A 105,184-nucleotide genomic window follows, 5' to 3' on the forward strand; every position below is an offset into this window, starting at 1 on the left:
TTACAAGCACGCCTCCGAGAAGACATGTTGGAAGAAAAAGAAGATCCGGACACATATCTTTTTGAAGTCGAACCTAACTTGCTGGAACAGCTCACCAGTAGCATGCAGCAACAGATCAACAGTACCAGTATCATGCAGAAACAGATGGCAGTTATGCTAGACGAGATGAGTGTGACATTGAAGAAGAACACCGAGGAGTTCTGTAGAGAGATTAAAAAGATGTGTACCTCAGCGAAGGAAGTGACGAGCCCCGTGGTGAAAACGATGGGCGTGGTGGAAGTAACCTTGTACGACCAAGGAGACTTGAAAGATGAAGGAGATTCACCATCGTTGGACATTGAACTATTACCCACCCAATGCTGTGAATCAATAGGCAGTAACAACGGCAATGCTGATGAATGTGGTGCTGCCTGTCAATCCGAAAACAGGGAGTACAGACCTGTGGAGCCGAAAGAGACAGATGAAGAGACAATGGAAGCTGCCCATAGTTCGAACGAATCTTGTGCTGAAGCTTTACCTGATATGAGCACCTTAAACAGCAAAACAGACCAAGAGAACGCTGATTTTGCCTACAAGCCTGTTGCTGAGGGACGTTTACATGATGGAAGCTACCAGCGAGGCTTGGACCCTACAGACGTTCGTCCAGATGCTAAGCTCAGTGAGAGAAGCCCTGGTGGTGATAATGAGGACCCATTGAAACCTGACGAAGCCGTTGAGAGACATATCCAAGTCGAGAGATACCAGCCAGGTCCGAATCTAACAGACGTTGGTCCAGCTGCCAAGACTGGAGAGGAAAGCCCTGATGGTGGTCAAGAGAATCCAAGACAGCCTGACGTTGACTTTGATGGACATTTGCAAGATGAAAGTCATCGACGAGGTCTGAAACCAACAAGCGATTGGCCCGATACTGGGACGAGAGAGAGAGGTCCTGATGGTGGTGAAGAAAGCCGAATGGAGCCTGAAGCCGAAGACGAGGGACCTTTGCACGAGGAGTGTTACCAACCTGCCCCACAAGCATGCCCACCAGACAAGGCTGAAGATGATGACCTGTCCCACAATTCCCTGTCCTGTGGATTTGAAGCCCATCCCAGTCCTTCTTCGCAAAGCCCTATAAAGCCACCTCTTTGGTCAACAATCTTGGCAATCCCTACCCTTACATCCTATACCTCTCCATGTTTCAAGTGGCTGTCCTCAGTACCGACAGACAAGAGAGCGATGCAACCAAAACGTCGCTGCAACAAGAGGACGATCAACTGGAGGAAAAGAAGAAGGTGGCGTTTGCGTAGTCCAACGTGCATGGTGATTCAACCAAGAAATAACTGCAGCCACATGAAGACCAACTGGCGGAGAAGAAGAAGAAGGCGACTTTTCCTGAGTGCAGCATGGATGACGATGCGCTCACGACATCAATGCAACCAGATGAAGGCTAACTGGAAGAAAAGAAGAAAACGTTTACTAAATGCAACCTGGGTGGCGATGAAAGCACGACGTCGAGGCAAACAGGTGAAGGCCAACTGGAGGAGAAGAAGGAAGCTGACTGCAACATGGATGGCTCCATCAAGCTCAAGAGGCAAGCCAACTGCCACTGATCGACCCCCGCCTGCAGCGATGAAACTTTACAGCCAATGTCATGATGTTGATTCTGTCCGGGACGGACAGATCTAAGGAGGGGGCAGTGTTATAAACCTGGTGGTGGCACAGATGGGGGTAGTGGTGTGTGTGTGTAGTCAGCCGACGCAAATCGCCCCAGGCCAGCGCTAGACGAGCGGTCAAGCGTGACGAGTTACGACTGTCAGCCGAGTCGAGGGTCAACAGGACAGTTCGGGAAGGATCGCCGACGTGAACAGAGCTCAGGAGCGTCACGAGAGTTATAGTCATCTGACCACCTAGAAACGTCGAGGGGCGTTCTGTCCGGTTCGAGAAGGCCAGTAGGGACCCTATATAAGAGCGGAGGTGTCGCAGTCAAGACGGTCGAGAAAAGGGGCTCAATACAGCAAGGTTCAGAAAGCGGGTTCACGACAGGAGTTCAGAACACGGTCGACTACAGCACAGTTCAACGGTGTGGTTCTGCACGGAGCATTACGACGGTTCAGTGCGGAGTACTGTCAAGTACAGTTGAGACGAACGGCGTCTTGATCTTGGTCTGTGATCGAGTCCGACACAACGAGCCCAAGTGTGTGAAGTCAGTCCCGAACTGTTGAACCCAGTGCAAGCCCGGAACGAGACGGAGAGGCCAGTGCAAGACTTGATACGGCGGAACGGTGTTATCGGAGAGATATTTGTTATCGCAGAGCTATTTGTACAGTCTTGTGTTACGTGCTGCCAATTGTACAGTATTGGCTGTTATTTATGGACATTAAACCTTTACATTATTTTGGAGCCCAGAGTTGTCAAGTTCTTTAGGTTGGTGGTGTATGGTGCAGTTTGCAGAGAGCCTGGATAGTGAGATTCGTAACAATATTAACAATATGTTACTATCCAGTGAACGATTTGTCTGTGAACAATTTGTCCGTGCCGTGAACGAATAGTCGCGTGAACGATTTGTCGCGTGAACGATTTGTCGTGAACCAACTGTCGATGAACAAGTTGTCGGTGAACAAGTTGTCTGTGAGCGAATAGTCCGTGAGCGATATGTCGCGTGAACGAATTGTCGGGTGAACGAAATGTCTGGTGAACGAATAGTCGCGTGAACGAAAAGTCGTGAACGATTTGTCGGTGAACGAAATGTCAGTGAACGAATTGTCGTGTAACCATCGATAATATAGACTCTGCCTACAATAATGCAATATGAATACGTACATTGTACATTACGGCTGTAAGCCTGACTTTCTGCTGTTGAAAGTACAAAAAGGTCGCAGTCACACAAAGCTTACGTATTAATATTTATTAACAAAACAACCTAAACGTCGAATCTAAATCTATGCCCTGGTCCTCGTAGGTATAGATCTATATTATAGACATTTAAATATTTACTATAGGTCTAGTAACCTTTTGTAACATGTTAACGTCATGAGGCATTAGCATGAAATGTTCGTGGTTGCGGCACCGCTCACGGTGCGGGTATAAGTTTTGCCATATGTTTGACTGCTTTTAACACAATGTAAGGCGTAAGGTCAAGGTATGTTGCTAAAATGTAAGATAATATATAGATCTACTTATATCAAGGCTAGGTTGGTGACCTTCACCTCTTGACCTAATGACAGGGCAGTCGAAACATGGCGCTTCAAAAAAGAAGAAACAGCTTTTACCGTACTTTGAAAAATGTCGAGCCCGATTTAGAGGATTTAGTTTATGACAGGGGTGCTTCTGCTGCTGCACAGAATAAATGGCTGTTTGAAATAGCTTGGGAAGTTGCTAATAAAGGTAAGGAAAAGATTATGCATTTTGAAACATGACGCCGACTCAAAACTCACAAAACTTAAAATTAAACTCACTTCATTAAAGTCAATGAAGTTGAAGGCATTGAAGCCTTTAACACTAGACTGACTAGGACTAGAGTCACTAGGGTTAGACTCATTCAGTGTTAAAGTGTTAGATCTAGAGCTACACTTGACTTGACAGTCAAATCACACTACTGAGTACTGACAGTGTCAGTGACTGTCAGTTCAGTCACACACTTAGATCTAGAATCCAGATCTAAGTTTTAATCTAGATTGACTAGATCTAGAATCTAGATCTAACAGTTACAGTACAATGACACAACCTCAATCACACTGACACTCACACTGTCACTGAGACTGAGTAAATGACACCCTAGTAGCAGGCAGTACCACTAGCTCAGTAGCTGCTGACACTAGCTGTGACTAACCAAGCAAGTAGCAATAGTGCCAATACTATACTAATACTAATAGAATAGGAGGAGTAGAGAATGAGTCTAGAGTCAGTCTAGACTAAAGATCTTCACTTTGACTAACTTCTAGTAGTTCTAGTCTAGTGACTACAGACTCTAGATCTATAGTCATAGTAATTTTTATCTAACAAACACCCCACAATATTTGTTAAAATGAGTCTTTGACTTTGATAGCAATGATGAAACTATGACAGATTAGATGACTAACTAGTGACTAGTCTATATATATATTTATAAATATATTCTAGATCTATATTAGATTTCTTTTTAGCTCAGACACATTATGATTATAATTAGTTGCGTTTACTCTGAATAGTCTGAAAAACAAGAGTTTTACTTGGGTTCAAAGAGCACTGGTATGACGATGACACTTTTTTTCTTCTAGAACAGGAGGGTAGGTCCAGGGTTAAGTTTTTTTTAAATAAATGCAACATACAATTTATAACTAAGAAGTGTTCGTTAGGTTACAAAGTGGCTAATGGTGTTTTGTTAATGTCAGTGTTGGACCTCATTGACCTGACCATCTTCGACATCATATTTTATTGTAACTATGCATAGTGATACAAAACAATATAGATCTATATTGACAAATGGATGACGAGTTTAAAGAAGTTTGAATTTTTTTCCTAGGACTAACCATTATGGAGCTAAAAAAAATTGCGGTGGCAGGGCTGCATAATAGAGTCTATAATATATTTTATATAGACTTAGTAGTCTGACAGTATAGTCTTCAGTGCAGGGTTCTCAACCTATGACCATTTTCCAGGGTCGCTTAAGACCATTAAAAATTTAGTTTTTTCGTCTATTTTTCATTGAAAGTATTTTTTTATTTTCCATTTCTTGGAAATAAGCAACATTGTACCATAGATGGTAATACATAAATCTAATGTACTAGTTAAAGGAATATTACTTAGATTAGGATGCTATAAAATCATTCATGAAACAATTGTGAATCATCGTTGAAATGAAATAAGAATGGAGGTAGAGGGACATATTTAAGAACACAAACATATTACCAGAAGATGCGGAGGGCACTTTTAGTGATTTTAACACCATTGCTTGAAGGTAGACTTATTATTCCAATTGGTAGTTGTTGGTTTGTTTCAGTATTTGAAATTTATTGAAGCATAAATATTTAGAAGTTACTGTCCATCAAACCCGTTGCTTAACTCCATTGCAGTAATCAAACAATAATTTAATGGTGAAGTTTTTAGCATGGTTTGAGGCAATTGAAACTAGTAATAATATGCCATTGCTTTCTAGTCCAATTATTGAAGATAATAAATTTGTTACGATACATTCCATGAACATGGATCTTGAACAAAAATATGTTAGAAGAGAAAATCTAACTTGGGGGAGCTACCACCTTCTACCAAGCGCGTCCCCAGGTGGCGGATAGGGGAAAGACCCTTAGATATAAGGGTTAGCTGTGAATAGCAAATAAACAGCCGCGGACCAACTGGTTTGCAGTCATGGAGGATGAGGTGAAGTATTCCAGTGGTTAGAATATTTACTAAAAACATCTCAGAAATCCAGGGAAATGATTGCAAAAAGCGAGTATAGGGCGCTCTAACTCTAAACCCGGGTAGATGAAACCCGTTAGCTAGGGATAGCAGTTCATCTAGGAGAGAAAACTCCGAAAATAAACACCTGCTGCCTTGCAGATGATCTTGGTTGATCAAAGGTTATGGGAGCACACCCAGAAAGAAAAGCAGGCTGAAGTCGGAGTCAATGGGCCTCCTGGCGCATAACACATTGACACGCAACCTCATCTATGTTGGAGTTCAGTAACGATTCTAATAGATGTGGCGTCCTGCCTGTGGAATCCCGCCGCGCAGGTAGGGGGCCGGGCTCTCCGCCTCGAAGGAGCCCACACAAGCGAGCTGGTGGTTCTTCTATCTCTGCCTGTGGAGCCAGGAGCAGGGACAAGAAAGTAAATACTACTGGCCAACACTCCAAGACCAAAAGTCTAAAAATCTTACAATGGAACGCAGAGGGCATCCAAAAGAAAAAAGAAGCTCTAAAAATATTTCTGCATGAGAAAGAAATTGATGTAGCTTGCATCCAAGAAACTCATTTGAACAGTAATCTTCGTTTCTCCATTAGAGGCTACACCTGCATCAGACAAGATAGAGAAATCAGACCCAAAGGAGGAATCCTCACCCTCATTAAAAATGATATCCCTACCACAGACATAATTATGCCCAACTCCTCAGAATCAGAAATAATGGGAACTAAGCTAATTCTCCCAGATGGAAATATTAATCTATTTAACTGCTACTTCCCACCAGACAAGGAAATAGAGATTGACCACATTCAAATACCTGACCAAGAAGACTGTCTAATCTTAGGAGATATGAATAGTCACTCTCAGAGCTGGGGATACCCAGACCTAAATGCCAGGGGAGAAGAAATTGAAGAATGGCAAGCAGAGAACAGACTTATCTTGCTAAATAAACCTGAGGACAAACCAACCTTTTTTTCAAGAGCCTGGCTAACATCAACCACTCCAGATCTAGCCTTTGCAACAGACAACTTATCCAAAAAGTGCACTAGAGAAGTTGCAGACCAGCTAGCCACCAGCGACCACAGACCCATATTGATCAGTATCGATACCTCCTTCAAAATATCAGAAAACTCCACCATCCCCAGATGGAACTACAAAAAAGCCAACTGGCACCTATTCTCAAAGCTCACAGACCTATATACAACTTCAATAAACTGCAAAACAAATCAGGTTAATAAGTCATTCTCAGCTTTCTCCAAAGCAATACTCCTAGCAGCTAAGGAATCAATTCCTAGAGGAGCAAGAAAATATTATATCCCCAACTGGTCTGATCACCTTCAACAACTCCACAATGCCACTATTGAAGCCAGAAACACAGTAGAAAATAACCCTTGTATAGAAAATAACATAAATCTAAAAGCAGCTAACGCAGTTTTCAGGAAAAATTACCTTTCCGCCATGAGGAAAAGTTGGCATGAAAAAACAGAACAACTAAACGTAGATAGAGATGGCCACAAACTCTGGCGTATAGCCAAATGTCTCAACCAGGAAGAAAACAGAACAACTCCTATAGTAATAGAAAAGGACAACAAACCCCTGAAAGGCCAAGAAGCAGCAAATGAATTCATTAAGTTTTTCCAAAGCGTAGGACAAATACAAATTAATGAAAGTAGAAATAAAGATGTAAACTCAGAAATCCAGGATAAATTTAAAGAAAACAATCCAGCTTACTCCTTGGGAATGACCACTAATCTTAAAATGAAGGAACTAGATGAATCCCTAAAAGCCCTCAAACCAAAACAAGCCCCGGGCCCAGACAAAATATCAAATGACATGCTTCTTCACTTGGGTCCTCAAGCCAAAAGAAAACTGCTACAATTATTCAATGCTAGCTGGAAATCTGGCAGAATTCCAAACATCTGGAAAAAAGCCATTATGATCCCTATACTAAAGCACGGCAAGCCAAGAAATAAACTGGATAGCTACCGTCCCATCAGCCTCACTAGCTGTACCTGCAAACTGATGGAAAGAGTGATAAACAGAAGGCTGACATGGATCCTTGAGTCAAATAACCTACTCACTGAAGCCCAGGCTGGCTTTAGAAAAGGCAGATCAACAGAAGATCAAATTGCCTTCATCACACAAGAAATAGAAGACGGCTTTCAAGAAAAGAAACCAACAACAATTGTGTGGGTTGACTTAGAAAAAGCATTTGACAAAGTCTGGGAACAAGGTCTCTTGCTCAAGCTAATCCAGCATCACATATCCCACAGAATGTACAACTGGATAAAGGAATACCTAAATAATAGAAAAGCCTTAGTTTGCATGCAAGGACAAAGAAGCCACACAGTGGGTATAAAAAATGGTGTCCCCCAAGGAGGAGTCCTATCCCCAACACTTTTCCTAATATTCATAAACGATCTAAATCAAAACCTACCCAAAAAAGTTAAGAGCAGCATGTATGCAGATGACCTTGCCTTAATTAGCACAGAAGAATATGTAGGAACATCGAAATTTCGATTACAAGATGCTCTTGATAAACTCAATAATTGGTCCAAAGACTGGGGCATGTCCATTAACACAAAAAAGACAACATATACCATATTCTCACTGTCAACAAAACAACAAACAATAAAATTAACATTAGATAAGGAAGCTTTAGAAAAAAATGACAGCCCTACTTATCTTGGAGTCACCTATGACCCGAGACTAACCTGGAAAAACCAAATAGATAAAACACAGAGTAAAGGCATCCAGAGACTATCCCTCTTGAAAAAATTAGCTGGCACAGATTGGGGAGCAAATCACAACATCCTGAAAAAGACCTATACCAGTTATGTAAGACCTGTACTAGAATATGGTGCCACAGCATGGGGCTCAGCAGCCCAAACCAACCTTAGAAAAATAGACAAGGTTCAAAATATTGGTCTAAGGATAATGACAGGAGCAATCAAAACAACACCCATAAGAGCTATGGAGGAAACCGCTGCCCTGATCTCTCTGGATGAAAGAAGAGAAATAAAAATCCTTTCCCAATTCACAAAATTGGAAACCTTGGAGAGGCACCCACTCAGAACAAAAATCCACAAAACTGGCACAAAAAACCGTCTCAAAAGGACCAATTTCATACAGGAATCTCTAAACCTAAAAAAGAAACACCAACTTGAAAAAATTACTCTGGAATCCTCGATACACTATAATGAATCTCCACCCTGGGACGAAAGCCCTCTTCCTACTATAAGGGACCATATTGAAAACATAAAAAGAAAATCTGATTACAGACCAACAGAGCTCAAGGAAATAGTGAACTGTTTTCTACATACCAATTACCCTAGCAATCAGTGGATCAGAGTTTACACGGATGGCTCATCCCATAAAGCCACCACAAATGGAGGAGCTGGAATACTTATCGAATGGCCAGATGGAGGAAAACTAGAAAAATCCTTTGCAACTGGAGAGCTCTCTGACAGTCACAGAGCAGAAAGGGAAGCACTAGCACTAGCTGCTACCATGCTAGCAAATCATCCAAGTTCCCCTCACAGTCAGATTGTCTTTCTAACAGACGCAAAAACAACCCTCCAAAGCCTGCAAAACTCTGATTCCCCTTATATTAAAAACCTCAGAACAGCACTCACAAAGCTCAACCACAACAGCAAAAAAACTGTCATTCAATGGATACCAGCTCACATACAACTAGCAGGAAATGAGAAGGCTGACACACTCGCCAAGAGTGGGAGAACAAACTCACAAGTAAACTCTGCTCTCTATCCAGAAGAAATGAAGAAATTAATTGTAGATAAAATAAATGAGAAATGGACGAGCTCCCATCCAAATCACAAGAAAGATGATGCTTACTATAAGCTATCCCGACAAGACCAGCGTCTAATCTTTCGACTCAGGACCGGACACAACAGAATGCGACAACACATGTTCCGGAAGCTCAAAATTGGAACCAGTGAAATCTGCCCATGTGGAGTATCACCAGAAAATGCCGACCACGTCCTCCAAAACTGCTCTCTCTACCAAGAGGCCCGTATAAGACATTGGCCCCAAATCACCCCAATAGAAAGAAAACTATATGGAGAGCTCCCTGATTTGGAAACCACTGCGCAGTTCATCTCATGTATTGGTCTAGTCATATGAACACTCCAACATAACAATGAGAACGATGAAGAAGAAGAAGAAGAAAATCTAATCAAGATTTTTTTACGGCAATAGATTATAGTTCAAGCTGGAAAAAACAAACAAACTGGTGCATCATTCGTGATGAAATTCTGTTTACAAACCAAATGTATGAAGCCTGAGCAAACTGAGATATTCAAACTTTTGCAATAAGGACATTCAGTATTTTAGTTTTAAAGCTGATCGAGTCAAGAGATCCAGACTTAATTCAGAATTCAGATGGCAAACATCATAACAGCGTCCATTGAAGCTTCTTATTGGTGGCTCTAAGAATTGACAGAGCTATGAAATCTTACACCATTGCAGAGGAGTTAATATTGCTTGCGGCCAAAGACATTGTTTAAATTACGATAAGAGCCGAAATTCGTTACTAAATTTAGTGCAATTTTCTTAACAAATGACAATTTTTACAATGGCATGTCTGCTTAATAAGATAAGATAATTTTTATTGATCCAATCAAATGGAAATTCAGTTTGACTAGAATTGACAACCTCAGCGTAACTACTGTACAATAACAATATAAATGAAAAATTCGAACAACATTCACACACGAAACACGTACACATTCACAACCAGCGCTTTATGAATTAGACTTCTATGTACTTCTTGATGACGACAGATGATCTTATAACACTCTGACCGAAAGTGGGATAAAGGAGTTTTTAAATCTTTCTGTTTTAGTCCTAATGGAAAGGAGATGACCATTTCGTTCAGATCTTATGTAACAGTGGGTGCAGGTTGTCTTTAAGAATCGTGAGTGTTTTGGAAAGACATCTTTCATGAAAAAGCTCTTCAAGAGATGGTAGCTGTGTTCGAGTGATATTATACAATGCTTTTTTCATTAGTCTATTTAGTCTAAGTCTTTGTGCCAGTGAAGTATTACCATACCAGCAGGTGATAGCAAAGTTTATTAGACTGCTGATGGTTGCTGTATAGAAAAGTTTAATTATTGTTTTGTTGATGTTAAATTTTCTAAGCTTTCTGAGATAAAAGAGTCATTGGTGAATTTTTGTGTAAAGGTTTTGACAGTGTTCACCCCATTTCAGTTTGTTTTTTATGGTTGTACCTAGGTATTTATATTCTTGTACTTGTTCTACAGTTTGGTTGTTTATCTGAATTTCTGCAATATGGCCTTTATGTTTTGTAAAATCAATAATCATTTCTTTAGTTTTCTAAACATTTAAAATTAGTTATCTATACACCATTGGCAAAAGGTGTTAATAGTTGAATGGTACAGATTTTTGTCACCTGCAAATTTTATGATGGGAGTGTCAGCTGATAGGCTCTGAATGTCATTTGTGTATATGTAATACAATACTGGTGACAATACCCAGCTGCGCTTCAGTGCTAAGCTGTCTCGTGCCTGAAACTTGCCCGTTCACTTTTACATATTGTGGGCATTTGATAAGAAAGTTTAGAATCCAAGCTTGTATGTTTTGCTAAGCTTCAATTCAAATAGTGTTTGTATCATGGGTGTGGTTGGATGGTGTTGAATGCGGATGAAAAATCTACGAATAATACTCTGGCGTAGTGTCTCTGTATCAAGATGCTGGCATAGCCAATTCAGCATGATTACTATTGCATCTTCTGTACTTCTTGACGGTTTGTAAGCGAACTGGTGCAGGTCAAGACATGTTTCAATTTCTTTTAGTAGATATGTTTTAAAATCATTTTCTCCAAGTACTTCATTGGAATTGATGTAAGCGATTAGCGATTATGGGACATGTTTCAACTTCTTTTAGTAGATATGTTTTAAAATCATTTTCTCCAAGTACTTCATTGGAATTGATGTAAGTGCTACAGGACGTATGTCGTTGTTGGAAGCAATGATCTTCTTTTTGGGTACTGGAATTATTTTAGATGTCTTCCAAACAGAAGGTATTTTGTGAGTTTGCCAGGACTTGTTGAATATGGCACAAAAGATATGAGCCAGTTGTTACGCACATAGCTATACAAGTTTTCTACTTCATTTGTCAGGTCCCGAGGCTTTGGCAGCATTTACCTGTTTAAATATTTTAGTCACTTCTTGTTTATTAAGCAGTTCTTGATATTGGTTTATTGCTTTTTTCAAATGATGCCAACACACATCATGGCGGTCTTTCTCGAAGTTGTGGCAGTCAAATCGGCTGTAGAAATCATTTAATTCATTGACAAATTTGTTATTGTCAGCGACACACATTGGTACGTAGCCAGTAATTTGTTTCAAGCCACTCCAACAAGCTTGAGTTATTTTCCTTGAAAGAGCTTTCAATTTTTTCCTTGGATCTCTCTTTTCTTCAAATAATTTCTTTTTTAAGGGCTTTTTTTGGCTGAGATGAATTCAGAAGAACTGCTCTTGAACATTCTTTTCTTGTATAGAATTGCTTCCTTTATTTCTTTGGTCATCCAGGGTCTATTATTACTGAATGTTTTAATTTTATTCTTAGGTACGTACAATCATGTTTTCACAGAAAGGGATGTACGAATTAATGGTTGTGGTAAGTTCATCTATGTCAGGGCAGTTGTTTACAAACATGTCCCAATCTATTAGCTCCAGACAACGTTGTAAAACAATGTTGTCAAACCATGATTGGATGGACTGTACTTCATTTGTTTGTGGGTTTAAGATGGATCATTGTGCAGTCTGACTCTCCTAGGGGGTAAACAATCAAGATGTGTAGGCCATTTTTATGTTGCTATAACACATATCCAAAGTTTTATCGTGCCTTATGGGACAATTAACATATTGACTATATGTTGGCAAGTGTTGAGCTAACGAAAGATGATTGAAATCTTCCATAACTAGTTGAACAGCATCAGGACTTTTTGTCTCAATGTCATGTACAATGTGTAGTATATGTTCTGTTGCTTTCTCTGTGTTGGCTTTGGATGGTATATACACAAGTATGTATTTAGTATGGCCTGAGATTGATACATAGTAGTTCAATATCGGTCGTACACACTTTAGTTTTGATTGAAATATTGTTGACACAGCAATACTGTTTATTTATATAAATGGCCAGTCCTCCTCCTCTTGTTTTGCCACTATCTGTTGTTCTGTCTGATCTGTACAAAAGAAACGCATGCAAGTCTACTGATGTGTCGGGAATACTTTCATTTAGCCATGTTTCAGTGAGACAGATTAGCGAGCTTTCACGGAATCGGTAGAAATGTCTGCAGCAACAATCAAGTTCATCCATTTTGTTATTTAGTGATCTAACATTGCTTTAGACTCGAACTCCTCCTCTATGACCTCGTTTGTATCATTGATCATGTAATTCTCGAAATGATATCTATCCACCTCCAATATTTAGCATCAAGCTTGATGAATTCATAGAAGCTGCAAAGTGTTCACAATTACTGGTTTAAGTGATTTTAAATAAAATTTTAAAGACCAGTTTCTATTTTGCAAAATTCCTGAAACAAATTCTACAGCGCATTATGTATTTGATTAAGTTGGTTCATTTTTGGGAAAGTAGAAGATCTATTGGAAAAATAAATATGTTTTGTCTCCAAGTATGCTTGGGTGTCGGTTTGAATTTCAACATTGGTTCTGGATGAGTCACTAAAATTCATCCAAACTCACTGTATGATTCTTGTATATTATATTATATTGCAGGCATATTCCGTTCTGAGTCATAATTAAAAAGTAGAATTAATGCTGAAAATGACATTCATTATGATCTTGCAAAGACTGTCCCAAGGATTCCTGAAATGGTTAATCAGAAACAACATTGTGGTGTTTGCAAATACTGTCACAACAATATTTTTGTAGCAATGTACTGTATCAACAACTGTAGGCCTATTTTTTGTAAAATGTTTGTAAAATGTTTTACATGTTTCGGATGTTCCTTCAGAGTTGAAGATAATTACTTCCTAGTCCAAACCTCCCGCAGGACGACGGGGGATGGGAGCGGGCAGGGTTTGAACCCTCAACCGTCGATAAATCCGAACGACAGTCCAGCGCGCAAACCGCACGACCAGGCAGCCATCCATGCTTAGCCTTACTTTTCAAATTGTCACTTAAGTTTGCAACATGAATATAATAAACATGCAATAGAAAAGTAAATAAATAAAAGTCATAAAGATAAACTTTTTTTTGGAATTTAAGCACAAATTTATTTTACACTAAATACAATTACATTTATAAAGCATTTGCTATGTAAAATACATCATGGATGTCAGATATATACATTTAAAATTTTATTTCAATTTTATAACATTAGCCAAATCACATTTAGGGTCTATGAACAAAATAAATGTTATGGTTGGTGGTCGCTGCCTAGTGGGATTCATATTGGGGGTCACCGAACTAAAAAGGTTGTGAACTGCTGCTTTAGTGAATCATAAAAGCATAAATATAGTCCAGTAATATATATCTAATATAATTGTTAATTAAATCTAAGCTCTAAATATACTTATATACTTAGACTAAATAGACTAATTAAAAAAGCATCATTTATCACTCGAACACAGCTACCATCTCTTGAAAGCTTTTTCATGAAAGATGCCTTTCCAAAACACTCACGATTCTTAAAGATATCCTGCACCCATTAAACCACTGTTACATAAGATCTGAACGATGTGGTCGTCTCCTTTCCATTAGAACTAAAACTGAAAGATTTAAAAATCCACTTTCGGTCAGAGTGTTACATGATCATCTGCCGTCATCGAGAAGTACATAGAAGTCTAATTTATAAAGCGCCGGTTATGATTGTGTATGTGTTTTCATGTGTGAATGTTGTTCGTATTTGCATCTATTTTGGTATTGTACAGTAGTTATGCTGAGGTTGTCAATTGTAGTCAAATTGAATTTCCATTTCATTTGATCAATAAAAATTATCTTATCTTAGATAGTTATATATATAATATGTCTAGTAGATCTATTCTATATAAATATACAATATATATATATATATATATATATATATATATTATACTAGTATGGATCTACTATAGACGTATCTATAGTATATTCTATATAGACAAGATCTAGATCTATTTAATCTAGGACTATTTCTAGGTTTAGAAGTAGAATAGATCTAGGGCCCAAAGACTCAGCATGCTTAACTTATTAGAGTTAAGCTGCCTTAAATTATGATTTATCCAAACCCCTCCTTTTGTCTCCCATAAAGTAATAATAATAATAATTAATAATCTAATCTTATCTTAAACTTTTACTTGTGATCCCATGCTTTTAGAAAATTCCTGCTCCATTCCTAGTCAGCTAGGACTTCTAAAATGTAGCTTTCCTTTTTTCTTTTTATGGATGTCAAAATTACACAGTTGTGGTATAACAAGCATTGCATCTTTAATGCATTGTGGAGAAAAACTGGCAGTTTGATTTAGACTGGATTATCTTATCTTATAAAATACAGACATTACTTCAAAAAAGATGATTACGTCCTACATATGTCGATTGGTCAATGTAGTCATGTATGTTAATCAATTACTTAAACCCATGAGTGATTCAGGAAACCCATTCCATGCTCTAATAGCACTAGGGAAGGAGGAGTATTTCTACAAATTAGTCCAAGCATATGGAAAACAAATGCAAAGACAAACTTTTTGGAATTATAGAAAGACAATAAAATACACTCTCTAATTGAAGCACCAACAGTAAATGGCTTAATTTGCAAAGTATGTAGGTCACAGTTGGGTTTTCATGTAGAAATAGCGAGAAGCTTTTTTAGTATGACAAAATATAAAAATAATTTAAACAAAAAAATAAGATTGATATAAGTATCCATAAAGAATCAAATCCCATAGAAACCCTCAAAAGTAAAAAAAAAAAACAACTAAAAAATAATAATGCCAAGAAACATTAACTTTATAAGTTAAATTTGACAGTATTATGCATTTCAAAAAATGATTGTACTATTTATTTTTTTGCAGTTGGGGGTATTTACACTGTTATAAAAACCAAGGCACCAGTGACTGTAGAGGAATGGGGTGAACAATGCTGCTTGATAGGGCCTTACAATGAAGCCTGTGTACGCACAGAGGTAGAAGTGTTAGAGCCCCATCATCATGTATTTCGTGAAACTATTAGCAACATGAGAAAAGCTGGCATCAAGGTGAATATTTAACATTCTTTTTGTTGCTTAGTAAGGACAGTTATTTGACTCATTATGAATTACATTCCTCATTTGTTTGAACTAATGATCCAAATATTTTTTTTTGTATTTCTTGCTAATTGTTCCTAGTTTAAATGTATTTTAATTATTTTTTTTGGGTGTAGATTAAGAATATGTCTGATACAATTTTCTCTTTACCTAAGAACTTTGAGCCTACCTTATCCCATAATTTGCCTGGAATTATTTATAAAATATTATTTTAAAAGATTTTCCTAATGTATGCCTTAAATCTTATCTTATCTTATATAATACAGACGTTACTTCAAAAAAGAAGATGATTACGTCCTACGCGTCATGCATTTAGTCATGCATATTAACCAATGACTTAAATTCTGCCAAGTCACTGGTTTTCCTGGCTAGCTCAGGCAACCCATTCCATGCTCTAATAGCACTAGGGAAGAAGGAGTATTTGTACAAATTTGTCCTAGCATATGGGACGAGGAATGTGCCTTTATCTTTGTGTCTTTCAGAGTATTTTATTAAATTTTGTTTTTGTATTTGAAGATTATGGTTCAGTGTTTTATGTATTATTGCTACTTTACTTTTGAGCCTTCTGTCCTGAAGGCTTTCTAAATTTAGTGATTTTACTAAAGGTGTTACTCTAGTCAAATGTGAATATTCGTTTGTTATGAATCGCACTGCTCTATTTTGTGTCTGTTCTAGTTTCTTAATGTTTTCTTGAGTTGAGGGGTCCCAAACAGAGGATGCATATTCTATTATTGGCCTAACCAAGGTTAAATAACATTTTAGTTTTATGTTCTTATTTGATTTATAGAAATTTCTTTTAATAAATCCTAATGCTTTGTTTGATTTTTTTGTAGTTTCATCAATATGTGGATTCCATGACAGTTTTTCATTTATTATAACACCTAGGTATTTTGCGTTTTTAGTCTGTGTTACTGGTTTGCCATGAATAAGATAAGTGGAATTAATTTGTTTTAGTTTTTTTGTTACTCTTAACAACTGACATTTTTCTGGGTGGAAAGACATGCTCCAATTTGATTCCCATTTCTGTAATTCATCTAATTCTCTTTGTAAAATATCTGTGTCTTGTGTTGTTTTTATTGTTCTATATATTATGCAATCGTCTGCAAATAATCTGACTTTTGTTCCTGAAGTAATGCAATTTGGTAAATCATTTATGTAAATTAAAAATAGTAGTGGACCCAAGACTGTTCCTTGAGGTACACCTGAGTTTACTGTTATCGGTGTTGATTTAGAACCATTTATTATTACAGTTTGTTCTCTCCCTATCAGAAAGTCTTTAATCCACTGATGCAGTGGACCATTAATGCCGAAATATTTTAATTTTTTAAGCAAACTATGGTGGTGAACTTTGTCAAAAGCCTTAGAAAAATCTAGTAAGATAGCATCTATTTGTTCACTATTATCTAAACCTTTTGAAAAATCATCAATTAGTCCTATTAGTTGTGTTTCACATGATCTATATTTCCTAAAGCCATGTTGGTATGGTGTGAGGACATTATGTTTGTCTAAGTGGTTTATGATGTTGCTACATATTATGTGTTCTAGGATTTTACATGTGATGCTGGTAAGTGATACTGGTCTGTAGTTTCCTGGGTCAGATTTTTCTCCTTTTTTAAATAGGGGGGTGACATTAGCTTCTTTCCAGTCCTTTGGTACTCTGCCCTGGTTAAGTGAAGCCTGAAAGAGTATTTTGAACACTGGGGCTAGCTCATTACTTAGTTCTTTGAGTAATCTAGCTGGAATACCATCAGGTCCAGAAGCTTTATTTGGTTTGGTGTTGGCTAATAGTTTTTGAATTCCATTTTCTTGTACTACTATATCTTCTATGTTGTCTACTTGGTTCAAATTCAGTAATATGTCTTTGTCTCCTGGGGCTGAGAATGCTGATGCAAAGTATTTGTTTAGAATGTTTGCTTTAGTTTCATTATCATTATGTTATGTTCATCTTTTAATGGCGCTACGCCTGTTGTTTCCATTTTCTTAGACTTAATGTATGACCATAGGTTTTTGTTGTTATCTTTAGATATTACATTGTTTATGTATTCACTCTGCAGCTGTCTGCTTACTTTTTGGGTTAAGTGTTTAATTTTTATATACTTTTTGTAAACTCTTTCTGCATTAGTTTCTTTAAATTTTCTATATAGGTTTTCCTTCTGTTTACAAAGCTTCTTTAGTCTATTATTAAACCAGCATTTATTTATTTTGTTTGATGTGTATTTAGTTGGTATATGATTTTCTATAATGCTTTTAAGATGGTTTTTAATGAAATTCCAGAGGTCATCGACTGGTTGGTTAATGTCTTTTTCTAATAAGAATGTTTGTTGAAAGTTTAATGCAGCTTGGTGTAGTTGTGTTAGGTTACATTTATTCCAGAGTAAGATTTTTCTTTTGGGTTTTGTATTGGCTACTGCTTTTATCTGACTGTGTATTTTTATGATCTCATGGTCTGATAGACCAGGGATAATATCATAATCAACTACTAATCCAGGTCTGTTGGTTAAGAAGAGATCTAATGTGTTGTTTAATCTAGTTGGCTTTTTAATGATTTGATCTAAACTTAGGTTGTGTAAAGTTTCTATGAAAAGCTCATTTATGTCCTTAAGGTTTTGGTGTTTATCTATGGTTAGTGTTTTCCAATTTATATCAGGTAGGTTGAAATCACCCATAATCCAAAAAACTGCATTTTTATTTGTCTCTTTAAGTGTAGTAATCTGATTACATAGTTCCTGCATGTATTCTAAACTAGAATTTGGTGGTCTGTAAATGCTGCCTATTATTAGGGATGTTGAGGTGGTATTAATTTTACAAAATGTTGATTCTATATTTTTTGAGTTAGGTAAGGTAATTTCTTCTGCTATAAGAGTGTTTTTTATTGCTAAAAGAACTCCTCCATGATTATCAGCCCTATCTTTTCTAAAAATTTCATAATTACTATTGAAAATTTCTGCATTATAAATTTCAGGATGTAGCCAAGTTTCTGTGCCTGCAATTATGTCTGGTTTCTCACATTCTAATAAAATTTCTAAGTCTGCTGTTTTGTTCCTAATGCTTTGAAAATTTATTACTAAGGTTTTAAGGTATTTTGGTGTTACTTCTTTAGTAGGTTTGTTTAGTGAGGCTGTTGTATTAATTTTAGTAGATTTAGGTTTAACAGGAGTGGATCTGGCTAGTAGTTGGTGAGTTTGGTTTGGGATGGTGTTTAGGATGTTGTATGGGTTAGAAGTGTCTGCATCAAAGGAATCAAACAGTCCTGATGTAAACTGAGGTAACCCACACGGTACACAGTGCCATGATGCATCTTTGTTGCCTAAGGCATAATACACAGGTGTATTCATATGGAGACATGATGCATGGTACCATTCATCGCAGGTGTCACATTGAATGGCTTTCTGTTTCATGGTGCATACTTTTTTGCAGATGTTGCATCTATCTTTAGATCTAGGCCCTGGATTTGACTCTACATCCCCTGCTATTAATATTAACAGTGATAGGTATTTATTTCTGCTGTGTCTGATTGAGAACTTCCATTTGTGATGGGTAATCTTCTTTAGTGTTATGGATGTGTATGTTAGAGTTAGGTTATTTTTTAAGTTGCTTTGATCTAAAGTGTGATGATTGATTATGACTGTTGTTTCCTTTTTAAGTTTAGTGTTGACTAAGGTAGATCTGGTTCTGTGTTCAGCTAGTGTGTATTTAGTAATTATTAGGATAAATAGCCAGAGCAATTTCATGATGACTGTTGTTGATTTTAGTTTTTAAAGGGGTCTAGTCTAAATCTAGTTTAAGGTTTACAATGCCTAATTTATGACTAAATCTAAATTGAAAGCTAATTTACAATGACAATTAAATCAAATGAAATGGTTTATTAAATTCAAAATATGGACCTAGTCTAGACGACCTAGACTAGATCTAGAATTCTAGGTCTAGATCTAATTCTAGATCAATATATTTACGTGTATAATTAACTATATAGAATATTACTATTAGTTATTATTAGTAGTATTAGTAGATGATTAGTAGATCTAAAGCCTTAATTAAAGTCTAAGTCTAACACTAACACCGTACTAGACTGACTAGATCTAAAATAATTATAATATTTATAATAATAATAAATATAGACTAGATCTAGTCCTAAGCTAAGAGTTGTTAATTTGAATTAATTAGTGGAAAAAATGCTGAATTAAGTTAAATATATAATTTAAAGATATTAGTTTATTAGTTAAATAGCTTTTTTAATGAATTTGGTTTGATTTTAATACAACAAAACGAAAAATTTAACTCATCTCTTATAACAGTAAACAGGGAGCAGCCATCTTGCCAAGAGCGCGTAACTTATAAATGTCTTAAAGCTGTTAAATTTTACAAAATTTGTTAGTACTTCTTGATAATGCATTGATTGTCTGATGCAAGCATTGTATATTAACTTAAATAGGCAGTCATACTTAACATGACTTATTCATCTCCTGTGTGTGCTCTTTTTCTGGTTATAGTACTTGGCAATATACATACACCTAGCTCACGCTGGTAGTCATATATTACAGTTCTTGGAAGTATTAGATACACCAGGTTTTACATTTTTTTGTAGTTTCACATTTTTGTAGCTTGCAGTAGTTCTATAATTGATAAAGATCTTTTCAATATGAAGTACTATATTTGATTTGATATACACTTCATTTTAAAAATGTGACAATAAAATGAAACTTTTATTGAAAACAAATTGCAGTTGTTGCTGTAGTTTTTTTTTCTTCACTTACTAATATTTACATATAATATGGTTAAAAAGCAGAAAACACGTTTTTATTAAAATATTGTTATATTTTGTCAAGGTATATTTCGGTCGTTGGCTGATTGATGGCTACCCCAAAGTTGTATTGTTTGATATTGGTTCAGCAGCATGGAAACTAGATGAGTTCAAGCATGAGCTTTGGGAGACAGCTAACATCGGTGTTCCCTGGCACGACAGGGAGTCCAACGATGCTGTTATATTTGGAGCGCTGGTAGCATGGTTTTTAGGTGATGTAAGTAAAAATATGGTTAAAGTTTTTAAAAAACTTTCCCCTTTTCTTTTTGAACCATGAAATTCATGAGTAGAAAATGTATTTCAGTCTCTTTATAATCCAATGTATTATTTTGTTTGGTTAGATGTGATACCACAACCAAAAAGTCCATTTGAGCTCTCTTATATATGCTATATTTCCTTCATTTCTTAAGATTAAAACATTTCTAGGTTAAAGAGGCACAAAGTTTTGTAATTATATATAGTTATATACAGTTTGAAGGTAAGAATAATAGTGTTTACTATTCATATTAAAGGGTAGCTATACATATACAGAGACAGTGGTAACTTGTATTATACTTAGTTATTTGAATTAGATCTCCATCTACAGATTTATATATGAAATCTCAGTATTGTGTGGAATAGTAGAAGCATCTTTGGAATGTGTCTCTAACAAGACATAGAATTTTTAGAATGGTTTAATTACCATAACAACAAAATTTAATAACAGAGGTCACTGAGACCACCCAACAGATCAAAATTTAATTTCTTTGATGATTGTTTTGATGGCTAGAGGACATTTGAAATAAAAACTGATACAGGTCATAGACTAATGATTACAAAAAAAAAAAAAAAAAAAACTGAGTTCTGAATCAAATTTCATGATGAGTATCAGCAAATGTGATCATGTTCAACATTATTTTGTTGAATTACTACTTTCAAATTTTGTTTAATTACTACTTTAAAATTAAAAAGAACTTCACCTATCTCTTAGACTATTGGACCACACAAGATCTGTCAACTATCTTTCTTTGTTCCTCTCTGTCCTTTGCCTTGGATAGAATTTCATTCACTGACAGGCCTATCCATTCTTTGATCTTATCTTCCCATCGCTTTCTCTGTCTGCCTCTTCTTCTTCTAGGTACTGTGAAGGAAGGTCTTTGCGGTTTGGTTAAAATCATGAAAGACAGAGGATGTAACTCATTTTGTGATGTTGGTCTCATTTGTTCTTTGTTGTTTCCAGATGTGACTGATAAGCTTTTCACATGGAAGCTAATGCATTAGTTTGATATAGTTAATTAAAACAAAAAACAACATTCAGATCAGAGAATTGTTTATTGTGCTTCTTTTTAGTTCATCAAAAATACTCAGTCTGATCCTATGGTGACTGCACATTTCCATGAATGGCTTGCTGGAGCTGGTCTTATTTATACACGCACAAGGAAGATCAATGCTGCTCTAATATTCACTACCCATGCTACTCTGTTAGGAAGATATCTCTGTGCTGGGAGTGCAGACTTTTACAACAATCTTGATAAGGTATGTTTAGTCAAAAGTGCTGTTGAACTTTTTTTTTTTTTCATTTGATAGTTGATTCTTGTGGTTATCTGTAGTTATTATGATAGTAGAAATGGAATGAAAACTAGCTTCATACACACACCACACATTGCATTTTAATTCTGTTTTTGTCCCCTTCACCTTTGCACATGTGACCCACATGTTGGGCTGTCAGAAATAAAAACCAAGTGTCCCTCACTTCCTCACCCTGCATGCTCCTACACATCATTGCTTGATTCTTCTCCCCACACCAACCCTCCTTTTTTTTTTTTTTTTTTTTTTTTTTTTTACATTGTATCAAATAAAGTGGAGAGTACAAAACCACTGAAATGAACAGCATTTTTTGTGATGTTCTTACATAAAATTAGTATACTGAGAATATATCCTTTGAACCATATTATTATATTGAATTTAGGCAAAGCCATTAACAGAATTGACTCAAGAGTTAAGTTATATTTTTTTGCTGTTTACAGGACTTCACAAAGCACATTAGACTACCATTGTAGGTTAAATATTCTACTTTTTTTTTTTAAATTATATTTCTTTGTAGGTTAAAATACATTAATTTAAAAAAATTTTCTAGGATCAAGCCCTAATTATTTTTTTTTCCCATTTCATTGCTTAGTTTCAAAGACTATACTAAATGAGATGTCCCCCCCCCCCCCTCCTTTTTTTTTTTCTTCAGTTTAATTTGGACAAGGAAGCTGGAGATCGTCAAATCTATCATCGTTACTGCATGGAGCGAGCTGCTGTGCATTGTGCACATATCTTTACAACAGTGTCAGAAATCACAGGTGTAGAGGCAGAAAATCTTCTGAAAAGAAAACCTGGTATGTTTTTTTTTCTCTCTGTTTTCTGTGTTGATTATGTATTCAAGTTTAAATTATAATAAAAGAAGTACTAAAGTGGAGAAGTCCAAGTGGTAAAACCTGTTGTATTCAATTTCAGATGTGATAACTCCTAATGGACTGAATGTGGTCAAGTTTAGTGCATTGCATGAATTCCAGAATCTACATGCAATAAACAAGGAGAAGATCAATGATTTTGTCAGAGGACATTTTTATGGGTAAAACTGAGCTAAAGCTTTCTAGCTTTAATTCATATTGACATATTGATCCTTTATTCCATTAAGCTGTTTTAACAAGTTTTTTTTTACTTTCAGGCACTTTGACTTCGATTTAGACAAAACTCTGTATTTATTTACAGCAGGTCGCTACGAGTATTCTAACAAAGGAGCTGATATGTTTATAGAAGCATTAGCAAGACTGAACTATTATCTTAAGGTTTGTAATGTGCTTAGGAAAGTTATTCTAACAAAGGAGCTGATATGTTTATAGAAGCATTAGTATGACTGAACTATTATCTTAAGGTTTGTAATGTGCTTAAGAAAGTTTATCTTTTTCCCTATCAAGCAAATATCTATTGCATTCCCAAATATAAGTGTCATAACTTAGTATTTTTCTTAATGCAACAGAAAAAAAACAACTAATAAAAATCAACTAATAAAAAATTGTAGCGGAAACGCTACAAAGACCAGCTTAGGCGTCAACTTTGCTTAGCTGACATAGAAGAGAGCACCTGATTACATGCGGCCTCAGAACGAGTCAGTTGGAGTTCACTCCCGAAGGCCACGGGATACACATTTGAGACCAAAAGAAAATCTGCTGCCGAGGACAAACGCAGACGCGAAAAGAAAAACTAAATCGACCACCTGCGGACAGTGGTTATGCTTGTCCTGGCTGTGCCAAAATATGTAGTTCACAGCTGGGACTGCGCAGCCATGGGAAAAACTGCATTCCTCACTAATCTTCGGACTCAAAGACAAGCCTTATAATAATATTTAAACTTAATAAATTTTAAAATAAATTTCTTATGTGAACAACTCAATATAGCCTGTTATTATAATATTCACATATTTAACTTGAGATAGAGATGTAATATTAATGAAATATATTGATATTTAAACAAAATCTAGGTCACCACAAAACAACGTCTTTACTCTTTCATGTCTCAAGATTGTCTGCCGTTTCACATTTGCATTACGCTAATTTCATTATCCTCAATGCATAAACACCAATCAATCGCTTAACCTCTTATTACCGCCATCAGGAAACACACACACACTCTATGACACCCCTTTTTGTCAGGAAGCTGCTTCTCCCCATCCCCCAATTCAAGGTACACGCCATCCCCACCCACGGGGGAAGACCCAAAGTTTGAGAAACGCTGCATTTAAAATACTGATGATCAATAATGCAAAACAGAATAATAGTAAAAATATTCAGGGGCGTAGCTAGGAATTTTTCATTTGGGGGCCCCTGCATTTTGCGTAATATTGAATATTTATTGTAAAAAACACTCATTTGGGGCCCACCTCAAGTGAGGGCCCGGGGAGATTTTACATTTCCCCCCCACCCTTGCTACGCCACTGATAACATTCCAATATGGAATACTCCACAATTTTGTAAAAATAAATCACTTAATAGAAGATAATTAAAATTTATTTTAAACTAGAACACAAATGAACTTATTGTAGATTTATATCTACACTCTCTAATCTGCAAAAAATATTCTACTCTCAACTAACAGCCATCTCAAATAAAAGTGACTTTCTACTTACTAGGAACTAGAGTCTTGATCTAGATCTAGATCTAATTAGAGGGCTCCTATTCGACTCAAAACCAATATTACAAACAGCCCGCGAAAATTCAAGGCCAGGGGAGAGTCGGCACATACAGAAAAACCCATGGGAATCGCAGCGCGCCGCTTTTTTTTTCTTTTTAAAGTTTTCAAAATACACCCCCCCCCCTTTTTTTCACAAGTTTTCAAAGTATAATGGAATCATTAGGATTTAAATAAAATATTAATTAATTTTTTTTTATTAAACCAAAAATATAAAAAAAAGGGATGTACAAATTGCAAAATGAGTTCGGTTAAGAAAAGGAGGGTTCATTCGGTTCGGTTCGTACCAGGCAGTTTCAAAGTTCGGGTTCGGTTCGGTCATAAGTGAGGTTCTCGTTCGGGTTCGGTTCGTTTCCCATCTCTAGTATATTTGTAAACATTAGTGGCAAACCCTTGCAACTATATTAGGGAAAGGGTTGAAAGAAGTTTATTTATTTATTATTTATTTTTATTTTTTTTACACTGATTTTTTTGTTCTGCAAATCATAATTAGAAATATTTTTGCTGGAGAGTAATAGTGAAATTTGTGTTTGTATCAGTTGACTTTCTTATTTGGCTGAGATATATCATCATTTAACTATATTATCGGCTAATTAATTTGTTTGAATGAAGCATATTAAATTTTTTTTATGGAGAAAATAAAAACCTTATTTTACTCAATAATTTAATGTTCATAGGCTAAACAAAAGATTTTATAGGATCTATAGCTTCTATGAAAACAGAACACATATTACATATTTTGATGCTGTGATTTTTCATGCTTTGGTATAATTTATGTTTTCTTCATTCTTTGCAGTCCTGTAATAGTGATGTGACCATTGTGGCTTTCCTTATTTTCCCTGCAAGAACCAATAATTTTAATGTGGAATCTTTAAGAGGTCAAGCCATAGCTAAACAGCTTAAAGACACAGTGAACAGTGTTCAAAATCAAATAGGAAGAAGACTTTTTGATATTTGCCTGAGGTACACTATCAAGACCATTTAGAGTTGTACATTTTTATTGTCTGCATTTAGTTTAGTTTGCCAAACTCTAAAGCATTACTGTTAAGATATCAATCATTGTGTTAAGTAATTAAAATTAGTGTTCTGTTATTTTTAAACTGGTTTATTTTTTTTCAACACAGTTTATCATAATTAATGTGTTATTAAAAAAAAAAAAGCAATAAAAGAATAATTAGTTATATAAAAAAAAACTTAACAGATATCAAGCTTATCCTCCCCCCCCCCCCAATATATTTATATAAATATATATACACACACACACACATATATATTTATTGTGCTCTTTTATCAGGGGCAATTTACCAAGTGGAGATGACATACTTGTACAAGAAGATATAGTTAAATTAAAGAGATGTATTTATGCAGCACAGGTATGTTGTTCTCCTTTAATTTTAAGTAATCAATGGTAATTTTACTTTTATTTATTTAAAATCTACCATGATAGTAGTGGGGGTTTTTTTGTTTTTTTTTTATACACATGGCGATGGGTGAATATTTAAGCGTATTTTTATATCTAGATGTTATTACAGCGCCTTGAACCTACATTTTGTTTGTTAACAGCGCTTTATAAATAAAATTATTATTATCTAGATCTTTTTTATCTAAATAAAGCAGAGTTCCTTTCAATTTTATTAGTTTCAATTCCTGTGATTTCAAACTGATCTAGTTAATTGTGTATTTATGAAATTTTAGCTGTTATTCCTTGGATTTTTATAGAAACTAGAGATAGATCCAGGTCTAGTATTGAGTATTGTGTTTTACAAGGTCAGGCTACACAAATTTATCTGAATCTAGATTTAGTACCATGTAGATGTGACCAGATGTCTACTAAGCTAGATTTTAGATGTAGATCAAAGTAGTTCTAATTGTAGATTTCAACTAGTTAAATCTAGTAGTTCTAGGATCTAGATAATCTAAATGTCTTACTAATCAGAAGTAGATCTAGCAGTTTCTGCTATTTTATAAAGTGATTTATAGATCTTTTTTGCAAGATTGGATGGGCTGTACTAACTTAAATTCTGGAAAGAGTTTTTTTTAATAGGAAAGTGACAATGGCAGAGGTTTTATTGGCAGAAATGGTGGCTGAGCTGTATCTCCATCTTAAAAGTGTCAAAACCATGACAAAGGGAAAAAACTATTGTGTCCTGATTCTAAAATTGCAGAATGTATTCCAGCATCATATCTAAAGCTACTGCTATAGTCACTAGTGACTATGAAAGCCAAAATCAGGGACATTCAAGGCTAAGTGTGCTTGCAAAAGAAAAGCTTTATCTTATGCAGAAACAAATCATAAAATTCTTGATTCAATGCTCAACTTCAAACATCAGAACCAAAAAGAAATAGCTTTACCTAATACTAGCTGAGGAGTACATCTATATTCAGCAGATTTGATAGGCCTGCTGCTTTATTAGAAAAGCAAGTTCAATGACTAATTAAGATTATGTCTGAAAAAAAATCTTTTAATTTTTGTTAATAGTGATTGTGGAGAATACCAAAGCTTTCATTGCTGACTCTGCAAAGAATAGTCTGAAAGAAGAAAGAAAAGCTGAATCATTTAAAAATGTAATAAAATATTTCCAGTGTCAGTATATATTCTAAACAAAAAAATTGACCATAAACAAAACTACATTGATAGAACTGGAGGTTACTGATCCAGCCAAGCAAACAGATGCATCTGCTTTAAATCATAATTCACTACTAACAAAAATTCCTGTTCTTTTGAATGAATTTGTTGTTGATGCTATTATGATCATTGCCAGGTGATGCTACTGACAAAGAACTGCAATATTCTGACATATTCCTGAAAAATCTATTACTTTATGTATGCTTTGTTAAGTTTCTAGATTGCTACATTTTGTGTATGTTAGTTGCATTAATGATTTTATGGTTTCAGTCTTTCGTGAGTATATTTCTTTACATTTAGGAAAGTACACATTTGCCCCTCAAAATACACATTTCCAATTCAGGGAATAGACATTTCCATTTTAGGATGTAGGCATCTCTGGGAATTAAATAGACCGTTCTAGTGAATATAGAAGAATGCAATCCTATAGAAATATTCAACATATACCCTACTAGTTCTAAATATTATCTAGAAACAGATTTGGTGATGATATATAGTTTTGTATGTGGGTTATTCTCAATATAATTATTAAAATGTTTCCCAATACTTTGCAAATTTGAGATTAATTACATATAAAACTATATAACTTTTCAGAAGTACACACTGAACATTAAGGCTACATTTACAGACATGTGCATGAAGATACATATACTCTGTCAAATTAATGTGTATTTGTTTTGAGTTCTTTCCTTGTTCTTACAATTTGTCTAATACATGTGGACATTGAGTGTTTAGATTGACTGTCAACAGCAACATGTCTAAGTGTAACAACTCATTTTGTGTATTGATTCTTTTTTGTCAGAGAAATAGCCTTCCACCAATATGTACACACAATGTAGTGGAAGATTCAAATGATCAAGTTCTCAATCAGATACGGAGATGTAGTTTATTCAACAATCGCCATGATAGAGTCAAAGTAAGTCCACTTTAAGCAACACTAACAAGTTATTGAAGTCATCTTTGTTCATTTTTGGTTGTGTTAGTCATGTTGTTTATGTTAACTTCTGTTGTTATACCCTTTTGAAATTTGTAAATTACCTTCAATGGCCTTAAAATTACAAATTATTTACACATTTTTCAGTACTTTTCTATTTGAAATGCATTAAAATTAACATACATGTGTTACTTTTCAATTAAAGATTATTAAGAGTATTGGTATTTTCTTTTGTTGTTGCTTTTTTTTTTTTTCTACTTTTTCTTTTAGACATTAATTAATTAACCTTTTCAATTTTTCTTAGATTGTTTTTCATCCAGAATTTTTAAATTCTACCAATCCTCTCTTTGCTCTGGATTATGAAGATTTTGTACGGGGCTGTCATTTAGGAGTCTTCCCTAGTTACTATGAGCCTTGGGGCTACACACCAGGTACATTTTGTGTGTGTTTGGTGTCTCTATGTGTTCTATTTTCTTTTTTATTTTGAGCCTTGGGCTTAACCTTCCGGTTTTCTAATTCATTCTATATGTCAGTCAATAGATTTTATACCTGTGTGAGTAATTAAGTGCTTTTTTTTTAGGCAAGTAATATTTACAGTAAATTCAAGAAAACAACATAAACATTCATAACCATTTCAAAATAAATATATTACTTTTTGACTCGTTTTTCAGATAAATGGTAGTAATTATCCTTTTTTTTCCCCTTCGATAAGCTTTGTTTTTAAAAAGTATTCTTTTTTTCTATTGCTCGTTCTATCTTTGAATACATGTTTGATAAACAAAAAGAAAACATTTCTCTCATTATGTAGTTTGGCTACCTAAATTATCCCCAGCTGTCCATACAAGTTCATTGTTCAATAAATAAAGCTGCAATTTAACTCTAAATCATTCTTTCCATTATTAGAACTCTTCTTGTAAATTATAGATATTCTTGTGCATGTACTTTGATGTTTGTCAAATTGTTTGTTTACTATTGCCAAAAGCCTTAAGATATTTATGTTGACTCTTTATCAGCTGAGTGTACTGTGATGGGTATTCCAAGTATTACTACAAATTTATCAGGATTTGGTTGTTTCATGAATGATCACATAGTAGATCCCAAATCCTATGGCATCTATATTGTTGACAGACGATTCAAAAGTCCAGAGGAGTCTGTACGAGAATTGGCTCAGGTAACACAACATACTTAAATCTTATGTTAAATTAAGTTATTCCAATATTCATTCTGTTACGAACTTAAGAAATTTGTTTTTTATCACTTTGTTAATTTTCTTTTTTGCACACAGCTCCCCATAAAGAATATTTGGGGAAGCAATTTTCTGGACTACATGTCCCACCCATCCAAATTGGGACCTTTTTACTGTGTCATGGATACTGTTCATATGTCACAACTGTAGGATTTCAACATCTGTTTTGTGGTCAAACCATTTCATGAATTCATGAATTGTTCTTAGCTTAGGTGGAAGGAGTGTAGCTTTTTGATATGGTGGACTCTGATGCATATAGAGTGAAGGGAAGATTTTCAGTTTTGTAGATAAACTGAGTCCTCTCCATTGCCATACTAAATCTTCAAGTCTGCCAAAAGCAGCACTGGCACATGTAGCACGAAAGTCTACCTCGTCATCTAGGTTGGCAATAAACATTTTAGCATTTGTGGCTTATTTATTTGGAAGAGGTTGGTGCAACACTTCTGTCTTTTTTACTTTGATAGTGAAGCCAAAATTTTTGCAGCATTTGAGAAGAGGGTCAAGTTCAAAGTTCTCTTCATTTGAGGATTTTAGGGCATAGTCACACGTGAATAGCACATCTCTGATGATGTCATATTTTACTTTGTTCTTCATCTTAAGTCTTAGAACATTGAATAGTTTTGCATCAGTGTGATATTTTGTCAACTCCAAGGCATCTTTCAGCTTGGTAGTGAACATTAATCTGAATAGTGTTGGAGCCAGCACACAGCCCTGCTTCATGCCATTTGAGACAGGAAAGGATTTAGAGTAGTCTCAGTTGTCTTAGACTCTTGCTTGCATGTCATCATGAAATTGGCGCAAAATTATGAATTGATCTGGGCAGCCAAATTTGGTTATGATTTGCCAAAGACCTTCAATACTGATGTCATCTAATGCTTTGGTCAAATCTATGTATGCAGTATAAAGTTTTGAAATTTGCTCTTTACATTTTTCCAACAGTTGGCAACTGTCAACTGTCCCTCTACCCTGCCTAAAGGCTGCATTGAGTCTCCGGAAGTAAGCCAGCTTCTAGGCAGTGATGTAGTTTATTTAGCAGCACCCTAGCTAGAATTTTAGCAGCAATGGATAGGGGAGGCTACGATGGTTATCACATATCTATTTCCCTTTTTCTTGTAGAGATGAATAATGGAGGCATCTTTGAACTCTTGGGGTAGTTTTTGTTCACACATTATCTGATAGGTCTCTGTTAATTTAGTGCATATATTTTAGGAGGGATGGAGTCTAGTCCTGGTGCCTTACTTATTGAGAGATTACATATTGCAGTTACTACTTCATTGAGCTAGGGAGGATCAGCATATGAATTGTTGATTGGGACTTAATCCAGGCGAGCAATGGTTTCGTTACCGATGCTTGGTGGGCAGTTGAGGACGGTGTTGAAGTGTTTAGCCCAGCGAACTAGTATTTCCTTCTTGTTAATGTAAGAAGTTTCCATCAGCACTGATGGATTGTTGCACCCCTTTCAGTAACTCTTAATATTGTATATTACCCCCCTTTTAGGGATACTGTATATAGATCTAGTAGGAAGAGTTGTGCCCATGCACAGGGGACACTACTCGGGTAGCCAAGATAGCTGATTAAAGTTGTTTGTTATCATCTTAAAGCGTTCTTATTTCAAGTTTGTTTATATTCAAGTATCTATTGTAACACATTGGGTTGTGGACTATGCAAAGCTTTTATTGAATTCAAAAACATTTTTGCGCTTTTTGTGTTTGCATAAGCCTGGATTTCCTCTGCCCTTTTGCTAAACTCTGATTCTGTGGCATAAGTGTTGCCTTCTTTAACTCTTTCTCTCCGTAATTATTTTCCTCGTTTCGATAGTATTATTCATTTTGCTCATTTGTATTTCACTATCCTGTTATGATTAAACTCAATAACTTTTTTTTTGTTATCAGAAAATGTTATAGCTGGTATTGAATTATAGGAGAAAGCATGCTCATTTTACATGACACAAATTAAAGTTTATAAATCCAAAATCAATTTAGTTTAATGTGGGTCAAATCAATGTTGGCATTGTCAATTAGGAGAGAAAGTGTTAAGTTTGGGGGCAAGCTGGATTGCACAGATAGGCCTCGTAGCAGTGTTTCTTGTGTTTTAACAGCCGTTCAATTAGCACATTGTTTTCATGGTGCTTCTGTTTTGGCTGACTAGGGACACTGCTAGCCAGAGAGTCCTTCACTTTATTCCAGCTGCTCATCACATTCTTGTTCATGTGCAGGGCTTTAATTTCCCTGTCTAGTTTGTTGATGAGCTCTTTCATGATGTCTGGGAGTGTGAGCTTACCAACATTTGCTTTCTTGGGGCTGCCTAGTTGGTTTGATGCATAGTTTCAACTTAGATAATGATACGTATGTATATATTGTAAGTAAGTAAAGTACCCCTGTCAGACCTTGTGATCCATAGGGCAGATGATGTAAAGGTCATCTGTTTCTAGGCCAACAGTTAACAAGAGTGCAATGTGGCCAACACAACAACCAATTTTTTAGTTACCCTAAACACACTTAATTCTTTTTTTCTTATTTATGCAGTATTGTAACTGCTGTTGTACACATACACACACACACTTGATTGTTTCTTATTCATGCAATATTGAAACTGCTGTATATACACACACACTTAATTGTTTCTTATTCATGCAATATTGTAACTGCTGTATATACACACACACACTTAATTGTTTGTTTCTTATTCATGCAATATTGAAACTGCTGTATATACACACACACTTAATTGTTTGTTTCTTATTCATACAGTATTGTAACTGCTGTTGTACACATACACACACACACTTGATTGTTTCTTATTCATGCAATATTGAAACTGCTGTTGTTTACCTTTCTACTTTATTCTATCTCATAGGATGTTACTGTTTATGCCTTAAGAAATTATTAGATGATGTATTAAAGGCTTTATAATTTGTATCAACAGTATATGTTTGACTTTGCTTGCCTTTCAAGAAGACAAAGGATTATACAAAGAAATAGAACTGAAAGATTAAGTGAGATGTTAGATTGGAGAAACCTGGGTGTTGTAAGTAACATTCAACATAGTTGTTATTAGCCTTTAGGATATTTATTAGTGAGTCCTTTAATCCCAACGTTATAAAAAAGTATTTTAGCATATTTTGATACATATAATTTTATTTTTGATAGTTAAAATAGACCATCATTTTTTTATTTTTTTTTAGTATTATAGAAAAGCTAGAAATCAGGCTCTTACCAAAGTGTTTGGGGAAAGAGCTGGCACAGATATTGCTACGGTAAGATTGTTTCAAGTAACCACATTTTATATTACTAGCAATTTAAAATGTATTAAATAATTAAACTATCCAACATTGGTCATCAGTTTCAAAGAAATGCAATCCCAAAGTGACAACTGAGATTCTTTTCTGCAGCCCTTACATATTTGTTTCAGATTTTGACTTTCACTTAATTTTTGGATGAGTTAAATTTTTTTTATTTGATACTACACTGGAGCATCATTTTTCCAATATTTGATCATGAAAATTTTAACACTCACTATGCAACCAAAGCTAAAACTCCTCCTTATGCAACATAAAGCAACTACAACTTACTTTTTATTGTCACAATTACTAAATTTGATACACAATGTGTTCACTACAAACAGCTCATTTGAATGATATTTTCACAAATCATTGTTATCAATAACTGACCCAGTCAGTCAGCATCTTATATTTATATATATATAGTGATGGGAAAAAGTTAACTAAAAAGTTAGAAACTTTTAGTTTAACTAAAAAAAAATTAGTTAAGGCCATTGTTTAATTAGAAAAAAAAAGTTTAGTTAAAATCATAGTTTAATTAATTTTTTTAGTTACTAACTTAAAAGTTTAATTAAAATTTGTAAAACTTTTCAACATGTGGTCAGGGTTAAAACGCACTCTCTGTTTTCTGGTCCTGTGATATCAATAACTTTGATTATCAAAAAAAATGATGCATTTAACAACTATTTAGACAGTCTGCATTTGAAGAGGGTAAAGTAAGATCCTGGTAGAAGTTATGGGAGTAAATATTTGCACTTGAAAGTAGCAGTATTATAAAATGTTACACATTTTTTGTCAAAAGCTTATATGCAGTAATATGAATGAGGTTGTTCTGAATTTTTTTGTGAGCCACGTGGAGGTGTTTCTAGTGGGAATCTGATAAGTGAGTTAAGTCAATATTTAGTGGTTTTAATCAATTCATTTGCGGCAAACAATATTTTTTTAACTGCAGGAACATCAAGTACACCCTTTTATAGTCTTAAGACTTATTATTGAGATCTATTAAGTCTAAATCAACAGCTAGGCCTATATAGATCTAAAAGCATTAGGGTAACCAACTCTAGAAAAAAAAATCTTAATCCACACCCTCTCTGACCATAAGGTAAATAGACTGTGTCCAACTGATTTTAACAACCTGGTCAGCTAGACATACATGACCACATGTAGGCCTAGTGTACTGTACGTGTGTAGTCGACAATACTTTAAGACTACCCTGCATTAAGTGACGCGTTTACACTGCCTTTCACCCACTTGTGAAGCACGACCTTGTGCTCAAGCAAGCATTTCACCTGGCATTATTTTTGTAAAGGCAGCGTAGAAATGGTTGATTCCTTTCATTTTCATTTTTACTGCTGAAGACGCTTTATTGTGTAGTGACTATTGTCTATAATTAGAGCAATTACCAGTCTAATGTGTAGGCTACACCCCTCCGGGCCTTCCCTCACCTAAAATCTTCTTGTAACAGTAAGAGTAACTTCGCATGGAAAGTTCATAAATCATCTAGATCTACCTAGTAATAGTATCTAGAGTTAGATCTAGTGAAGATCATTTGCACCTAACCTGAAAACTCCGTTAAATTTAGTCCATTTAGTGATCTTGATAATCTTATGTCTAGATTACTCTAGAAATACGTTAGATACTAAATTTACGCTACATCACTAGAATCTAGTGAATATATTTTGCACACAGCTGTGAAAAGTCAGCGAATTTTAGTGACTTAGCATTAGAGTCTAGATCTACAGTAGATTCAGTGAAGATAATTAGCACACAGCTGTGAAAAGTCCGTAAAAGTCATTTCGTTCATAAAAGCCTTGGGAAACTACATAGATCTAGTTGAAAAAGAAATTCTGCTCGAAAAAAAAACTATAATAGGACTAATTACCCCCCCCCCCCCCCCCCCCAACCCTTTCAAAGAGCCATTATTTAATAAGCAAATGTCAATAGGGTTTTTTTGCTGAACATAAAAATTATTTATGTGTCAGACGCGAATAGCCCAATTTTCAGTAAAAGAAATTACAAAAGTCATTTCTCTATAGAAGAAGTTACGAAGGCTATATAAAATACAACCACAAACAATAAATATAGGTTTTTGATTGCTAGTTACGATTTATTTAGGTAGGTGCTGTTTTACTATTACATACCAAGTATTAGAGTTTAGAAAAACCCAGGTTTGTTTCTTGAGCAACGCTATTAGCTAACACCTCATATCATCTCTCCATTAGTATATTTAGATCTATAATCTAATTCTAGTCTAGATCTATATATAAAAATCGAATAGATCTAGATAGTAATAGTATAGATTCTATCTTGAGACTAGATTTCCGAGTCTACCCTATGCTATGCCTATAGTCAGTTTTTATTAGAAAAAAGTCTAGATATTAATTAATAAAGACTAAAGTTTTTTAATTATTAGATATAGCAGACATGCCTACAGTCCCGCATTATGCGGAACCGTCCCGCAAAAGCATCAAAAAAGCTCACATGTTCCGCTGTTCCGCATTCCCGATTTTTTGTTCCGCCAAGTCTGAATTCCGACACAACAAAAAAAAAAAAAAAAACGCCGATTTTTCATTATTTATTAATAATGCGAAATGAAAATACTGAATGCAAAATAAAATATATCTAGGTCTGTGTTTATTGTTTACATTTCATCTCCTCCCGGACCCGGTGTGTCCTAAATTTACGAAGATATGGTTGAGCTAGATCTAGACATAGATCTAGATCTAGTAGTCTACTCTAGGTCTAGATACTTGATCTATTCTTAGAATCTAGAAAGTGCTAATAAGCCAAATTTTCCATTCAAATCCCTTTTCCCGACAAAGGCGCTATGCGGCTATTCTAACGCTAACGTGACTAACTCGTCTGGTTTCTTAGCCGTCTTAGGTTTCTAAGTCTAAGTAATATTATAAAATAAATAAAGATTCTAGATTCTAATTATAATATTTAAATATTAGTAATCTTATCTAAGAAAAGGATTTTTTTTCAAATACGTTATTAAAGATCTAGATCTAGACCTAAATGTAATTAATTAACTTAGACACAGTAAGTCAGTGAGTAAGGCTGAGTAAGGCTAAGGCCTAAATAAGGCTATATTCTATATTATCTAGTCTACTTATTAATATTACATAGATACTAGATCTACATAGTCTAAATTAGTATCTAGTAATCTAGATCTAGCACTAGATAACTAGGTCTAGATGATACTAAATCTAGATCTTAGTATCTAGAGAAATAGACTTAGAAGGTGATAGATCTCTAGATTTCTATGTATCATTATCATATGTAATAAATTTAGTTCTCAATAAGTCCATAGATCTAGACATAAATATTTAGATCTAGAAAAAATCTATTAATATACTTATTATAATCTGTGTTCTTAGATGACTTATTAGATGTAGGTCTAGTCCTAGACTAGTACTACTAGTTACTAGTAGACAGACTCTTAAATTATTTTAGATCTAGAACTAGAGACAACTTCTAGAGTGACTAGAGTAGAGCCCTAGAAAAGGATATAGAATAATCTAGATCTAGTCATTACATTTAGATCTAGTAGTAACAAATAAAAATAGTAACATTTGAGTCTAGGTCATTAGAATATAGATTTTGTTTTTCAGAATTCATCATATAGGAGTTAGAACTATTGATTTCAAACAAAGGACATAATTATGAATTAAAGGTTTTCTTACTTTTAATTATATTATACTATTTACATCTAATTTATAAGAAGCAAACTAGTATTGTTATTAAAGTAATATAATTGAAATTTTATTTATATTGCTTACAGTATGGCTGACTAACATAAACGCGCATATGTTCCACATTGGGGCCCAAAATTCCACATTTTCAACCTGAGTGTTCCACATTCTGGGTCTTGGGGGTAGGCATGTCTGGATATAGACATAAGACATAGATCTAAATCTAATAATACTGTAATACGTTTGCTATACTCTATACTTAATCTACTAAACTAGAGATCTATCTATAGATCTATCTATAATCTAGTCAATCTAGATCTATACAATATTCATTATAATACTTCTACTTATAATGACTTATTTAATAAGTTAGTACTTAGACTTAGATCTATTATAGTTTATTAATAGATTTACTTTTCAATGCCTAGACCTTATAATAAAATTGCGAATGATGTCTATAATGACTATTTTTTTTTTTTTTTATAATAATAGGCCTACTAAATCTAGGTCTAGACTCTACTTAAATCTAGTCTAAAATAATGACTGTCTAAGACTCAGATGATTGAGAAGTTCACATAGAGGTGTTTTTAATAATACGGCATGTCGGCTGAAAGTATATAAAGTGCTTTTTTCTGTAAAAATAAAAAAGAGGCTCCGGTACTCAGTGATAGATTGCCTAACTTTCAACTAATAATAAATTAACAATTAACGTTGAATTACAAGAAAAGTAATCATTTTTCCTGACATTGAAAAATGGTGCCGGTACCCCGTACCGGTGCATACCGTCACAAAAATATATGTATATCTCAACCTTCTTTCATTTAATTTTTTTTTTGCAGGGTTATTGCTACTTAATACATTGATACCGGATCGATTTAAATAGGGCCTAAGTATACAAGCAGGATTTCGAGCATTGGATAAATTTATTTTTTAAGTACAAAGTTTTATGGAAGAGGCAATATATTAGTTGTTTGAAGTTTGTAACTTCTTAAATTCAGGCTAAAAATATCGAAGCCTACATTTTTACACTCCTTTCTAAACAATTAGAAGAGATCGACTGACTCATAGTTTAGCTTGTGTACAGGGCCGGTCTTAGGCCGCTGCCACCTATGCGGCCGCAGTAGGCCCCACACTTTCATAGGCCCTGCACGATGCGAATTGTAGGTGTAAATTATTAAATTAAACCATTTTAAATTATTATTAAAGGGTTCCTGGAATTCTCCTGAAATTATAAAATATAAGAAAATGTCATGAAAATCACCTGAAAGTATTATAATCTTCTGAAAACTGATGCAAATCTTAAAACAGACAAAATTGTTCTTTCGATGTGTCATTCAATATGGAAAACGCCAGCTTTCATTTAATAAAAATGTAATAATAAGCCGAATTTAAATCAAAACAAGAACTTCTAATACTTATTTACTTAGATAGCCACTAGCATACAGATATAGATCTAATCATCTAAATCTATCTCAACCTCTTATATATAAAAAAAAAGCGATATTTTGCGAGTCGATAGTAAATCTAAAAGGCAGATCTGATGTTTACCTGTCTTTTGTTGGAAATGAATAAAATGCAAAGACGAATTTATGTTCTAATGCAAAAACTTAATTTTCACTTATTATCCTTATCAAAACTTAAATTAGGCACAGCGAAATCCGTTTCGCATAGGGCCCCGCAACCTGTAGGACCGGCCCTGCTTGTGTACATCTGCAAAAACACAAACTCTCTTTGTAATCATCAGTTAGACTTTCAAAACTATTTAAAAGAAAAACTTTGTGATTATTTTTACTGTATAATTCTATTATTATTCCTTTTTAGAATTAGGATATAAACAAAAATTTGCCATATGACTTTATCTAACAGAAAAAAAAATGAAACTTACGTCTATTTATGCGGTTATTTATAGTTACCTAGTAATATAAAATATATTGAACTAACACGTACATTCATCATAATGCAGCCATGCGATTTTTCATTTATAAACATAGCATTATCTTATCTTATATAATACAGACATTACTTCAAAAAAGAAGATGATTACGTCCTACGCGTCATGCATTTAGTCATGCATATTAACCAATGACTTAAATTCTGCCAAGTCACTGGTTTTCCTGGCTAGCTCAGGCAACCCATTCCATGCTCTAATAGCACTAGGGAAGAAGGAGTATTTGTACAAATTTGTCCTAGCATATGGGACGAGGAATGTGCCTTTATCTTTGTGTCTTTCAGAGTATTTTATTAAATTTTGTTTTTGTATTTGAAGATTATGGTTCAGTGTTTTATGTATAATTGCTACTTTACTTTTAAGTCTTCTGTCCTGAAGGCTTTCTAAATTTAGTGATTTTACTAAAGGTGTTACTCTAGTCAAATGTGAATATTCGTTTGTTATGAATCTCACTGCTCTATTTTGTGTCTGTTCCAGTTTCTTAATGTTTTCTTGAGTTGAGGGGTCCCAAACGGAGGATGCATATTCTATTAATGGCCTAACCAAGGTTAAATAACATTTTAGTTTTATGTTCTTATTTGATTTATAGAAATTTCTTTTAATAAACCCTAATGCTTTGTTGGATTTTTTTATAGTTTCATCAATATGTGGATTCCATGACAGTTTTTCATTTATTATAACACCTAGGTATTTTGCGTTTTTAGTCTGTGTTACTGGTTTGCCATGAATAAGATAAGTGGAATTAATTTGTTTTAGTTTTTTTTGTTACTCTTAACAACTGACATTTTTCTGGGTGGAAAGACATGCTCCAATTTGATTCCCATTTCTGTAATTCATCTAATTCTCTTTGTAAAATATCTGTGTCTTGTGTTGTTTTTATTGTTCTGTATATTATGCAATCGTCTGCAAATAATCTGACTTTTGTTCCTGAAGTAATGCAATTTGGTAAATCATTTATGTAAATTAAAAATAGTAGTGGACCCAAGACTGTTCCTTGAGGTACACCTGAGTTTACTGTTATCGGTGTTGATTTAGAGCCATTTATTATTACAGTTTGTTCTCTCCCTATCAGAAAATCTTTAATCCACTGATGCAGTGGATCATTAATGCCGAAATATTTTAATTTTTTAAGCAAACTATGGTGGTGAACTTTGTCAAAAGCCTTGGAAAAATCTAGTAAGATAGCATCTATTTGTTCACTATTATCTAAACCTTTTGAAAAATCATCAATTAGTCCTATTAGTTGTGTTTCACATGATCTATATTTCCTAAAGCCATGTTGGTATGGGGTGAGGACATTATGTTTGTCTAAGTGGTTTATGATGTTGCTACATATTATGTATTCTAGGATTTTACATGTGATGCTGGTAAGTGATACTGGTCTGCAGTTTCCTGGGTCAGATTTTTCTCCTTTTTTAAATAGGGGGGTGACATTAGCTTCTTTCCAGTCCTTTGGTACTCTGCCCTGGTTAAGCGATGCCTGAAAGAGTATTTTGAACACTGGGGCTAGCTCATTGCTTAGTTCTTTGAGTAATCTAGTTGGAATACCATCAGGTCCAGACGTTTTATTTGGTTTGGTGTTGGCTAATAGTTTTTGAATTCCATTTTCTTGTACTACTAAATCTTCTATGTTGTCTACTTGGTTCAAATTAAGTAATATGTCTTTGTCTCCTGGGGTTGAGAATGCTGATGCAAAGTATTTGTTTAGGATGTTTGCTTTAGTTTCATTATCATTATGTATTATGTTATGTTCATCTTTTAATGGTGCTATGCCTGTTGTTTCCATTTTCTTAGACTTAATGTATGACCATAGGTTTTTGTTTTTATCTTTAGATATTAAATTGTTTATGTATTCACTCTGCAGCTGTCTGCTTACTTTTTGGGTTAAGTGTTTAATTTTTATATACTTTTTGTAAACTCTTTCTGCCTTAGTTTCTTTAAATTTTCTATATAGGTTTTCCTTCTGTTTACAAAGCTTCTTTAGTCTATTATTAAACCAGCATTTATTTATTTTGTTTGATGTGTATTTAGTTGGTATATGATTTTCTATAATGCTTTTAAGATGGATTTTAATGAAATTTCAGAGGTCATCGACTGGTTGGTTAATGTCTTTTTCTAATAAGAATGTTTATTGAAAGTTTAATGCAGCTTGGTGTAGTGTGTTAGGTTACATTTATTCCAGAGTAAGATTTTTCTTTTGGGTTTTGTATTGGTTACTGCTTTTATCTGACTGTGTATTTTTATGATCTCATGGTCTGATAGACCAGGGATAATATCATAATCAACTACTAATCCAGGTCTGTTGGTTAAGAAGAGATCTAATGTGTTGTTTAATCTAGTTGGCTTTTTAATGATTTGATCTAAACTTAGGTTATGTAAAGTTTCTATGAAAAGCTCATTTATGTCCTTAAGGTTTTGGTGTTTATCTATGGTTAGTGTTTTCCAATTTATATCAGGTATGTTGAAATCACCCATAATCCAAAAAACTGCATTTTTATTTGTCTCTTTAAGTGTAGTAATCTGATTACATAGTTCCTGCATGTATTCTAAACTAGAATTTGGTGGTCTGTAAATGCTGCCTATTATTAGGGATGTTGAGGTGGTATTAATTAGTTGATTCTATATTTTTTGAGTTAGGTAAGGTAATTTCTTCTGCTATAAGTGTGTTTTTTATTGCTAATAGAACTCCTCCATGATTATCAGCCCTATCTTTTCTAAAAATTTCATAATTACTATTGAAAATTTCGGCTAGCTCAGGCAACCCATTCCATGTTCTAATAGCACTAGGGAAGAAGGAGTATTTGTACAAATTTGTCCTAGCATATGGGACGAGGAATGTGCCTTTATCTTTGTGTCTTTCAGAGTATTTTATTAAATTTTGTTTTTGTATTTGAAGATTATGGTTCAGTGTTTTATGTATAATTGCTACTTTACTTTTAAGTCTTCTGTCCTGAAGGCTTTCTAAATTTAGTGATTTTACTAAAGGTGTTACTCTAGTCAAATGTGAATATTCGTTTGTTATGAATCTCACTGCTCTATTTTGTGTCTGTTCCAGTTTCTTAATGTTTTCTTGAGTTGAGGGGTCCCAAACGGAGGATGCATATTCTATTAATGGCCTAACCAAGGTTAAATAACATTTTAGTTTTATGTTCTTATTTGATTTATAGAAATTTCTTTTAATAAACCCTAATGCTTTGTTGGATTTTTTTATAGTTTCATCAATATGTGGATTCCATGACAGTTTTTCATTTATTATAACACCTAGGTATTTTGCGTTTTTAGTCTGTGTTACTGGTTTGCCATGAATAAGATAAGTGGAATTAATTTGTTTTAGTTTTTTTTGTTACTCTTAACAACTGACATTTTTCTGGGTGGAAAGACATGCTCCAATTTGATTCCCATTTCTGTAATTCATCTAATTCTCTTTGTAAAATATCTGTGTCTTGTGTTGTTTTTATTGTTCTGTATATTATGCAATCGTCTGCAAATAATCTGACTTTTGTTCCTGAAGTAATGCAATTTGGTAAATCATTTATGTAAATTAAAAATAGTAGTGGACCCAAGACTGTTCCTTGAGGTACACCTGAGTTTACTGTTATCGGTGTTGATTTAGAGCCATTTATTATTACAGTTTGTTCTCTCCCTATCAGAAAATCTTTAATCCACTGATGCAGTGGATCATTAATGCCGAAATATTTTAATTTTTTAAGCAAACTATGGTGGTGAACTTTGTCAAAAGCCTTGGAAAAATCTAGTAAGATAGCATCTATTTGTTCACTATTATCTAAACCTTTTGAAAAATCATCAATTAGTCCTATTAGTTGTGTTTCACATGATCTATATTTCCTAAAGCCATGTTGGTATGGGGTGAGGACATTATGTTTGTCTAAGTGGTTTATGATGTTGCTACATATTATGTATTCTAGGATTTTACATGTGATGCTGGTAAGTGATACTGGTCTGCAGTTTCCTGGGTCAGATTTTTCTCCTTTTTTAAATAGGGGGGTGACATTAGCTTCTTTCCAGTCCTTTGGTACTCTGCCCTGGTTAAGCGATGCCTGAAAGAGTATTTTGAACACTGGGGCTAGCTCATTGCTTAGTTCTTTGAGTAATCTAGTTGGAATACCATCAGGTCCAGACGTTTTATTTGGTTTGGTGTTGGCTAATAGTTTTTGAATTCCATTTTCTTGTACTACTAAATCTTCTATGTTGTCTACTTGGTTCAAATTAAGTAATATGTCTTTGTCTCCTGGGGTTGAGAATGCTGATGCAAAGTATTTGTTTAGGATGTTTGCTTTAGTTTCATTATCATTATGTATTATGTTATGTTCATCTTTTAATGGTGCTATGCCTGTTGTTTCCATTTTCTTAGACTTAATGTATGACCATAGGTTTTTGTTTTTATCTTTAGATATTAAATTGTTTATGTATTCACTCTGCAGCTGTCTGCTTACTTTTTGGGTTAAGTGTTTAATTTTTATATACTTTTTGTAAACTCTTTCTGCCTTAGTTTCTTTAAATTTTCTATATAGGTTTTCCTTCTGTTTACAAAGCTTCTTTAGTCTATTATTAAACCAGCATTTATTTATTTTGTTTGATGTGTATTTAGTTGGTATATGATTTTCTATAATGCTTTTAAGATGGATTTTAATGAAATTTCAGAGGTCATCGACTGGTTGGTTAATGTCTTTTTCTAATAAGAATGTTTATTGAAAGTTTAATGCAGCTTGGTGTAGTGTGTTAGGTTACATTTATTCCAGAGTAAGATTTTTCTTTTGGGTTTTGTATTGGTTACTGCTTTTATCTGACTGTGTATTTTTATGATCTCATGGTCTGATAGACCAGGGATAATATCATAATCAACTACTAATCCAGGTCTGTTGGTTAAGAAGAGATCTAATGTGTTGTTTAATCTAGTTGGCTTTTTAATGATTTGATCTAAACTTAGGTTATGTAAAGTTTCTATGAAAAGCTCATTTATGTCCTTAAGGTTTTGGTGTTTATCTATGGTTAGTGTTTTCCAATTTATATCAGGTATGTTGAAATCACCCATAATCCAAAAAACTGCATTTTTATTTGTCTCTTTAAGTGTAGTAATCTGATTACATAGTTCCTGCATGTATTCTAAACTAGAATTTGGTGGTCTGTAAATGCTGCCTATTATTAGGGATGTTGAGGTGGTATTAATTAGTTGATTCTATATTTTTTGAGTTAGGTAAGGTAATTTCTTCTGCTATAAGTGTGTTTTTTATTGCTAATAGAACTCCTCCATGATTATCAGCCCTATCTTTTCTAAAAATTTCATAATTACTATTGAAAATTTCTGCATTATAAATTTCAGGATGTAGCCAAGTTGCTGTTCCTGCAATTATGTCTGGTTTCTCACATTCTAATAAAATTTCTAAGTCTGCTGTTTTGTTCCTAATGCTTTGAAAATTTATTACTAAGGTTTTAAGGTATTTTGGTATTACTTCTTTAGTAGGTTTGTTTAGTGTGGCTGTTGTATTAATTTTAGTAGATTTAGGTTTAACAGGAGTGGATCTGGCTAGTGGTTGGTGAGTTTGGTTTGGGATGGTGTTTAGGATGTTGTATGGGTTAGAAGTGTCCGCATCAAAGGAATCAAACAGTCCTGATGTAAACTGAGGTAACCCACACGGTACACAGTGCCATGATGCGTCTTTGTTGCCTAAGGCATAATACACAGGTGTATTCATATGGAGACATGATGCATTATTTAGGACCAATATTTTACAAAGGCTGCTTGGAGAAATCAGGTATACCCATTAGGAGAAAAACGACCCCTTTACTCAAGAAAAAATTAAGAAACTAGCACAGACACAAAATAAACAGTGACATTCATAACAAAATAATATTCAAAATTGATTAGAGTAACACCATTTTAAGTAATCTTTTAAAGTTTAAAATCACTACATTTTTTTTCAACAATTATTTTGTGTATGAAATTGTGTATCGGAAAATGCCGGGTACATGAAATAAGCTAGTCCTAAAAAAACAACACAGATCTTGGGTAAAATACTCATCAAATAAAGTACTGTAAATGTGTAGTTTCACGCGCTAGTTTCAGGTCTTTTCTTTTTAATGCCTCTATCGGGTTATATCCCAACTACCCATATTTTTGTGCAGAATTTTTTCTCTATCAGGTACACTTAAAATTATAGCATAATAATGTCAGTTTAATTTAAAAAGAGAACTGAAAAATACAAAGATATTTAGGGAAAAAAGCGACTTCCAGCCCAATACTTTTTAATCAAAGAAACAAAACGGACTAGTCCAACAAACCCTATTAAACATACAAATAGGACTAAACAGTACTGGCTCTGTTGCTCTGTTTATGAGGAGTATTTAAGTTCAGTTAATAAAAGAATAAAACATTACCTCAAATGCTCACCATGACTCTAGTATCTATAATTTAAAATACACATAGGAACTAAGAATGTACATTTCCACCACAGAGAATACACATTATGAAGGCTTCGCTAAGAATGTTTCTTATTTTAAAAAATGGAATAGCAACCATTTGTAATGTTCTTTAATAGATCTTTGAAAAAAAAAAATGGTTGTTTGAGGTTTTGGGATGACAGTCAAGTTGTTACTTGATTAAAAGATAACTTTCATTATTTTTTCTGTGGGCATACCATGACCTTGTTTCTTTTCTGGATGGGATGTTGGCAAGACATTATTTCCAAAATCAAGTAACAATAATTGATAAAATAAATGCTTAGTTTTGTGTATGTTTTACAATGTATCACACAAACGGTTGGGGGACACACACACACACACATACATACATACATATATATATATATATATATATATATAATCATCCTTAAAAAAAAACTCCTAAAATGTCCTAAAATTTTGTCATGGAAAAGTGCTACTAAACTTGTACAGGGCTTTTTTTGTGACGGTATGCACTGGTATGGTGTACCGGCACCTTTTTGAAAAAATTATTACTTTTCTTATATTTTAACGTATATTATTAATTTTTAGTAGTTAAAAGTTAGGCAATCAACCACTGAGTACCGGCACCTAATCACTGAGTACCGGCACCTTTTTTTTTTTTTTACAAAAAAAAGCACTGTATATATATATAATGGGTGCCAGTACTCAATTATTAGGTACCGGTATATGTATATCGTATATATATATATATATATATATATACTGTTGTATTTCTTAGAACAGAATACATGATGCAACAGTAAAATTGAAGTTCTAACACATCTAATTCTAAATATATTTTTCAGTATCGCAGAAATCTAACCCTAACTAATTTACGAATACAATATCATTATAATCTGTATTGTAAGTGTAAAACAAAACACTAACTGGTTTATGTACATATCTAAAGATTACTTAAACTATCAAACGTATTCACATGAAATTTCATGCACAGGCTCCTTTTACTTCTTAGGTGCTCACTAAGACTGTTTTGACTGATTTGTAACCTGAATGCTGCAATTTGTGAAAAACCACAAGCTTTCTATTAAATCTTTGTATTTCATTTTTGGTATTGTAAAAAGTTTCTTTTGGGGATTGTTAAAATATTTAAGGGATATTCCAGCAATAATAGACAATAAAAAGCCTGGGGAAAAAATAAATTTGCTAGTCATTATTGTTATGTGATGTAATGTAAATGAATTATTTCCCTTTATATCATTTTCCATACACACGAAGATGGCTGCAGAAGTAATGAAACTGTTAGAAGTGAAATGTTGTTATATGTCTGGATGTGTTCAACAAGTGTTCTCTTTGTTCTGTCTGGATGTCTTCAACAAGTGTTCTCTATGTTCTGTCTGGATGTGTTCAACAAGTGTTCTCTATGTTCTGTCTGGATGTGTTCAACAAGTGTTCTCTTTGTTCTGTCTGGATGTATTCAACAAGTGTTCTCTTTGTTCTGTCTGGATGTCTTCAACAAGTGTTCTCTTTGTTCTGTCTGGATGTGTTCAACAAGCGTTCTCTTTGTTCTGTCTGGATGTGTTCAACAAGGGTTCTCTTTGTTCTGTCTGGATGTGTTCAACAAGTGTTCTCTTTGTTCTGTCTGGATGTATTCAACAAGTGTTCTCTTTGTTCTGTCTGGATGTATTCAACAAGTGTTCTCTTTGTTTATCCCAGGACAAATCTGACTTCAAGATGTCCAAGCCAGCATCAGCACCTCCTTCCCCATCATCAACCCGGGCTTCAACACCCCAGGCTAGTGATGTGGAAGATGAAGATGATACACACCTGTATGATGATGAGGAAGAAGCTGGCATTCAGTTTAAGGCTGAGAAGACTGCCACACCAACCGTTGCTTCCACCTAACATGTCATTTGGTGTTGCTGATATATTAAGAAACATCACATTTTCTAAATGTTACTGGCATCCATTGTACCACTGCCATCTATTTGTCCAAATGTTAAAGCTCTATTATTTATTAGACAAGTACTTGTGTTAATAAGTTTTATGATTCATCTCTGTAACATCATTATGATGTACCCATCATTTGAACCAGTATTAGTTCTAAGTTTAAAAAGAGAATACTAGATAGTGTGATGCACACCTAAGGTTAGTGTTGTACTTTGTTGTTAGTCAGAGTACTGCCTGATTTTTTATGTCAAATACATTTATAAAAAAAAGATATAATTTAAATTGTTTCCAAATAATTTTATAATTTGTATTATATTTCTACTTATATGATTTACATATTCAGATTATATAGCATTATATTTATTTTCTTCAAGCAATATGAGGATGTGTGTATTAAAAGATGTGTGAAGCTTTCAAATCTAGAATAATTATCTAAGATATTTTATACAACTTTGCTGTTGCAGAGTGAATGTGATGATTATGAAATCTCTTCTGAGCATGTTCAATTCTTAGTTCTGCTTGTAAATATTGCTTATCACGTTCATTGCAGAGTTTGTTTTTCCTCTACCATGTCAGTGCTGTGTTATTTTTGTGTACATTTCTGCTTCTTTTAACTTTGTGGGGCTAACAAGTAGAAATAGTGTACAGTTGGTCTGACAACTAAATTTTTTTTTGTTTTTTGTTTTGAAATATATTAATTAATTAGGTCTGTTGCTAAAATTAAGTGAACTATAATTGAAGGCTATTTAATCATTGAATGTTATGATATGATTTTGCACTGTACACTAATCAATGTTTTTTTTTATCTACATGTAGCTCTCAGTTTAGGATAAATCTAATCTCCCTTTCCAGCCTACTAATTTTTAAAACATTGATTCTGCATTTCAATCCAGTGATATTTATCATAAGACATGTTGGACAAACTTTGACCTTGCTGATTTTCAATGTTCCTACAGCTAGTACTTTCTGTGTCCTCTGTCTCCAGTGCTTCAGTTAGAAATGAAAAGAAAGTGAAATATACTTCTGTTGGTAATGACTGCAAGAAAACAAGCTGTGTGATAATTAATTTGTATTACAAACATCAAGGATTTGTATTTAAAATCAATAACATTTCTCTGTACATTAAAACTTTGAATTCTTAAGCAAATATCCTTATTAATGTCTGTCAATGATGTTTACATTGAAATGCAATATTTGTAACTTTTGAACTAGGTTCTATTACCCAAGAAACTTAACTGCATGAACTTAGATGTATTCATTGATAAACAAATGTCATCTAATGACCTCTACAATAAAATTGTTGAACTAAGTCACAGTAGAAAGTTTCTCAGTGCTTTCTAGTTTCTTCCTTAGTCTGTTCTGTGTGTCACTTAGCTGCACTTGTTCTGTCTTACTACACTAAGTTGTCAAGACTAAATTCAAACATTTTAGACTGAAAAGTTGACTACTAAATAAAGCAGCGATGGCATCTTTGTAAAAGTTTATTCTGGAGGCAATATTTTATATCTACAAATACTGATGTCTCAAACAAAAATTCATTCCAAAGCCTCACAGGCGCTGGTTTTCTCTGCACTCTAAAAGGTTTGAGTGCTGGAAAGACCAGTTCAATCCTCAGCCGGCTAATAACTTTGGAAAGAAAAAACTGGAGAATTTGTACAAAGACCAGGGCGCATTCAAAATTTGCTCAAAATGTCTAAGAAAGTCGCAGATGGCCTAAAAATAACTTGGCCTCTAATCACTTTGGTTAAGTCATCAGCGTATCCCAGTGAAACTCCCTGACATTTTGTCATACTCGTGTCATTTTGTTCATGGAAGTAAGATGAAGTTGAAATATTTCGTTCTATAAAATCATTTGATACAACATTGGATAATACAAACAAGAGTACTGATGTTGAAGAATAATCATACTATTTATAATCTCCCCTTTGTCTTCGAAGATCCTGCACAGTCTAGAACTAATTATGAACATCTTGATGTTGGAAGACTTGGAAGGAGATTTTAGATTCTCATTGGCTACAACTGACAGACCAAAGAATGTGTTCGAATTGATTCTGATTAAGAGAAAGCAAACATTTCTATTGGTTAAAACACTAAAACCTTTTTTGCTGACAAGGGAGCGTGATGGACGAAGGTCTTTGGTTTCAATTCAACTGAAATTTTTAACTTCAGGATTTTTCGGCTGCCCCTGAATCTAGTCAACTCAAATGGGTAACCGATATATTGGGGGAAGTAAAGGCGGTTGTTGCGCTGGCTACATGACACACACTCCTGCCTCATTCTGTTGGTTCATCAACTTCTGTGATCACTCCATCTTGTTGCATTTGTGTGAGTTTTCTTTTTAATTCTTCATAAGGTGATGGTGCAACTCTGCGCGCACATTGAATAACTGGTTTTACATCTGACGTCAGTTTAATGTGATACTTCATTTTGTATGTACCGAGTCCTTCGAATACTTGATTATATTTTTTTATCAACACTCGTGGAACTTCATTTTGTTGCTTGACATCGTGTACTTCGACATTTCTCTTTGCCTCAATTAGTTTTAAAGCAATAGATTATCAGTTTCTAAATTGTTCCACGTTGACTGATATCACATTAGCTTGTGCTCCTGTGTCAATCTTCATTTTGACTATTTTTCCCATAATATTGACATCAACCATCCAAACTTTGACATTGTTGTCAGTACCAATTGCCTCAAACCACAACTCATTTACTTGGCTTGACTGACTTTCATCTTCCAGTAAATCAACAGCCTTGAAGTGTTTCGACCGACATTTTACAGCGAAATGATTTCTTTTTTTACATTTTCGGCATGTCTGTCCGAATGCTGGGCAATTGTATTTTCTGTGAGATCCACCACAAGATCTGCAATCTCTAATGAAACTTGTTACATGATTTTTTGCCATTTTTCCCTGTGAGGTTTTGACTGGCTTTCTATCTTCTGTCTTATTTAATTTATTAGCAGCATCCACATGTAGTCCTTTCATATCTATCATTTGGTTCTGGGTATGCTCGTCAGCACGAATTATGCTTGCTGCTTTCTCTTAAGTTAAATCTACATCTCTCAGAAGTCTCTCTCTCACTCGATCCGACTGTATGCCACATACCAATCGATCTCTGATGAGTTCATCTCGAAGGTTGTCAAACTTGCATTCTTTTGCCAAATTCTTTAACTCAGTATAATACTGTTCAAACGTTTCTCCGTCTTTCTGCTTTCTTGAAAAGAATTTAAATCTGTCATACACAGTGTTGGACTTAGGCAAAAAATAATTCTGAAACCTTTCAATGAGTTTGTCTACAGTCTCATCTTCACATACTTGAAAAGTATTGTAGATGTCTCGAGCGGGTTCACCGATCAGGTGTAACAATAAAGCTTTCTTCACTGGCTCGGGCTTCGTATTTTTTTCAGTGGCGACCATAAACAGTTCAAAACTTTGTCTCCATTTTTTCCATCTTTCAGATAGATTACCGTCTAGTGACAACGGTTTAGGAGGATCGAATAATTCCATTATTCGTACAGATTCTAGATTCTATGTCTAGATCTAGATCTAACAACATTAACTAACGACACCACAAATAAAATGTACTTTTAGCAATTTAGAAACCACTAGATCTAAATCTACCTGTTACCAGCACTTTAAAGCAATGTGACACTAGATTTGACACCTAATCTAACACCAGATCTGACACAAGATCTGAAACCAAATCTGACACCATGTTCTGTTGTCACAGATTAATAATAAATTACTGTAGACGTTACTAATTAATAATGATAATAACGAGACTGTTTTGATCAAGGTAGACATATATAACTAACTTTTATTTCCGTCCGATTCTTTGCTTTCGCATAAAACATAAACAACAAACAATGACGTAATATCTTCTAATATTAGTGCAGTCAACAGGACAGTTCGGGAAGGATCGCCGTCGTGAACAGAGCTCAGGAGCGTCACGAGAGTTGTAGTCATCTGACCACCTAGAAACGTCGAGCGGCGTTCTGTCCGGTTCGAGAAGGCCAGCAGGGACCCTATATAAGAGCGGAGGTGTCGCAGTCAAGACGGTCGAGAAAAGGGGCTCAATACAGCAAGGTTCAGAGCCCGGTTCACTACAGTCCGGTCGATTACAGCACAGTTCAGCGGTGTGGTTCTGTAAGGAGCATTACGACGGTTCAGTGCGGAGTACTGTCAAGTACAGTTGAGACGACTGGCGTCTTGATCTTGGTCTGTGATCGAGTCCGACACAACGAGCCTAGTGTGTGAAGTCAGTCCTGAACTGTTGAACCCAGTGCAAGCCTGGAACGAGACGGAGAGGCCAGTGCAAGAGTTGATACGGCGGTACGGTGTTATCGGAGAGATATTTGTACAGTCTTGTGTTACGTGCTGCCAATTGTACAGTATTGGCTGTTATTTATTGTCATGGTGTCCAGGTCAGCTTGTGTGTGTGTGTGTGTACTGTGTTATTGTGAACTGTTTTGTCATTCTTGTTCAATAAAGCCTAGCATCAAGACATGTCTTCCTGTAGTGTTTTATTAGGTCACCATTTATTGAACAAGAATCTTATGGATTAATTATGCTTCAAACTTTAAGTATGGATCATTTTCTAAAACCTGAAAGATTGGTGGTGGATCCTAATGATCCGGACGCTCAAACGATCTGGAAGCACTGGCTTCACGCATTCAAAAAATTCGCATTAAAACTAGCTGGTGAGAAGTTCGATCTACTATGTAACTTTATCTCACATGGTGAGGTTTATGCTCGCTATCTCCTATCCAATTGTATACAGGAAACAGGACAGAGTATTGACAGGTATATTCAAGATTGAGATTGCTGGCTAAAGACTGCCATTTCAGAGCAGTCTCTGCCCTCGAAAATCAGAACGAGGCCATCAGAGACGCATTCATTAGTGGCATGTCATCACCAGAGATTATGCAGAGACTTTTAAAGTACTCATCTCTGGACCTCGCAAAGTCATTGCAGGATTGTTAGATCTCTGGAGATGGCACAGAAACATTCTGTGACATACAACTCGCAACAAGCCACTACTTTTCAAACACCATAAGCACAACAATCCACTACGTCAGAATAGCCGCTTTGCTCTGCTGTAGAGGAAACGATTGATTCGACACCCGTTACCATAGCTGCAGCTCAAGACAAGTGCTACTTTTGTGGAGGTGCTATCCACTCTAGTAGCAAATGTTCCGCTAAAGATGCAATCTGCAATAAATGCGGTAAAAAGGGACACTACAAGAAGGTATGCAAATCAAAACTTTCTACAGTTTACAAACTTACAAATAGTTAACAACCTTACCCTTGATACCCTCATCGGTGCAGGTAATTCGGACAGTTACATTTCTGCATCGGCTGTCAGAAAGTATAGATTCAAAACTATTCACTCATCAAAACTTATATCTATGGCCAACACGAACCTAACTTACTCGAGGCCATGTTAATGCTGATATTAAGCGTAAAGGTTCCACTACCTGGTCAATCTTATAAAAGAATTAGATAGAACTATAGGCCTATGGTCTCAAGGGGCTGAAGTATAGGCCTACGCCACACCCATACTAACGTGACTGTAAGATAAATGAAAAATGCAGTATTTCCCCCTAGCTACGCTACTTTACCACATAACCAATTTCCACCATCCACATCTGTTCTTTTGACGTTCTCTGAGCTTTTTTTGTTTACAACAATTGTACTACCCGGTAATGTGTATTTAGAATGTATACAAATAAACCAACGGTTTATATAGTACCGGTATTGGAAACTTGAATTCTTAAATTGGGAAAGAAAAATTGCTGTTTTTAATTTTTTTGACAACCTTTCTGGGACCGGCGCTGATAGATTGATAAATATTATCCTTCCAACTATCCTGCAGTAATATCCAGCATGTGCCAAATACGGCTGGACAGATACTTGGCTGGAACTGGAGCTAAGCCATTTCTCACATTGTGGCAGATCGGGAGTTGTTGTTTTTTTTTAATGGAAAAAAGCAAACCCCACCGAACACTTCCAGTTACTTGAACATTGCCATTCTTTTTTTTTAAATCTAAAATCGCTCGTCCGGTAGTTGTCATGCCGTAATGTTTAATATATCTCTTTATCAATGTTATTAAGTTAACAGCAATCCTGGTTATGCGGTTTGAACACTGGACTGTCGTTCGGATTTATCGATGATCCCGTGTTCAAAACCTGCCCGTTCCCATAACCCGTCGTCCTGCTAGAGGTTTGGACTAGGAAGTAAATTATCTTCAACTCTGAAGGAACATCCAAAACAAGTAAAACAAACAAACAGTCTAGTTTTATCAGTAGGTTTAATGATTTTACAAATGGTGTTACTCTAGTCTAATGTATATTGAGATGTTATAAACATAGCACTTCTATTTTCTTGATGTGTCCTTGATTGTATCTCAAACATTTTCTGAGGTTCTATTAACAGTAACCAACAAGCAAATTAGTTTTATTCTATAGATTTGTAAATTTCTTTTAAATTTCTTCTATAAATACTAAGTAAGTATTTCTTACTACTTAGAAAATTACAAATGGGCTTTGTTGGACTAGTCCGTTTCGTTTCTTTGATTAAAAAGTAGAATCACAAATTGGGCCGGAAGTGGCTTTTTTCCTGATATATCTTTCCATTTTTCAGTTCTCTTTTTAAATTAAACTGACATTATTATGCTATAATTTTAAGTCAAATGGCACATTTTTGTTTATATCCTTATTCTATCCTTATTTACAAAAAATAGTTTTGAAAGTCTAACTGATAAGATTACAAAGAGAGTTTGTTTTTGCAAATGTACACAAGGTACACTATGTGTCAGTCCATCTCTTCTAATTGTTTAGAAATGAGTGTAAAAATGTAGGCTTCAATATTTTTAACTTAAATTTAAGAAGTTACAAACTTCAAACAACTAATGATTTCGAAATGGATAGGATATTTCGCCCAGAGAAGTTTGACATCGAGCCCACAGCACCTCAAGCAGCAGAGCATTGGCAGCACTGGTATGAAACGTTTAAAAATTTTATATCGGTAGTATCAGTAGACAATCTTGATACTAAGAAACTACTGATAAACTATATCTCTCCTGCTGTATATCAAATGATACTTGATAAAGAGACTTTTGATGAAGCTATCCAGACTCTAAATGGCATCTACATTCAACCAAAGAATGAGGTGTTTGCTAGGCACAGGTTAGCTACTTGCAAACAAAAGCAAGGTCAAACGATAGACGCCTACATGCAGAAATTAAGAGTTCTATCCAAAGATTGCAACTTCAAAGCGGTGACTGCTGAACAACACCGAGAAGATTAGAGATTCGTTTATCAATGGACTAGTGTCCAACAGCATTCGAAAACGTCTTCTTGAAAAGACTGTTTTGAGTTTAAAGGACGCCTTCGAGGAGGCTCTCTTACTAAAACATGCTTATCAGCACTCATTACAGTATGAATCATCACAGCCGGAAACAAATTGCGCGGCAACTACTCTCACCAATTCTTCGGCCTCACCCTTGCCAAATGTAACGAATCCTCAAAGTGCAAGCAATTCACACACACATGAAATAAATGCATTAGCTAGCAAGTGTTATTTTTGCGGCAGGGTTAAGCATCCCCGCTCTCAATGCCCTGCAAGGGAAGTGACTTGCAATCAGTGCTTCAAAAGTGGAACAAAAGAGAAATATAAACTATGCCTTGACACAGTGGAACAAAAGAGAAATATAAACTATGCCTTGACACAGTGGAACAAAAGAGAAATGTAAACTATGCCTTGACACAGTGGAACAAAAGAGAAATGTAAACTATGCCTTGACACAGTGGAACAAAAGAGAAATATAAACTATGCCTTGACACAGTGGAACAAAAGAGAGAAATATAAACTATGCCTTGACACAGTGGAACAAAAGAGAGAAATATAAATTATGCCTTGACTCAGTGGAACAAAAGAGAAATATAAACTATGCCTTGACACAGTGGAACAAAAGAGAAAATTAACTAAAGTATACTGGGTGTTTGTTCGCCCTTTTTTTCTCACATTTTTTTACGAATCTTATGATTGCAGTGGCTCAACCCAGGGCCTAACCCTCAATGAACTCAAAACTATAGAAAATGTAGGCCTACTTATTTTTAAAGTAGGAAAATAGATTAAATTAAAAAATACTCTATTTCTTCTAATTTAAAATATGCCATGCTATTTCATATATGCTCTGTCATGTGCCTCTGTCTCCCAGGTGCCTGGGTCTATGCTGAACGCCTTCAGAGAAGCTTTGAGGGTGTCCCTGAAGCGCTGTCTTTGACCACCTTGCGAGTGCTTTCCTTCGCTTAGTTGGCCATACAAGAGTTGTTTAGGGATGCGGTGGTCTTCCATTCTGCAGACGTGGCCTGCCCATCGCAGCTGGGACTGCTACATCAGGATTGTGTGGATGCTTTGCAGACACACTCTTCGAACGACTTCAGTATTAAGCATTTAATATTATCAACATGGTGGCAGCGGTATATAATATGCAAGAGACAAATGGATCTAGCTGGAGTTAGGGTTAGACCCGGGGTCGGCAACCTGCGGCTCGCGAGCCACATGCGGCTCTTTGGGTGTGAAGCTGCGTCTCTTTTGTTCCTTGTAAATATTATTTATTTTATCGAAACATTTTTTTTAAAATAGTTCTGAATCGTTTAACGGAGATTATGCACCGATTCTATCTCTCAGCCACTTGTACTCGCTTTTCACTAGACCTCTCTCCCGTTACACGCGTCGTCACTGTTGTCAGTCCGTCGGAAGCTCTCGGCCGTCGTCGGATGCTTCTGTGTAGGTTTTAATTTTTCTTTCGACGCAAGACGAATCGGCGTCATCACCACTCGCTTTGGCTGTGACGTATAGTTTGTTGTTTCAAGTAAATGAGTTAGAAGCACTTATTTTCTCGAAATTAGAAGCAATCTACAAGCAATGCTAATATGGCAAGCTTTGCGGTACCGCTAGAAATTGTACAAAAAGGGAAACCATTTAGAAATGGTGAGTATGTCAAAGACTGCTTCCTACGTGCATCTCAAGAACTGTTTTGTGATTTAAGAAACAAAACAGAAATCTTGAAAAAAAAAAAAGCCAAAGATTTGCCACTATCCGCCTGAAACAGTACAAGATAGATTAGCTAAAATGTCTTCAAATGTAACATGTTTGCAAGTGGAAGATATTTAACTTTCTTCTGTCTTATCACTTGCTATAGATGAGTCTTGCAAGATAAAGACATGGCACAAGTTGACCATTTTGTCTTCCCAAGGTCTAAAAGAAGAACTTCTTGGATTGCTACCGCTCTTAGGACAAACTAGAGGGGAAGATACAGCTAATGCCGTGCAAAAATGCATTGAAGACAGTAAGATCGATTGAAGTAAAATCGTTTAAATCGCAACTGATTGAGCCAGAAGTATAACAGGAAAAAAATAAAAGGCAACAACGTGATACTTCGAAGCAAAATTTTACGTTTCACTGAATAATACCCAAAACTAATTCGGCAGAAATAATTGATTTCATGAATTTGGTAATCAAGACTTTTAACAGCATCTTGCCAAAAGCACTCTACCATCGTCATTTTAAATCTTAAACGAAATGGAGACTTCTGTCTTATAACAGTGTGATGGCTTTCCGAAGGTTGAAACGTTTTGCTTTGTGTTTGAATGAAATACATACATTCCTTAATTTAAAAAAAGGCATTAATCACCCTGAATTAGAGAACGACAAATAGTTGCACACATTTTACTCTATGGTTAATATAACAGAGAGATTAAATGAGGGGAATCTAAAACTGCAAGGAAAAGGAAAACCCAGCCTAAGTTTTGGTAGAAGAGTTGGTTGGTTTTGAAGAAAAATTAATTCTTTTTTCCAAAGATATTCAGGGCGGTCAGTTACTTCATTTTCAATTTCTAAAGCAATATTGCGATAAAATCAGTGCAACGTTTTACACGATTTACTTCAGCACAGCTATACAAATAAAAAGTGAATTTCTTGACAAATTAGAGCAATAAAAAAAACACAAAAATATTCTAGCATTCCTATTAAATCCTCTCAACATAAATTGGAACGAAATCCACATTGATGCGTATGAAATTGATACTGGATTTCTAGACATGCAATTGATCCATTAAAAAAATTTACAGATTTGAAAAGCAAGTTGGAAGACTTGGAGCTTCTTAAATGTATGAACGTAACTCAACAAAAGTGGACAGCTTTCAAAGGCATGCCTCGAGTTGATTTTGAGCATGGAATAATCTTCCAGATTGCTACAGTGAGATGAATAAGTTGGGAATTTGGAGTGCTGACTATTTTTGGATCGACATATTCGTGCGAGCAAGCGTTCTGTTACATGAATATAATTAAAAGTAAAGTAAGCAAATGAAAATTTAGAGTCGACTGTGAAACTAAAATTAAGTTATGAGCCAAATGTATCCCAACTTTCTAAACCTCGCAAAGCCATCGCTCCCATTGAATTTGTTTGCTCAATTGTTTAATGAAGTACAAGTTGGTGTTGTGAGTAAATGTTTAACTGCTTTAGTTGTTACAGAAAAAAAAAATATTTATCTAATAATGCCATAGTTTTTTTTTCTATAAAAAATTAATCGTGTACTATTTTATTGGCAAAAAAAACAAAAAAAAATAAAAAATAAATTGTGGCTCTTTAGAAACTTTGAAATTTTGTAAATTGCAATTTGTGGCTCTTCCGGCTCAAAGGGTTGCCGACCCCTGGGTTAGACCACCAACACATCTAAACGTGGTAGATGGCAATATTTGTGAACATTTCCGTCAATGTACAAGACAACTTGAAAGGTTTCTATTGGCAATAGGTGCTGAAGAGAAACATAAAAGCAGAAAAAAGGCCATTATCCTATATTATCCACAGGACCAAGAGATTTGTGAAAATTTTAAATATACTGAAACTGAATATGTTAATGACTCACAAATATTATTAAAGATTTAATAATGCATTTTAAAAAATGCATTGAGATATGTCAAACATATGAAGAAACAGCAAAAGGTTTAGCAGAAATAAACAATGATCCTATAGTAAAGATTGATAAGATAGATGAAAAAAAGCAATGAAGATAGCAGAGAAAAACTCCCTAACTGTTGGTTTTGTGGAGGTAGACATACATTTAACAGAAAGCTGTGTCCTTCATTGGCGAAAAATTGCAATTTTATAAACTTTAATTTTGTGTTTTATAAAAAGAGCATGCATTCTCCTATAATTATGGAGATAAAAGCTAATGCAAAAGGAAAAAACCATTTTGCGATAAAGTGCAGAATGCAAAATCAAATAAACATGCAGATTGCATGGAAAAAAAATGAAGATTGTGATGAAGAATTCTTATTAATTTTAAGAATATCAAGAGACAAAATGACAGCATTGTTCCAGATTAACCGTAAAGAAGTAAGATTTCAGCTAGACACAGGTTCTGATGTAATTATAATTTGCAGAAAAAGAAGTGTCCAATTAATTCCCCCTGTGCACATGCACCACATCACCTGGTCTAATTCCCCCCTGTGCACATGTATCACAATACCTGGTTTAATTTCTTCTGTGCACATGTACCACATTACCTGGTCTAATTCCTTCTGTGCACATGTACCACATTACCTGGTCTAATTCCTTTTGTGTACATGTACCTTAATACTGGTCAATCTTATAAAAGAATTCGATAGAACCATAGGCCTATGGTCAAATAGATTAGCTTGGTCTAGTGGTTCCCAAACTTTGTCTCTTAGACTCTTTCCATGTTTCCAGTTGTCTGTAGACCCTAGCATCTTTTGGAAAAAAATCAAGTTCAGATCTAATTCTCAAGCAAGCAAGCAAGCCCTCACCTGGAACCCCTAAGGAAAGAGGAAGATGGGACAGCTCAGGAATACATGGCACCATGATTTGGAAGCAGATGCCAAGCAGATGAGCAAGACGTGGGGACAGTTGGAGAGATTTGCCCAGAACCGAGACAGGACCACAGGCAGTGATGAGATGTTCAGATCTGTTTTTCTCACTGATATTTAGGCCATTCATTGATGAAATTCAAATTAAAATGAACCAAAATAAAATTTTATATGTATTACAAAAGTTGACTCAACAACTACAACAAAAAAAGAGCATTTGAAATAAACATTCCAATAGTGTGTTTATGAGTAAATTTCATTAATGGACATGTTTCAATGAGATCCACTATCATAGACCCCCACTTACAGGTCATAGACCCCCAATTTATTTTTTTCACTTCCATAGACCCCATGGAAGTGCTCATAGACCACTTTGGGAATCACTGGTCTAGACCAAACAAACCAAAATACATTATGAAACAAACTAAACAAACCTACTAAAGAAGTAATACCAAAATACCTTAAAACCTTAGTTATAAATTTTCAAAGCATTAGGAACAAAACAGCAGACTTAGAAATTTTATTAGAATGTGAGAAACCAGACATAATTGCAGGAACAGAAACTTGGCTGCATCCTGAAATTTATAATGCAGAAATTTTCAATAGTAATTATGAAATTTTTAGAAAAGATAGGGCTGATAATCATGGAGGAGTTCTTTTAGCAATAAAAAACACTCTTATAGCAGAAGAAATTACCTTACCTAACTCAAAAAATGTAGAATCAACATTTTGTAAAATTAATACCACCTCAACATCCCTAATAATAGGCAGCATTTACAGACCACCAAATTCTAGTTTAGAATACATGCAGGAACTATGTAATCAGATTACTACACTTAAAGAGACAAATAAAAATGCAGTTTTTTGGATTATGGGTGATTTCAACCTACCTGATATAAATTGGAAAACACTAACCATAGATAAACACCAAAACCTTAAGGACATAAATGAGCTTTTCATAGAAACTTTACACAACCTAAGTTTAGATCAAATCATTAAAAAGCCAACTAGATTAAACAACACATTAGATCTCTTCTTAACCAACAGACCTGGATTAGTAGTTGATTATGAAATTATCCCTGGTCTATCAGACCATGAGATCATAAAAATACACAGTCAGATAAAAGCAGTAGCCATTACAAAACCCAAAAGAAAAATCTTACTCTGGAATAAATGTAACCTAACACAACTACACCAAGCTGCACTAAACTTTCAACAAACATTCTTATTAGAAAAAGACATTAACCAACCAGTCGATGACCTCTGGAATTTCATTAAAAACCATCTTAAAAGCATAATAGAAAATCATATACCAACTAAATACACATCAAACAAAATAAATAAATGCTGGTTTAATAATAGACTAAAGAAGCTTTGTAAACAGAAGGAAAACCTCTATAGAAAATTTAAAGAAACTAATGCAGAAAGAGTTTACAAAAAGTATATAAAAATTAAACACTTAACCCAAAAAGTAAGCAGACAGCTGCAGAGTGAATACATAAACAATGTAATATCTAAAGATAACAACAAAAACCTATGGTCATACATTAAGTCTAAGAAAATGGAAACAACAGGCGTAGCGCCATTAAAAGATGAACATAACATAATACATAATGATAATGAAACTAAAGCAAACATTCTAAACAAATACTTTGCATCAGCATTCTCAGCCCCAGGAGACAAAGACATATTACTGAATTTGAACCAAGTAGACAACATAGAAGATATAGTAGTACAAGAAAATGGAATTCAAAAACTATTAGCCAACACCAAACCAAATAAAGCTTCTGGACCTGATGGTATTCCAGCTAGATTACTCAAAGAACTAAGTAATGAGCTAGCCCCAGTGTTCAAAATACTCTTTCAGGCTTCACTTAACCAGGGCAGAGTACCAAAGGACTGGAAAGAAGCTAATGTCACCCCCCTATTTAAAAAAGGAGAAAAATCTGACCCAGGGAACTACAGACCAGTATCACTTACCAGCATCACATGTAAAATCCTAGAACACATAATATGTAGCAACATCATAAACCACTTAGACAAACATAATGTCCTCACACCATACCAACATGGCTTTAGGAAATATAGATCATGTGAAACACAACTAATAGGACTAATTGATGATTTTTCAAAAGGTTTAGATAATAGTGAACAAATAGATGCTATCTTACTAGATTTTTCTAAGGCTTTTGACAAAGTTCACCACCATAGTTTGCTTAAAAAATTAAAATATTTCGGCATTAATGGTCCACTGCATCAGTGGATTAAAGACTTTCTGATAGGGAGAGAACAAACTGTAATAATAAATGGCTCTAAATCAACACCGATAACAGTAAACTCAGGTGTACCTCAAGGTACAGTCTTGGGTCCACTACTATTTTTAATTTACATAAATGATTTACCAAATTGCATTAGTTCAGGAACAAAAGTCAGATTATTTGCAGACGATTGCATAATATATAGAACAATAAAAACAACACAAGACACAGATATTTTACAAAGAGAATTAGATGAATTACAGAAATGGGAATCAAATTGGAGCATGTCTTTCCACCCAGAAAAATGTCAGTTGTTAAGAGTAACAAAAAAACTAAAACAAATTAATTCCACTTATCTTATTCATGGCAAACCAGTATCACAGACTAAAAACGCAAAATACCTAGGTGTTATAATAAATGAAAAACTATCATGGAATCCACATATTGATGAAACTACAAAAAAATCAAACAAAGCATTAGGATTTATTAAAAGAAATTTCTATAAATCAAATAAGAACATAAAACTAAAATGTTACTTAACCTTGGTTAGGCCAATAATAGAATATGCATCCTCCGTTTGGGACCCCTCAACTCAAGAAAACATTAAGAAACTGGAACAGACACAAAATAGAGCAGTGAGATTCATAACAAACGAATATTCACATTTGACTAGAGTAACACCTTTAGTAAAATCACTAAATTTAGAAAGCCTTCAGGACAGAAGGCTCAAAAGTAAAGTAGCAATCATACATAAAACACTGAACCATAATCTTCAAATACAAAAACAAAATTTAATAAAATACTCTGAAAGACACAAAGATAAAGGCACATTCCTCGTCCCATATGCTAGGACAAATTTGTACAAATACTCCTTCTTCCCTAGTGCTATTAGAGCATGGAATGGGTTGCCTGAGCTAGCCAGGAAAACCAGTGACTTGGCAGAATTTAAGTCATTGGTTAATATGCATGACTAAATGCATGACGCGTAGGACGTAATCATCTTCTTTTTTGAAGTAACGTCTGTATTATATAAGATAAGAAGATGAAACTTATTATATAACGGAAAATCTTGCTTGTACCGGTAAAGTTTAAAATCTCATTAAATAACATAATTTAGAATTTCAAATTTAGATCTAATAACCAAAGAAATAGAAAGGAAATCGTTGGAGTTTTAAAAACAATTTTATAGTGTAAAATACATGCTTGAATAACCATGCCGTTAAAGGAAAAAAAAACAGGGTGGTTTTGTCATTATGGGCATCACACTCAGTACACTATATATGCCTACACATGCCTACGTCTATCTGGTCAGATTGTTATAATCAGTCGGACACACTTTCTATTACTTTCTGGGTAGGGAGGGTACATGTTTGACTAAGCCACACCAGTGTGTTACTTTCTTGTCTGACCACTCCACATTAAGCAAACACTATTGCATAACGCGTAATGAAAAAATTCAGGGTAGTCTTGTAGTATCATTGACTACACACGTACGTCGTACAGTACACTAGGCCTACATGTGTATTTCTAGCTGACCAGGTTGTTAAAACCAGTTGGATACAGTCTAATTACTTAGTGGTCAGAGAGGGTGTGGATTAAGATTTATTTTTCTAGAGTTGGTTATCCTAATGCCTTTAGATCTATATAGGCCTAGCTGTTGATTTAGACTTAGATCTCAATAATAAGTCTTAAGACTTAATGTTCCTGCAGTTAAAAAAATTATTGTTTGCGCAAATGAATTGATTAAAACCACTAAATATTGACCTAACTCATTAATCAGATTCCCACTTTATACAGAAATTACACCACTATGTGGCTCACAACCAAATTCTTAATATTGCATAGAAGCTTTTGGCAAAAAATGTTTAACATTTTATAATACTGCTACTTTCAAGAGCAAATATTTACTCCCATATCTTATACCAGGATCTTACTTTACCCCCTTTAAATGCAGACTGACTAAATAGTTGTTAAATGCATCATTTTTTTTTTTTGGTAATCAAAGTTATTGATATCACATGACCAGAAAACAGGAATGTGTATTGAAAAGTTTTACAAATTTTAATTAAACTTTTTAGTTAGTAACTAAAAAAAAAAAATTAAACTATGATTTTAACAAAACTTTTTTTTCTAGTTAAACAATGGCCATAACTAATTCTTTTAGTTAAACTAATAATTTCTAACTTTTTTTAGTTAACTTTTGCCCATCACTGCCTACTAGCGTGACCGTTTGTTACACAAACCATGTTTCCTCCTAAGATATGACCTCTAAATGGTGTCAACATGTAGTTTTTATGTCTATCTATAAACGCAATGTGATGGACTAAACAAATAATAACACTGTAAAATTTATGAATAATGCAATATTTCCCCCTTACTATTTTTGTTTTGACATCCATGTCTATTCTTTTGACTTAAATGTGTATTTATCCCGCGGCCTTTCTTACTGATGTCCAGCTGTCGTAAGCTATCTAATATATTTTACTGGTACTGGAGCGAAGCAATTTCTCACATTGTAGTTTGTAGTCTTATCAGTAGGACTTTTTCCACTCATCGGGAGGTGCTTTTGTTTTGGAAAAAGGCAAACCTCACCAAACACTGGACCTTGCTATAAAGAGAGTAATCTCAGTCTGGGGCTTTAGTGCCAAAATGTGATTTTGTTCAATATCTTTGCTTGCTGCTTCTTTTGTCTGTTTGACAAGATTATTGTGAAATGATCATTTATCCTTCCAATGCAAAGTTGAGAGATTTAACTAATGGTGTGACTCTAGATGTTATAAACCTCACAGTTCTATTTTCCTTAATGTGTTCTTGAAGACAGAAGTAATGTTCCATAGCGTGGGAGTGTTCAGCCTGAGAATGTATAAAGAGAAAGATTTCTTGTTCTCCCCCCCCCCCCTCCTCTTTTTCCTGAGCCGTGCTTTTCGCCCCCCCCCCTCTTTTAGTTACAACAGAGTAGATTACTCCCCTCCCCCCTTTTTTTTTTAAACGGAAGTAGAAATAAATAAATAAAAAAAGAGTGATATTTTTTGGTTGCTATTTTGTGACTACGCGTGTTCTCCCCCCCCCCTCTTTTTTTTTTCTCGTGGACTATTCGCAGAGTGATCTTTCCTTTACTTCTTGTTTGACCTGTTGAGAGCATACATGCAAGCGGTGCATGAGGAATATGTTCTGAGAAAGTCCTCAGAGTTTATGCCTGTCCCAAAGGTGTGGAACGTCACGTGGTTCGCCGAAGAAACAGACGAAAACGAAAAGTTGTGGCAAGAACGCTGGCCTTCGTCTCTGAGATGTAGAGTAGCATGCCATAGCTTTCGTTTGGAAGAAGACCCAATTTGAAAGTTTTACATTCCACGCCGTTGACAGTTCGTACATGGTTGAAACTTGTGATGCCCATGGAACGGGTAAGGAGAAGCCTTAGGTTCTTGATTGGGATCCCACACATTTTCTGAGGTTCTATTAACACTAACCAACAGCAAATTAGTTTTAGTGTAGTTTTATAGATTTGAACATTTCTATTAACCCTAACCAATACTTGGCAATAGCAAAATTAATATACTCTATTAACCCTAACCAACTGCAATTTAGTTTTATTCTATACATTTACTAAATATTCTATTAATTAACCATTTTTTAGTTTGTGTTTGCCATGGATAAGACAGGTATTTTCTCTGGGTGGAATGACATGCTCCGATTGAATTTTAATTTCTGTAATTTTTAATTAAGTTTTAATTAATGGTCAATTGATACACTATTTATCCTTGTTTAACTGGGTGTCAGTTTGTCTTCTTAGGAACATAACTGCTTGCTTGTTATAGCAATTTTATCAAGATGGTCATTAAATAATTACTTTTCATTCATTATTACACCTGGGTAGTTAGAGTTTTTAGTCTGTGTTTGACAACAGTAAATTTTATTTCTCTTAATATCTGTATTTCCTCTAAGGTTCAAGTATAATTCCTTGCCATTATAATGCCACTGACCAGTTTAAAAAATTACAAAAGTATATTTTAAATTTGTGAACAAACCACACATAAAATACTTCACTTGTATAACAAATTAAAATAAGTTGTGTTTTCTTTATTTCACCTTTTAATGAATTTTCAATTAATTTATATATATATCATACATCAAATAGGAAAATGTAAAAACAAAAAAAGTGTGAGATATTACAGAAACATAATGAGAGAAAGAAACAAAATGTATCCATTGTCTAGTGCTGACTTGATTGCAGTTCTAATTTCTCACCCTTGTTATGGTTCATGTTTAATCTGTGGAGGAAAAGAGAACACGTCAATCACAGTGGAGATCTTTTTCAAAAAGTCAAGGAAGTCAAATTGGGCTGGTAAATTTGAATATACAAGAAACTATTGCCCTGAAGAATGTGACAATATTCTTTGGTATTTAAGGTGCAGCTAAGTCAATGTTGCCCATTCAAAACCTGTACCTTTGTAATAAATAGTTTTTTTTTTTTTATTCAACTTAACAAGAACTATATTATCTAGAATATTAGTAAAATAATTAAAAAGTTTATAATAGAAATAGAATGGTGAGTCTCATTTTGTATGTTTCAGCTGGAAATGTTATGTTAATGTTATGTTAATAAAACCAATTCACTCATGTATTCAGCCAGTCCTCAAAGACTGTTGCCCGGGGTGTGGCACGAGGAGCCATACATGAGCTAGGTAGTTGGGAATTTCAGGCTTTTGACTTGGCCAAGGAATAGGGCTGTCATTTACCTTTCCCAAATACCACACACCCCGTTAGTAGTTAGCGCATGCGATTCTGTGATCCTTGAAGTGACAAATTAACTTGATCCAATTCTTTCTTGCACTTTAATGTCTGATCTGATCCAATCTTGATGCTGTCCCTTTTGTTGAGATTGTTAGTAGAATTAGTAGAAACTAATCAACAAAAAGACAACCTGATGGACTAATAGCTGAAAAAAAATGTCATTAATGAAGAAATTTATATTAGTTGCAATCAATACAATAAGAAGACAATAAAGAATGCTATAATTTCCTTAGGGACCAAACTGAAATTAACGGTACGGTACTGAAAGTTAAAGCATTTCAAATATCAACAAATATAAGCATAGGGAAAAGTAATTATTGCTCAACTTCTCAATACCCTTAGATTTGCTATGGGTATTTTGTGTCTCTAAGGATATAACCATATAACGAATATGGAATGTCATATTGGATCTGTGAGTAGGCTGTAGGCTGGCGTTTGCCTTAGAATAAGCAAGAAGGCACGACGAAGAAGTGGTCTAAGACGGCTGATAATGAGCTTTACGCTAAGTGTTTGTTTCATGTTAGACAAGAAGGCAAGAGAATAGGCTGACAACTAAAGGTAGAACAAGTAGGTTCGGCGGTTGTTTCGTAGTCGGGCAAGTAGGCAAGACTGATGGCAGTCAGATCGGTAGATGTCTCCTAGGAAAAAAAACTCATAATGGGCAGTATACTCGGCAGAAAGACAAAGTAGGAACGACGAAATAGTAGCTATATGATGGCCGAAAAGAAGATAGGCGAAACGGTTTAGTCAAATCATGGGCAGTCATATTTGTTAATGGCGCAACAGAGGTGAGGTCGGGTCCGCGTTTGAACATGGGCAGTCATATTGGTTAATGGCGCAACAGAAGTGAGGTCGGGTCTGCGTAACACCAAAGTTTGAACATGGGCAGATTGCTCGGCGGTTGTATCACAATCGTAGGAAGAACGAATGGTAAGTTCGAGTTATGGGTTATAACGGCGTATGTTTCATATTAGGCGAAAAGGAACGACGAAGTAGTGGACATCAGATGACCGAAAAGAAAGATAAGATCATGGGTAGTAGGATCGGCGGAAAAATGGAGTCTAACAATGGGTTGTCGTAATGGCGAATGTTTTATAAAAGGAAAGAAGGCGAAACGGAGGAGTGGTCGGGTCGGCGAAAAGATAAACTTAGAATATGGGTAGATTGCTGCTCGGCGGTTGTATCACAAACGTAGGATGAACGAATGGTAAGTTCGAGTTATGGGTAGTCATAACGGCGTATGTTTCATATTAGGCGAAAAGGAACGACAAAGTAATGGCCTCCTGATGGCCGGAAAGAAAGATGGGTAGTACGATCTTAGGAAGAACGAGTGGTTAGGGCAGGTTATGGGCAGTCATATCGGCGGATGTGTCATATCAGGCGAGTAGGAACGAAGAAGTAGTAGCCATCTTATGGCCAAAAGATATGACCATGGGTAGTTGGATCGGCGGAAAGAATGGGTAGTCGTAAAGGTGAAAGTAGGGGCAACGAAGGAGTGGTCAGTTCGGCGGAAATCTAAAGTAAGAACATGGGCAGTCAGATCGGCGGATGTCTCATATTAGGCAAGTTGGAGTGGCAAAGTAGTGGCCAACTTGTGGCCAAATAGAAAGATAAGATCAAGGGTAGTTGCATCGGCGTAACGAAGGAGTGGTCAGTTCGGCGGAAATCTAAAGTAAGAACATGGGCAGTCAGATCGGCGGATGTCTCATATTAGGCAAGTTGGAGTGGCAAAGTAGTGGCCAACTTGTGGCCAAATAGAAAGATAAGATCAAGGGTAGTTGCATCGGCGTAACGAAGGAGTGGTCAGTTCGGCGGAAATCTAAAGTAAGAACATGGGCAGTCAGATCGGCGGATGTCTCATATTAGGCAAGTTGGAGTGGCAAAGTAGTGGCCAACTTGTGGCCAAATAGAAAGATAAGATCAAGGGTAGTTGCATCGGCGTAACGAAGGAGTGGACGGCACGGCGGAAATCTAAAGTAAGAATATGGGCAGTCAGTACGGCGGATGTCTCCTATTAGGCGAGCTGAAACGGCGAAATAGTGGCCAACATATGGCCAAATATAAAGATAGATCATGGGTAGTTGGATCGTCGTAACGAAGAAGTCGACGGTTTGGCGGAAATCTAAAGTAAGAACATGGGCAGTCAGATCAGCGGATGTCTCATATAAGCGAGCAGGAACGACGAAGAAGTATCCGAAAAGAAAAATGAGATGATGGGATGTAGAATCGGCGAAAAGGTTAACTCACTTCAAGAGCGGTCGTAATGGTGAAAGTGTTATAAATGGGTGGTAGGAACAACGTAGGTGTGGTAGGATCGGCGTCAAACTAAAGTTAGAATATAGGCAGTCGGCTTGGCGATGTAGCATACTTGTAGGAAAGAGGAATGTGAAGGTCCCATCATGGATTTCTCATTTTAGGCGCGTACAAACGGAAAAGTAGTGGCCAACTGATGGCCAAATAGAAAGATTAGACCATGGATAGATGGATCGGAGGAAAAAAATAAGCAGTCGTAAAGGTGTGGACGGTTCGGCGGAAATCTAAAGTTAGAACATGGGCATATGTTTCATACTAGGCGAGTAGGAACGGTAAAAAAGTGGCCAACATATGGCCAAAAGGAAAGATATGAACATGCGTAGTTAGATCAACCGAAAGAATATGTCTACTCATGGGCAGTCCTAATGGCGAAAGTGTTATAAATCAAAAGTAGGCGCATAGATGGAGTGGACGGTTCAGCGGAAATCTAAAGTAAGAACATGGGCAGTCAGATCGACGGATGTCTAATATTAAGCGAGTGGAGTGGCGAAGTAGTGGCCAACTTGTGGCCAAATAGAAAGATAAGATCATGGGTAGTTGCATCGGCGTAACGAAGGAGTGGACGGTTCAGCGGAAATCTAAAGTAAGAACATGGGCAGTCAGATCGGCGGATGTCTAATATTAGGCGAGTTGGAATGGCGAAGGAGTGGCCAACTTGTGGCCAAATAGAAAGATAAGATCATGGGTAGTTGCATCGGCGTAACGAAGGAGTGGACGGTACGGCGGAAATCTAAAGTAAGAACATGGGCAGTCAGATCGGCAGATGTCTAATATTAGGCGAGTTGGAATGGCGAAGGAGTGGCCAACTTGTGGCCAAATAGAAAGATAAGATCATGGGTAGTTGCATCGGCGTAACGAAGGAGTGGACGGTTCGGCGAAGATCGGCGGATGTCTCATATTAGACGAGTTGGAACGGCGAAGTAGTGGCCAACATATGGCCAAGTATAAAGATAGATCATGAGTAGTTGGATAGTCGTGACGAAGACGTGGACTGTTGCGGAAATCTAAAGTAAGAACATGGGCAGTCAGATCGGCGGATGCCTAATATTAAGCAAGTTGGAACGGCGAAGTAGTGGCCAACTTATGGCCAAATAGAAAGATAAGATCATGGGTAGTTGAATCGGCGTAACGAAGGAGTGGACAGTTCGGCGGAGATCTAAAGTAAGAACATGGGCAGTTAGTACGGCAGTTGTCTCATATTAGGCAAATTGGAGTGGCGAAGTAGTGGCCAACTTATGGCCAAATAGAAAGATAAGATCATGGGCAGTTGCATCGGCGTTTCGAAGAAGTGGACGGTTCGGCGGAAATCTAAAGTAAGAACATGGGCAGTCAGTACGACGGATGTCTCCTATTAGGCGAGCTGAAACGGCGAAGTAGTGGCCAACATATGGCCAAGTATAAAGATAGATCATGGGTAGTTGGATAGTCGTGACGAAGACGTGGACTGTTGCGGAAATCTAAAGTAAGAACATGGGCAGTCAGATCGGCGGATGCCTAATATTAAGCGAGATGGAACGGCGAAGTAGTGGCCAACTGATGGCCAAATAGAAAGATAACATCATGGGTAGTTGCATCGGCGTAACGAAGGAGTGGACGGTTCGCTGAAATCTAAAGTAAGAACAAAGGCAGTCAGATCGGCGGATGTCTCATATTAGGCGAGTTGGAACGGCGAAGTAGTGGCCAACTTATGGCCAAATAGAAAGATAAGATCATGGGTAGTTGCATCGGCGTAACGAAGAAGTGGACGGTTCGGCGGAAATCTAAAGTAATAACATGGGCAGTCAGATCGGCGGATGCCTAATATTAAGCGAGTTGGAACGGCGAAGTAGTGGCCAACTTATGGCCAAATAGAAAGATAATATCATGGGTAGTTGCATCGGCGTAACGAAGGAGTGGACAGTTCGGCGGAAATCAAAAGTAAGTACATGGGCAGTCAGATCGGCGGATGTCTCATGTTAGGCGAGTTGGAGCGGCGAAGTAGTGGCCAAGTTATGGCCAAAGAGAAAGATAAGATCATGGGTAGTTGAATCGGCGTAACGAAGGAGTGGACAGTTCGGCGGAGATCTAAAGTAAGAACATGGGCAGTTAGTACGGCAGTTGTCTCATATTAGGCAAATTGGAGTGGCGAAGTAGTGGCCAACTTATGGCCAAATAGAAAGTTAACATCATGGGTAGTTGCATCGGCGTTTCGAAGAAGTGGACGGTTCGGCGGAAATCTAAAGTAAGAACATGGGCAGTCAGATCGGCGGATGTCTAGTATTAGGCGAGTTAGAGTGGCGAAGTAGTGGCCAACTTATGGCCAAATAGAAATATAAGATCAAGGGTAGTTGCATCGGCGTAACGAAGGAGTGGTCGGCACGGCGGAAATCTAAAGTAAGAACATGGGCAGTCAGTACGGCGGATGTCTCCTATAAGGCGAGCTGAAACGGCGAAGTAGTGGCCAACTTATGGCCAAATAGAAAGATAAGATCATAGGTAGTTGCATCGGCGTTTCGAAGAAGTGGACAGTTTGGCGGAAATCTAAAGTAAGAACATGGGCAGTTAGTACGGCGGATGTCTCATATTAGGCGAGTTGGAAAGGCGAAATAATGGCCAACTAATGACCAAATAGAAATATAAGATCATGGGTAGTTGCATCGGCGTAACGAAGAAGTGGACGGATCGGCGGAAATCTAAAGTAAGAACATGGGCAGTCAGATCGGCGGATGCCTAATATTAAGCGAGTTGGAACGGCGAAGTAGTGGCCAACTTATGGCCAAATAGAAAGATAAGATCATGGGTAGTTGCATCGGCGTAACGAAGAATTGGACAGTTTGGCGGAAATCTAAAGTAAGAACATGGCAGTTAGTACGGCGGATGTCTCATATTAGGCGAGTTGGAAAGGCGAAGTAATGGCCAACTAATGACCAAATAGAAATATAAGATCATGGGTAGTTGCATTGGCGTAACGAAGAAGTGGACGGTTCGGCGGAAATCTAAAGTAAGAACATGGGCAGTCAGATCGGCGGATGTCTAGTATTAGGCGATTTAGAGTGGCGAAGTAGTGGCCAACTTATGGCCAAATAGAAAGATAAGATCATGGGTAGTTGATTCGGCGTAACGAAGGAGTGGACGGTTCGCTGAAATCTAAAGTAAGAACAAAGGCAGTCAGATCGGCGGATGTCTCATATTAGGCGAGTTGGAACAGCGAAGTAGTGGCCAACTTATGGCCAAATAGAAAGATAAGATCATGGGTAGTTGCATCGGCGTAACGAAGAATTGGACAGTTTGGCGGAAATCTAAAGTAAGAACATGGCAGTTAGTACGGCGGATGTCTCATATTAGGCGAGTTGGAAAGGCGAAGTAATGGCCAACTAATGACCAAATAGAAATATAAGATCATGGGTAGTTGCATTGGCGTAACGAAGAAGTGGACGGTTCGGCGGAAATCTAAAGTAAGAACATGGGCAGTCAGATCGGCGGATGTCTAGTATTAGGCGATTTAGAGTGGCGAAGTAGTGGCCAACTTATGGCCAAATAGAAAGATAAGATCAAGGGTAGTTGCATCGGCGTAACGAAGGAGTGGACGGCACGGCGGAAATCTAAAGTAAGAACATGGGCAGTCAGTACGGCGGATGTCTCCTATAAGGCGAGCTGAAACGGCGAAGTAGTGGCCAACATATGGCCAAGTATAAAGATAGATCATGGGTAGTTGGATAGTCGTGACGAAGACGTGGACTGTTGCGGAAATCTAAAGTAAGAACATGGGCAGTCAGATCGGCGTATGTCTAATATTAAGCGAGTTGGAACGGCGAAGTAGTGGCCAACTTATGGCCAAATAGAAAGATAAGATCATGGGTAGTTGCATCGGCGTAACGAAGAATTGGACAGTTTGGCGGAAATATGGGCAGTCAGATCGGCGGTTGTCTCATGTTAGGCGAGTTGGAGCGGCGAAGTAGTGGCGAATTTATGGCCAAATAGAAAGATAAGATCAAGGGTAGTTGCATCGGCGTAACGAAGGAGTGGACGGCACGGCGGAAATCTAAAGTAAGAACATGGGCAGTCAGTACGGCGGATGTCTCCTATAAGGCGAGCTGAAACGGCGAAATAGTGGCCAACATATGGCCAAGTATAAAGATAGATCATGGGTAGTTCGATAGTCGTGACGAAGACGTGGACTGATGCGGAAATCTAAAGTAAGAACATGGGCAGTCAGATCGGCGGATGTCTAATATTAAGCGAGTTGGAGTGGCGAAGTAGGGGCCAACTTATGGCCAAATAGAAAGATAAGATCATGGGTAGTTGAATCGGCGTAACGAAGGAGTGGACAGTTCGGCGGAGATCTAAAGTAAGAACATGGGAAGTTAGTACGGCAGTTGTCTCATATTAGGCAAATTGGAGTGGCGAAGTAGTGGCCAACTTGTGGCCAAATAGAAAGATAAGATCATGGGCAGTTGCATCGGCGTTTCGAAGAAGTGGACGGTTCGGCGGAAATCTAAAGTAAGAACATGGGCAGTCAGATCGGCGGATGTCTATGATTAGGCGAGCTGAAACGGCGAAGTAGTGGCCAACATATGGCCAAGTATAAAGATAGATCATGGGTAGTTGGAAAGTCGTGACGAAGACGTGGACTGTTGCGGAAATCTAAAGTAAGAATATGGGCAGTCAGATCGGCGGATGCCTAATATTAAGCGAGTTGGAACGGCGAAGTAGTGGCCAACTTATGGCCAAATAGAAAGATAAGATCATGGGTAGTTGATTCGGCGTAACGAAGGAGTGGACGGTTCGCTGAAATCTAAAGTAAGAACAAAGGCAGTCAGATCGGCGGATGTCTCATATTAGGCGAGTTGGAACAGCGAAGTAGTGGCCAACTTATGGCCAAATAGAAAGATAAGATCATGGGTAGTTGCATCGGCGTAACGAAGAATTGGACAGTTTGGCGGAAATCTAAAGTAAGAACATGGCAGTTAGTACGGCGGATGTCTCATATTAGGCGAGTTGGAAAGGCGAAGTAATGGCCAACTAATGACCAAATAGAAATATAAGATCATGGGTAGTTGCATTGGCGTAACGAAGAAGTGGACGGTTCGGCGGAAATCTAAAGTAAGAACATGGGCAGTCAGATCGGCGGATGTCTAGTATTAGGCGATTTAGAGTGGCGAAGTAGTGGCCAACTTATGGCCAAATAGAAAGATAAGATCAAGGGTAGTTGCATCGGCGTAACGAAGGAGTGGACGGCACGGCGGAAATCTAAAGTAAGAACATGGGCAGTCAGTACGGCGGATGTCTCCTATAAGGCGAGCTGAAACGGCGAAGTAGTGGCCAACATATGGCCAAGTATAAAGATAGATCATGGGTAGTTGGATAGTCGTGACGAAGACGTGGACTGTTGCGGAAATCTAAAGTAAGAACATGGGCAGTCAGATCGGCGGATGTCTAATATTAAGCGAGTTGGAACGGCGAAGTAGTGGCCAACTTATGGCCAAATAGAAAGATAAGATCATGGGTAGTTGCATCGGCGTAACGAAGAATTGGACAGTTTGGCGGAAATATGGGCAGTCAGATCGGCGGTTGTCTCATGTTAGGCGAGTTGGAGCGGCGAAGTAGTGGCGAATTTATGGCCAAATAGAAAGATAAGATCAAGGGTAGTTGCATCGGCGTAACGAAGGAGTGGACGGCACGGCGGAAATCTAAAGTAAGAACATGGGCAGTCAGTACGGCGGATGTCTCCTATAAGGCGAGCTGAAACGGCGAAATAGTGGCCAACATATGGCCAAGTATAAAGATAGATCATGGGTAGTTCGATAGTCGTGACGAAGACGTGGACTGATGCGGAAATCTAAAGTAAGAACATGGGCAGTCAGATCGGCGGATGTCTAATATTAAGCGAGTTGGAGTGGCGAAGTAGGGGCCAACTTATGGCCAAATAGAAAGATAAGATCATGGGTAGTTGAATCGGCGTAACGAAGGAGTGGACAGTTCGGCGGAGATCTAAAGTAAGAACATGGGAAGTTAGTACGGCAGTTGTCTCATATTAGGCAAATTGGAGTGGCGAAGTAGTGGCCAACTTGTGGCCAAATAGAAAGATAAGATCATGGGCAGTTGCATCGGCGTTTCGAAGAAGTGGACGGTTCGGCGGAAATCTAAAGTAAGAACATGGGCAGTCAGATCGGCGGATGTCTATGATTAGGCGAGCTGAAACGGCGAAGTAGTGGCCAACATATGGCCAAGTATAAAGATAGATCATGGGTAGTTGGAAAGTCGTGACGAAGACGTGGACTGTTGCGGAAATCTAAAGTAAGAATATGGGCAGTCAGATCGGCGGATGCCTAATATTAAGCGAGTTGGAACGGCGAAGTAGTGGCCAACTTATGGCCAAATAGAAAGATAAGATCATGGGTAGTTGATTCGGCGTAACGAAGGAGTGGACGGTTCGCTGAAATCTAAAGTAAGAACAAAGGCAGTCAGATCGGCGGATGTCTCATATTAGGCGAGTTGGAACAGCGAAGTAGTGGCCAACTTATGGCCAAATAGAAAGATAAGATCATGGGTAGTTGCATCGGCGTAACGAAGAATTGGACAGTTTGGCGGAAATCTAAAGTAAGAACATGGCAGTTAGTACGGCGGATGTCTCATATTAGGCGAGTTGGAAAGGCGAAGTAATGGCCAACTAATGACCAAATAGAAATATAAGATCATGGGTAGTTGCATTGGCGTAACGAAGAAGTGGACGGTTCGGCGGAAATCTAAAGTAAGAACATGGGCAGTCAGATCGGCGGATGTCTAGTATTAGGCGATTTAGAGTGGCGAAGTAGTGGCCAACTTATGGCCAAATAGAAAGATAAGATCAAGGGTAGTTGCATCGGCGTAACGAAGGAGTGGACGGCACGGCGGAAATCTAAAGTAAGAACATGGGCAGTCAGTACGGCGGATGTCTCCTATAAGGCGAGCTGAAACGGCGAAGTAGTGGCCAACATATGGCCAAGTATAAAGATAGATCATGGGTAGTTGGATAGTCGTGACGAAGACGTGGACTGTTGCGGAAATCTAAAGTAAGAACCTGGGCAGTCAGATCGGCGGATGTCTAATATTAAGCGAGTTGGAACGGCGAAGTAGTGGCCAACTTATGGCCAAATAGAAAGATAAGATCATGGGTAGTTGCATCGGCGTAACGAAGAATTGGACAGTTTGGCGGAAATATGGGCAGTCAGATCGGCGGTTGTCTCATGTTAGGCGAGTTGGAGCGGCGAAGTAGTGGCGAATTTATGGCCAAATAGAAAGATAAGATCAAGGGTAGTTGCATCGGCGTAACGAAGGAGTGGACGGCACGGCGGAAATCTAAAGTAAGAACATGGGCAGTCAGTACGGCGGATGTCTCCTATAAGGCGAGCTGAAACGGCGAAGTAGTGGCCAACATATGGCCAAGTATAAAGATAGATCATGGGTAGTTCGATAGTCGTGACGAAGACGTGGACTGATGCGGAAATCTAAAGTAAGAACATGGGCAGTCAGATCGGCGGATGTCTCATATTAGGCAAATTGGAGTGGCGAAGTAGTGGCCAACTTGTGGCCAAATAGAAAGATAAGATCATGGGCAGTTGCATCGGCGTTTCGAAGAAGTGGACGGTTCGGCGGAAATCTAAAGTAAGAACATGGGCAGTCAGTACGGCGGATGTCTCCTATTAGGCGAGCTGAAACGGCGAAGTAGTGGCCAACATATGGCCAAGTATAAAGATAGATCATGGGTAGTTGGATAGTCGTGACGAAGACGTGGACTGTTGCGGAAATCTAAAGTAAGAACATGGGCAGTCAGATCGGCGTATGTCTAATATTAAGCGAGTTGGAACGGCGAAGTAGTGGCCAAGTTATGGCCAAAGAGAAAGATAAGATCATAGGTAGTTGCATCGGCGTTTCGAAGAAGTGGACAGTTTGGCGGAAATCTAAAGTAAGAACATGGGCAGTTAGTACGGCAAATGTCTCATATTAGGCGAGTTGGAACAGCGAAGTAGTGGCCAACTTATGGCCAAATAGAAAGATAAGATCATGGGTAGTTGCATCGGCGTAACGAAGAATTGGACAGTTTGGCGGAAATCTAAAGTAAGAACATGGCAGTTAGTACGGCGGATGTCTCATATTAGGCGAGTTGGAAAGGCGAAGTAATGGCCAACTAATGACCAAATAGAAATATAAGATCATGGGTAGTTGCATTGGCGTAACGAAGAAGTGGACGGTTCGGCGGAAATCTAAAGTAAGAACATGGGCAGTCAGATCGGCGGATGTCTAGTATTAGGCGATTTAGAGTGGCGAAGTAGTGGCCAACTTATGGCCAAATAGAAAGATAAGATCAAGGGTAGTTGCATCGGCGTAACGAAGGAGTGGACGGCACGGCGGAAATCTAAAGTAAGAACATGGGCAGTCAGTACGGCGGATGTCTCCTATAAGGCGAGCTGAAACGGCGAAGTAGTGGCCAACATATGGCCAAGTATAAAGATAGATCATGGGTAGTTGGATAGTCGTGACGAAGACGTGGACTGTTGCGGAAATCTAAAGTAAGAACATGGGCAGTCAGATCGGCGTATGTCTAATATTAAGCGAGTTGGAACGGCGAAGTAGTGGCCAACTTATGGCCAAATAGAAAGATAAGATCATGGGTAGTTGCATCGGCGTAACGAAGAATTGGACAGTTTGGCGGAAATATGGGCAGTCAGATCGGCGGTTGTCTCATGTTAGGCGAGTTGGAGCGGCGAAGTAGTGGCGAATTTATGGCCAAATAGAAAGATAAGATCAAGGGTAGTTGCATCGGCGTAACGAAGGAGTGGACGGCACGGCGGAAATCTAAAGTAAGAACATGGGCAGTCAGTACGGCGGATGTCTCCTATAAGGCGAGCTGAAACGGCGAAGTAGTGGCCAACATATGGCCAAGTATAAAGATAGATCATGGGTAGTTCGATAGTCGTGACGAAGACGTGGACTGATGCGGAAATCTAAAGTAAGAACATGGGCAGTCAGATCGGCGGATGTCTCATATTAGGCAAATTGGAGTGGCGAAGTAGTGGCCAACTTGTGGCCAAATAGAAAGATAAGATCATGGGCAGTTGCATCGGCGTTTCGAAGAAGTGGACGGTTCGGCGGAAATCTAAAGTAAGAACATGGGCAGTCAGTACGGCGGATGTCTCCTATTAGGCGAGCTGAAACGGCGAAGTAGTGGCCAACATATGGCCAAGTATAAAGATAGATCATGGGTATTTGGATAGTCGTGACGAAGACGTGGACTGATGCGGAAATCTAAAGTAAGAACATGGGCAGTCAGATCGGCGGATGTCTAATATTAAGCGAGTTGGAGTGGCGAAGTAGGGGCCAACTTATGGCCAAATAGAAAGATAAGATCATGGGTAGTTGAATCGGCGTAACGAAGGAGTGGACAGTTCGGCGGAGATCTAAAGTAAGAACATGGGAAGTTAGTACGGCAGTTGTCTCATATTAGGCAAATTGGAGTGGCGAAGTAGTGGCCAACTTGTGGCCAAAAAGAAAGATAAGATCATGGGCAGTTGCATCGGCGTTTCGAAGAAGTGGACGGTTCGGCGGAAATCTAAAGTAAGAACATGGGCAGTCAGATCGGCGGATGTCTATGATTAGGCGAGCTGAAACGGCGAAGTAGTGGCCAACATATGGCCAAGTATAAAGATAGATCATGGGTAGTTGGAAAGTCGTGACGAAGACGTGGACTGTTGCGGAAATCTAAAGTAAGAATATGGGCAGTCAGATCGGCGGATGCCTAATATTAAGCGAGTTGGAACGGCGAAGTAGTGGCCAACTTATGGCCAAATAGAAAGATAAGATCATGGGTAGTTGATTCGGCGTAACGAAGGAGTGGACGGTTCGCTGAAATCTAAAGTAAGAACAAAGGCAGTCAGATCGGCGGATGTCTCATATTAGGCGAGTTGGAACAGCGAAGTAGTGGCCAACTTATGGCCAAATAGAAAGATAAGATCATGGGTAGTTGCATCGGCGTAACGAAGAATTGGACAGTTTGGCGGAAATCTAAAGTAAGAACATGGCAGTTAGTACGGCGGATGTCTCATATTAGGCGAGTTGGAAAGGCGAAGTAATGGCCAACTAATGACCAAATAGAAATATAAGATCATGGGTAGTTGCATTGGCGTAACGAAGAAGTGGACGGTTCGGCGGAAATCTAAAGTAAGAACATGGGCAGTCAGATCGGCGGATGTCTAGTATTAGGCGATTTAGAGTGGCGAAGTAGTGGCCAACTTATGGCCAAATAGAAAGATAAGATCAAGGGTAGTTGCATCGGCGTAACGAAGGAGTGGACGGCACGGCGGAAATCTAAAGTAAGAACATGGGCAGTCAGTACGGCGGATGTCTCCTATAAGGCGAGCTGAAACGGCGAAGTAGTGGCCAACATATGGCCAAGTATAAAGATAGATCATGGGTAGTTGGATAGTCGTGACGAAGACGTGGACTGTTGCGGAAATCTAAAGTAAGAACATGGGCAGTCAGATCGGCGGATGTCTAATATTAAGCGAGTTGGAACGGCGAAGTAGTGGCCAACTTATGGCCAAATAGAAAGATAAGATCATGGGTAGTTGCATCGGCGTAACGAAGAATTGGACAGTTTGGCGGAAATATGGGCAGTCAGATCGGCGGTTGTCTCATGTTAGGCGAGTTGGAGCGGCGAAGTAGTGGCGAATTTATGGCCAAATAGAAAGATAAGATCAAGGGTAGTTGCATCGGCGTAACGAAGGAGTGGACGGCACGGCGGAAATCTAAAGTAAGAACATGGGCAGTCAGTACGGCGGATGTCTCCTATAAGGCGAGCTGAAACGGCGAAATAGTGGCCAACATATGGCCAAGTATAAAGATAGATCATGGGTAGTTCGATAGTCGTGACGAAGACGTGGACTGATGCGGAAATCTAAAGTAAGAACATGGGCAGTCAGATCGGCGGATGTCTAATATTAAGCGAGTTGGAGTGGCGAAGTAGGGGCCAACTTATGGCCAAATAGAAAGATAAGATCATGGGTAGTTGAATCGGCGTAACGAAGGAGTGGACAGTTCGGCGGAGATCTAAAGTAAGAACATGGGAAGTTAGTACGGCAGTTGTCTCATATTAGGCAAATTGGAGTGGCGAAGTAGTGGCCAACTTGTGGCCAAATAGAAAGATAAGATCATGGGCAGTTGCATCGGCGTTTCGAAGAAGTGGACGGTTCGGCGGAAATCTAAAGTAAGAACATGGGCAGTCAGATCGGCGGATGTCTATGATTAGGCGAGCTGAAACGGCGAAGTAGTGGCCAACATATGGCCAAGTATAAAGATAGATCATGGGTAGTTGGAAAGTCGTGACGAAGACGTGGACTGTTGCGGAAATCTAAAGTAAGAATATGGGCAGTCAGATCGGCGGATGCCTAATATTAAGCGAGTTGGAACGGCGAAGTAGTGGCCAACTTATGGCCAAATAGAAAGATAAGATCATGGGTAGTTGATTCGGCGTAACGAAGGAGTGGACGGTTCGCTGAAATCTAAAGTAAGAACAAAGGCAGTCAGATCGGCGGATGTCTCATATTAGGCGAGTTGGAACAGCGAAGTAGTGGCCAACTTATGGCCAAATAGAAAGATAAGATCATGGGTAGTTGCATCGGCGTAACGAAGAATTGGACAGTTTGGCGGAAATCTAAAGTAAGAACATGGCAGTTAGTACGGCGGATGTCTCATATTAGGCGAGTTGGAAAGGCGAAGTAATGGCCAACTAATGACCAAATAGAAATATAAGATCATGGGTAGTTGCATTGGCGTAACGAAGAAGTGGACGGTTCGGCGGAAATCTAAAGTAAGAACATGGGCAGTCAGATCGGCGGATGTCTAGTATTAGGCGATTTAGAGTGGCGAAGTAGTGGCCAACTTATGGCCAAATAGAAAGATAAGATCAAGGGTAGTTGCATCGGCGTAACGAAGGAGTGGACGGCACGGCGGAAATCTAAAGTAAGAACATGGGCAGTCAGTACGGCGGATGTCTCCTATAAGGCGAGCTGAAACGGCGAAGTAGTGGCCAACATATGGCCAAGTATAAAGATAGATCATGGGTAGTTGGATAGTCGTGACGAAGACGTGGACTGTTGCGGAAATCTAAAGTAAGAACCTGGGCAGTCAGATCGGCGGATGTCTAATATTAAGCGAGTTGGAACGGCGAAGTAGTGGCCAACTTATGGCCAAATAGAAAGATAAGATCATGGGTAGTTGCATCGGCGTAACGAAGAATTGGACAGTTTGGCGGAAATATGGGCAGTCAGATCGGCGGTTGTCTCATGTTAGGCGAGTTGGAGCGGCGAAGTAGTGGCGAATTTATGGCCAAATAGAAAGATAAGATCAAGGGTAGTTGCATCGGCGTAACGAAGGAGTGGACGGCACGGCGGAAATCTAAAGTAAGAACATGGGCAGTCAGTACGGCGGATGTCTCCTATAAGGCGAGCTGAAACGGCGAAGTAGTGGCCAACATATGGCCAAGTATAAAGATAGATCATGGGTAGTTCGATAGTCGTGACGAAGACGTGGACTGATGCGGAAATCTAAAGTAAGAACATGGGCAGTCAGATCGGCGGATGTCTCATATTAGGCAAATTGGAGTGGCGAAGTAGTGGCCAACTTGTGGCCAAATAGAAAGATAAGATCATGGGCAGTTGCATCGGCGTTTCGAAGAAGTGGACGGTTCGGCGGAAATCTAAAGTAAGAACATGGGCAGTCAGTACGGCGGATGTCTCCTATTAGGCGAGCTGAAACGGCGAAGTAGTGGCCAACATATGGCCAAGTATAAAGATAGATCATGGGTAGTTGGATAGTCGTGACGAAGACGTGGACTGTTGCGGAAATCTAAAGTAAGAACATGGGCAGTCAGATCGGCGTATGTCTAATATTAAGCGAGTTGGAACGGCGAAGTAGTGGCCAAGTTATGGCCAAAGAGAAAGATAAGATCATAGGTAGTTGCATCGGCGTTTCGAAGAAGTGGACAGTTTGGCGGAAATCTAAAGTAAGAACATGGGCAGTTAGTACGGCAAATGTCTCATATTAGGCGAGTTGGAAAGGCGAAGTAATGGCCAACTAATGACCAAATAGATATATATTAGATCATGGGTAGTTGCATCGGCGTAACGAAGAAGTGGACGGATCGGCGGAAATCTAAAGTAATAACAAGGGCAGTCAGATCGGCGGATGTCTAATATTAAGCAAGTTGCAGTGGCGAAGTAGTGGCCAACTGATGGCCAAATAGAAAGATAGATCATGGGTAGTTGGTTAGTCGTGACGAAGAAGTGGACTGTTGCGGAAATCTAAAGTAAGAACATGGGCAGTCAGATCGGCGGATGCCTAATATTAAGCGAGTTGGAACGGCGAAGTAGTGGCCAACTTATGGCCAAATAGAAAGATAAGATCATGGGTAGTTGCATCGGCGTAACGATGGAGTGGACAGTTCGGCGGAAATCTAAAGTAAGTACATGGGCAGTCAGATCGGCGGATGTCTCATGTTAGGCGAGTTGGAGCGGCGAAGTAGTGGCGAATTTATGGCCAAATAGAAAGATAAGATCAAGGGTAGTTGCATCGGCGTAACGAAGGAGTGGACGGCACGTCGGAAATCTAAAGTAAGAACATGGGCAGTCAGTACGGCGGATGTCTCCTATAAGGCGAGCTGAAACGGCGAAGTAGTGGCCAACATATGGCCAAGTATAAAGATAGATCATGGGTAGTTCGATAGTCGTGACGAAGACGTGGACTGTTGCGGAAATCTAAAGTAAGAACATGGGCAGTCAGATCGGCGGATGTCTAATATTAAGCGAGTTGGAGTGGCGAAGTAGGGGCCAACTTATGGCCAAATAGAAAGATAAGATCATGGGTAGTTGAATCGGCGTAACGAAGGAGTGGACAGTTCGGCGGAGATCTAAAGTAAGAACATGGGAAGTTAGTACGGCAGTTGTCTCATATTAGGCAAATTGGAGTGGCGAAGTAGTGGCCAACTTGTGGCCAAATAGAAAGATAAGATCATGGGCAGTTGCATCGGCGTTTCGAAGAAGTGGACGGTTCGGCGGAAATCTAAAGTAAGAACATGGGCAGTCAGTACGGCGGATGTCTCCTATTAGGCGAGCTGAAACGGCGAAGTAGTGGCCAACATATGGCCAAGTATAAAGATAGATCATGGGTAGTTGGATAGTCGTGACGAAGACGTGGACTGTTGCGGAAATCTAAAGTAAGAACATGGGCAGTCAGATCGGCGGATGTCTAATATTAAGCGAGTTGGAACGGCGAAGTAGTGGCCAATTTATGGCCAAAGAGAAAGATAAGATCATAGGTAGTTGCATCGGCGTTTCGAAGAAGTGGACAGTTTGGCGGAAATCTAAAGTAAGAACATGGGCAGTTAGTACGGCAAATGTCTCATATTAGGCGAGTTGGAAAGGCGAAGTAATGGCCAACTTATGACCAAATAGAAATATATAAGATCATGGGTAGTTGCATCGGCGTAACGAAGAAGTGGACGGATCGGCGGAAATCTAAAGTAATAACAAGGGCAGTCAGATCGGCGGATGTCTAATATTAAGCAAGTTGCAGTGGCGAAGTAGTGGCCAACTGATGGCCAAATAGAAAGATAGATCATGGGTAGTTGGATAGTCGTGACGAAGAAGTGGACTGTTGCGGAAATCTAAAGTAAGAACATGGGCAGTCAGATCGGCGGATGCCTAATATTAAGCGAGTTGGAACGGCGAAGTAGTGGCCAACTTATGGCCAAATAGAAAGATAAGATCATGGGTAGTTGCATCGGCGTAACGAAGGAGTGAACAGTTCGGCGGAAATCTAAAGTAAGTACATGGGCAGTCAGATCGGCGGATGTCTCATGTTAGGCGAGTTGGAGCGGCGAAGTAGTGGCGAATTTATGGCCAAATAGAAAGATAAGATCAAGGGTAGTTGCATCGGCGTAACGAAGGAGTGGACGGCACGGCGGAAATCTAAAGTAAGAACATGGGCAGTCAGTACGGCGGATGTCTCCTATAAGGCGAGCTGAAACGGCGAAGTAGTGGCCAACATATGGCCAAGTATAAAGATAGATCATGGGTAGTTCGATAGTCGTGACGAAGACGTGGACTGTTGCGGAAATCTTAAGTAAGAACATGGGCAGTCAGATCGGCGGATGTCTAATATTAAGCGAGTTGGAGTGGCGAAGTAGGGGCCAACTTATGGCCAAATAGAAAGATAAGATCATGGGTAGTTGAATCGGCGTAACGAAGGAGTGGACAGTTCGGCGGAGATCTAAAGTAAGAACATGGGAAGTTAGTACGGCAGTTGTCTCATATTAGGCAAATTGGAGTGGCGAAGTAGTGGCCAACTTGTGGCCAAATAGAAAGATAAGATCATGGGCAGTTGCATCGGCGTTTCGAAGAAGTGGACGGTTCGGCGGAAATCTAAAGTAAGAACATGGGCAGTCAGTACGGCGGATGTCTCCTATTAGGCGAGCTGAAACGGCGAAGTAGTGGCCAACATATGGCCAAGTATAAAGATAGATCATGGGTAGTTGGATAGTCGTGACGAAGACGTGGACTGTTGCGGAAATCTAAAGTAAGAACATGGGCAGTCAGATCGGCGGATGTCTAATATTAAGCGAGTTGGAACGGCGAAGTAGTGGCCAACTTATGGCCAAATAGAAAGATAAGATCATGGGTAGTTGCATCGGCGTAACGAAGGAGTGGACAGTTCGGCGGAAATCTAAAGTAAGTACATGGGCAGTCAGATCGGCGGATGTCTCATGTTAGGCGAGTTGGAGCGGCGAAGTAGTGGCGAATTTATGGCCAAATAGAAAGATAAGATCAAGGGTAGTTGCATCGGCGTAACGAAGGAGTGGACGGCACGGCGGAAATCTAAAGTAAGAATATGGGCAGTCAGTACGGCGGATGTCTCCTATAAGGCGAGCTGAAACGGCGAAATAGTGGCCAACATATGGCCAAATATAAAGATAGATCATGGGTAGTTGGATCGTCGTAACGAAGAAGTCGACGGTTTGGCGGAAATCTAAAGTAAGAACATGGGCAGTCAGATCAGCGGATGTCTCCTATAAGCGAGAAGGAACGACGAAGAAGTATCCGAAAAGAAAAATGAGATGATGGGATGTCGAATCGGCGAAAAGGTTAACTCACTTCAAGAGCGGTCGTAATGGTGAAAGTGTTATAAATGGGTGGTAGGCACAACGTAGGTGTGGTAGGGTCGACGTCAAACTAAAGTTAGAACATAGGCAGTCGGCTTGGCGATGTAGCATACTTGTAGGAAAGAGGAATGTAAAGGTCCCATCATGGGCAGTCGTAACAGCGGATTTCTCATTTTAGGAACGGCAAAGTAGTGGCCAACTGATGGCCAAAAGGAAAGATATGATCATGCTCAGTTGGATAGGCGGAAAGAATACGTCTACTCATGGGTACTCCTAATGGCAAAAATAATATAAATGAAAAGTTGGCGCAACGAAGGAGTGGACGGTTCGGGGGAAACCTAAAGTTAGAACATGGGCAGTCACATCGGCGGATGTCTCATAGGCTAGTCGGAACGGCGAAGTAGTGGACAACTTATGGTCAAATAGAAAGATAAACAGTACGGACCAATGACGAAGTCTTGACTGCCCATGGTCGCAGGGGAAGAGAGTGTGTCGCCATAAACAGTATGGACCAATGACGGAGTCTTGACTGCCCAAGGTCGCAGGGGAAGAGAGTGTGTCGCCATAAACAGTACGGACCAATGACGGAGTCTTGACTGCCCATGATCGCAGGGGAAGAGAGTGTGTCGCCATAAACAGTACGGACCAATGACGGAGTCTTGACTGCCCATGATCGCAGGGGAAGAGAGTGTGTCGCCATAAACAGTACGGACCAATGACGGAATCTTGACTGCCCATGATCGTTGCTACTAAACCTAAAGCAACACATAAAACTAAGTTTAAACAAAAACTATAACTAATAATTAAACATTAGGGTGACTAAACCTCTTTAAGGTGCTTTAAATTAATTTAGTCACTAACAAAAAAAGACACACACAGACAAGACATGACCATTAGTCGCCTCTTACGACATGTCATTAGGTCAAGACAGTGGGTCTATTCTAGCACCTAGCTCTAGCTAAGACCCCGAAACCCACACGGGGGAGAAGGGGCTAACACATAAAACTAATAACACATTCACAAGGGCAAAGGAATGTATGAAAAACAAAACCAGAGAGAACAAACGAAAGAATTATAGAGTAGGTCAAAAGGTATAGGAGCTTGGCAATGTTTGTCAAAAATAGATATTTTGTAGACGGAGTATGTGTGGCCATAAACATTATAGCCCAGTACTGAAGTATTGATTTCCCATGATATATATATATATATATATAAATGTGTGCAAAATGGATAAGTCTGATAAAAAAAAAGTCGCTGAGGAGGATAATAGTTTCTAACAGACTCTTCGCTGCCCATGATCTTGCGGAAGGAGAATGTCTGGCCATAAACACTATGGTCCAGTGATGAAGATAACAGTAACAGGAAAAAGAAGAAGAGGCAGACAGAGAAAGCGATGGGAGGACAACATAAAAGAATAGACGGGCCTGTCATTGAAAGAGGTTCTAACTAAGGCAAAAGACATAGAAGAATAGAGAAGAACGGTCGACGAATCTTGCATGGAGCCCTAACTTTCCAACAGACTAAGAGATAGGTAAAGTAAAGGTAAAAGATATATATATGGTCAATGGATGAGTCTGACAAGAAAAATAATAAAGTCACTACGGCGGATAATAGTTTCTAACACAGTCTTGACTACCCATGATGTTGCGGACGGAGTATGTGACTAAACCTCTTTAAGGTGCTTTAAATTAATTTAATCACAAAATTTAATCGCAAACAAAAAAAGACACACACAGACAAGACATGACCATTAGTCGCCTCTTACGACATGCCATTAGGTCAAGACAGTGGGTCTATTCTAGCACCTAGCTATAGCTAAGACCCCGAAACCCACACGGGGGAGAAGGGGCTAACACATAAAACTAATAACACATTCACAAGGGCAAAGGAATGTATGAAAAACAAAACCAGAGAGAACAAACGAAAGAATTATAGAGTAGGTCAAAAGGTATAGGAGCTTGGCAATGTTTGTCAAAAATAGATATTTTGTAGACGGAGTATGTGTGGCCATAAACGATATGGCCCAGTGATGAAGTATTGACTGCTCATGATAAATAAATATATATATATAAAAGTACAGGTAAAAGAAGAAGAGGCAGACAGAGAAAGCGATGGGAGGACCATATAAAAGAATGGACGGGCCTACACAATTGAAAGAGGTTCTAAGGAACAGAGAAGAATGGAGAAAGACGGTCGACTTATACGGCATGGTGCCCCAACGGTCCAACAGTCTAAGGGATAAATAAAGAAAGGTAAAAGAGATATATATATATATGGTCAACGGATGCGTCTTTAAAAAAAAAAAAGAATAAAGTTCCTTCGGCGGAAAATAATTTCAAACATAGTCTTGACTGCCCATGATCATGCAGACGGAGTATGTGTGGCCATAAACATTATGGCCCAGTGATGAAGTATTGACTGACCATGATATACATTATATATATATGGTCAACGGATGATTCTGATAAGAAAAATAAAGTCACTTTGGAGGATAATAGTTTCTATCAGAGTCTTCGCTGCCCATGATCTTGTGGATGGAGAATGTGTGGCCATAAACATTATGGCCCAGTGATGAATTATTGACTGCCCATTCATATATATGGCCAATGGAGGAAATTTTGAAATAAAAAAAAAAATAAAGTCCCTTCTGCGGAAAATAGTTTCTAAAGGAGTCTTGACTGCCCATGATCTTGTGGATGGAGAATGTGTGGCCATAAACATTACTAAGAGCCATGATTTCCAATGGTATAAATATATATATATATGCTCAACAGATGTGTCTGATAAAAATAAATAAAGTCACTGCGGAGGATAATAGTTTCTAACAGAGTCTTCGCAGCCCTTGATCTTGCGGATGGAAAATGTGTGGCCATAAACGATATGGCCCAGTGATGAAGTATTGACTGCCCATGATAAATAAATATATATATATAAAAGTACAGGTAAAAGAAGAAGAGGCAGACAGAGAAAGCGATGGGAGGACCATATAAAAGAATGGACGGGCCTACACAATTGAAAGAGGTTCTAAGGAACAGAGAAGAATGGAGAAATACGGTCGACTTATACGGCATGGTGCCCCAACGGTCCAACAGTCTAAGGGATAAATAAAGTAAAGGTAAAAGAGATATATATAGGCCTATATGGTCAACGGATGCGTCTAAAAAAAAAAAAAAAGAATAAAGTTACTACAGCGAAAAATAATTTCTAACAGAACCCAGACAATGCTGTTGATGTCACATGTGTTATATGATTAAAAATAAGCCTGAATACACTAATAGTGACTTACTATTCTACTGATTGTCCCATTCCCAAATTGTAACTGCTGGGAAAAAATTAACAAAAAAAAAACAAACATTTAAAACATGAACATATAAACAAGACAACGAAATGGATGGCTGCCTGGTCGTGCGGTTTGCGCACTGGACTGTCGTTCGGATTTGTCGATGGTCGAGGGTTCAAATCCTGCCCGCTCCCATCCCCCGTCGTCCTGCGGGAGGTTTGGACTAGGAAGTAAACTATCTTCAACTCTGAAGGAACATCCGAAACATGTAAAACATTTTACAAACAAACAAACAAATGGACAACTGGTCTGAGAATGAAGCACCTAAAGTTAAATATACTCCTTATACTTTATGTGTAAAATACTTATTCAAAAAGCCATCAATCATCAGATGTGAATTTCAATAGTTCAGTTTTTTGTTAGTTATATGCAGTTAATGTACTTTTTACATATGTTTTAGGCTAAGTTACATGATACCATTTGTTGTATGAAATGTGTGAATAGCTTACATTGTGTAAATTTCATTAATTATAAAATCTATTTAAACAGATCCAGATCTATGAATTTAAAAGTAATTCAGCTTTAAGATTAATTATTTCATTCTGACAACTAAGAGAAAAAGAGATGATGTATTGTAGTTTAGATGTACTCAATTATTAAACAAATGAAGTCTATAGATCCCATGGTGTGTGGTGGTAGAGTACTTGGCCTCACAACTAGGGATCCTGGGTTTGAATTTCAGGATATTAATGATGCCCCTGAGTCCAAACAATATTTATAAATGGGTACTAGTCATTAGTTGGGGAACGAAAAAGGCAGTTGGTCATTGTGCTATCCCTGACACCCTCATTAACTATCAGCTATTGAAACAGATTATTTTAACATTAAATTATCTATCTATTATCTATAGATCACAAGATCTGAATGGGGTCATTTCCCCATTGACTTGACATTAATAAGTTTTTTATTTTGTTTTTGTAAAACTTACTACATGTAGTACTACATATACTAGTAATAGATCTAGAGTTTACAAAGATCTTGACAAGTAGATGATTCTAGAACCAGAAATGTACCAAATCATTGTTAAAGTTAGTCTCATACTAGTGTCATACTTATACTAAATAATAGATTTACATCTATAGACTCAACAGAGACAAGATAAACTAGATCTATAAAAGGTGAATATTATATCTCTATGAACAACACATGATATGATATACTAATAGATATCTACTTGATTATGATATATATATAATATTATATCTCTATGAACAACACATGATATGATATACTAATAGATATCTACTTGATTATGATATATATATATATATATATATATATATATATATATATATATATATATATATATATATATATATATATATTATTTTATCATATTATTTTAGGTCCAAGATTCTAACTACTAGATTGTTACTCAGTGATTGTACTATAATCACCATTCTTCTAGATCTAGATCTTGGAATACTTGAATCTAGATATAATCACTATCATGTGACCTTGCACACAGAGACAGAGTGACAGACTCTGCTACAGTCACCACTAGTGCTAGATCTAGAATGATCTATAAAGAGTCTAGTTGTCTAGTCTAGATTATGATGATACTCTTAATAATAATAGGCTAAGAGCCTAACCTAGGGCTAAATGAATTAAGAATAGAATCTTGACTCTGTGCATGCATCATAGATCAGTATTAATCAGTACTGACAGGCTATAGTCTAGATAGATATAATATATATATCTTAGTAAACTCTATATATATAAATATAGAATATAGATATAAAATTCAGTAGATGAACATGATTTTCACTGTCAGGATATGATGATCATTATCTGATAGATTGACTAGATCTAGATAAATTCATCTATTCATTAGATCTATGTGATTGTTAATCAGATTTAATCAGTAGATCTTTAATAGATCTAATCTAGAAGAGTATATTACAGAATATAGCGATAGATTTTCCATTTTGAATTTATAATGTAGACATAAAAACACTTTTAGAGTGTCTACAAAAAAATGATAATAATATAGGTCTGTGAATACTGATATAGATTTAGAAAACTTACTTGACTTATTCCTGTGTGCCTTCCTTCTTCTGTGCTGAGTCTGCTAATTCTTCTCCCATGGCATATGCATGATATGTCATTCCAGTATCCTCAGCTTCGCTGATCTGACATCTTTCAGGTTTGTTTGAACCTGTCCACTTTCCTCTTTCTAAGCCGAAATCAAATCAAGTGGCTGCTTTGCAATATTGGTAGATCTAGTAGTTTTCCAGAGTTTTCTATCCAGCTCCATTTTTGCTTTAAAATATATCTTTGGGTATGTTTTGTTTTGTTTTGTTCTCTCCTTTGTAGTTGACAGTAGATGATATCTTTTTGAATGTCCAGAGTAGGGAACAGTCTTGGAACTTTATAGAAGAACCGAATTAACGTTCATGTTAAAGATCAAGATCTTAATTTGTAAAGACAGTACTTTAGAGTGAAGAGTGTTAAAGGCAAATCTAGCTTTAGTAATGCCATTTCTTATATCATGATCAGTTCCACTGTTTTGGCTAATCATACTTCCCAGGGGTAACATTTACGGTATAGAGGATGTATCCCCCAGTAGTATGATTGGGATTCACATAGCCTCAGTTTTCTTTTTATTGATTCAGAAAATCTTGTCAGTTTGGCTTGGTTGTTTTGTTGCATATGAAAGAAGAGGCAGATGTCATCAACAACATCCAAGTCTTCTACATCTTCTTATCTTATATATTACAGATGTTACTTTATGTTGTGTTGGGGTTAATGGTATGCCATTTTTGTTCTTGTTCCCAAATCTTACACATTAGCAAATGTAACAATTCATCTGATGTTTAGGGTCTGCTTTCATATATACCACCTGGGCCTGCTGCCTTTTCACTTTTTGCACTTTTGATGGCCTTGATGATTTCCACTTTAGTAGAAGCCCTGCATTAAAAGAGCAAAATTAATTTCATTTCAATTATATCACATAAAAAAAAACAACAACAGCCAAAGACCACGTGAATCACATCACTGTCCAACATATAAAAAAAAAAAGCAAAAATTTAACTTGATCTGTCTCAGCATTTCAAGATGTTTCACATCTCAATGGAATGTAAAATGCAGTATATACAGGACAATGAAACATTTACAAATTAATAGGACAATAAAACAAAATATAACAAAAACAATGTTTCATTGGTCAACAAAACATACACAAAGGCAATGTAAGCTTATCAAAGGAAAAAAAATCATGGATAACAGGCTTCATAACGGTCAAATAAAAACAAATGACTAACATTTAATGAGCCTAATGTATTTAAATAGCATTAATTTTTTACCTTTGGATGTTATGACAAAGTATTTACTTTATTCAATGTCAGTTTTCTATGTTCACGAAGAAGAAAACACTTACCTAAAATATTGTGTTAATTAGATCTATATTTATATTCTATTATCTATAGTAGTTTATTTAATTCGGACATTACATGAATTCGGACATTCAGTGTTTTGTGGTCATTAAATAATTATTTAAAACTAGCGCGCTGTATAATGTGCTTGTCCATTTTCCAATGATTCTAACCCAATTTCCTTCCATTTAGCTGTCTTTTTATGTAAGAAAAACGAATTTCAAATTTATAAGTCAGGTTGTTTTCTTTTCCTATGTTACCCGGATGACTTTACCTCTTCCTAGGGTTAAGACTATATGTTTTGATTGGCTAAGTCTATACTAATGAGTCCGGCAATATTTATTCTGTTTTTGGAGCTGATTTATTTGATTCATAAGCTAAGTTGTTTGATTACATAAAAAAAAAAATCATTAGGATGTCCGAATTAAATTACGATTTTCTCCCAAAATTTATTTCGGACAGCCAGTTATGGACATCAATGTTAATGATCTTATATTATATTTGTTCATTTGTTGTTGTTGTTTTTTTATAGAGAATAAATGGGCAAATGTTTGGAGTGAGCTTGGTACATTGAATGAAGTTAAATGCTTAGATCTAGACCTACTAGCAGATAGTTCTAGATTTATATAGAGAGAATATAGAGGATTCAGTTATTTAGGCAGGAATGGCTATCCTAACCTGTACTATACTACAAAATATCATCTGTATTAGAAATTTATTAAATTAATAAACAAAAAACACAAACATTCAACACACATCTAATCATGCAAACATAAAATAAGTCTAAAAGTCTGTGTAGAAGTCACTATCCCAGTGAACTAATTTTGGTAGAATAAGTGTGTTCATATTTTATTTTTTGTGTTCGTGTTTATGCATAATTTGAAAACATCTTAATGATTTAAAGTGAGGGGCTATGCCTGGGGATCTTAAAATTTAGTTAATGTCAATATAGAATTAAAATCTGAGTTTATTGATGCCTAAATATAGAGACTGTCCGAAATAAATTAAATGGTGTCCGGAATCAAATAATGTGGGTCAAATTTGTCAGAATTAAAGGAAAACACACAGCCTCTATGACCTTAAATATAATAACAAATATAGGTTAGGGGTACAAATTTAAGTAGTCATCCTTATTCTCCTTTAACTAAAGAAGATTTTGATACATTTTCTTTTCTATGTCGAACCATTGTAAAATAATGCACTATCAAAGTCAAACTTTCAAATTTGGGCCTATAGGTGTCAGAATAGCATAATCATAAACATTAGACATAATTAGATCTATAATTAAATTAAAATAATAAATAATAATTAGATCTAAATCATAAATGAATAAATGGTCATGAAGAAGAAAACAATTATTGACTTAGTCATTAGTCATTAGTCTTAGTTACACTTACCAAATAATATATTTTGTGTTAATTATAATTAAATATATAATATACCAATGACCGTGCTCCTTCTGTTGAAATTGAATAATTTCGTCCGGCTATCACACACAATTAAACAGTTGCAGAGACAATCAACGTAAGTCATAATCATGTCACAAGGATAATTACCACAGTGTGAACTAAGTTCACAACTAGAGTTACATTTTGGATAGAAGACGAAAGCAATACGATTGGTTGGTTAGGTGTAAACATAAGCATTAGGCCCGGAAGTGTGTTGTACTGAAGCGAAAATAGTCCTCTATTTTTAGGTCCATACAAATAATAATTCAGGACCGCCGCTACCTATTGTGAAATATAGATCTAGCCTTTTGTGTTTAAAACACGTTTTTAATTATATCTTGCGCACAGTGGAACTATCATTCAATTTAGTTTAAAACGGTAATTGCTTTTTTTAAATATTTAATATTAAAAATAATAAAGCCTCTCTTCGAGTCCGCTCACAAACTATGATTTCTCCATAAAAGTAGGACCGCCCCCCTCAAAGGGTTTAGATGCAGGGGCGGACTGGCTATATGGGCAAACGGGCAAATGCCCGGTGGGCCGGTACCAAATGGGCCGGTCTGGTCGCGACCAAAGAAAAAAAAAATTCAATGCAGACAACTTAAGAAAAAAAGTGACAGCAGCAAGACACAAAGGCCCGAACACGTTTTCTTTTTTTTTTTTTTTTTTTTATTCTTATTACAATTAATTTTGTTTGAAATTCAACAAGAATAAAAAAAAACAACAACACTATTCACTGTACGTATTATCATTTGCAAAACGTTAGACTGTACGTTCTGCTGTGCTCGAGCAGCATTGACTGCTTTGATGTCTTCGGGGTTGTGTTTGGCCTACCCGTTTTGCTGGTCGGCATGGGCCTTTGATAGCATTCCAGTTTTTTTTTTTTTTTGCTCCTTCCCTCCCCCGTCTTTTAATGGTTCCAATGAAATTTAACCAAAAAGAGGGATGAGAGAAGTTAGAAAACATTGATATAACGCAGCAAAGAAAAAAAAAATAGGCGCGACAATTAACTCTTTAACAATACTTAATAGAAATTAACTTTAACACATACACACAGCCGCGAAATTGCAAACCACCCAACTTATTCACAGCTCAGTATGGGTATAAAACTCTACTTTCTGCGATTTGAAAAGAAAAAGTTAGTTTTTTAAATTATTTTTAATTAACATAGATCTAAAAATACTACACTTGTGGCTTACAAAAAAATATTATTTAATTAAAAAAGTAAATCTAGATCTAAATCAATTTTTATACTATTATAATTAATGGCAAACTTATGCTTAGTAATAATAATAAAGCTAGTTTTCGAGTCCGAAGATTAGTGAGGAATGCAGTATTTCCCGTGGCTGCATAGCCCCAGCTGAGACCTACATATTTTGCTACATCGAGGGCAAACATAACCATTGTCCGCAGGTGGTCGATTTAGATTTTCTTTTCGCCGTCTGCGTTTGTCCTCGGCAGCAGACTTTCTTTTGGTCTCAAATGTGTATCCCGCGGCCTTCGTGAGTGACCTCCAGCTGTCTTGTTCTGAGGCCGCATGTCAGCCAAGGAAAGTTGACGCCTAAGCTGGTCTTTGAAGCGTTTCCGTGGGGCACCTCTGTTACGTCGACCACCTTTTAGCTCACCAAAAAAGACTGCCTTTGGCATACGTTCGTCTCCCATACGGGATACGTGCCCTACCCAGCGTAACTGTCGGACCAAAAGAAGTCCCTCTATACTGTCTATACCGGCGTTCGCAAGGACATCGCTGTTTGTAGTGCGGTCTAGCCACCGTATGTCCATGATGGAGCGCAAGCATCTTTGGTGGAAGCGCTCAAGAAGTCTTAGATGTTTCCTGTATAGTGTCCATGTCTCGGTGCCATACAGAAGGGTTGAGAACCACCGCCTGGTAGACACTGATTTTTGTAAGCAGGCGGAGCGATCTGTTCCGCCAAACTCTCGCGATTGACCGTGTCGAAAGCCTTGGTGAGGTCCACAAAGGCAGCGTATAGGTTTAAGTTCTGCTTTTCCATTTTTCTTGTAATTGTCGCAGAACAAATATCAGATAAGACCTCGTCCACTAAAGAGTGTGTTAGTCGGTCGAGCAACTTAGTATGAAGTCATTAATGATGAAAATTATTACAATAATTACAATAATTTATATAGCGCTGTCACATCCGATATTTAATGAATGGAGATTTATATTTTAAATAATGGGTCATGGTATATTCATATACAAATCGCGTTTTTGAGAATATACTAGGAGTAAGCAAGAGCTTTTCACATTAAGTAAGTGCGTCTCTAACCGTTCTGCTTTCTCTCATCTTTTAATGGAATGGGTTGCCTGAGTCAGCCAGGAAAACCAATGATTTAGCATATTTTAAGTCACAGATCAACATACATGACTAGATAGACACATGAAATGCGTAAGACGTAACAATCTTATTTTTTGAAGAAACGTCTGTAATCTATAAGTAATACCAAAAAGCTTCAAACTCATTAGGCTGCTATTGTATTGTTTATAATTTTCAGACAACATACATGTATAAATAGAATACGTTATGTAATCCTACGAATGCATACATCCAGTTTTCGATGCGTTATCAAACTTTATATATTTTGTAGAGAATTAGGCTTACACCTGTAATATAACACATGGGCGTAGCCGGGAGGGGAGGGTCTTCAAACCATCACTTGCCTCAGACCTCTTTGTCTGAAAGGGAAACTTTACTTACTGCCCCAGTGCAGCCAACTTTAGCAAACTACAGTCACCAAATTTTATGAGCGTAGCAAAATTGGTTTTTGTGGTTTCCCTTCCCCCTCCAATACAAAAACTAAAGCATTTTACCATTTTCTATCAGTCGCTGGACTCCATTGAATAGCAGATTTGGTTTTTGATTTTTTTAGCGGAAGAGTAGCAGGCTAATTGCATTTTGATACCTCAGAATATGCATTTTTAAAGCTTAAAATAACGGAAATAATGCTTGGTTCCGGGGCTTTGCCCCGGACCCACTGTGGGGAGCTCGCAGCGCTCCCCCGGACTCCCTAGCTGCCATTTGGCGGTGTGTACTGTCTTTCCACTAATCATAGGAAGAGCGTATTCTAGGGTAGAAAAAAACGTTTGAAAGAATGAAAGATCAGAATGTAATGAAGATTAATTACATATACACACACACTAATATATATATATATATATATATATATATATATATATATATATATATATATATATATATATATATATATATATATATATATATATATATATATATATATATATATATTGCGGAGTGGGGTAAATATCCCGCTCACACCGAAAATATATGACATGCCATTTGTGGGCCGGTTTTATGGTAATGCCCGGGCCGATTTTGATACCCAGTCCGCCCCTGTTTAGATGGGAAGGGCAGTAGATGAATTCGCCCCCCCCACCCAATCGGCCAACAGGGGAACGACATAATAAAAGATCTGTTAAAATATCAGTAACAAGTTTTAATCATATAGATATTTAATTGATTCTGTTAACAAGCTAGTAGTGTGATTTCTACAAATAAATTGGACCTCCCCCCCCCCCCCCGAAAGTTTATGGTGGTGGTGGTGGTGGGGGCGAATTTATATGCTCTAGCGCTATTAGAGCATGCAGTGGGTTGCCCGAACTAGCCAGGACTTGACATCTCGATCAGATGGGAGAAATTAAGAGACGTAATCTACAGTTCGGCAATCACCGCCTTTGGGCCTCAAAAATACAAAAATGTAGACTGGTTTGAGGCGAATCTAGCACATATGGAACCTTGCATCGAGAAAAAACGATCTGCACACCTCGCTCACAAGACAAAGCCTAATCCAAAATCTTTGGAGGCCTTCAAAAGTGCTAATAAAGAGGCAAAACAAATGGCTAGAAAATGTGCTAACAACTTCTGGAGGGATACCTGCAACAGAATCCAAGACAGTCTCCACTCAGGAAATAGCAAAGCTCTATTTGATGTCATTAAAGCGGCCCTGGGTCCAGCAGTGTCTAAGCCTGCCCCCCTTCTATCCAAATCAGGAGAAAAAATTACAGATCAAACCAAGCAGCTAGAACGATGGACAGAACACTACCTCGAAGTCTATGCCACACAGAATACAGTAGACGATGTCGCCCTGGCTTCTCTACCAGATCTTCCAGTACTGGAATGCCTAGATGAGCTTCCGAGCCTTAGTGACCTCAAAAAAGCAATTAACTGCTTAAAAAATAGAAAATCTCCTGGGAGTGATGGTATCCCAGTGGAAGTAGTGAAAGTCAACGAATCACTCCTGCTCCCTGAACTCTATATTCTCCTCTGCCGCTGTTGGGAAACAGGTCATGTCCCACAGAACATGCGTGACGCAACTATAGTCACAATATACAAGAACAAAGGGGATCGGAGTGATTGCAACAACTATAGGGGTATCTCTCTCCTCAGTATAGTGGTCAAGATCTTTGCTAGAGTGGCACTATCCAGGCTGCAAGTGATAGCTTCTAGAGTCTACCCAGAGTCTCAGTGTGGATTCAGGAGTGGTAGGTCCACTATAGACATGATATCTTCTCTACGACTAATGCAGGAGAAATTTAGAGAGAGAGAGACAGACCCCTTTACATTGTTTTTGTCGATCTGACTAAAGCTTTTGACATGGTCAGCAGAAGTGGCCTATTCAAACTCCTGAGGAAAATAGGTTGCCCTCCCAAACTACTGAAGTTAATTGAATGTTTTCACGAGGAAACTAAATGTACTGTCAAATTCAATGGAGCCCAATCAGCACCTTTTGAGGTTTGCAGTGGTGTCAAGCAGGGATGTGTGCTCGCACCTACTCTGTTTGGCATATTCTTCTCCTGTCTACTGCACTATGCGTACAGCGACATAAACGAAGGTGTGTTTCTCCATACAAGATCCTCTGGAAAACTATTTAATGTATCAAGGCTGCGGGCAAAAACCAAGGTTAGGAAGCTACTCGTCAGGGAGCTCCTGTATGCTGATGATGCAGCTATTGTGGCTGATTCTGATATTCAGCTACAGTCCATGGTTGACAAACTATCTGCTGCTTGCCAGAAGTTCGGCTTAAACATCAGTCAAAGCAAGACTAAGATACTTGTCCAAAACACAAACACTGCACCTCAAGTAAGCATTAATGGCCAACCACTAGAAATTGTTGATCACTTTTGTTACCTTGGCTCCATCATATCCAACAACACTCTACTGGATAAAGACATAAACAACAGGATAGCCAAGGCAATGGCCACCATGTCACGGTTGCAGAAAAGAGTCTGGGACAACATATTGCTGACTAGCAGTACTAAAGCCCTAGTCTACCGGACCTGTGTGTTGAGCACCTTGCTGTACGGAAGTGAAACATGGTCAACCTACTCATGGCAGGAAAAAAAGCTGAATGTCTTCCACCTCCGATGCCTAAGGCGGATCTTTAAAATAAGGTGGCAAGATAAGATAACAAATGAGGAAGTGCTACATAGAGCAGGATGCCAGGACATCCGCTCTGTTATCAGCAGCAGACGCCTTGGCTGGCTTGGCCACGTTCGTAGAATGCCAGTAGGTCGACTTCCACAGGACATCCTGTATGGCGATCTAATTGAAGGCAGGAGAGCCGCTGGTCGCCCACTTTTACGTTATACGGATGTATGCAAACGCGACATGAAGCTCTTCAAAATCGACACTGGCAACTGGGAAGAGGTGGCACTGGACAGATCCACATGGAGAGAGAGCATAAAGGAAGGGTCACAGATTGCAGATGTCATACACAACAGAAGCAGAAAGAAGGGTGAAAATGCAATGGCGCCTGGTGATTTTATATGCCCAACCTGTGATCGCAGCTGTGTATCAAGGATTGGCCTCTTTAGTCACACAAGAAGTTGCAAAGGGAAAAGATCGTCTCACGAGACGTAAAATGCCACAGCATATATATATATATTGCGGAGTGGGGTAAATATCCCGCTCACACCGAAAATATATGACATGCCATTTGTGGGCCGGTTTTATGGTAATGCCCGGGCCGATTTTGATACCCAGTCCGCCCCTGTTTAGATGGGAAGGGCAGTAGATGAATTCGCCCCCCCCCCCCACCCAATCGGCCAACAGGGGAACGACATAATAAAAGATCTGTTAAAATATCAGTAACAAGTTTTAATCATATAGATATTTAATTGATTCTGTTAACAAGCTAGTAGTGTGATTTCTACAAATAAATTGGACCTCCCCCCCCCCCCCCCCGAAAGTTTATGGTGGTGGTGGTGGTGGGGGCGAATTTATATGCTCTAGCGCTATTAGAGCATGCAGTGGGTTGCCCGAACTAGCCAGGAAAACCAGTGACTTGGCAGAATTTAGGACATTGGTTAATATGCAAGACTAAATGCATGACGCGTAGGACGTAATCATCTTCTTTTTTTTGAAGTAACGTCTGTATCATATAAGATAAATAAGGAATGCAGTAGGCCTATATATTTCCCGTGGTAACGCAGCCCCAGCCACTGGCGAATTCAGGAGGGAGAGGGCGGTAGGCGCGACCCCCCCCCCCACACACACACTCGGCCGACCCATCCCCCAAAAGGGTGTAATGGCGAACGAATTTTAGTAAAGAAATCACAAAATTTGTAGGCCTATACGGATTTATTACTTGTGTTAATAATATATACTAATTATATATGTTTCAACCTATTTTTGGATTATTCCCCCCCCCCCCTTTTTAGTAAGTTGGCAGATTTGTTGGGGTGTGGGCGATAGCACCAAGACCATAAACTTTCGGGGGTATTATACAGAAAGCAACTAAGACAACTTGAACACTTTCACCAAAGTCTACGAAACTGATCTTTAACCGTTGTTGGTAGTCGAAGCTTTGTTATATGATATTTCGAAGAACGAAGATCTGCTCCGCTCATGATCTGCCTCTTCGGAAGCCTGCTTGTTCTTCTCTGAGCCTCTAGTCTAAAGACTGTCGAAGCCGTCTCAACAGAACAATGCTGAAAACGTTGCCCGAGACAGAAAGGAGGGTAACGCCCCTCCAGTTGTTGCAATCTGCCAAGTTGCCCTTTTTATGAAGCTTTACTTTCTTTTTGCCATTCCTCAGGGACTTAATAAAATCTCCGACAGAGATTTAAGAGATCAGTCATTCTGATAACAATGCACTGTCCCCCGTGTTTTAGCATTTCTGCTGTCTAGCCCTGATGCTTTGTTGTTCTTTAGTACTTTAGTGGTCATGGTAACCTCCTCTGTTGTTATTAAATCTGTCTTGATCTTGAGATCATTGTCCGGAGAGTGGTCCTTGAATTTGTAAGTCAGGTCTGGTGACAGTTGGTTAAGGGTCTCTTTAAAGTGCTCTAACCATCTTGCATCCTGTTCTTCTTTCGTTAGCAAAGTTTTGCCTTGTTAATCTTTTATTGGTGCTCCGTGTCCACTCATTGGAATTGTGCTGTAATATTGCAGTCCACATTAAATGGCCGGGGTCATGTAGCTCATTTTGGTTGGCGTTTCAGACGGAGCTTACATTTGCCACTCACAATGTGGTGGTCTGAGCAAATATCAGCTCCTCTTTGGGACCACATGTCTAATAGAGATGACCTCCATCGTTTGGTATTTGAAATGTGTGGGTTTTTGGCACATCGGCACAATTTAGGCCATGAATTTGAAATGCAAATCTAATCTATTTTGTTAGAAGTTTCTTCATTTGGTGATCGCCATGCTTAAAATATGTGTTCCCAATTAAAAAAATGTTGGATGCTCAGAGAGAAATCAAGCACTCACCATTATCACTGATATTTTCTGCAGAGCCATTTGGTCCCATTGCGTATTCAAAGCCAGTTCGGTTGGGATTGATTTTGCCGTTAAAGTCGCCCATCAGTAAAATTAGGTCTTGGATGGGCGGGCGTTTCATCAAGTGTGGTTTGAAGTAAATCATAATAGTTATCCTTGATGCTATCTTCTGCATATGTTTGGATGCAGTGATTTTGATTTGGTTTGCTTGGAGTCAAGCTGTAATAATGCGGTCACTTAGACTTATTGGCCTCTAAGCAATTAGCACTTAAGCTACTCTTTTGGACATGACGATGCCTACACCACCAACGTGTTCCGAATCGTGTTATGAGTATATTGTGGTCTTGCCATCATTTGTTATTGGTCCACCTGATGTGCACCGCCTCACAGATTCCAAGGATGTCCAGCCACTAGGTGTCAAACTCGTTTAAAAGTTGGGCCAGTTGACCGCATTAGTTCAGGGTTCTTAAGTTCCATTTGCAAATAAGGGTCGAGTTGTTTGCATCGAAGGGCTTGCCATGTATCGGGCATTGGACGACCTGTTGGTTTGGTCCAACACCATCATAAGGGGTGAGCCACTCTCGTGGCATGTACAATTATCTTTAGTTTAAAGTTTGCCGTTTCTGTAACAATTGAAGTTTTACAAGTTGTGGTCGATAGCCCCACGCCAAACCCCCCACCTTTCTCACTCACAGCTTTTAAAATGTCAGAGCAAAAACAAAACAAAAAAAAAACACAACGCTTATCTGGAGCCCCGACAAAATCGAAAAAAAAAATTGAAAGGATAATTTAATACATTTGTTTAGCCTCAAAAATGACTAAAAGCGAAAAGCCGGATGACAATGACGGCGCAAATGTACCCAGTGGCTTGTTTAGCGACTTAGTCTATCGACTACTCGAGTAAAATAATTCAGTGAAAGCTAGAGATCTAAAATTCTATAAGAGATTTGTAATAACGCCACAAACTAGTTCATCTGAAAATAAAACTTTGACAGTCAAGACAATGTACATCAAACGATCCTAGTGGCCTGGTCGTGATATTCAAATTCTAATTCAAAATTGTCCCCAACATACCAGCAATATACTTGTTATGAGCAGATGAGACTCTTAATCATTCCCCAACAGACTCACCTATAGCAGATTAGGAAGACTTTTATCTTGATCAACAAAAAACAATATGTCAATTACAACCTCGTTTACATAACTCCATCGGTCCACATTCACACTATGCTGCGAACATAACGATACTAGTTCCACATAATACATTTCCCACATGTTATCCTTTGGACGTTTACTGAACTTTGAAAAAGTTATATCGTCAATGGCTTTTGTTTTCCGAGTCACTTTGTTCTGCGATCCTATAATCCATTTCAGTTGTTTTTAGAGATATAATATATTTTTTTTAAAAAGGACATAACAGATACAAAAGCAGTAAATAATCGGGATATACCAGTCTGAAAAGACAAGAATATAATGCCGATCATATAAAAAAAATTAATGTCAGAACTAATACTTTTGTAAAGTCAAAAAAATAAATTAGATTCAAAGCAATAAAGAATGTTTAATTTTGAAAAGCAAAGCTAGTAATCTGTTATACAACAATGAATTTTTCAAGTGGAGGGTGCCTGACTTGTAAATAAGTTTATTCCCAATCTGCAGACGGGTCGGCCTAGTCTAGAGTTTTAAAGAATCAGTAGACCTAATTAAACATTTGCGCACCATCTTATTGTAGATTTTATTTTAAACTATGAATTGAGAAGTAATTGTGTTTTAAGTGCTTAATAATATTTTACACTTTAATTGCGTAGAGCGGTGTAAATACCTTTTACTTTGTTGTTTATTTCCTTTGTTGTTTATTTTGCTGGTGACCTCCAGCTGTTTCGTTCTGAGGCCGCATGCAACCAGGTGCTCTCTTCTATGTCAGCTAAGGCAAGTTGGCGCCTAAGCTGCTCTTTAAAGCGTTTACAGAATAGTGCCCTGCCCAGCGTAACTGTCGGACCTTAAGAATACGCGGATACACATTTGGAAAAGAAAATCTTAATCGAGCACAGGCGGACAATGAATGTGCTTGCCCTGAATGTGGCAAAATATGTAGTTCACAGCTGGGGCTGCGTATCCACGGGAATACTGCATTTCTCATTCATTTTCGGACTCAAATTCAAGTCTTATAATTATTACTTTTTGCTGGTGAATTATTACCATGTGTTCATGCTTCGGTGTCTACTGTCCAGTACCAAAACAAAGGAAATGGTCATAACACAACTTGTCCACGCCTTACTTGCTCACACTGAGCATGATATCTAGCAAGCAGTCAACGCTGCAGCCTCTTTTGATTGAACTATAAACCTCGGTAAAAAGCTTGGAGTTAGGGCGTGGTGACGGAAGGCCCAGATCTGAATGGAGGGATGTGTTGAAGCAGGCCATATCCCTCAATGGGCTGTAGCACCTCTGGGATGGATGGATGGCAAAAGCCGGTATGAACTTCTTATAGTCCGACACTCTGGCTGGGCAGGACAAGTATCCCATATGGCGTATACGTAAGAACTTAAGCCAAAGGCAAAGTGGTCGGCATAACACAGGTGCCCCACGGAAACGTTTCTTTAGAAAAATAACGCAATGTTTTAAGTCTTTTAAGAACAAATGCGCCATTTTACAATGTTACAAAGTGCCTGTTTACCCTATAACGTAGAGATTGGCATCACTTGATATTTCGTACTAAAGCCATAATGAATATACTAATTGCAATATTAGGCCTAAATGTCTGAACCTAACCATTTGAGAAGTTACACTGCAAAGACTTTCTTCCTAGCCAACAATAACCCAATAGTTTTACGCAAAGGATGCATTGTAAAACGACACGACGTGAAATGTGGTTTGTCAGTCCAGACTGAATGAGGACTTAAGAGACTATATTTAATCGCTTTGTACAATTACATTTAGAACTTTTAGAACTAAAAAAAAAAACCTCTTCATATTAGTTGTCTTTACGTATTGTTAATTTTCGTAATTACAAAAATATTTCCAAAATGACTTCGGGTATAATCTTTCCTTAAGAAACTCGGCCACCTGATATTACTTCTTTTAAGAAATTCTGTTGTACCTAGAGCTATACGAAAGTGTATCACAAACCTATATATAAATTGGTTTACCGTAGGGGATCGATTTAAAAAAAAAAACTGAGGGGAGGTGTTAATTGCTTTACATTTTGCAAAAAATAAAATGTCTTGAGTTGATTCTTATTTTTACATAAAATAACCCCTAAAACAGCAGTGCTCAAACTGTGTTCGCGACCCCGTTAGATAGTCAACTATTGGCCAGGGGCATCCAAGACCATCAGAAGGAGGGAAGTCACGACTTCGGGTATAATCTTTCCTTATGAAATTATTTAACCGAGCGAGGCTCGGCCACCTGATATTACTTATTTTAAGAAATTCTGTTGTACCTAGAGCTATACGAAGTGTATCACAGACCTATATATTAATTGGTTTACCGTAGAGGATCGATTATTTTTAGAAAACTGAGGGGAGGTGCTAATTGTTTTACATTTTGCAAAAATAAAATGTCTTGAGTTGATACATACTTATTTTTACATAAAAGAACGCCTAAAACAGCAGTGCTCAAACTGTGTTTGCGATCCCGTTAGAGAGTCAACAATTGGTCAGGGGCATCCAAGACCATCAGAATGAGGGAAGTCACGAAGGTTTTGGCCACCAGTATGCGGAAGTAAAAATAACCTCCCTCTCCTTTTTTTTCTAGTAAAAAAAAAATCTTAAATTTATAAAAAAAAAATGTTTATAGATCATTCAATACAAACGTTATATAACTAACTCTGACTGTCTGGTAAAAGTTTTGAACATGTTTTTCTCCCATTTCCCATTTTAGGATCAAATCGAAACTTTGCACAATAATTTATTGTACCTGACAAGACATGAATCAATAAAAAAATAACAATTAGTTAATTAATTTTTGGTGATTAATTATTTTGTTTAATATCGAAATATGGGGAATAAATGCTACTTAATGAGAAATGTGTATGTATATATGGATTTAATTAACTTATTACGTTTTAACAAAGTCCTTCTCCGGTTGTCTCAGTAATTGGGCAAATAAACTTCTAAAAAAACAGGCCACATATTTCTACATGATATGAACAAAAAAAAACCAGAAGGAATAATCATAGTGATTTGTTCAGATGAGACACATTTGGTTTTCTGATCTTCTTTATTGATTTGATATTAACTTTCATATATTTTTACATATTCTTTATTTCAATTAATAACAGAGATTTACAGATTAATGATTTACTTTCAATTCAACTAAACAATAAATATTTATATGTAGTGTATTAGATACGTGTATAAATGTTTTTTAGACTCATCTGTTTCTGTAAGTGTTATACAAAACTTAAATATTATAAACAACTCGTGAAAATTAAAACCTTGAAGTGAGTAGGTGCCTACGAAGAACCCATTGGAAATCCTCGCATGTGTGTCAATGTTTTTTTGTTTTAATGTTTCCAAAATAACAATAGTTAAGGTTACAAAGACAGCTAATGAGGAAACACAAAATCATAATGGGCTCCAGAACTAGTCCACTCAGGCAAGTAAAAAAGCAGGTTTCAATATTTTCAGCATGAATACTTGAAGTTATGAGCTTGAGACTATTAACAACCATGACCCTATCTCTGCCAACACAAAAAGAAGTGTAGCGTACATTTTGAAAATGTAGCCAATACTATTGTATTGCTAGTTCGAATTGATGCAATGATATCACAGGATATGGAAATTTATTAATGTTATTATATGTATTCAATGAACTGATATTTATAAAGATATAGTTCTCAATGTGAACCTGGACTAACTGTTGTTATTGAATGATTATCAGATTGATTTAATTGTTTTATAAACAGTCAAACTCTCATTCAAGGACTCAAGGAATAAACTTTTCCTTCTTTTTTTTTATGTCTGCAAAACTATGCAGTTTGCTATGGACTCAGTTGTATATAAATTACTGCTTATTAATTGTAGTTTTAAATTAGGTTCAACTTATTTGCAGACGAAATACATGTTTTCTCGTTT

At 37.2% G+C, this 105,184-nt stretch overlaps 1 protein-coding gene and 1 long non-coding RNA gene across 2 annotated transcripts; one reads left to right on the top strand and one right to left on the bottom strand.

Annotated features, from left to right (window-relative positions):
- Window positions 1-3,171: 3,171 nt before the first annotated feature.
- Window positions 3,172-48,072, top strand: LOC106073618 (glycogen [starch] synthase-like). Its single transcript, XM_056043711.1, has 15 exons — window positions 3,172-3,363; window positions 15,415-15,596; window positions 20,471-20,662; window positions 21,775-21,960; window positions 22,664-22,808; window positions 22,927-23,044; window positions 23,141-23,261; window positions 25,457-25,623; window positions 25,955-26,033; window positions 28,089-28,202; window positions 28,525-28,651; window positions 29,234-29,391; window positions 32,392-32,493; window positions 32,651-32,722; window positions 46,526-48,072. The coding sequence occupies exons 1-15, from the start codon at window positions 3,216-3,218 to the stop codon at window positions 46,712-46,714; spliced, it is 2,100 nt and encodes a 699-aa protein (XP_055899686.1). The 5' UTR covers window positions 3,172-3,215; the 3' UTR covers window positions 46,715-48,072.
- A 16,911-nt stretch (window positions 48,073-64,983) lies between these two features.
- LOC129928842 (uncharacterized) lies at window positions 64,984-92,536 on the bottom strand. The gene is made up of 3 exons (XR_008780360.1): window positions 92,302-92,536; window positions 89,559-90,440; window positions 64,984-65,183 (listed from the first exon to the last, which is right to left on the bottom strand). It is a non-coding gene; the product is annotated as an uncharacterized LOC129928842 (long non-coding RNA).
- Between the last annotated feature and the right edge of the window lie 12,648 nt (window positions 92,537-105,184).

The sequence above is a fragment of the Biomphalaria glabrata genome, chromosome 10 (genome assembly GCF_947242115.1).
Source record: "Biomphalaria glabrata chromosome 10, xgBioGlab47.1, whole genome shotgun sequence".
In the NCBI taxonomy this organism is placed as follows: domain Eukaryota; kingdom Metazoa; phylum Mollusca; class Gastropoda; family Planorbidae; genus Biomphalaria; species Biomphalaria glabrata.

Coding starts and splice junctions, on each gene's coding strand:
- LOC106073618 (XM_056043711.1), top strand. CDS start 3,216: ATGGCGCTTCAAAAAAGAAGAAACAGCTTTTACCGTACTTTGAAAAAT. Junction 15,597..20,470: donor TGAGAAAAGCTGGCATCAAG/GTGAATATTTAA, acceptor TATTTTGTCAAG/GTATATTTCGGTCGTTGGCT. Junction 29,392..32,391: donor CTGTACGAGAATTGGCTCAG/GTAACACAACAT, acceptor TTGTATCAACAG/TATATGTTTGACTTTGCTTG.